This window comes from Antechinus flavipes, chromosome 2 (genome assembly GCF_016432865.1).
Source record: "Antechinus flavipes isolate AdamAnt ecotype Samford, QLD, Australia chromosome 2, AdamAnt_v2, whole genome shotgun sequence".
In the NCBI taxonomy this organism is placed as follows: Eukaryota; Metazoa; Chordata; class Mammalia; order Dasyuromorphia; family Dasyuridae; genus Antechinus; species Antechinus flavipes.
The window spans coordinates 422,909,600-423,053,778 of NC_067399.1; the positions used below are offsets into that span (position 1 = coordinate 422,909,600).

The following is a 144,179-nucleotide window of genomic DNA, read 5'->3' on the forward strand; positions in this document are numbered from 1 at the left end:
GGGGACACACCTTTTTAAAGCTCAGGAGAGATGATAGAGGTGGGGGGGGAGCAGGATCTGTATATTGAGATGCAGTGACATCTTCAAAGATGCTAACTAGACAATCTGGGAAACGTGAGATCCCAACAAGATTGTCTCAAAGGTTGGAGACAGGATGAATGTATTAATAATAGAATCCTATTTCATATCATTCTATACAAACAGAATAATCTGGGAGAACTGACCTGTTTATAATTAATAAAGGAACAGGATAGATTTATTTTAGCAATTCCTAAGAATACCCTAGTTTTGGGTTCACATCAGTGGGGACCACAAAAGGCAGAGAAAACAGTTAAAAGGTTATTGTAATAATCCAAGAGAAAGCTGATGGAAGCCTGAACTAGGATGAAACTGAGTGAATGAACAAATGTAAGAAATACTGTGGAAATGAGATCAATGGATCTTGATTGGATTTGAGTGTTCAATCCTGGGGACTAGGAAAAGGTATTAATTTCTTAATATCACATGTTTCTTATGGATGGAAGGAATACGCATTTATAAGTGCCCCCTATGTGCCAATCGCTAAGTGCTTCAAAAACATCTCATTTCATCCTCACAATAAACTATGTAATTTGTTAAAGCATAATAAAGTGAATAACCATAAATTGAAGTGTACCATAGCAGAGCTGTTAAGAAACTGTTGCTTGACCATTCTTACTATGCCCTAGTTATGCCTTATTATTATCCTTATTTTACATTTGAGGAAACTGAGGCCTCAGCAAACAGTGGTTAAGGCATTTACCTAGAATTATATATCATAATGCTAGAGAAACTGAAGCAAGATAGAGATTAGAGAGTTATAATAATTTATTTGAAAGGGAGAGATTTACTGGGACCAAATGGATCCAGGGTTTGGTCCCAGGGCTGAATGAGACTATCGTCTCCAAGAATCCAGCAAACAATGTGAGTTCTCAGTGCCACACACACACACACACACACACACACATATACATGGCTCAGCTACAGGGGTAGACTGAGGCAGGGGTGGAGTCAGAGCATAGAGAGCCTGACCGGGACTATCATCAATCCAGTTCTGACAGTGATCCGTCCAGCAGGTTACTTAAATGTGGGTCTCGAGGTGGACAATGCCTGTAAGGCTAATGACTGTAAAGGAATGGGGTTAGAAATGAGGAGGGAGACGAGTTGAGGTGGAGCAAGGTCTCTCATTTATTGAACGAAAAGGGTCTTAGTTATATATGATTTCTGGGTGGGGGTTGCAATGTAAAGAGAAGAATGTCAGACCACAGGTGTGGCTGACATCATGGGGCATACTCGTTATCTAGTTCCTGGGCGGATATGGCCAATTTCCTGGGACACACATTATCTTGTCTCAGGAATTTAGGATGTTTGTTCACAATAAGGTTTTAGCTAACCTTATCAGAGTTTACGCACAGGTAGTCACGTTCTTCTTGGCTTCTTTGTTTCCTGGGGTGCCCGTAGGCACTAAGGTATAGGAGAGTCTTTTATACATGGTTTCTAGCATGACAGGGTCAGGGGAGGCATTCTGATAAGTAGGGAAGGGCTGGAATCATGATGTCGAAGATAAAAGGTCTTTCTCTTTATCTGGATCATCATGATTAGGAGAGAGGGGTGGTTGTGCAGGATAGTCCAGAACAATTAGGAACTGAGGCAGAACAATTCAGGGAAACTGAGGAAGGACTATTTAGGGAAGCTGAGTCAGGACTATTCGGGAAACTGAGTCAGGACAACAAAAGAACTGTGGCACAACAATAGTCATATCTAAAGTGATCATTGAACTCAGATCTTCCTTATTTCAGGACCAATGCTCTGTTCATTGTGCCACCTAATGTTCTCTCATAGTAAAAGGGTAACTGGCTAGAAATTAGAAATCTTTGTAGTATACAGATTTTCATGGCTGGAGGATTTGATGTATCTATACACAAAGTCTATCTCTATCTTGACTGTGTTTTTTCCAAAATGAACCAATTAAGCAGTAAAGATCAAGTGATCTTGATGCAACTAACAAAGGGTTGGCATTTGTTTCTAATGTAGATCTTTAAGAGTTAGCAAAGCCAAATTTTGTTTACCCCTACACCCAAAGAGATATTTCATTCCAGTCAAAGCCCATTTTCTGGGCCTCCTGGTGTGACATGGTGTGATGGAAAAGAGGAAATGCAAGTGAATCAAAATAAAGCTGATAATTAAAATGAAAAGCTTTTGCAAATTGTGCCCCCTGAAGAACTTGCAGGAAGATAATGGAAGATTGTGTGTTGAGACTGGGAGTTGGGAAAGATTGTTTATTATGCTCTGGTGGCAGCCCAATATTGCCATAGCAACAAATTACTTAGCAACTCATTTGAACAGACTGATCCTCAGAAAGAGTTTACATAATAGAAAGTACTTGAGGACAACAAAGCTTTGTTGGGTTCCTCCTCACTTTATAAAATGAAGTCACTCCAATGAATTAATCTTAGTGATCCCTTTAAAAATCATCTCAACCAAGGGTTAAATGAGAGAATTTATTGAAGACTAGGAATAATTAGGTAGGGTGGAGTGATAAAAAACGAGAGGTCAAACCACCTCTGGTGTTGTTGATACTTTTAAAGGGAGGGATTGAAATCTTATGTTCTCTTTGATTGAATTTACTAATTAACTTATATTTAGCTACAAAAGATTTCAGAGAAGCCCAGAAGACCAGGACAGATATAGAAGGAAGGAGAGGACTGGAAATATACAAGGGAAAAGAATTCTGGAGATAGGAAGTCACCAGTTAGAAAACTGAAGTGCGAATAAGCTGACTGGAGTGGAAGGTTTGTATAAGAAATAGATAATGGGAGATCATAGGATTATGATTTTAAAACTAGAAGGAACCCCCTCATTTTACAGACCTAGAGAGATTAAATGTCCTGCCTGATTACTAAGTGTCAGATTCAAGATTTTGATGGCAGTCAGTTTCTAGAGGAAATACAGCAGTAATCCTGAGGTTCCTAGATCTTAGGAGTGCCATTGTTCTAAGAATTTGCTTGTCAATCATTCTAAAGTCTCCTGGTTTTAGGAATACTGTAGTATAGTCCTAGAAACTTTGCTGACTTCCAGATAACAATTTGTTGGGCAGTGACAACAGGGTTTCTGAGACAAATGGTGAGGTACATACCAGACCTCCTCAGTTCTACCTCTAGGCCATAAAATTAGCATATCAGTGACACTAAAAACCAGATCTCTCTGTCTTTTTCCTATAAAGTTGTCTTCTTGCTCCTGGTTCTTTGCTAAATCTTTTTTAGAATTCAGCCCTCTTCCATTGGCATTACAATTACAATAAGCTTTGCCCCTTGACTTGGAGATGGGTTCAAGTCTGTAAATTCTTTTGAAATATCTCACCACACTGGTCTGTGACCGTGTAAGGCTGAAGAAACTGAAGCAAAATAGAGATTAGAGAGTTTTTAATATTTTATTTGAGAGGGAGAGATTGTGCTGGGGGCATGTTGCCCCCAGAACTGATATCTCAAAACATCCAGCAGCCAATGTGAATTCTCAAAGCATCCAGCCGTCCATGTGAGTTCTCAATTTCATATATATAGCTCTAAGTTCCAATAGACAAAGGTAGGAGGGTGAAATCCAAACTCTGGTGAGGGGGGAATCTCCAGGCAGAGATCATCAATCCGGTTCTGACAAGTTGGGGGGTAGGACCATAAATTCTTTTTTTTAATAGCTTTTTATTGACAAAACATGTCACAAGTAATTTTTCAACATTGACCCTTGCAAAAACTTCTGTTCCAACTTTTCCCCTCCTTCCCTTCACTCCCTCCTCTAGATGACAGATAGTCCCATACATGTTAAATATGTTAAAATATATGTTAAATACAATATGAAAGAAGGTAAAAATAACCTAAGAAAAACAAAAACGCAAGAAAACAATAATAGAAAGACTATGTTGTGGTCCATACTCCTTTCCCAGTGTTCTTTTCCTGGGTGTAGCTGGTTCTGTTCATTACTGATCATTTGGAACTGATTTGGATCCTCTCATTGTTGAAGATAGCCACGTCCATCTGAATTGATATTCATATAGTATTGTTGTTGAAGTGTATAATGCTATCTTTGTTCTGCTCATTTCACTTAGCATTAGTTCATGTAAGTGTCTCCAAGCCTCTCTATATTCATCTTGTGGGTCATTTCTTACAGAACAATACTATTCTATAACATTCATATATCACAATTTATTCAGCCATTCTCCAATTGATGGGCATCCATTCAATTTCCAGTTTCTAGCCACCATGAAAAGGGATGCCACAAACATTTTTGCACATGCAGGTCCCTTTTCCTTCTTTAATATCTCTTTGGGATATAAGCCCAGTTGTAACACTTCTGGATCAAAGGGTATGCACAGTTTGATAGTTTTTGAGTATAGTTTCAGATTGCTCTCCAGAATGGTTGGATCCATTCACAACTCCACCAACAATGCATCAGTGTCCCCATTTTCCCACATCCCCTCCAACATCCATCATTATCTTTTCCTGTCATCTTAGCCAATCTGACAGGTGTGTAGTGGTATCTCAGAGTTGTCTTAATTTGTGTTTCTCTGATCAATAGTGATTTGGAACACCTTTTCATATGAGTAGAAATAGTTTCAACTTCATTATCTGAAAATTGTTCATACCCTTTGACCATTTGTCAATTGGAGAATGACTTGATTTCTTATAAATTAGAGTCAATTCTCTATATATTTTGGAAATGAAGTCTTTATCAGAACCTTTAACTGTAAAAATGTTTCCTCAGTTTATTGCTTCCCTTCTAATCTTGTTTGCGTTAGTTTTGTTTGTACAAAAGCCTTTTAACTTGATATGATCAATATTTTCTATTTTATGGTCAATAATGATCTTTTATTCTTCTTTGGTCACAAATTCCTTCCTCCTCTACAGGTCTGAGAGGTAAACTATCCTATGTTCTTCTAATTTATTTATAATCTCATTCTTTATGCCTAGATCATAAACCCATTTTGATCTTATCTTGGTGTATGGTGTTAAGTGTGTGTCAATGCCTAATTTCTAGTTTCCAATTTTCCAATTCAAATAATTAATTCTTATCCCAAAAGTTGGGGTCTTTGGGTTTGTCAAACATTAGATTGCTGTAGTTATTGACTATTTTGTCCTGTGAGCCTAACCTATTCCATTGTTCAACTAGTCTATTTCTTAGCCAATATCAAATGGTTTTGGTGACTGCTGCTTTATAATATAGTTTTAGGTCAGGTATGGCTAGGTCACCTTCATTTGATTTTTTTTTCATTAGTTCCCTTGAAATTATTGACCTTTTGTTCTTCCAGATGAATTTTGTTGTTATTTTTTCTAGGTCATTAAAATTGTTTCTTGGGAGTCTGATTAGCATAGTACTAAATAAATAATTTAGTTTAGGTAATATTGTCATCTTTATTGTATTCATTTGACCTATCCAAGAGTACTTAAAATTTTTCCAATTGTTTTGATATGACTTTATTTGTGTGTAAAGTATTTTGTAGTTTTGCTTATATAGTTCCTGACTTTTCCTTGGCAGATAGATTCCCAAATATTTTCTACTATCAACAATTATTTTAAATGAAATTTCTCTTTGTATCTCTTGCTGTTGGATTTTGTTAGTGATATATAAAAATGCTGATGATTTATGTGGATTTATTTTGAATCCACAACTTTGCTAAAATTGTGGATTATTTCTAATAGTTCTCTAAGTGTACCATCCTATCATCTCCATAGACTGATAGTTTGATTTCCTCATTACCTACTCTAATTCTTTTCATTTCTTTTTCATCTCTTCTTGCTGAAGCTAGCATTTCTAATACAATATTGAATAGTAGTGGTGATAGTGGACAACCTTGTTTCACTCCTGATTTTATTGGGAATGGTTCCAGTTTAGCACCATTACATATGATGCTTACTGATGGTTTTAAATAGATGATACTGACTATTTTAAGGAAAATTTATTCCATTTATTCCTATACTCTCTAGTGTTTTTAAGAGGAATGGGTGTTGGATTTTATCAAATGCTTTTTCTGCATCTATTGAGATGATCATATGGTTTTTGTTAATTTGGTTATTGATATAGCCAATTATGCTAATAGTTTCCCTAATATTGAACCAGCTCCACATTCCTGGTATAAATCCTACTTGTTCATGGTGTATTATCCTGGGGGTAATTTTCTGTAATCTTTTTGCTAATATTTTATTTCATATTTTTGCATCAATGTTCATTAGGGAGATTGGTCTATAATTTTATTTTTCTATTTTTCTTCTACTTAGTTTAGTTATCAGTACCATGTCTGTGTCATAAAGAAATTTGATAGGATTCCTTCAATCCCTAGTTTTTCAAATAGTTTATATAACATTGGAGTTAATTGTTCTTTAAATGTTTGGTGGAATTCACATGTAAATCAATCTGGTCCTGGTGATTTTTTTTTAGGGAATTAATTAATATCTTGTTCTATTTCTTTTTCTAAAATGGGACTCTTTAACCAATTTACTTCTTCCTCTGTTAATCTGGGCAACCTGCATTTTTGAAGGTATTCATCCATTTCATTTAAGTTATCAAATTTATTGCCATAAAGTTGGGCAAAGTAACTCTTAATTATTGCTCTAATTTCCTCTTCATTAGTGGAACGTTCTCCCTTTTCATTTTTAAGACTAATATTTTGATTTTCCTCTTTCCTTTTTCTAATCAAATTTACCAAGGGTTTATCTATTTTGTTGGTTTTTTCATAGAATCAACTCTTAGTTTTATTTATTAATTGAATAGTTTTTTTTTTTACTTTCAATTTTATTAATCTCCTTTTATTTTCAGAATTTCAAGTTTAGTGTTTGATTAGGGGTTTTTAATTTGCTCTTTTTCTAGCTTTTTTAGTTGCAAGCCTAATTCATTAATTTTTTCTTTCTCTATTTTATACAAGTAGACCTCTAGATATATAAAATTTCCCCTAATTACCACTTTGGCTGCATCCCACACATTTTGGTATGTCTCATTATTGTCATTCTTTTGGGTGAAATTATTATTTGTGTCTATAATTTGCTGTTTCACCTGTTCGTTCTTTAGGATGAGATTATTCAGTTTCCAATTAGTTTTGGTCTATTTTCCCCTGATTTTTATTGAATGTAATTGTTATTGCATTGTGATCAAAAAAGGAGGCATTTATTATTTCTGCCTTTCTGTATTTGAATTTGAGGTCTTTATGTCCTAATATATGGTCAATTTTTGTATAGGTTCCATGCACTGGTGAGAAGAAGTATACTCCTTTCTTCTCTATTCAGTTTTTTCCAAAGATCTATCATGCCTAACTTTTCTAGTGTTCTATTTACCTCTTTAATTTTCTTACTTATTTTGTGGTTTGATTTATCTTGTTCTAAGAGTGCAAGGTTGAGATCTCCCACTATTATAGTTTTGCTGTCTATTTCTTTTTGCAGCTCTCTTAACTTCTTCTTTAGGAATTTAGATGCTATACCACTTGATGTATATATATTTAGTATTGATATTGCTTCATTATCTATGCTACCCTCTAGCAAAATATAGTTTCCTTCCTTATCTCTTTTAATTAGATCAAATTTTGCTTTTTCTCTATTTGAGATCAGGATGGCTACCCCTGCTTTTTTTTACTTCACCTGAAGTAGATATGCTCCAGCCTTTTACCTTTACTCTGTATGTATTGCCCTGCTTCCAGTGTGTTTCCTATAAACAACAAAATTTAGCATCCTGGCTTTTGATCAAGTCTGCTATCTGCCTCCAGTTTATGGGGGAGTTTACCTTATTCACATTTCTGGTTAAAACTACTAATTCTGTATTTTCTGCCATCTTATTATCACCAGATTATGATTTTCTCTTTCCTTCTCCCTTACCCCCCTCCCCAGTATTAAACTTATGAGCACCACTTGCCTCACGCAGTCCCCCTTCTTTAGAATCCCTCCCTCCCCTTAGAGCCCCTGCTCTTTTCTTAAACTTTTCCCTTACTATTTCTGTATTCCTTTCTGTGAAGTTCTTGTTTTTCTTTAAAATAATATAATGGTTCTTCTCTCTGGGAGAAAGCAGATTTCTTGGGGAGGTTTTCTAGAGGTAGTCTTAGTATCAGTTAAGAGTAATAATCACCCAAAATGCAGCCAGCTGGTAAAAATTCACATCTTTTATTGTCTCCAATATAGCCCAGTTAGCTTAGAGGCCTATTTCTCTGCTTGGTTCCAAGAGCTCTTGCAGCTTTTTCCTTTGCTTCTGCCTCTGCTTTCTTCAGCCTCCAGAGCCAGCACCAAGTTGAATCTGTCTTGCCTCTGAGAGAGGGCTTCTGGCTCTCACTCTCCCAGAGGGCTCCTCTCCAACTCCAGTCAATGTTCCAAAGTAAAACTCCTCACTCAGAGAGGGCTTCTGGCTGAATTCACTTGATGTTCCCCTCTCAATCTAAATTCAGCTCCACTCCCCGTGTAATTCAGCTGAATTCTCTTCGAGAGCCTCTGTCTGTTTCTTATATATGAGAGAGAGGAATTGTGGGATATGAGAGAGAGGGATTATGGGTTTCTCTCATCGTGCTCTCTGGCCCTAAGAGCTTCAAGGGAGGTGTGAATTCACAAACTTACACAGTTAACTTTGTGAATCTCCCATACTTGTGAATTCCAATGAGCAAAAATGTAAACACAAGCATTGTATCAATTACATTGAGTTAACACTAGGATTCCAATACCTTCTATTTAGCCTACTCCTTCCCTTTTCACTTTTCCCCTCCCACTTTTCAATGAGGCGGGAGAAGTTTCTCTGTAAACCAAATATGTGTAATATTTTCTCTTTGAGCTAATTCTAATGAGAGTAATCACACTATGTTCACCCCCCTCCCTTCTTTCCCTCAGATATAATAGGTTTCCTTTGTCTCTTTGTAAGATATAGTACCTCCACTTTTCTCTTTTTCTGACACAATTTTCTTTCCACCTCTAGATCCTTTTTTACATTATAATAGCAAAAGCAAATGATACATGTATTCTTTAAGTATATCCATAACAGAAAGTTAGTTCTCAAGACTTTTTTTTTTTTTAACCTTTTTATGCTTCTCTTGAGTGCTGTATTTGGAGCTCAAACTTTTTGTTTAGCTCTGGTTTTTTCATCAGAAATAAATGGAATTCACCTATTTCATTGAATGTCCATCTTCTTCCTTGGAAGAAAATGCTCATTTTGGCTTGGTAAGTTATTCTTGGCTGCATACCAAGTTCCTTTGCCTTTTGGAATATCAGATTCCAGGCCCTTTGATCCTTTAATGGAGATGCTGCTACAATCTGAGTGATCCTTATTGTAGCTCCTCGGTATTTGAATTGTTTTTTTCTGGCTGCTGGTAGTATTTTTTCCTTGGTTTGATACTTCTGTAATTTAGTCCCAATATTTCTTGGAGTTTTAATTTTGGGATCTCTTTCAGTAGGTTGATGAATTCTTTCAATATCTATTTTACCTTCTGATTCTATAACATCTGGGCAGTTCTCTTTGATGATTTCCTGAAAAGATAGTGTCTAGGCTTTTTTTTCATCATGATTTTCAAGGAGTCCAATAATCCTTAGATTATCTGTCCTAAATCTATTTTCCAGGTCTATTGTTTTTCCAAGTAGATATTTAACTTTTTTTTCCTATTTTTTCATTGTTTTGATTTTGCTTGACTGATTCTTGGTGTCTTCTCAAGTCATTCATTTACATTTGTTCAATTCTGATTTGTAATGAATTATTTTCTTCATTTACTTTTTTATTCCTTTTTGTAATTATTCAATTGAGTTTTTAAATGAGTTGTTTTATTCTATGGATTTTTTTTCATTTTGCCAATTTTATTTTTAAGGAGTCATTTTCTTTTTCCAATTCACAAATTCTGTTTTTCTGGGAGTTGTTTTTTTTTTTTCTTCATTCTATCTTTTAATGAGTTATATGCTTTATCCTGACCTTCTTGCAAAGCTTTCCTTTCCTTTCCCCATTTTTCTTCTAGCTCTCTTTCAAGATACTTTTGAATTTCTTCCATGAGAGCCTTATGTGGTGGGGACTAGCTCATATCCACCTTTGGATCTAGAGACAAACTGTTTTTAGTCTTCTGAATGTTTGAAATATGCTCTCTTTCAGTATAGACGCTATCTATAGTTAGAGCCTACTTTGCCTTTTTATTCATATAAAAACAAACAAATAAAAAACATTGTGGTCTGCTTATGGGGTAGTGAGGTATTTCCAAGCTGCCTCTACAGACAACAGGAAGTAGCAGTGAAGCAGCAGTGGGACAGCAGTGGCTGTGCTGGGATTAGTGGCTGTGCTTGGATCATGCTGAGTCTCTCTGGTTGCTTGGTGGGTGTAGCCACATCCCAAGAGACTCTAGCATTTTGGGGTTATAACCTTTATGCCCTGTGTTTATAGCTTCTCTGCTGATCTAATGGCTTGCTGCCAGTGCAGAGTAGCCAACACTGCGGTAGAATTCTCCCCGAAGATTTTCCACCAGCAGACACTACACCTGCCCGCCTCTGGTCTGCTGAGTGTGAGCTGTTTTCCATGCTCTCACTTCTGCCTGCCTGAACCTGTACCTGGCCTAGCCCCATTCTGTCCCTGTATGGGAGCAAAATCAGATCTTTCCTGGCGAATTTTGAGATTATCTTCTGTTGGTAATGTGTTGTACTCCCAATATTCATAAGTTCTGACAGTCAAGATTCAGAGGCTGAGTTTTGTAAAATAGTTTGAGGGTAGAGGAGAGCCGTTTGTCCGTTCTGCCATCTTGGCTCCATCCTTGGACCATAAATTCTTGATAACTTAGAAGAAGTTAGGAACCAGGAAGTCTGAACTCCCCCTTATCTTGATTTAACACATTTATAATTTATAACCTTAGTGTAACCAGCCCTAAGTTATATCAGTCCTAAAGATCAGGAAGGGGTGGAAACTGCAACCAGAGGGATTGAGGCAGAACAATTTGAGGAACTGAGGCAGAACAATTCAGGGAAACTGAGGCAGAACAGTTCTGGGAAACTGAGACAGGACAATTAGGGAAACTGAGGCAGGACAACAAAAAGGAACTGTGGCACAACCCCAATATTTTGGGTCTCCTCTTGAACCTCAATAATTTGGACCCACATCCTTCGATTTCAAGAGCTGCTGATCTTTCTACAGTACCAACCTACCTCTAATTAGTCAGGAAAGATAACTGAGGGCCAGATAATGATGAAGGAATATTCTGAAATGATGAAGCAATATCTGGAATCACAGGTAGAAATATGTGCCCTAATTATGGGAGAAGAATAAGTTCTGTAGAGATCCCACCCACAAATCCCCAGACAGTTATCACTGAAAAAAAGGCTGTTAGGTTATCCAGGGGAAGTCCAAATGGCAATTAAATCCCCTGAATGGTCCCTTTCCATTTTCTGTTTGATTCAATTACAGGGCCTCTCATTTAGCTTGGGGGAGAACTGGCTGGAGATGTGCATGTCTCCGTAGTGCCAAAGGATATTAGGCAATAAGAAATATTCTTCTACCCACTTTGTTTTCATTCCCATTGCTGCTGACTAGAATGCTAATGAGCAGATGAGAAAAATGATTCAGTGCCTTTAAAGCACAGACATGTCATCTGGACTGAGATGTCAGATCCCTAAGTGCTGCCTGAAAGTGAAAGCTTTAATTGTGAAAAATTTATAAGGCCCAAAGTGCTCACTGCCTCATCAATCTATGAGCTCCAGGTGAAGAGGCACCGGATTTATTTATGGTCATTTACATTCTCCCCAGCAAGCACAGCTGCTACCCTCCTCCAAAGGCCAGTGCTGGGTTGGAGGTAGAGCTCTCCAGCTAGATACTCTTAAAGGTGAGCAGAGAGTGATTAGGATGGGGATATCAGGGCTTTTCCCCTGAAGATCAAAAAGTTAAAGCCTATCAGATTTATAAGGTAATAGCAATAACTTTCAGCAGCTTAGAAATAATAGAATTTAACACTTAATTAGCAAAATAGGATAGAGATAATACTAAATGATTGTTATCATTGCTATAAGGAACTCTTAGATGACGAAACCTTCTTTAACAAAGGAGATAGGTAACTTCTTTGAAATTTGTTATCTTAGATTGCTGCTGGGGGCCCTAAGGGGATAAGTGACTGATCTAGGATAACATAGCCAGTAATCATCAGAAGTAGGACTTGAATCCAAGTCTTACGGACCCCTATCTGTTATTTTATGTGCCCTGTCTCTAGCAAGAATAAATAAAATAAGAAGCTACCAAATAGTGGAATAGGTTTATTCCTTCTCTGCTCCTTGAACCCCTCCTTGAACCAATTTTTCATCAGAGTCTCCCCAGAAGTGCCTTGTATTGGTTTCTCAGGGTCTCTTCTTTACTAGCTAGTGTTTTATCATTGGGATAGCTGGGTGACTCAGTGGATAGAACTCTAAGCCTAGAGTCAGGAAATCTCATCTTCTTTATTTCAAATCCTGCATTAGACACTGTGTAAACCTGAGCAAGTCACTTAACCCTATTCATTTCTGTTTCTTCCTCTGTAAAAATAAACTAGAGAAGGAAATCGACACCATTCCAGTATCTCTGCCAAGAAAATCCCAAATGGAATCATAAGGAGTGGGATTCAACTGAACAATAATAAATCTATAATTCTTCTCAGCTGAGGGCATGTTTTATTCTTCTTGTCCTGAACAGTTTGTGGTATTTGCCCTAGTTGCAAAAATTCCTAGTGACTGGCTCTACTTAAAGGTGTGCTTCTGTCAGAAGGGGCAGCTCGTGAAACTATATATGACATTGATTCTTTCTACTTCCTCTATGCAGTCTGTCATTAGCTGTCTCCAGAAACTCTGCCTCTAGTGTTAGGAAATTAGTCTACTCAATTGCAGTCCTGATCTTGAGACTGAGTTATACTGACTGGGGAATGAGTGCAAATACAACCAGCCTATTATATATATATCAAGCTTCAAACTATTCCTTCTGGCTAGCTACCTTAACTATTTGCTTTTAGCCTTGATAACCACATATATGCCTTTCACCACTTTTTACCACTTGCTCTGGGTAGAACAATCAAATAAATTATATTATTGGTTTGGGGCTGGGCAAATCAGTTGACTGCCCTGTGGATTAATTTACCATACCTGTGACCCTGCAAATCAAAATTCCCTTCACTGTCTGTCATTCTCCTATATGTATTATTTCCTCCTATATGACTATAAGGTCCTTCATGTCAAAGATTATTTCAGTTTTGTATTTGTATTCCTAAGATTAGCACAGTATCTGATGTATACTAAGTACTTAAGTGATTTTTCATTCATTCATTCCTATGAAATATTCATTTGTTCATTCATTTTAAAATCAGAATGTGTTTTATGATTCTACTAAGTTGAGCCTCTTCTCTGAATCATCACATCCTTGACATTAAAGTATTTTTCTTTAGGACTTAAATGGTTTTGGTTATTAAGATTGATGCTTAACAATTAAAATGTATTTATGATCTGTGTATTTTGGAAGGGGATGGGGTATTAAAAAAAGTATATGAGACAGTGCGATCTATTTGGAAAGAACATTAGAATTAATATGGAATTAACTTTTTCCCAATAAGGGAAATGAATAGAGGTCCAATCTTAGGATCAAGAAGATCTGATTTCAAATCCTGCATCTTACATATACTAGCCCTGGAAAAGTCAATAAAACACATGCTCTAAGCAACTCTTAAAGATTATAAATTATATACAAGATATTGATATACATCACTGGAGGGTGTGAGACCAGGGGGGATAAAATGTCAGATCTAAAGCAAAATAAACAATCAATGAAAATATTACTTATTCATGTTGGCACAAAAAAAAATTTGAAATGGATACTATAGAAATAGTCATTATTCTTTATTCCATCCATTTGCATCAAATAATCATTTTCTTTTGATAGAGAATCTCAGGATAGGTTTCAGTTTTCTAAGTTTTTAGTTTTCTACTGAAACTACAGATTTCAGTTTTACTAAGAGATTAAAAGATCCTCTGGAGTGATTGGCCAAACCTCTTCTAGTAGAGTGAACTATGAATTTCAAAGAGAAAGATCTGGTTCTCTTAGCTTAATTGCATATGGCAGATAAAGTGGGGGTGGGCAACAGGGAAAATGGAAATGACAATTTTTTAAGGGAAAATTTATATAATTTGGGATATATAATTATTATATATATATATTATATAAATATATAATTATTTCTACATAAATCATGAAGCTCCTCTACTTTGGCATTATTTTGTATTCTTCCAACTGTATTTTCCTCATTCCTCTATACAGCTCCATGAGAATAGGGATGAAATCATATCCAAGCATTATCTGCTCAAGTCCTGAGACCAATGATCTGTATATAGGCACTTAATAAATGTTTATCAAATTCAATTGAATATTAGAATGGGCAAAAGCATGGGAACAGGAAAGCCCCAGCTTTGTCTGGCTTGAGTATAGGGAACATAAACATTTTTATGAGTCTCAAGGCTTTTGAGGCATTTAGGATTGTTTAGGCCTTAAAAAAAATAATGCTTTGAAAATGTTTTCAAAGCCGTAAATTAGCCAGGAAATGATTCAGATTTATTAATTCCACAACTGCTTCATGAGTATGCCTGGAGGCCTGGAACTAGATTCATGATATAAATCACAAATAGTAATAAAATGCAAACTCTCTGTGGGTTGTTGCCTTTGGGGACATCTGTCTCTCTGTCAGGGATACCTAAACCATGAAGGCCCTCTTGTCTGGATCAATGATGTCACTCTAATGGATCAGCCAAACAGTTTCCCTTAAGGCCAGCCCCTGCAGGAATAATATAAACAATATCCTGGCCTTAGCCACCTCTGGTCACTCAAAGAATTTAACAATTTTATTTTTTCACTCTTGGGAGGTAACCTAGTACTTTCTATACTTTCCTTTCTTGAGTATCAGGGAGTCTAATAGCTTCCATGAATCCTTCTCCTCCCTTCCTTCCCTCTTCCCCCTACTCATCTCCCCCCCCCCATACACACACACACACACACACACACACACACACACACACACACAGTTTTTCCAAGACAAGAGAAATATTAGAACTGTTCTAATTAATTTCAATTGATGGATAAATGAAATCATAAAAAACAAATTCTGCCCTCAGCAGCATCCTTCACTTAGCTTCTTATTCTATGAGAGACACTGATAAGCATGGTGGAGGGGAGGGAGAACACACTATAAGTTTTTTGAGATATCAAGACTGAATATATGCAAGGCCTAGGGGAATGGAAAGAAAATAAAACAGTTGAAAGACAAGAGGCAGCAATGGAATCCCAGCTCAGTCACTAACTAGCAGCATGACTATAGATATTCTACTTCTTTCTGGGACTTTCATCACAAAATGAAAGGGTAGGATTAGATCACAGTATTTTCTTTCACAGAATCTTTTATTGAAACTTTTAGTTTATTATACCACAACCATTTTCAGATAAACCTCACTCATAATACATGTCTTTGTCACAAAGAAGAACAGTTGAACAAATCTGACCTTTGAAACTACCTAGTCTGATATACCAATATAACTATATGTATGTGACTTGTTGTTAACATTTTCAGTCGGTTTTCAGTCATATCTGACTCTCTGATCCCTTTTTGGGGCTTTCTTGGCGAGGATATTGGAGTAGTCTGTCATTTCAGCTCATTTTACAGATGAGAAAACTGAAGCAAATAGGATTAAATGACCTGCTCAGAATCACCCATCTAGTGTCTGAGACCAGATTTAAACTCCCAAAGATAAGTCTTACTGACTTTAGGCCTGGCAGTCCATCCACTGAGCCACCTAGTTGCTATACACATGTAATTTATATGTATATATATATAGAAATATAGATATGTATTTCTCTATAAATCTATATATGCATATTTCTACATACTGACACATATAAATATATACATATACATATCTGTATATTAGGTATATGTATATCTATCTGTACTTTGTATGTGTATATATTTTTAGCTATATAACAGACATGTATGAATGCACATAGCTATATCTATATATCACACTTAGCTCTTCACCTTTTTACCAAGAACAATGTGTTTCATTTTTTGTCTCTTAGACCAAAGTTAGTCTTTGCAATCGATCTGAATTCAGTTATAGAACATAGAATTTAGAGCTGAAAATAGTCTAACCCTCACTTTAACAGATGAAGATATCAAGCAGGCAAAGATGGGACAAAATTATCCCTGTGTGTAGGTGACATGACGTATAATTAGAAAACCTCAGAGAATCAGAAGGAAATTAATTTAGATGAGTAGCTTCAATAAAATACACAATAAAGTACACACTCTAGAAACTGAAAACTGGTATATGGCACATGAATATTATGGAATATTATTGTTCTGTAAGAAATGACCAGCAGGATGATTTCAGAGATTCCTGAAAAGATATATATGAACTGATGCTGAGTGAAATGAGCAGAACCAGGAAATCATTATACATGGCAACAAGACTATAGATGATCAATTCTGACAGACATGGCTCTCTTCAACAATGAGATGATTCAAACCAATTCCAATTGTTCAGTGAAGAAGAGAACCATCTACACCTGTGGGAACTGAGTATGGACCACAACATAGCATTTTCACTCTGTTGATGTTTGCTTACATTTTGTTTTTCTTCTCAGGTTTTTTTTTTCTTTCTAGTTCCAATTTTTCTTGTGCAGCAAGATAACTGTATAAATATGCATACATATATTGGATTTAACACATATTTTAACATATTGAACATGTATTAGACTACCTGCCATCTAGGGGAGGGGTTGGGAGAAGGAGAGAAAAATTTGGAACAGAAAGTTTTGCAAGTGTCAGTGTTGAAAAATTACCTATGCATATATTTTGTAAATAAAAAGCTTTAATAGAAAAAAAAGAATCACCACCACTTATAAAGAATTAAGATAATAAATAAGTAAATGAACTAAGATAAATTCCATTCAGAATAATTACAAAATGCAACAACTAGAAAACACTTTTTGCACAAATAAAAGAAAATACAACCAAATCAAGTTAATTGCTCATGGGTGGGTATGCTAATATAAATTAAATGACAATACTTCCTAAATTAATTCATATATAAGTGCTATATCAATCAAATATCATAGGGGATACTTATGGAACTAGATAAAACCATAAAAAAAATCAGTCAACAAGCATTTACTAGGTATTAATTATGTGCTAAGTATTGTGCTAAGCATGGGCTTAGAAAGAAAGTTTAAAAAAAAACACTTTTGTTTTTACAGAACTTCTAGTCTGATGGGAGAGACAACATGCAAACAGATTTGAGAAGAAGATAAAGGAATGGCATTAACCTTAAAGAAAGGCTTCTTACAGAGGGTGGGATTTTATCTGCAACCTAAAAGAAACGAGAAAAGCCAGACATTTGAGATGAAGAAGAAGAAGAATACTGAAAACAAAGGCAAAAGATGATAGTGTCTTGGAAGGAGGTCAATTTAACTGGGTCATAGGGAATAGAAGTGTGAAAGAAAGTAAGATACAAGAAGACTGGAAAGGTAGAAAGGGGCCAGGTTAGAAGGGGTTTTAGAATCCTTACAGAGAGTTTTGTTTTTGAGCCAAGAAGTCATAGGGAATTACTGGAGTATATCAAGTGGGGGAAGGGTGGACAAAATGACTCAGTTAGACTTCTTTTGGAAGATTAATTTAACAGCTGACTGAAGGACAGCCTAGAAAGGGAAGAAATATGATGTAGGAAGATCAACCAGAAAACTATTATAAATGAATTCATTAACAACTTACTATGTGCCAGGCCCTGTGCTAAATGTTGGGGTTACAAATATATGTAAAAAAGAAAATAGTTTCTGCCCTTAAGGAGCTTATATTCAAATGTAGGAAGAAGACCATACATAAAAAGGAGCTGATAGGACAGGGGAGGAGGGATACATAATACATGATGGCAAAGTCTGAGGTGCCAGAAGCCACAGCCAGGAAGAGAATGAAACATGGCCATACTGGAATTTTCCCTGATGGAGAATTTAGAAGGAATTTACCAATAGAAGAAGGGGTTCACATGGTAGAGGGATATTCCAAGGTAACACAGTTCTAAATCTAGAAGGAAGTTTCAAGGTGAGAAGCACAGGGTAGTAGTAATGTCACAGGAGAGAAGAAGACATATACAAGAGATTTTAGGAAAGGTGAATCAGAACTTGGCAGCTGATTGGGTATGGAGGGTGAGAGAAAGTGAAATTCTAGGTGACTGGGAGGATAGTAGTATCTATCCTAGAAGGAAGTTAGGAACAGGGGAGAATTTAGGGGAAAGACAACAAACTCTGCTTTAGCCTTGTTGTGTTTAAGATATTGACAGGACATTCAGTTCACTATGTCTAATAAGTAATTGGAGATGTGAGCCTGGAATGCAGTAGGGAGGTTAAGGCTAGCTAGATTAAGTAGATCTGAGAATACTTGCATAGAAATCCATGGGAATCCATGGGAATAGATGAGATCATCAAAAGAAACAGTCTGAAGGAGAAGGCAGCCCAGGATAAAGCCCTGAGGCATATTCTGAATTGAGAGGGATAACCTGGATAGAAGTACATGAGAAAAAATGGGGGAAGTACAAATCAAGTGACATTACCAGAGCTAAAAAAAAAAAAAAAAAAAAAAAAAAATCCCCTTATCCAAATGCTATGGTATTAGCTGAAAACAAGCAAAAGAACAAAGGAAATGGTTGCCTAAGCTAGTTTGTAGAAAAAGTAATATGTGAACTTAGAGTCCTTTGACTTTGAAGGCAACACCATGATGTTTAAGGCAGTGGAGTGTCATGGGAAGAATGCCAGAACTGGATTCAGATTTTGGCTCTGCTGTTTATTGCCTGAATGTTCCTAGGCAACTCATGTAATCTCTATGGAGCTAAATTTTTTTATCTGTAACTTGAGACTGGGTACATTGCTTTGAACAACTTTTTTTAGTTTTAAATTTGTGAATAATCACTAAATTCTGTAATTTTAGAAAAAAGAAATTATCAGAGGTAACTATGTTTCTCTTGGACATACCCAGGAGTCTTAAGCTATGTAAATATCTGCCCAACTCCACCTTACCAAATCCCTTATAAATCTGTCATTTCACAGAGTAATCTGAATTCCCCTCAAAATGAGCAATCTCTAATTTAGATTCACCAACTAGTTCTGGTCAGCAGAGGTCCCCACAGGAGCAGATATTAGCAGCCAGGTCAGTTTCTTCAGGGCTGCTAAGCAGGCTAGAGTTCCTGATGACCCTTCCAAGTTCCCATCTCTTGGATTGGGCAAAAACTGGGTTGAGGTAGAAAAATGGTATAAGTCCACAGGATCCCAATTGCATCATGCTACAAAAGATATTATAGGGATGTTATTGGCAGGAATGTAAGGTTTCATGAACCCAGCTAGGAAATCATAAACTCCATCCTAGCAAGTGTCCAAAACAGATCCCTTTAGAGGCAGCTAGGTGACTCAGCGAATAGGAATATTCTTAGGCTAGAGATTGCCCTGCTAGATGGGGAAGTCAAGCTTGCTCTATGTGATGACATATTTATAAGGAAATTGGGGAAATGAGGTAAATCCTTATAGTGCTTCAGACCACATGTCTATGTACAAGAGGGACATAACTAACTCCAGAAAACTTCTTCTAAAAAATCTCTCTCTTTCCCTCTTCCTTACTCCCTCTCTCTCCCTCTCCTCCCTCTCCATTTCCTTCTTTCCCTCTCCTCCTTCTTCCTCACTTTCTCTTTCTCTCCCTCCATCTCTCCTTTTTTCTCCCTCCCCTTTTCTCCCCCTCTCCTTCACTCCCTTCCTCCCTCCCCCCTTTCTCCCCACAGTACAGTAACAGACCTGGAGTTAGGAAAACAGGAGTTCAAATCCAGACTCAGACACTTTAATACCTGTGTGATTCTTTTTATCCCAGTTTCCTCATCTGTAAAACTGGAGAAGGAAATGCAAACCAATTTCAGTATCTTTGCCAAGAAAATCCCAAATGAAATCACAAAGGGTCAGACATGACTGAAGAACATCTATCTAACAGTAAAATGAGAATAAGAAAATAGTAATACCTATCTCCCATGAAGATGAAATGAAATAAATACAAAGTGCTTTGTAATCTTAGAGCTTTGTAGGAATGCTAGCTATTATTATTATTATTATTACTGTTATAGATGATTTGAACATAAATATTTCTCAGACTTGCCAAGTTCAGTTTCATGCTTAAGAATTTGTAATCAAGAGCACACATGCTGTTAGGTGGGATCAGTACATGGCTGTTCAGGGAAATCTGCCTTCTTCTGGGGCCACTTTTCTCTTGCCAGTCAGTAGTTTTATTTCCATTTTAATTTTCAGAGAGTCGGCCTCCCAGGAACAGCTCTTGCTTGGAATCTGCGACTCTGTTGTGTGTTTATGCACTAAGCTTGCATGTAATTGACAAATTTAAATTCTGGTCATATTTCATTTATTACACCAACTCGGGGAAAAATCCTGGGCGAAAACCTAATTACAGCGAAAGTGCCATGAGGTAATTGCTGTGAAGGAACTCCTCCAGCAGCCAGGCTGCATATTTCATCCACCCATAAGATGATTATGCTGACAAGGTTTTGAAAAATAATAAAATCTGTTTAATAAAAAAGAAACAAAATACCAGCATTTTCACACACAAAGTATTAAAACATCCTTCATTTTGGACAGATTCTAAGTCATTTGATTTTTATTCAAATAATGATCCATGGCCAAGATAGTTATTTTATTGAGAACCAAAATATCGTTATCCTTCATACAGATGGCACTCTGAAGGTCTCTGCTCCTATTTAGACTAGCAATGTATCTGCTCCTCATCAGTCCACTACATCTTTAGTCTGTGTTCCACAAAAAACAAACAAACAAACAAAACAAAAAAAGATTCAACCTGAAAAGTAGTATTGAAAATGAGGAGAGAGATATTTTCTTGATTGGCTGAAGCTTTTATGCATTCTCCAGGCAGAGAAAACAAGGATTTAAAAGAAATGCCTATATAATTTCTAGGATAAGAACTTCTTTTTAAAATATACCTCAACAATTATAACAAATCTCATATATTCATGCATGAATTCATCTATCCATCATCCACTTATTCACTAGATAAATAATTATTATGTGAGCACTATATGCAGAGCAAGGTCAAAGCTGTGGATGATACAAAGTTGAATAACTGCATTTTGGGTATTATGGAACCTAGAGTATAACTCCCTTGTGTTGCTCTACATTTTTAGGGGCTTTTATTTTTGTCTTACATCATCTCAACCCAAATTAGCCATTGTAGAAAATTTTCTTTCTCTGGGTCTCAGACATTAGCCTTATATATGGACACAAATTTGATTATGGAAAAATGGACTTGGAGGTTGGAAGTCTGAGTTCTAATCCTGGCCCTATTACTAATCAGTTTTGTAGCCTGTAGTGACTCCTTTATTCTCTTAGCACAACATACTATTATGTAAAATAGAAGGTCTGAACTAGATGATCTTTGTGATTCTGGCCTGCTCTCTGAAAAACTGATTTTATGAAACACAGGTGAACTATAGTCATAATTTTAAAACCTGCAATTAACACACAAATGTATAAACACACAAATGTATGTATGTATATATGTCTTTCTCCATATACATGGAGGGGAGAAAGGGAAGAAAGGGGGTGAGAGGGAGAGAGGAGATAGAGAGAGAGAAGGAGACACAGAGACAGAGAGAGACAGAAAGAGAAACAAACAGAAAGACATGTGTAAGGAAGTATTCATCTTTATGAGTTCAAAAGCAACCTCAGACATTTTGATGCTGGACAGATCACTTAATCCAGTTTATCTCAGTTTCTTGTCTGTAAAATGAGGCTGGAGAAGAAAATGGAAAACCATTTGAGTATGTTTGCCAAAGAAATCTCAAATGGGAGTCACCAAGAGGTGGACATGATTGAAAAACATCTGAGAAGTAGCAACAAAAATGTACATGTATATATTTGTATAGACAAAAAACAAACCAAGGGAAATGTAGAATATATAGGTATCTTAGTATTACATATATATTCTATTTTTATTTCCCTTGGTTGGATAGATACATACCTATATATGCAACAAAAAACAGAAGCCAACAAAAACATTTAAATATGAAAAATTGACACATATTTTGATTTCCATTTGGACATGTGGATATCAGATTGGAACAACAGTCTAATCTGTTCCTGATTTTAGCCTTATATATGGACACAAATTTGATTATGGAAAAATGGACTTGGAGGTTGGAAGTCTGAGTTCTAATCCTGGCCCTATTACTAATCAGTTTTGTAGCCTGTAGTGACTCCTTTATTCTCTTAGCACAATATACTATTATGTAAAATAGAAGGTCTGAACTAGATGATCTTTGTGATTCTGGCCTTGATTGTCAGTGTGCCAGGGAAAGGATTCCGAATCAAATCACTTTCCCAGCTAATTAGGTGAAATATTTTTGTTAAATAATTCAAGCATCTTTATACAAGATCTATGAACTCTTTAAAAATGTTTTTTTTGATACTTTTGTTATTTTATAATTGTAATTGCTATACTTTGTCATTATATGCTTTTATGTAATTAAAAGTATTAGTCTAAGAAGGGGACCATAGACTTTGTTACAGGGATCCCTAACACAGAAAAGAATAAGAGGCCCTGATGTAGACAATACCTATTCTTAGCTCTGGCTTTAGAACTCCAAATAATTTTCAGTTCAGCTGTGGATGAAGAGTTTGTAGATTCTAGAAAAGTCAGTATTAACAACTACTCAGCTAAGAGATGTTTAGAATTTAAAAAGGAAGAAGGAAAGAATATTAATTAATGAACAGGAGTCAACTATATTCAAATAACAGTAAAAATCAGGAAGCCTATGAAATAGAATAAGAACAAGACTAAAAGATACATTGTAATAGCACTGAGGTCTATTCATGCTCTCTAAATTAACATTTTCTTTGGGAAAATTAGCTATGCTTTCCAAAATGTAGTTATTTTTGTTTCATTTAATAAATTGTCAGTGTGGGAGGAGTGTAATATCAACTTAAAATTCAGTCTTTTAATGACAAAGGAAAATATATTGTGGTTTTAAAGGGCAAATGATAGAATTAGGAGCATATTTTATTTTGAGACAGAGAGAAAGAAATTCTGATTGGTGAACTGATGGTTATAAAAACAGCATTATGAGGTATAAATCTTCCTGAGGAAGGAAGATATGTTCCAAAGAGAAAATCACTGCGAGTGATCAGGAAACAAAGGTTACAATGACTCTCAGAAAATATTAACCTGCTCCAATCGCTGAATTCTCTATCAGCCCTAGCTGCAACTTCACTTACTTTTTTAATTACAGGGAGGAGGGAGGGGGAAAAAAAGACATCACTGTTTTGTCTAAGGACATTGGATTACTTATAACTGATTGTTTTAATTTGAATGTCTAGATTTAGAAGTTGGGTTGGATGGAACTGTCCAGGTACTGAATGTGAATGCATCAGGTACTGCTCTATTTTAGATGAGATGGGTTTGTTAGCATCAACTGTTTTCGAACTACAGAAAACATTTCACAATGTATCTGCTGGGACTAGGGGTGAGGAGAAGGGATAGAACAACGGTTTTTCTGCCTAGGAGCCATAAAACTTCAGCTAAAAATGATCAGTATAATCTTTCACCAATCATTTCTTTTACAATTTCAAGAAATATTTTTCCTGAAGAAACAGTCAACTGTTTTAACATAGTATTAATAACTCAAAGAAGAAAATCAAGTAAGGATTACAATTTAATTGTAAGAGGAGTTTTTCTTCTATCTGGAACTGGAATGATTTTTGATGATTATGCTGGCATCTTTATTTATCTGATCAGAATGAAGATATTGACCAGAAACATGGATCTCTATTCTTCTAACAGCAGATCTATGGCATGTGAAGTCACACAGGTAATGAAAAAAATATATGCTTATGTTGTTATGTCCCACATTGTTAAATATGATAAAAAGTCTTCCAATTATTCACTTCTTTGCAAGAGATTTTCAAAAGTGAAGTTTATGTTCAGTCAGGAAACAAGTCTGTCTCTGAGGCTTCCAAAAGTCTGCACTTTTAATTGGTAATGAGTAGACAGATGATGTAAATGAGAGCTCTGGGAGTTAGTAAGAGAAAAAGAAGCATTTACCCCAATTTGTTTTCCTGGAAATGAATATTTCATGTCAAGAATGTGTAATAAAAACAACAAAGGCACTACCATTCTGTGCCATAAATGGTTTAATTATCTTGTTGCTTCACAACAGATTTGCCCTTTATGAGAGAGTTTACCAGCTTTTTAATCCTTCTTATTTGATTAACATTAGAATCAATGCTTACAACCTGTGTGGATGTCAATATCATATTATATTTGCAAACATAAAGGAAGATTTTTTTTTTAGAACTCCATGTTAAAGATACATCTTAAAGACATCAGATTATCTTTTTACACTCTTTTCTTAAAGGAAAAAAATTGTTTATAGGATTTCAAGCTGATGGGGCATTAGAGACCATCTAATATAACCCCTTCATTCTGTACAAGGAGAAAGTGAGGATCAGGAAAGTTAATGGTATATTGGAGGGATCACTGAACTTATAGAGTTGAGGAAAACCTTACCCAAAGTCTATGAATTCTTTAAGCAATGATATTGAAATAGTTATCAAAAAATGTATTTTAAAGAGTTCATAATCTTCAGAAAGATAGTTGTTTGAACTAAATCTGACATATACTAACTGTGTAATTCTGGGCAAGTGTCCTAATTATCTGAGCCTGGTTTTCCAGCTATAAAGTAGTAATAATTTACCTACTTTCCAGGGTTGTTGTAAGTACTTTATAAATCTAAAGTGCTATGGAAATGTAACTAATAAAAATAATAGCAGATAAAGGATTTGAATCTTGGTTCTTCAATAACAGCTATTCACATGTTTTTAGCAAAAAAAAGAAAGATTCTGTCTAATAAGATCTAAATGTATATAATTCTTTAAGGTTTGCAAACTATTATATATGTAGGTAATACACAGATATACACTCACATACCTATGTATAAAGTCTGGCTTAAAATATGTGCAAATTTTTGATAATAAATGTAAGATAGAAAAGACATAATGCATGTTTATATAATGATCATGACTCTGCTTCTATCAAAAATCATCTGACTAAACTTTTAAACAAAAATCATGTGAAAAGAGACCATATTTCCATCATCTTTTATCCTCCATAGCTCATACTATATAGTTTCAAGTACATCATAAGTACTCAATAAATATCTGCTGATTGATGGAACGGCCATTGGGTATTTGGAAAGTTGATCAGCAAAGTATAAAATCCTTCAGACCTCATTCAGAAAAATTGTAGCCAGAGAAGTTTGGGAGTGAATCTTAGCTATTATTTACTACCTTCAGTGATCTGGAGAAAATTACTTACCGACTCTTGGTCTCATATGTAAAATTAGAGACTGAACTAAATGATAGCTACATTTTCTATTAGTTCTAAATACTATGATTCCTTCATAGTATGATAGTGGAATTAGACAGTGAAATAGTGGAAAGAACATTGGTCTGGGGTGTCAGAAGCCCCAGATTTAAGTTCCAGTTCTACTAAATCCACTGGTTTACTTCAAGTCATATCAGAACCACCATAATGGCACAATGAAGAGAGCATTGCAATGGGAGTAAAGAAGACAAGAAACAAGATTCTAGAAAATCTTTTTCAGCTATGAAGTTCTCAGATTCTATATTCTGTACAAATTCAATTATCATACAATATCAAAGCTGGAAAACATCTTTGAAACCATCCTGAAACCATTATTTTTCGAAAAAAAAAGATCGAGACCCAAATGACCTAAGATGTCTTTATCAATAGCAAAACACAGAAACTATTTTAAATTTAAGACCTGCAATAGTATCCTTCTCTTTCTACCTAAACTGTTAGCCAACACTTAGCTGATATTTGATGTTCTCATCATGGAAGTAGAAAAGCAAAAGAAGGAGAGGGACAGTCCCAGTCCTGTAAACCTTATGTATTAATTGGTGAAATAAGGGATGCATGTATGACAAATACTGTTGTGTGTATAGATACATATAATAAACATACATATATGCATGTGTATACACATATATGTAGGCATTCCTATATATATATATATAATATGTAATATATATTATATATATATATTTAGTACACGTACATATACATACACATTTATATATGTACAATATACACGTATATATACTTAAACATAGAACGTGTGTCTAGACACACACATGAATATAATTTGATCACCACAACAAATCTATGAAGAAGCTGTTACTCTCAGCCTCGTTTTGTAAATAAGGATATTGAATTACAGAGAGGTTAAGTGCAGGAAAGCGGCACAACGGAGGAAGCGCCAAGTCGGGAGTAAAGACCAACTGACTTCAAATCCAGCTTCAGAAACTGTGGTCCTGGGCAGTTCTAACCCTGCTCGCTTCCGTTTCCTCATCTGAAAATAATCTGGAGAAGGAAATGGCAAACCATCCCAGTATCTTTGCCTAGACAACTCCCAAAAGGGTCACGAGAAGTCGGACATAGCAGGAAAAGGACTAACCAGTAAGTAGCCTTGCCGAGGGTCACAGAGCCCCTCCGAGGCAGAAATCTAACTCAAGTCCCTCCCCTTTGGCCACTGCACTATCTTTAAGAGTTCTCTCGGGGTGAAAGGACCGAATCTTGCGGGCCTTTTTCATAGCATTTTTTCATGAGCACGGAGGTCGAAGTTGCTCCGTCCTTTTGACGCCTCACTGCACTCCTGTCCCTGGTCTAAAGGTAGACAGAAATTTATCGAAAGGGACCAAGAAATAGGTTAACTCTCGCTCTTGCCTGTCACACTAAAAGTCGCCTCGAAAAAGATTGGCGTGGGCTGGACTACAAGTTCCATAATGCATCAGGAGAGAGAGTGACCAATCAGAAATCCGCAGGCTGCCCTAGATCCCGACATGCTCTGGGCAAGTCTGTTCAGAATTTTCCTCAGCGTGGGGCGGGCTGCTAGTGATTTCTAACCCTGTTCCCTGAGGGGCTGAGTTGGGGTCTGGTGAGTCGTGGGAGGACGCACAGTTCACTCTGGGATCCGGAATACTTCTTTAGGGTTCAGATTGTGTGGAGGCACGAAGAAAGCATGATACCCACATTTCCTTTTCCTGGTGTCATCCTTTAAAGCTAATAGTTTCTACATGTAAAGGCCTGGGAGGCCTGACTGGAGTCCCGCTCTCTTCCTTCAGGCTCGCCTTCTTTCTCGCCCTTAATGGCGGAAGTGGGGATGAAGGGCGCGGTGAAATCCTTCCCCCGCCCACCCACCAGCTTCCGTGTACCCCATAGCTCTAAGATTTAGAAAACCTTTTTCCATGGTGAGGAAGGTAGGGTGAATTAATTATACCCATTTTGTAAGATTGAGTGTCGAGGCTCCAAACAGCTGAAGTTCCTTGGCCACAGCCTAATTGTTAATAAATGCCGGAACTAGTACTTAAATGGCAGGTCGTCTGGTTCCTGGGTTTTTGTTGTTTTGTCTGTTTTCTACGTCCTGACCTAGCATGGGGATAAACAATTCGGTTACTTTTATAGCCTTAATTCCCTTGGGCTCCCGGGAAAGAATGTTTCCGAGTTAACATTTGAGCTAAATGACAGCAAGACTGGGCAGTTTGTTGTTGTCCACGAAGATTCCCAAATCTAACAATTAATTAGGACGAGCTAATAAGAACCTTCTAGTATAGAACTGTCTCAAAATAAATACAGGCTTTTTTTTTTTTTTTTTTTTTTTTTTTTTTTTTTTTTTTTTTTTTTTTTTTTTTTAAGGTGCGGAGGGCTGACACTCTGGGAAGGAGAGAATGAATTGTCCAGAATCAAAAATAGGATTATCCCTCAAACTAGGATTAATTTGGATCCTGACTGAATTCTAATTTAATATGCTTTCCGACTTTATATTCTCTATCCTTCCATAGACTTCAATACAACTCGAATGTGCAAACTTCATTCATTGCTTTCTGTAATACCAACCTTAGAGAGTTTTGAAAGTATTTCTTCAATTGCCAGGTGCCGCATAAATGTAATCTATTACTGTTGATCAGATTCTACTGACTGTATTGAGATATAGGTAGAGAGACTGTTCTTTTGTGGCCTCACCCAGTATCAAAACATGAGATCCCTGTGAGTTTACATTTTGATCTCACCATCCTCTTTTGTTCATCAATTCCTGCAAGCCCTTTGAATAAAGAAATCTGAAGCAGGAGAGGAATAAACCTATAATGGACTCCAAAATAATTTTTCCCTTTCTAGCCCATTAGCTCTTCTTGGGACCCTTTTCTTATGTGTTCTTAAAATTAGATGATAAGATGGAGAGTAGCCAAAAATTTAGTAGATTTGACTAATATTCTAATTAATTGTAATGTTGAGCAAGACATTTAATTGTTCTTTGCCTCAGTCTCTTCATCCGAAATAAAGGAAATTATATAACAACACTTTTTACAATGCTTTTCTCAGAGCAAATTTATGAATCGGTAGTGCAAATAATATTTGCATTTATTCCTATTTTAAAGATAACCAAAGAGATTGAATTCAGGTTGAATTCCGACTCAGATCATCTTAAAATCTATAACTCTTTCTACTATCTCATCTTGTCTCAAAGATAGAAGAGTTGGGAGTTAAATATTCTCTAAACACCCCTTCTAGTGCTTTCATCTTATGAGTATCTAAATCATCTTCTGATCTAACATTCAAATGGAAGTCCTCTGGCAGCATTTAAGGATTCATGAGTGTGAATACTTTAAACAAAAATTAAGGCTGCAAGAAAAACCCAACAGCTCATTTCTTTTACAAATATTTTTTGATTTGAAAAAATGTGTATTTTAAATAATGGTTTATAAACCTTCAGGCTCGATACATTTGACCCAGTCAGAAGAAAAAAATATCAATTTTTGAACTAAAGTTCAGTTTGTTTTCACCATTATAAATAGTGGTCTGGGGCAATGAGTCTAAATTACATGTCTTTTGCTTCTACTAGAATATATTCTCCTGAAGGGAAGATACAACCATATTCTGCACTTTAAAAAATTTATTCCACATAGCTAGGGATAGTGTTTGTGTGTAGAGGCATTTTTTTGAATGCATGTCAAATTAACTATATTTGACATAAATGAAATTTTTATCTTGCTGCATTTTTCTTGTCGTTGGAACATATATAATTTATAACACTAAAATGGAAAATCCTAAATTAACCATATAATTGAGCTATTACATGAAAAACTTTTTTCATGCTACTCAGAATACTTGTGCCATTCAACAATAATAGGTGATAGTTTATATTAACATTGGATGATTATATTGTATCTAAAATCTATTATTTAAAATTTTTATGTCATTGTTTCTATTGTAATGGCCCCATCTTGTGGCGATAGTAAGACTTCAGTTTTTATTAAAAGTATCACCATTCTCTCAGGTACCCCTGCTAGAAAACTAGCTATCTTTAACTGTTTTCCTCATTCCCATTGTCTAATTGCTTGTTAAATCTTGTTGCTTTACCTCCATAATATTTTATTCCTATTCTCTCCTCTTACTGCTACCACCCTAGCTGAAACCACTATTTCCTTTTATATATATATAAAATATATATATATAAAAGGAAATAGTGGTTTATATATATATATATATACATATATATACACATATATATACACATATATATATATACATATATATACACAGAGCTATCTATACACACACACACACACACACACACACACACACACATATGTCAAACCATTTCAGTGTCCTGAGCTTGGCATTTTAAAGCTATTTCCAATCTGATTCCCACTTAGTTTCCTGACCTTATTCACAGGTTATTTGCTGTTCTTTGATTTCATCTTGCCCTCTTCCATGCCTTTACACAAGCCTGGAATATTCTCAGGGATGTGCTGAAATCTCTTCTAATGTGGGAGAGATGTTAAATTTTCTTTGTGAGTATTTGTATTTCAGAAATCAACAGTTACTACAAAGTGACTTGATTTATTATTCTATTGATTTCTAGATTGTGTTAATAATGCAGATTTATCTTAAAAGTGTATGCATACTTTCCCCTCGACACTGTGGTCATTAAGCATTTATTAGTACATCTCTGAATATACTCCTTCAGCATCTCTGACAGTTGAAATATAACATTTCTTTTATGGCTCAACTCAGAAATCACTCTTCTAGTAACCCTCCCATATCCTTTCAGATGAACGTGATTTTTTTCTTTCTCAAATTTTCTTATAGAACATTGCCAGAATTTTTCATTTTCCCTTAGTATTTCTACCTTGTGGTGTACTTTTTTGTGCATTTCTCTTACTAGTATAAGATTGTAAGCTCTTAGAAACCAAGGAATCATAACTTTTTTCATCTTGGCATTCCTTAATATATTGCAGAGAGTTGTGTACACAGTAAATGCTTAATAAATGTTTGTTGAATTGAATAACCTGTTTGAACATATTTTCATTTGGAAAAATAATATACAAGATATTATAACCTCATAAGGATATTACTCATATAACCTCAAAAGGATATTACTTCAATTCCTCCTTAGATTTCAAAGAAAAGAACTAAAAGATACAGTTTGGAATTTAAAAATTAAATATTATTGGTACTTTTTAAAAAACATTTTCATTTTTGAATATATCACTTTTTCATTCTCCAACTTTAGATATCTCTTATACAGTATTGAGTTTCATTTTTATTATTCTTTCCATTTACATTGCTGTTATATATTTTATGTTTACTCCCCTTTGAATCAGTTCACAAATCTTCCCAGTTTTGCCTGAATTCTTCATCTTTATCTTTTCTTATAATGTACTATTCTATTATGCACATATAAACAGTAATATACACATACATAGACATACAGATGTATATTCTGAAATTCCTTTGCCAATTCCTCAATTAATGAGCATTTGTTTTAAAATTACATAGTTTTAAAATACTGCAAAGGAACATTTTTGAAAATAATTTGCAATATTTCTATTTTGTCAATTTTTATTTTTGTTTTTTAGTCAAATGTTTCAGAATAATATTGCTGACCAGCAGTTCGACCTGAAAGTTCTAATTAAAAATATAGAAAAAATATTTTTGGATCTAAAGAAGATGAATGGTAAGTATGGAATTCCTAGAAATTAAATTGCTTACATATTGTTGTTTTAAAAGAAGAGAATAATCTGTCTGTGTGTGTCTCTACTCTGCTTAATTAACTTATTCCCCTTTCCTACAATTGACTACTGAGTTTCTTCTGTGACTAAAACAGTGGCACAATGAAATTGTACTAAATTAATCATCTAATCATTGCATTTTATAGGTAAGAGAAAACTAAAATACTATCTGATATTTGACTGGGAGTCAGAAGGCTTAGGTAATAATAATGGATCTATTGCCAAGCTTGTGACCATGGTTAAATCACTTGACTATTTTGAACTTTTAACTTCCTCATATGAAGAGACCAAATACTAAGATCCTTTTCATTTCTAATATTGCATTATTCTCTTTTATTAGTTATGTGTTTTTCATCTGACCTAATAGAGCTATTTATGTAAAATTTTAGATCAGTTTTTACACTCACCAAGTTAATTAAATAATCAAAAAATACTTGCAATAAAATACCTTTTTTTGATAATTCTCATCATTACCTCACCCTATTTTTTTTTTTCTAAATTCAGATTCATATTAACCTGTTCTCCTTAATACAATTTCCCAACCAAAGATTAAAATAGGAGAGGGTGGACATAGAGCCAGCCAGAACATCTGGAAGAACAACAACACAATAACATTTGATCTGCAGTAGAATAAAGACTTAACCTTGCTACAATAGTCCTATTCTGGCATTGAAGTTCCTGAAGGCAAGAACTAGCCAATAGATCCAGGAATTCATGTAGGAGGGGAGAACTTGTACCTAAGATAAAGTCTTAATATAGAAAATAAAACTAAAAAAGAAAACTGATAAAATTATGAAATGATATGGATTAAGAAAATCCCAAGATAAAAACTCTGAAGAAAACAATTCTGCCATAATTGCAAGTAGAATCTCAGAACAAAGAATAGATTGGCTATAAACACTCCTAGAATATACAGAAACAAAAATTGAAACACAAAATAAAGAATTGAATTAGAGCATTTAGAAAGATAAAAATAGCTTAGAACAGAAAATGGAAAACCTTACCAAAGAAGTGGACACAAATGGAGCAAAGAACTTAGTCTCCATAATATGATAAGAAATATCTGGACAAAGTAAAAAGAAAAAAAAGTTAGAAGAACAAATGAAGTATCTGCTAACAAAAAATTACATATATATATATATATATGTGTGTGTGTGTGTATGTACACATACATGTGTGTGTGTGTGTGTGTGTGTATGTATGCATGTATGTATTTTGCTGAGGCAATTGGGATTAAGTGACTTGCCCAGGGTCACACAGCTAGAAAGTGTTAAGTGTCTGAGGCCAGATTTGAACTCAGATCTTCCTGACTTCAGGGCTGGTGCTCTATCCACTGCACCAATTACCTGGCCCCCTTAGACACTATATTTTTAAAAACCTTAAAAGAAAACTGCTCAAAACTTTAAGAACTAGGTGGCAAAATAAAATAGAACAAATTCACAGCTCACCTCCAGACAGAAACCTGAAGTTAAGTATACCCAGAAATGTCATAGCCAATATTCAGAGCTTCCTGATCAAAGAAAAATTACTTCAAGTAACCAGAAAAAGAGGGGTAAAATACCAGAATATCACAGTTAGGATCACACAAGATCATGCAAACATTATGTTCTGCTCTCCTTCTTTCTTCTTATTTTTATCGTTTTATTTTTCCCCAGTTACATGTAAATACAATTTTAAACATTCATTTTTAAAACTTTGAGCTCCAGATTCTCTCCCTTTCCACCCTTCTTTTTTAGAAGTCAAGCATTTTGATATAAGTTATATATTTATAGTCATTCAAAACATTTTCAAAGTAGTCATGTGAAAGAAAACAGACCAAAAGAAAAAGAAAGAAAAAATTTTAAAAAGTATACTTTAAACTGTATTTGGACACCATCAATTCTTTCTCTGAGGATGGAAGGCATTTTTCATCATTAAGTCTTTCACAGCTGATCATCTTACAATACTGCTGTTACTTTGTAAACAGCAACAGCTCATGAAATTCAGGTTTTTCTAAGAGCGTTCTGCTCATTATTTCTTACAGCACAATAATATTCCTTCATAATCACATTCCACAATTTGTTCAGCCATCCCCCAATATATAGGCATCTCCTCAATTTCCAGTTCTTTGCTATAAAATTTTTTGTGGTATATAAGTATTTTTCCTTTTTTGCTTTTATTTCTTTTGGGATACAGACATAGAACTGGTATTGCTAGGTCAAAGGATATGTATGATTTTATAGCCCTTTGGGCTAGTTCCAAATTGCTCTACAGAATGGTTGAATCAGTTCACAGCTCTACCAACAATGTATTAACATATCATTTTCCCCACATCTCCTCCAACATTTTTCCTTTTCTATTCTATTAGCCAATCTAATAGGTATAGAATTGTTTTAATTTGCATTTCTCCAATCAGTAGTGTTAGAGCATTTTTTTTCACATGGCTATAAATAGCTTTGATTACTTCATCTGAAAACTGTTCATATCTTTTGATCATTTATCAATTGGAGAATGGCTTTTATTTTTATAAATTTAACTCAGTTCTCTAGATGTTTGAGAAATAAATCCTTTATCAGAAAATCTTATTTCACTTTTTTTCACAATTACTGTTGCTAACTATATTTCCCTCCTGTTTATTCTATTCTTTTTACCCTGTCTTTCCTCAAGTATTTTGTTTCTGACCATCACCTCCCTCAATCTGCCTTTCATTCCATCATTCCCCTGCTTTTTATTATCTATCTCCCCTCCTGATTTTCCTGTAGGGTAAAATAGATTTCTATATCTAATTGAATGTGTACTTTTTTAATGCCATGAAACTGTGAGGAGAATTTGTCCTCAGCCAAATTCTGATGAGAGGAAGGTTTACTTACTCCTTTACCCCTCCTCCCTTCTCCACTGTAAAAGTTTTTTTCTTACCTCTTTTATCTGAGATAATTTATGCCATTTTATCTCTCCCTTTTCCTTTCTCCTAGTGCATTACTCTTTCATTCTTTAATTTTATTTTTTGGATATCTTCCTTTCACATTCAACTCATACCTGTGCCCTTTGTCTGTATATAGTCCTTCTAATTGCCTTAATAATAAGAATGTTCTTATGACTTAACAAGTGTCATTTTTCTCATATAGGAACATCAACAGTTTAACTTTTGTTAACAACTTTATATCTTCCCTTTCCTCTTTACCTTTTTATGCTTCTATTGAATATTGTCTTTGAAAGTCAGATTTTCTATTCAGCTCTGGTCTTTTTATCAGTTATGCTTAAAAGTCCCTTAATTGTTTATCTATTTCCCCCCTGAAGTATTATTTATACTCAGTTTTGCTAGCTAGTTGAATCTTGATTGTCATTCTAGCTCCGTTGCCTTTTGGAATATCATATCCCAAACACTTTAACGTAGAAAGGTGCTAAATCTTGTGTTATCTTCTCTGGCTCAATGATACTTGAATTGTTTCTCTCCGGCTGCTTGAAATATTTTCTCCTTTATCAGTGAGCTCTAAAATTTGGCTATAACATTCCTGGGAGCTTGGGATCTTTTTCAGGGGGTGATTAGTAGATTCTTTCAATTTCTATTTTATCCTCATTCTAGAATATCAGGGAAGTTTTCCTTAATAATTTCTTGAAAGATGATTTCTAAGTTGTTTTTTTTTTTGATCACAGTTTTCAAGTAGTCAAAAAAAAAATTGCATCCTATACCTATTTTCAGTCATTTTTTCCAGTGAGATATTTTACATTGTCTTCATTCTTTTGGTTTTGTTTTATTGTTTCTTGATTTCTCAAAAAATCATTTAACTTCCATTTGCTCAGTTCTAATTATTAAAGAGTTATTTTCTTCAATGAGCATTTGTACCTCCTTTTCCATTTGGCCAATTTTCCTTTTCAAAAAAATTTTTTTCAGTTAATTTTTGTGCCTCTTTTCTCATTTGGTCAATTCTGCTTTTTAAGGCATTCTCTTCATTGGCTTTTTGTACTTCCTTTACCATTTGGCATAGTCTTGTGTGGAACAGTATCATTCATAAAAACAATTAGAGACTCTCAAAGTAAGAAAAAATAAAAAGGAATTTATTAAGATCTCATGAGAAAGGGAATCTGACAAAAGGTTTGTCAGCAAAAGGATTGCAAAGCATAACTTTAAAACACAAGATTAAATACCCTGAATACAGAAGCTCTCCCCCCCCACCAGCGTTTTCTCTCATTGGGGGAGTCCAGGGTTACATTCTAATCACAGAAATTTAACCCAGAAACAAAAGGACACACATCAGTAATGATAAACTCTTAATTTAAATTTCCCTAGAGAACTGATATACAAACAGATATAATTTAAGGCCATCATCACCTTTAAAAAAGTACTTAAATGCTAATTAAGAGGTGATAGGAAATAGAAGGGGACAACACCTGCAACTTTTTAGCTATAGCTCTGTTTGTTATTATAAAGTCTCAAGTCACAATTAAAGTATAGTTTAAGACTGTATTCCCATGAGAGTGTCTTCACTCCATTAATTCCAAGTCCTGTTTTCTTCAGGATGTGTGTGTATTGGGGGGGTGGGGGATGCCTTTAGCAAGCTGTTGACTATTTTTTTATTATTTTTTTGCATCACTTTCATTTCTCTTCCCATTTTTTCTCTAGTTCTCTTACTTGATTTTCAAAATCCCTTTTGAGCTCTTCTATGGCCTGAGGAACAAAGCGTATTTTCCTGGGAGGCTTAGATGTAGGAGCTTTAACTTTATTATCTTCTGAGTTTGTGATCTTCCTTGTCAGCATAGTAGCTTTCTGTAGTCAGATTTTTTTTCTTTTGTTTGCCCGTTTTTCCAGAGTGTTTCTTAACTTTTAACTCTGTTAAAGTAGAACTCTGAATTGAATGGAGTGAGCTGTCCCAAGCTACAGATGGTTTGTGCGGCTATTTTTAGAGATACTTCTAGGGACCTATAAGCTTTCAGTTCTTCCAAGATGATATGATCTAAGGAGAGGTATGAGGAGGCTACATCAATGTAGTCCCAGCCCTAGAAAATTAGTAGCAGGCCTTGGGAGCCACTAAAATAGAAGCAGAAGTAGTAGCACTTGCTTCCAGAGTTCTCAGCTTCCAGGTATTAAGAGGGTTGAACAGCTGGTGAGATGGAGATTATAGGGATCTCTTTGCTAGCACTGAGACAGAACTCTGTTGCTTTGCCCATTCTTCATTGGGGTCACAGTTCTGGGTAGCAGTTCTGGGGTGAGGAGGAGGACTAATAAACCACAGCTTGTGTGCACAGTAGAGCAGGGACAAACCCTCCTTACAGTTCTAAGACATAAAAAAAAGTGCTTGTGGTCACTCACAGACCAGAGAACATGTCAGAAGAGTAGTAAACATCTCTCCTTAGATCATACTACCGTGGAAGAGCTGAAAACTTCCAGGTGTTCCATTCTCACTCTGGTGAAGTGGACTTCTCCTGCCTACATTCTAAGTTTTCTTGGTCTGGAAAATTGTTTCACTCCCATCTTTTTGTGGGTTTAGCTACTCTAGAACTTAGTGTTATTTAAAGGTGAGAGAGCTCAGCTAAGTGCCTGCCTTCACGCCTCCATCTTGGCTTTGCCTCTGCAGCCATTGCTTCTACTTATTTATTTATTTGGTTTTTGCTGAGGCAATTGGGGTTAAGTGACTTGTCCAGGGTCACAGCTAGGAAATGTTAAATGTCTGACATCATATTTGAACATAGGTACTTCTGACTTCTGGGCTGGTGCTCTATCCACTGTGTCACATAGCTACCCCAAGCCATTACTTTTAAGGAATGAAAAACTTGGAATCCAATATACCAAAAAGGCAAAGAAAAAGATGTATGCTTAAGAATAACACATCCTGCAAAATTCAGTATAATCATACAGAGCAAAAAGTAGATTTTTAATAGAGGGATTTCAGCCATACTTATTGAAAAAAAAAAAAAAAACAGCTAGATAGAATCTTTGAAACACAAACATACCAAACAAGAAAAACCCAGAAAGTTACCCCATAATTATGGTGTGTCAAAAAGAATATACAAACAGGGAGGAGAGGGTAAATGGAACAGCCTCTATTCTAAGTAGATTAAAGATAAAGGAAAAGGATATAGAAGAGAATATTTATAGCAATCTTTTAAAACATAGAACTGGAAATAAAATAGATATCTAACAACTGAACAATGGCTGAGTGAACTATAGTATATATAATGGAATTTTATTTTGCTTTAAGAAATTGTAAATATGATGGAATCAGAAAAAACATTGACTCATTTAAATAGATTCAGAGCTAAATAAGTAAGAGATCAACAAAGGATAAATTTCACAAGATAACAGCAATAATATGAAGAAATAACATTTTGAAAAGCTTTTGGACTTGATCAGAGTCCAAAATAGTGAAGAATAATGACTTCAAAAGACTGAGAATGAAATTTGCTTCCTCAAAGTAGCCCAAGTTTTAAGATTACTTTTATTGCACTATGGTATAGTTATAATTTGTTATAATGGAAAGTTTCTACATAAGTTAATAGGGTAGCTGTAATGGGTTAGTGGGTAGGTGATAGATATGCAAATCAAACAGTGCAAAGAAGAAAAAAATGCAAAAGGGGGACACAGTAGTACTTAAGTGATTTGTTAAATTTAGAATATATACATATGTGACTAGGTGTGGATGTGCATAAGTCTGTGTATAATATAAAATATATGTATGTTCATGTGTATTATATATATTGAACAAACTACCTAACATGTTTACTTTTTTAGACAAGTTTTTCCCCTTATATCAAAATGTTTGTATTTGTTGATCATTATTTAAAGTAAAAGTTATTTAAGAATTAAAAAATGTATACTTAAATAATGGCAATATGGTTGATAATCTTTTTTTTTTTTCCTATACAGAGCTCACCAAATTACTTCTGTGTGATCTTATTTTGAATTTTAGTCATCCTATGGAGACAGAAGATTTAGTAAAAGTAGAAGAAAACAACATTATTTCTGAAGAGTTTAAAATATCAGATCATTTAGAATTAGTTCCTTCTTTGAATGATGATATCTAACATACTGAAAGGCAAGAATTTTCCATTTGTTTGCAAATTGTTAAATTATATGTATAAATCTAATAATTGAGGATTAAAACTTTTATTAAATGTTTACTTATTTGGAAAATAATTTTTTATTCCTTTTAAATAACTGGGTAAATGAATGTCATTAAATTGTCCATGGGACAAAAAAACTTAACGCTTTATCCTAGGGGTAACTTTAATCTAATCTGAAGTAGAAAGGATTATTAATGATGGACTTATTACATTTACTATTTTTCACATATGGCAGTGAGGTAGAAATTTTTTGTTACATTTGTCCCCAAATTCACCTTGCCAACATTGTCCCACTCAATTAATTCAGTCCATGTTGTATTGGAAGTTAGAAAATATTGATTCTAATACTGTTTCTGCCATGTACCATTTCTGTGGCATTTGCCAAGTCATTTCACCTTTCTAGGGCCTCACTTTTCTCATCTGTAAAATAAGAGGACTGGTTAGGTGATCTCCAGTGTTCCTTTCAGCTCTATACTTATGAACTTCTTTTGGTATCATCATAGATGTTAGTAATTAAGTACAACAAAAGAACTTATAAGTAAAATCAGCTCACATTTAAGCCCTCATACAGCCAGAAGTTCACTGACACTGAACAACTGTTGAAAGTTCTGTAGCCTTTCTACACAATAAAAGCCCTCTGAAAGTCTCTTGTGTGTTGATCTACATTTTGAGAAACTGATGTAACAATATGAGTTTTCTTAAACCACACCATCTTTGCTGTGATGAACTCAATATTATTGTATATCCATCAATATATTACATATCCATTACTGTACATGCATATTATTTAGAAAAAATGTTAAAGAATTGCTTTAATTCTTAGGAAATTGAGATTTTTTTTTTGCCAAAAAGCCAAAGAAAAATTGCTCAGATTTAGAATCTGAGTTTTATGTTGGAAAAAACCTTGGTAACTTTGTTGTCCATAATCTTCATTTTACAGTAAAGAAACAAGACAAGATTCTTTCAATGAAGTCTTTATCCAAACAAGAGTCATTATAGTATTCACCAATTCACTCATATAATCAGTTGTTATTAAGCTACTATTATATACAAGATACTGTGCTATATACTGGGAATTTTGTTGTTGTTGTGGAGTTATTTTTAGTCATATCCAATTCTTCATGATCCCATTTGGAGTTTTCTTGGCAAAGATATTAAAATGATCTTCTGTTTTCTTCTCCAGCTCATTTTTCAAATGATGAAACTGAGGAAAACAGGTTAAATGACTTGCTCAGTGTCACAGTAGGTACTAAGTGTCTAGAACCAGACTTGAATTCACGAAGATTAGTCTCTCTGATTCCATGCTCAGTACTTTAGCCATTGTACCACCTAACTGCCCCACATATTGGGGAAACAAAGACAAAAAATAATTTGATGGTATCTTTTCTTTGATTTTTAAAAAAATTCATGTAGTATTGAAATTAACTTTTTTTTTAATGTTTGATAGAATTCACTTATAAATCTGTCTGATGCTAATTTGTTTTCTTTTTTCTCTTTGGAAGTTCATTTATGACTCATTCAATTTCTTTTTTCTAAAATAAGATTACTTATGCATCCTATGTCCTGTTTTATTAATCTGAGCGATTTATATTTTTAGAAATATTTATCCATTTCATTTAGATTGTCAATTTTCTTGTCAAATGGTTAGGCAAAATAACTCTTAACAATTACTTTTATTTTTTCTTCATTGGTTAGGAATTTACCTTTTTTATTTTAATTTTTTTATTATTAAAGTTTTTTATTTTCAAAGCATATGCATGGATAATTTTTCAACATTGATCCTTTCATAGCCTTGTGTTCCAAAATTTCCCCTTCTTCTCCCCACTCTCTCCCCTAGATGGCAAGTAATCCAATATATGTTATACATAGTAAAATATATATTAAATCCAACATATGTAAATATATTTGTACTGTTATCTTGATGCACAAGAAAGATCAGATCAAAAAAGAAAGAAAATGAATAAGAAAACAAAATGCAAATGAACAACAACAAAAAGAGGGAGAATGTTGTGTTATGATCCACGCTCCATTTTCACAATCCTCTCTCTGGGTGAAGATGGCTCTCTTGATCATGAGATCATTGAAAATGGCCTCAACCATCTCATTGTTGGAAAGAATTATGTCCATGAGAATTGATCATTGTATAATATTGTTGTTGCTGTGTACAATGATCTCTTGGTTCTGCTCATTTCATTTAGCATCAGTTCATATAAGTCTCTTTTAGGCCTCTCTAAAATCATCCTGCTGATCATTTCTTATAGAACATAATATTCTATAACATTCATATGCCATAACTTATTCAACCATTCTCCAACTGAGCATCCACTCAGTTTCCAGTTTCTTGCTACTACAAAAAGGGCTGCCACAAACATTTTTGCACATATGTGTCCCTTCCCCTCCTTTAAGATCTCTTTGGGATATAAACTGCTGGATCAAAGGGTGTGCACAGTTTGATAATTTTTTGAGCATAATTCCAAATTGCTCTCCAGAATGGTTGGATCCATTCACAGTTCCACCACGAATGTATTAGTGTCCCAGTTTTCCCACATCCCCTCCAACATTTGTCATTATCTTTTCCTGCCATTTTAGCCAATCTGAGAGGTATGTAGAGGTATCTCAGAGTTGTCTTAATTTTCATTCCTCTGATCAATAGTGATGTACAGCATCTTTTCATATGATTCGAAGTGGTTTTAATTTCTTCATCTTAAAATTGTTCATATCCTTTGACCATTTATGAATTGGAAAGTGGCTTGAATTCTTATAAATTTGAGTCAATTCCCTATATATTTTAGAAATGAGGCCTTTATTAGAACTCTTAAATGTAAAAATGTTTTCACAATTTTTTGCTTCCCTTCTAATCTTGTCTGCATCAGTTTTCTGTGTGTGGTGTGTGTGTGTGTGTGTGTGTGTGTGTGTGCGTGCATGTGTGTGTACAAAAACTTTTTAATTTAATATAATCAAAATCATCTATTTGGTGTTCAGTTATGACTTCCAGTTGTTCTGTGATCACAAATTCCTTCCTTCTCCACAGATCTGAGAGGTAAACTATCCTATGTTCTTCTAATTTGCTTATAATATCACTCTTTATGTCTAAATCATGAACCTATTTCAACCTTATCTTAAAATATGGTGTTAGATGTAGATCAGTGCCTAGTTTCTGCCATACTAGTTACCCATTTTTCCAGCAGTTTTTGTCAAATAGTGAGTTCTTATCTCAAAAGCTGAGGTCTTTAGGTTTGTCAAACACTAGATTGCTATAGTTATTGACTATTTTGTCCTGTGAATCTGACTAACCCATTCCACTGATAAACTTATCTATTTCTTAGCCAGTACCAAATGGTTGTGATGACTAGTGCTTTATAATACAGTTTTACATCTGGCACATCTAGGTCACCCTCAATGAATTTTTTTTCCCATTAATTCTTTTGAAATTCTTGATCTTTTGTTCTTCCATATGAACATTAGTATTATTTTTTTCTAGCTCTATAAAATAAGTTCTTGAGAGTTTGATTGGTATGACACTAAATAAGTAGATTAATTTTAGTATTGACATTATTATATTCACTTAGCCTACCCGTGTGCATTTTATATTTTTCCAACTTATTAAATCTGACTTTATTTGTGTGGAAAGTGTTTTGTAGTTCTGTTCAAGAACAAAAAGTTCCTGACTTTCCCTTGACAGATTCCTAAATATTTTATACTATTTACAGTTATTTTGAATGGAATTTATCTTTGTATCACTGGCTGCTGGACTTCGTTGGTAATATATAAAAATGCTGATGATTTATGGGAATTTATTTTATATGCTGCAACTTTGCTAAAGTTGTGAATTGTTTCTAGTAGTATTTTTGTTGATTCTCTAGAGTTCTCTAAGAATACCATTATATCATTCTCAAAGAGTGATAATTTGGTTTCCTGATCACCTACTCTTAATTCCTTTAATCTCTTTTCTTCTCATAGTCAATGCTAACATTTCTAATGCAATATTGAATAGTAATGGTGATAGTGGGTAGCCTTGTTTCCTTTTTCACTTTTATACTGGTAATTTTATATTCCTCTTTCTTATTCAAATTAGCTAATGGCCTATTTTATAATCTTTTTTTTTTTAAGAAGACTCAATTTCTACTTTTACCAATTTATTTCTTAAACTTTTTATTCATCTCTGCTTTGATTTATGGGATTTCTATTTTTGTTGGGGTTTTCTGCTATTTTGCTGGTGTTTTAGGTTTTTTCATTGTTTCTCTAATTTATTGATTTATTCATTCTCTCTTTTATTGATTAAAAAGTTTAGAGATATAAAATTTCCCTTAATTATTGCTTACATTGGTTTCCCACAAATTTTGGTATTTTATCTTATTGTTGTCATTGTTTTTAATTAATTGATTACTTGTTTCTACAGTTTGTTCTTTGATCCAACCCTTCTTCAGAATTAAGTTATTGAGTTTCCAACTAATTTTTAACCTTTGCTCCATGACCTTTTATTAAATGTACTTTTTATTGTATTACACTTAATAAAAGATACATTTATTATTTCTCCTTTGAGGTTTTATGATGTAACTCATGGTTAATTTTTTCTAAAGTTTTTATTATAGCTTTTTATTTATAAAACAGATGCATGGGTAACTTTTCAACATTGACCCTTGCAAAACCTTCTGTTCCAAATTTTCCCCTTCTTCCCCCCCACTGCCTTCCCTAGATGGCAAATAGTCCAATACATGTTCAATATGTTAAAATATATGTTAATTCCAATATATGTACACATGTTTATACAGTTATCTTGCTGAACAAGAAAAATCAGATCTAGGAAGAAAGAAAAAAACCTAAGAAAAACAAAAATGCAAGCAAACAATAATAGAAAGATTGAAAATGCTATGTTATGGTTCACACTCATGTCCCATAGTCCTCTCTCTGGGTGTAGGTGACTGTCTTCATTACTGAACAATTGGAACTGGTTTGAATTATCTCATTTTGAAGACAGCCACGTCCATCAGAATTGATCATTGTATAATCTTGTTATTGCCATGTATAATAATCTCTAGTTCTGTTCATTTCACTTAGCATCGATTCATGTAAGGCTCTCCAGGCCACTCTGAAATCATCCTGTTGATCATTTCTTACAGAGTAATAATATTCTATAATATTTATATACCATAATTTATTCAGCCATTCTCCAATTGATGGACATCCATTCAGTTTCCAATTTCTAGCCTCTACAAAAAAGATTGTCATCGTCAATTTTTTTGTGAAAGTGTAATACATAGATAAGAAATAGATATATGTCTTTGTTTTCCTATTTAATATTCTACAAAGTCTTATCATATCTAATTTTTATAAAAATTCTATTCTTGAATTTTGTTTTCTTTTGTTTTGGTTTGGATTTATCTGTGTCTAAGGGGGGCAAATCTATTTCTTTCTATAGTTCATTTACCTTTTCCTTTAAAAAAATTAGATATCTATTCATTTCCTGAATGTTTTATACTAATATTGATTTGTTTATAGTATCTTTTAGCAAAATATAGTTTCCTTATTGACCTCTTTTAATAAATACTATTTTTGTTCTTAATTTAATGATGATTGCTACCCCTGCCTTTTCCCCTTTTAGCTGAAGCCTAATAAATTTTGCTCTAACTCCTTATTTTAATTTTATGTTTATCTTTTTGTTTCAAGTGTTTCATATAAACAAACATGTCTTTCAGTCTTGATTTCTAATTCAGTTTATCATCCTCTTCCATAAGGGGGAGTTCATTCCATTCATACTCATATTTTTGATTGCTAATTGTATATTTTCTTATCATCCTATTCTCTTATACTTCTCATTATCCTTTTATTTTTCCTTCCTTTAAGAGGTTGTTTTGCTTCTAACTAATCCCTCTCAATCTATTCTCCTTCATATACTTTCCCTGCTTTTTCTTAATTTCTGTCCCTTCTGTTTTCCTATTGGGTGAAATATGTTGCTGTATCCAACTGTATATATGTATATGTATTCTTCATACCTTTTGCTATTTCAGACCAAAGTGAAAATCAAGTATTGCTAGCTCCTCTCCTCTCTCTCCTCTTCTTTATATAAAATTTCTACTTGCTTACTCCATTTATGTAAGATAAATCTCCCATTCCTCTTTTTTCCCATCTTTAGATGTATTGTTCTTCTCCATTATTTCCATTTTCTTTTTAAGATAAGCAGAACATAAGAGAATAACTCCAGTTGCTCTATTAAATTAATTCTTTCTATAAACCAAAATGGATAGCTAGGTGGCACAGTGAATAGAGCATTGGCCTTGAAATCAGGGTGCTCATGAGTTCAAATTTGGTTTCAGACATTTACTGCTGGGTGACCCTGAATAAGTTTTAACCCTATAAAATGAGCCAGAGAAGGAAACGGCAAACCATCTAATATCTTTGCCAAGAAATTCCCAAATGAGATAACAAGAAATCAGGCATGACTGAAACAACTCAATGGGAACAATAGTCCATGATGTCAATGGAGTTCTAAGGGGCTACAAATGTGCCATCTTCCATAATACGAATATAAATATTTTAACTTTGTTTAGTCCCTTATGATTGTATGGTCATTTTACATTTTTATTTTTCTCTTGACTCCTGCATGTGTATGTTACTTAGCTCTAGTCTTTTTATCAGGAGTGATTCTACATTTTAAAGTTCTGTTTTCTCCTTGTAAGATTATATTCAATTTTGCTACTTTGCTAAGTTATTCTTGATTAAAATCCTTGATTTTTTTTTTATCTTCTGGAATACTACATTTTAGTCTTTCTGCTCCTTTATAGTGGTAACTACTAAATCCTGACTATATCTCTTTGGTAGTTAAATTCTTTATTTCTGACTGCTTGCAGTATTTTTTATTTGACCTAGAAGCTCTGAATGTTGATTACAATGGTTCTGAGTGTTTTCATTTGAGGTTTCTTTCAAGAGGTAACTGGTGGATCCTTCCAGTGTCTACTTTGTTTTTTTTTTTGCCTTTTTTTTTTTTTTTTTTTTTTTGCATGAAATGCTCTCCATGTTTTTGGTCAGACCTTGGTCAAGCCTTGTCTACAGACTCTGTCATTCTCCCTGGGTTGTTGTGGGATAGAAAAAAATTCTTAAAATATGGTGTGATACCATTTTAACTTGAGTAATTGAATGGAGAGTTCATAAAATTTCAAAATATTGATCAATTCTGAAAAATACTGAAGATACTTTACATCTGGCAGTATCAAATATTCCACAAAGATTTTATTCTTTATGTAAAAATAAACAAACATATATTTCATTAATATGCAAATTTGTTTTTGTTTTTAATAAGTGGTAAAAATCATATATATAGCAAAGAATTGTTTTAAAATGTCCTTATAATTTCTTATTAATAAATGTTTGGTTTGTATTGCTGTTTTGTATACGCCTATACTTGGGTTTGTGTAAAAAAATTTTTAGTGAAAAGGAGTCACAAGAGGAAAAAAATTGATTGTTATTTTTTCTTGGATTTCCTGTTTAAAATTCAGTCTGGTACATTTTCTACATCTTTGTGAAAGGAGTTTGGTGGAGAGCTAGTCTGTATGTCTTCCTGTTAGAGTTTTTGTCCAAGATAGACTTTCCGCAGAAGATAATATATGAGCTGAGATTTTAACAATGCTAGGGATTCTGAGATGAAGATGATCTGAGAGCGCACATGTGGCATGGAGATGGGAGATGAAATGTTGTATATTACAGCATGTGCAAGATACCTGGAAAGGTAAGCTAAATCCAGTTTAGAAAAGGATTTAAAAGCCAAATCACAATTTATATTTTATCCTAAAGACAGGACAGAGTTATTAGACTTCTTAAACAAGGTAGTAAATTATTAAATTTGTACTTTATATTTATCATTTTGTGAACTCTATGGAGAATGGATTAGAGAAGTAAAGAGGTTGAGGTTGGTAACCAATTATGCTATTGTAATTATCTAGGCAAGAGGTAATGAATACTTGAAGTAGAGCAGTGGCTACATAAGTGAAGAGAAGGTGACAGAAATAAGATATCTTATGCAGACTTTGTAAGACTTTAGAATTGATTATATATGAAGATTAAGTGAGAGGAAGAAATTAAAGATGACTTAATTTTCAAAATCAGGTTCCTAGATGTATGTGCTGCCCTCAAATGAAATATGAAAGTTAGGAAGAAAAAAGGATTTGGGAGTGGGAAAGACAATAAAGAATTTTATTTTGGTATATTGAGTTTGATATATAGTCAATCTTCAACTTTGTTCCTAGAAAATGATGCAAAAGTAAAAAAAAAAAAAGAATGTTGATACATTGAGCCTATGGAAAATAAGAAGTTAGGTTTGTGAAACCACCAAAAACTGTAATCTTTTGCTATACATTTCTGTATACGATTCTTTTTTTTTTTTTTTTTTTTGGTAAGGCTATCAGGGTCAAGTGACTTGGCAAGGGTGACATAACTAGTAAGTGTCAAAGTGTCTGGGGCTGAATTTTTTTTCTTTTTTTAATTTTAGTAGCTTTTTATTTACAAGTTATATGCATGGGTAATTTTACAGAATTGACAATTGCCAAACCTTTTGTTCCAATTTTCCCCTCCTTCCCCCTACCCCCTCCCCTAGATGGTAGGATGACCAATACATGTCAAATATGTTAAAGTAGAAATTAAATACAAAATAAGTATACATCTCCAAACTGTTATTTTGCTGTACAAAAAGAATCGGACTCTGAAATATTGTAGAATTAGCCTGTGAAGGAAATTAAAAATGCAGGAGGGTAAAAATATAGGGATTGGGAATTCAATGTAATGGTTCTTAGTCATCTCCCAGAGTTTTTTCCGCTGGGTGTAGCTGGTTCAGTTCATTACTGCTCCATTGGAACTGATTTGGTTCATCTCATTGGTGAAGACGGCCAGGTCCATCAGAATTGATCATCATATAGTATCGTTGTTGAATTATATAATGTTCTCCTGGTCCTGCTCATTTCACTCACCATCAGTTCATTAAGTCTTTCCAGGCCTTTCTGAAATCATCCTGCTGGTCATTTTTTACTGAACAATAATATTCCATAATATTAATATACCACAATTTATTCAGCCATTCTCCAATTGATGGGCATCCACTCAGTTTCCAGTTTCTGGCCACTACAAAGAGGGCTGTGAGAGTGAATTTGAACTCAGTTTCTCCTGACTTCAGGGCTTTCCACTGTGCCACCTAGCACTTTTTTTTAAAACAATTCTTTATAACAAAGCATTAGTTCTGGTAATATGTACTTTTCCTAACATGGTAATCAGAAAATAGCCAATGTGATGCAGGGAGGAAGAGTGGCAATGCTATACTAGACTGGGAGGGGCAGAGGTTATTTCGTTCACCTTTGGGATTGAAACGTTCCCCATGAAAAGCAGATGCCTAGGATGAATATGTGACTTAATCAGACTTGGGAATTCTTGCAAGAAGTGACTCAGTGTGTTTGTTGCTGTACTGCTTCGCTTTTCCAGGTCCACAGGCCAAAACACTTGGGAGCCTAGTGGGACAGGCTGGTGGGGGAGGTGAAATGAATGTTGGGAAGCCTACAAGAGTGGGGTGGTGACTGCCATCTCATTTACCCACCAACTTAGCTGCTTTTCCTTTTTTTTTTTTAGCTCCTTTATCTTAAATACTTTAGGAATTTCTGGAACAGATTGATAAGCACTTTTATAAATACTTTCCTCTTTTTTGCTGACATAAACCCATGCCCATTTTTTTTTTTTTTGCTACTGTGCATAGCTAATAATGTAGGCAAGGTTACCATCAAGACAAGTGAAGATGAAGTTACTATTATTATCATGTGAATTCTTGAAATAACAAAAGTTAAATACCTAAATATTGAGGATTATCTGAGGCTGGTTATGACATGTATCCAGTAGGCAATTGTTAGTATGAGAGTAGAGATCAGGAGAAAAAAAGATATTTAGAGCTGGTAATTATCTGCATAGATAGAGGTTATAGTCGAACCTATGGGACAAAACATTGTGATATAATAGAATGATCATAATTGAAACTTTACCAGATTGGGATTCAAGGACCTTCCAGAGTTTGCTCCATGATGATTCTGGAAAACTTCAAAAATACAAAGTTACCTCTGTTCCATGATAAGGAAATAGACTAGTACTTTATTTGCTGAAAGTACAATTTATCTTTAACTTAGTGAATAGATTTTTGTGGCTATGCACTGAAGATTGGTTGTAATAATAATTGTACTTTGGGATTATCTTTTAATAAATACCCTTCCACACACTTTAATGACATTTTTTAGTACAACACTTTGATAGATCATGAATCCATGGATTCATGGAAACAATCCATCTATATCTACTCATCTTATTTGTCTCCTTTCTGTGTGCCATGAAAGCTCTGTGAGAGATCCAGATCTGCTAAAGGGTTGTTAATCTTTGTTATATCTTGGATCTTGTCTGGCAGTCTGGTCAAGTCTAGACTCCTCAGACTAATATTTTTAAATGTATTAAAATAAAATACATATGATTACCAAGGAAATAAATTATATTGAAATACACATCAAAATATATTAAAATATTACTTTTTAAGTTCACAGACCCCCCCAACTTAGAACTACTGCCTTGAATTTTTGTGCGTTTTGTGAATATCAATAGGACAAGTAGACAATCGTTTACTCTTGACATGACTCATCTATCACTTGCTTTTTTACTTATATGTCTATTTATATGTCTGATGATATGATATCTTTTATATCATTAATCCCACATATTCTTTCATATCATCATGTAGCCTAATCATACTTATTATGTACCTAATTTTGGTGACCTGCAACTTTAATTTTTTGAAAACTTGGTTATTCTCTGGTTTTTAGCCATAAACCATCACTGGAAGAATATTGATGTAAAAGAAATTTTTAAAAGAGATGCTGTTTTGTTTTAGGGGGAAAATTTGACATTATTAAAAGCACTTTGAAACTTCCCAAATGCAATTTAGTCCAATATCCTCTTCCTATTCAATTTTGGTCCCGGTTCATTGTATATCTTCAAAGTCTAAGACATATATATGTATATATACACACACAGAGATATACACACATATACATGTGTGAATGCACTGATGGAACAGTCTAAATAGTAGTCTTCATTACCTTAGTATAAACAGAATAAACTGTTAAGATGGTCATATAATTTAGAAGGATCTATGATATGGCAGGACTTGAAAAAACTAACATATGTAATCTTACTCTCTCTAGGTAATCCACCTTGAAGCTTTACTGTACTCTAAACATTGGTTAGCATGTTTGCAAGTTTTGTGCCTTGTTTGATTTGAAAAATTCTTATCATCAAGTAAATTTTCTCTTTTCTTCAAATTATATTGCATGCTTTTACTATATTCATGGGAGAAACCTTGTTGGAAAAAAGCCTTTAAGATTTTGATTTTCTTTATCAAATCAAATTCATTTTTTAATTAGTTTAAAAAACTGGAATTTTGGATTCACTGTACTTTTCAGTCAATTGTGTAAAGGGGTTGTATGTTTAAGAATATTGTTTGTGAAAATCTGCATATTTTCTTCTCACATCTTCATTGAAAATCCCTTTATGTTTATATGTATTTATATGTATGTGTGTATATATGTTATATATACATATAAATGTATATACACATATGAGCACATATATGTGTCTCTTTGTGTGTTTCTCAAAAAGAATTTTTAGAAATGAGAGAGTAAGTCATTTTTGATTTAACATCATAGTACAGTGGTTATAAAGCTGATTGATCCATGACAGAGCACTTAACTCTGCACCTCCACAACTATAACTTAAAGAGCAGTCGCCCATCAGTACTGGCAGAGGGAATTTGTACATAATGAATTTTTATCAATAAAAATACAGGTCTGGGGGAAAGATAATGCTACTAATGTAAGCAAGCTAAATTTCTGGAAGAAAGATGATGTATTACAGTTGGGAGGATGTTTTTAGAAAAATTTCTAAAATGCTCCAAAAGCTTCATAACAAAGTATAGGCATATGGGGTGTTATTGCTGCTTTTTAAAATAAGCATTTTCATTGAATCCTTTATGGCTTTTATACAATGAAATAATAGACTAAACTTCATACCAATCATAGTGGAAACATAGATCATGGAACAATTATCAAAATATAAGTATGTTTTTAAAGGTTCAACTTCCATAATTATATTTCTTTTTCTTTATATAATATTTCACATTATGATTGGCTAGGGATATCCTCTTCTCCCCCACTCCAGTGGAGGCTAGTTCCTTTCCTAAAGGCAAAGGAAGTTCTCCCAAGATCTGATTGGCCTAAGTTGAGTCTCAAGCCACCTGGTTGTAGTTGTGGCTTCCTCTTGACCTCAGGTCAGACATAAAAAGGTTGCAATACTACCTGAGTCACATACATCTTGTCGAGCTTACTCCTATTTCCATATTGAAGAGAAAGGACCAGATCTATCTGAGGGAGTGCTATATCCTTTATGGTTATCCTTATCTGAGGGAGTGCTATATCCTTTATGGTTATCCTTATGATTCTATGGCTTTCAATTCCTTTCATTAATTGTTGATTGACCTACAAGTGTCTCATTTTCTTCAAGCCTAAACCCCCAAAGGACTAATCTGAGTTAGGCTTAGCCTATTATTTAGACTTTCAGTGTGGAAAAACTCTTGTTTGATGAGACCAGACATCACAATGGAAAGGAATCCCTGATTTCCCATGAAGTATTAATTGTAAAAATGACTTACCTTAGAATTCTGTTCACCCATTATTAATTAGATAAAGCAAAATATGGTCAATAATTTTAGAATTTTTTCATTGGACCTTTAATCTTGAAATTTTCCTTAAAATCAAGAAAATAGGATTATGGACTAATCAATAAATGTTATACATATAAATTAAAAGAACAAATTCAGTTCAAACACAGAGTGGAGGGAAGATACCTTTTTATCTTTTAACAACAACAACAAATCATCTAGGCTTTCAAACTTTTGAAATTACAACTTTTAAATATTAATGACTGCACAAGTTTTATTTATAACAGAAGTCAATTTGTGACATATAAACTTCTGAGGTCTCATAGGAATTAAGTGTTTATTTTTGCTAGACATATGTAAAATACACATTAAGGAGGTGCTCAAAAATACCTACATAATCTGTATAAATTGAATCATTAGGGTTCACTTGAATTGTGAACATTATCAGTTGTGCAGTTTTACAAACATTGAAGAATAATAAATAATTAGAGATTCCATCCTTAAAAAAGCATATTTGAATGAAAAGTATTTAAATGAAATAAAACAAAGTTTTTCTCCTTAGTTTGAGATCTCTGTTCATAGTCTTATTGGTAGTAGATCATCTTCTGGTGCTGACAGATGAGGAAGAGACTGATAATTACTCGATAGTTTCCTAAGGATATCCTGCAGCATATATTAACATGCACTGGTTTCTGGAATCTCGGTTTTTTCCATCAATAAGCAAAAGTGGCATTTTCCTGAAGTAGTCAATAATGTCTGGAACTGATAAAAAATCCTGAGGGTTTAAAAAAAAGGGAAACATGTTCAGGATTGGAATTAATAGTATGAATTGAGGTAAAAAACTGGTTAGGGCTTAGTAATTAAGTTCAATAATATGGAACTTAGCACATCTGTGATAGTTTTCTGCTTAGTGTTAAACTCTTAGCAGAGCATCTTGAATAATATTATTTTCCCATAAATCTCAAACAACAAATGACTCATGATATACAAAAAAGAAATTACTTTCTAACACTGTCTAAATTGTTAGTTTCCTTAAATCTTGTGGCCATTGTTCCTTGTAATAAAGCTATTTATTATTTTTCCCTCAATAATAGTATTGTTTTATGTAAGAGTAGATTGACTAGCTATTAGGAAACCAGGTTGCTGAGCTTATTGACTATTACCTGGACATATACCCTTAAACAAATTATTTAGATTCCATCTTAGTTTTCTATTCTTAGACTGAGGATAGTAACAGTTGTCTTGTTACTACCTCAATGAATACAAAATTAGGTGAGATTATATATGCCAAAGAGCTTTGAAACATATAATACTTCATAAATAGTATAAGGTTTCAACATGTAAAAAGGACTGCTTGCCATCTGGGGGAGGGGGTGGAGGGAGGGAGGGAAAAAATCGGAACAGAAGTGAATGCAAGGGATAATGCTGTAAAAAATTACCCTGGCATGAGTTCTATCAATAAAAAGTTATTTAAAAAAAAAATAATAAAATAAATAAATAAATTGCTTAGCACAGTAAAAAAAAATAGTATAAGGTTACTATTATTATAATCAGTTTAATTTATAGTGCTAAGAATAATCTTTTTTTTTTTTAATTTCTCTCATGTAGGACTGGGCCTAACTTAAATAGCTTCAAAAACTTGAATTTATATAGTACTTTGTTTTTAAAAAAGCATTTTCACAATCTATTTTCACAATGTATTCTTTCATTTGATCAATCCAACAATGCCATGTTAAAGATATAAAAGTGTTGTTTCCATTTTCCAGCTAACAAAATTGAAGGGTAGAAGTGTGAGTGACATGATCAATCTCACAGGGCTATTAAAAAGATATAGCAGGACTTGTCTCTTTGCTTTCTGATTTATGTCTCTTTATTCCCATTATGCATCATTTTGAAAAAAAAAAACATTTGGTTTATATACACACTTATATACACATTTGACTTTTTTTTTTTTTTTTTTTTTTTTGCTGAGGCAAGTGGGGTTAAGTGACTTCCTCAGGGCCACACAGCTAGGACATATTAAGTGTCCGAGGTCAGATTTGAACTCAGGCCCTCCTGACTTTAGGGCTGGTGCTCTATCCACTCATCATCTACCTGCTACATTGACCAATTTTGTAGGGCAAATTAATCATATTATTGGCATTCTATTTTACATTTCAAAAATATTCAGTGTTCTCAACTTTTGGAATAGATTGTCATGTCTGGCGTGAGGATGGAAAGAACTATTAGTTATGTACTTTCAATGCCGGATAAGTCCAATATCTACAAATCTGTCCATCAGTTTTTTTCTCTTAATTGCTGTAGAATCAGATAATTCTAGCTTAACTCAATCAATTGGTTCAGAAGAGAATAAGGAAGAACTGAGTTCAAATCCTGCCTCGGACTTCTACTATGTCTATTACATTGGATAAATCATCTAGCTTCAATGTTCTCATGAATGAAATAAGGTTTGATATCTGTGACTTTTAACATTCCTTCTAGCTCCAATTCAATGGTCCTCTGATAAGTCACAAGCCAGGAGCCAGGATACTTTGCCCAGAGGGAAGAATAGGAAAAACCAGTTTAACAATCTTAAGATAGGCAAACCTCAAAGTGTTGGAAAAATAAACATTTTCTTAACTACCTAATCAGCAATTCTGTCATAATATTCACATGCCCTTTTAATTCTTCCACCAAAGTCTTTTAATGTGGCTTTGGTTTTTTATTAGTTTTTGTTTTTTAGGAATGTCTAAAATTCTAGAAATTTGCAGTGGCATAACTATTGATTACACAAATTGGTTTAAAAAACAACAACAAAGAATATTTGTGTTTAGTAACCCAATGCTTGGCATATATAGTAAGCACTTAATAAATTCTCTATTTAATATTTACCTCACAGAATGACTTTCACAGAATGTATTAAATATTTTGCATTTCGTGATTGGATATCTATTTAATTTTTCCAGAAAGTTAGTCTGAAAAGAAGTCTCAGAAGTCATTTTTTTCAAATGTTCATTACCTCTTTCCCTGGACGCCCAGTTCCCAATAAGTAAACTTGACTTTCTTCATTGTAACTAATTTGAATGTTATACACTTTATTTTTGTACAACACCATGAGTACATATGGTTTGGTAATTGTTTTCTTAGAGCTGTCTCTCACCAGGAAAGTGCCATCCTAAAAGAAATATCAAAAGAAATTTTCATCATAAAATGCTGAATAAAGAATAGGTGTCAGCAATGGGCAAACATCTAGGATTTAATAGAAGCTGTCAATAGAGAATTCACAAGGGAAATTCAGATTCGAATCGTAGGTAGAATCTCTATATTTTATGAATTGGGTTCATTTACTTAGTGAAAAATATATAGAAAATATATGGTGCAAACAATTGCAGAGGGAACCACAAAACTAGCTCCTTTTAACAACTGTTCACCAACAAGGGCTCACCTTTAAAAAGATTAAAGTAAAGATTTTAATGGGGACTAGTGGATAGAGAGCCAAGAGGGAGCAGAAAACTTACTGATTTCAACAACTAGAAATCATTTGATCTGAACCAGGCATTTTTGTGGCATATTTGACTTTGTGTAAGTTTTGGCAGGTGAAAATCTGCATCTATACCTCAGTAGGACTTAAAGAGAAATGGCATCTCATAAGGACTCAGTTTAGTTGCTTTGAGTTAGTATGAAGAAAGAATCTGGCCTTTTTATCAGGAAGATTCAAGAACCATTTCCTTCCTTCTGCAATCTCTTAAGAGAGCTTACTACTTAATAGTTAATCAATTGAAAAATGACACTGTATATTCATCAGTGTCAAAAATTTGAGTAAGTTCAGGGATATGTTCAGCAATTTTTTTCAATTATTCCATAAGTGAAATGAGAGTGATTTTTGTGTGTGTGTGTGAAAAGCAGATCTGTAATAAATGTCATACTTGAGAAAGGAATGGATAGATGTTGGATTAGTCTATTAGTCTACATCTATATGATCCCAGTTAATAGTAAATATAATCAATCAGGTCATTAAATGAAAAAAACGAAAAAACTACTCAAGCTAGTATTTTTGACAGAATTGACTTGGGAGTATCAGGTAAACACAGGTTAGAATTATATTTAATTTCCTATTTGTATATGCTTTTTCCAATAATATCATTGCTAAAGATATGTTTATCCTCCCTCTCCCAACCCCATCCCCAGTAAATGTTTGCATTGTACCTTGTTTATTTTCCTAAGAGCAGCTTCTGCTTCTGTTCGAGTAACGTAGGAAACATACCATTCATTATTCAATGAGTTCTGAAGATTTTAAAAGAAAAATTTGCAGCTGAATAAACTGTGCTAATATTGTTAATATAAGCAGAGTGAAAAATTATGTGTTTTTTAAATGGAACTTGGTTTCACACAGCTTTACATATATATATGTGAATCATTAAAAATAATTCCCTATAAATTGAAGAGTTTTGTTTACAGGAATTATTTATTTTTAGAAACATAGGGTAAAACACTATCCTTGGGACTGAAAGAATACTAAGATACATACATACACATGTATATCATATCCAAGGAAATTTTACTCTTTTAGCGAAATTTAGTTTAAAAAATCATGACACTAAGTTTATCAGAAGATCAAGAATTTGACTAAATTCAACAAAGTGCATTTTATCTGTATTAACTTTCACCATGGCTATCATGACAAATATAGATATGAAGATGGCATTCATATTATAAAGAACTTATTTTTTATCGTTGTTGAGTCATGTTCAGTCATGTTCTACTCTTGTGATCCCTTTTGGGGTTTTCTTTGAAAAGATGAGGGAACTGGCAAATAGGATTAAGTGACTTGTCTAGGACCACACAGCAAATGAGTGTCTAAAGTCATAATAGAACTCAGATCATCCTTGACTCCAGGTCCAGCGCTCTATCTAGTACATCACATAGCTGCCCAATATGAACTTAGAGGATCTTATTATAAGCAAATATACAGAAAAGAAGAGGATCTTATTATAGACAAATATGCAATTATGTATATACAAATGTGCTGGCAAAGAAGATGATGAAAGTTCAAATCTGGCCTTAAGACACTTACTGCTTCCTGACTGTGTGACTCTGGGAGTCACTTAACCCCAATTGCCTCAGCAAAATAAATAAATAAATAAATAAGGATTCTGTCCAATACTATGAACCTTAAAGTGTATGGAAATTGGGAATTGATTTTCTTTGGGAGTCGGTGTCCCCAAAATTTGGATGAAACTCAAAAGAGTTGATAGAGAAAAATTCATTTTTCTCCTGTATCTGGAGTCTCTTATTTGTTTTCATATTGTTTTTAAAATTCACACAGAAAGTAATTTCGAGACTAGAGAACAGTGGTATCACATTCATATACAAACTTTTTGAAGGACTACTAAATTGTATATAATAAGGATCCTTATGGATGCATATGAAATTAGAAGGCTATGTATCATAAGGATCCTTATCTATTATAAAATATTATCTATATTTTATTGCATTTTTACTCATTTTGCTAAATATCACCCATTTTGCTCTGGTTCTGAGGACATTTGAAAATATTACAATAGTGTTTGACACATCTGTTGTAGACAAATGAAATGCATTCAAACTGAAATTTATTCAAAAATAGTAAAGTAGTTTATGGTGAATCACTTTCTACCAAGAATGAGTTGAGGATCATTGTACCTACCTCATCATCCCCAAGAAATGGTGCTTGTTGCCTGTTTGGAATTGGCAAGGGTCTACTCTCAGCTGGGCTTCTAGATGGTGGTCTATTGATAGCACCTTTAAAATTATAGATTAAAACTTATCAAGATAGTCCTCTTACTGTAACATTTTTTAATACTTCTGTTAAATCATATTTTGTTTTTCTCAAATATCATTTTTGTTATTTTGATGGATATTCCAGGAGTCAGTGATAAAAATACTTTCTACAATTTAGAAACCATATTATCTGCTCAGATGACATAGTACAATTCTGTTTACCACAGAATAAGTAAAATGTAATCTATAATGATCTCCTAGATATGACTTAAACCTATTAATAATACAAGCAATTTATCATTTGATCACATGCAAATGAAAATTACACTGAATTACTGAAGGGAACTAGTATATTGTATAGTATGTGATAGATTTTTAAATGTTTCAGTAATAGTATATAGTAATAATGCCCATTAAGTTATTTTTCATCATTTTATCTAAATAAAAATTGTTAGCCAAAGCAACATAGAATTATCTTTGACAATATATTACAAAGTCATTTGTTTTTATTCTCTACAGCAAGGCTGTTATCTCCTTCTAGATAGAACATTGCATCTAAAGTCAGGAAGACCTGGATTCAAATTCTGCCTCACTTAGTTAGCTTTGTGACCTTAGATAAGTCACTAAATTTCTGAATAACACTGGCAGCTATCTTTCAGGCTTGTTGAGGGGATGAGATAATATTTGTAAAGCACTGTACAAACTTCGAAGTGCTATATAAATGCTAATCATCATCATCATCAACATTGTCACTGTTGTTATTATCATTATAGAATGAATCTATAATGACTCGAAACTTTGACAACAGGACCAAAATAATAACATTTGTCCTCTTTTACAAGGTTGTTGTGCAAATCAAATGAGATGATACTGGGTATTTAAAAAATCCTAATACTATTTTAAATTTCAATAACTTAAAATGACACTGACAAAATATTTTGTATTTAGGAAATCCTTTATAAATTGCAAAGTGCCATAAAAGCATAAAACTTAGTTTTAAACTTTCCTGAATGTTATTTTTTTTTAAAATTCTGATCCTAACAAACATTAAGTAAAGTGAGCTGGTTTATATACACCATATAACAGGAAACAATTGTACGTGAAAGAGCATATATAGATATATAGCATCTTCCATCAAGTCATGAGTCTATTATTTCAGTTCATTTTTCTCTTTTAAGAATATAATAAATTCAACATATTACTTTCAAAGTTGTCCTGCTCATGAGTGACTTCTACTGTCCTTCCTTCTGGCCTGTTCTTTCCTGTGATTTCAAAAACTCTTTTCTTTCCTCCTTTCCTTTGCTTCCTCATTGTTATTCTCCTTCTCCTCCTCCTTCTTCTGCTTCTCCTCCTTGTTTTTCTCCTACTTCTTTTTCTGCTTCTCCTTCTTCTCTTTCTCTTCCTTCTCTTTCTCCTTCTCCTCCTCCTTCCCCTTCCTTTCCCTATTAATTTTTTCCTTATCCAGTATACCAGGCAATGCTTTCTCATCCATATTCTCAGTACTTAACACTATGCTTTGCACATAGTAGGTGCTTGATCAATGCTGTTTTATTCATTTATGAAGCAGGAGGAAATTTAGAACCAGTGTCCAAGCACAGAGATATTTGTGAGAATTGCCTGTATGGAATGGGAAAGCCCAATCCAATACTGATATTAGTTTCTTCTTAATGTGGAATAATGGGAGAGGATAATAATATGGATTACCTGAATGTGGCAAATAGATTTCAGAGAAACTTCATTTTGTTCAGAGACACATTCATCTAAATCCTATTCATCATTAAAGAGGCTTAAGTACTATATTCACACAATTTTACAATTGTACAGAATTTTAGAGATCATCTATTCTATTATACTCTCTCATTTTACAGTAGCCAAAACTGGAGCATAGAGACATTAAGTTTTTTGACCAGAATCACGCAGATAGTAAGTAACAAGAGTTCATTCTAGAACCCAGATCTTCTCATATTAACCCTAGATCTCTTCATTTTTTTTTTCCAAATGCTGGAATACAGCTGGTACCACACATAGTCATGCAGAAAACAATGAATGAGAGTAAGGTCTGATGCTATATCTTGTTTTTATGGAATGCATTATTGTCTCATATCGTTTTCAGCTTATTTCACATACATAACTATTTACTCTCAACTAAACCATAATAATTCAATTTATAAAATATGTATTTAAAATATGTACAACTTGTAAAATGTAATTATGACAAAAATAACTCATATTTACAGGGCATTTTCTTCATTATCTTCTGACATAATGTATATATTATTCTCATTTTGGAGATGGCAAAATAGGTTCAGGTTAAATGACTTGCCCAAAGTCATACAACTAATAACTGTGAGAGCCTAAATAAGAAACCAGCTCTCCTGAATGCTATTGAATTCAATTCTTTCCACAACAGCATTCTGACTTTCAAATAATTGTGCACATAACTGTGAGATAGATTAAAGTGCTATATAACAGGTGCAAATAGAGGTTCTATTATATGTCTAGAACTGTGCTAGATCTTGAGAGACTATAAGTGAAAAAGAAACACTTGCTCCCCCAACAAAAGTGAATTAAGTTTTTACTCTTTCCCATGCCAACCCACCTACCAACCTGTGATTTCATCAATATAGACAGTTCTTGGTTTTGAAATTCCCTTCAGAATGAAGGTCAATGATTCCTCAAATTTTTAGTTTCAGATCTACCTTAGGCACTAAAAATCTAGTGATTTGCCCAGGATCATACCACCAATTTATTATGTCAGAGGCAGGAGCTCAGTCCAGGTCATCCTGATTCCAAGGCCCATCCTTTATCCATTATACTATATTGGCTTAGATTATTGCATATCTCGTATCAAATTATTTATTCCATGTATATAATAGATATATAGCACTATATGTGCTATTACATCACTTTATATTCTCTCATATCATTTTTTTTAAATTTTGGGCAGGAGTAGTCAGATCTTTTTTAAAAAGACTATAACAAAATGCCTACTGGTCAGATATTTGGAGCTAAAAATTCATCAAACCTAAATATCTGTGAGTTCATGGATATTTAAATCCCCTACCTGCTTTTAATATAATGTTACTACAGCCTGCCAGAGAGCCTTTTCTTTAAGTTATTATAAAAAGAATTGGTCTTCCTTCTCAGCAAGTTTGCAAAATTATACTATAGTTAAAAAAAAAAAAGTCTGCTCTAAGCCCAGAAGTATGCTAGGTGTGGTAGCAATTATAAAGGAAGTCTAAACCACATACATACCTTTTGACAAGTATGGTGGCAGGGATGTACTTGTTGGAAAAGTACTGTGGAGACAGAATTAGAGATAAATAAAATAATGGGTGGGATTTTCAGGGTGGAGGGAAAGGAAATACAATGAAAATTCTTCTTACTTCTGCTTATCCCCAAATCCCAGGAAAGATAGTAAAGGGATGAAGATCACTTGAAATGCTTATTCCAAGATAGACCATTCCAGAGTCTTATAAAGACTATAATAAAAGCCTGACAAACTAATTACTGGATATAATCAGTTGACTGCTACTGGCATTCTGTGATTTTTTTTTCCTTCTTATTTTAGTAACTAGAAAAGTACTATTGCTATTCTGACCCTTGATCTGTTTTAACCATGATAAATTGGGCAGCAACCATTCCTGTCACATCTAGGATGTTTATTGATTATTTCCTTTATTTCCTTTTTAAAATGTAAGAGATCTCTTACCTCCTAGACTCACTCTCTCTCTCTCTCTCTCTCTCTCTCTCTCTCTCTCTCTCTCTCTCTCTCTCTCTCTCTCTGTGTGTGTGTGTGTATGAAGTTTTCAAATGATGCTAAAATGTTTACCTCTTTTTTCCCTCCTCCAAATTTCTTCCTTTCTTTTCTAAGTGTTGATTCTATTGTTAGGACAATGACAAAAGCCATATGCATTGCCAAGTTGGGAAGCAGAAAGAATAACACCAAGATGGGCTTGCATTGTGATCAAGAGAGGGCTTCACTGATCCCAAATATGGCCTGTTTTCCCCCACTAGTCCATTTGATCCAATCTCTTGGCATGGGAAATTGTGCCCTACCATGCTCTGGAATGGTAACCGACACTACATTAGCTCAAAACCAACAAATAGGCAATGATAGAAACGAACCTCGCTGTGATTTGTCCAGGCATACTGTTAGATCCTGTTTGGGGAAGTTTGGATGGTGGCTTAATAGATCTTGAAGGGAAAGTATTGGAAGAGAAAGAGGGGATAACTGGATGGGGGAGTGGCCTCTGGGGTACTGTGGTGAAAAGAAAAGAACAATTAAGAGAACCATGAATAAATGTGTTTACTCATTAAAACTTCTATTAAAAGGCTATAACAAACCAGATTGATATAGAGAGTGATAATAATGAGAATAATAATTGCTTCTAATTAGATGATAGTTCTGAAGATACAACCCATCCTCCAAAAAACATTTTGGCTAGTTCTTCTTGGAATGCCTACATGACATAACTATAAAGGTAAAAATTTATATGAAGTTAATTTTAAGTTCTTTTGGCATGTTTTATATCATATGATATGTTTCTCCTTTGACTCTCTTATTGTTCAGTCATTTCGATCCTTTATGACTCTTTGTAACTTCATTTGGGGTTTTCTTGTCAAGAGATAGTGGAGTGTTTTGCCATTTCCTCCTCTAGCTCATTTTACAAATGAGGAAACTGAGGCTAACAGGTTTAAATGACTTGTCCAGGGTCACATGGCTAGTAAATATCTGAGGCCAGCTTTAAACTCAGGTTTTACTAGTTCCAGGACTGTTGCTCTATCCACATCTAGCTGCTCCCTTGATTCATTATGTTGGTTAAAAAAAAAAAAAAAAAAAAAAAACATCTCTTTTTAGAAATAATTGATTTTTCAAAAAATTTTCACACTTCTTCACTGATTCTCTCTTGATTCTTTCCATGTATGTTAAATAGGATAAATGTAGACATTTGGGATTGTTCTGTTCTTAGCCACTTACTAGCATATTTGTTTTAAAATTGCATTGCAAAATTCAGAAATTTGGCAATATTAAGCATAAACTCAATATTTTTTCTTGGTAACCTAATAAAGAGAGATGGTGTGATATAATAAATAGTGAGTAAATCAGACAGGCCCAGATTCACACATACTAGCTATGTAACCATGGATAAATCACTTAATTTCTGCATCTTAGACATTTCTCTGTGACTTCTAGGAATTTTTCTGATGAAGTCTGTATTGGCATAGAGAATTTCCATACATACTGATGAAATTATAATCTACTTCTCTACTTAAAAAATTAGCAATAAAAAATTATTTTGTCTGACTTCATTATGTATTCATACATCTATTTAACAAAATATGGCTAGCATCAGACCTCTCCTTTGCCTTATAAGATATTTTCATTTGAAAGACCATTTGGAAAGATAAAAAGAATAATTTAAGTAGGGTTTTCTTTACATACCATCATCTTCTTCCTGGAGTGGGCAAGAAAAAGAATAGTGTTATTCTTTCAGTGGTATAAAGTTCAAAGTTCAAGGCATTGCTATCTTTATAATATACTATGAGGATCAACCAGAATTTTTTTTAAACAGTATCACATTAAATGTATTACTAAGAAGAGTAAGATTTTCTATAAAGCTTTAAAATATAAGATCAGTCAGTATCTTTATCTTTATGTACTCATTCTTTTTTCTCTAGGCTCCACTCCTGATTCCCTATACTTCTTTCTTTAATAACAGCCAGCAATCGCACCACACTATAGTACTTACTATGTGTAAGGCATTATGTTCAATACTTTACAAATATTATCTTATTTGATTCTCACAATAACCCTGGGCGATAAGAGCTAGAATGATCTTCATTTTACAGTTGAGACAACTGAGGAAAACAGATTAAGTGACTTACTTGCCTAGGATCCTACTAAGTGAATATTTAAGGCTGAATTTAAATCCAAGTTTTTCCTGATTCCAGACCTTATGTTCTATCTGCTGTGCCACCTAGATGCCTATTACTATCAATTACTATGATAGCAATGATTATTAATAGTCATTATTCTTTTTATGTAGAAAGCTTTTAATAAATAATTAATATTGTTATTATTAGATAGAAAGCTGGGCCTGAAGTCAGGAAGAACCTGAGTTCAAATCCAATCTCAGTTACTACACCTCAGTTACTACCAATATGACACTGGACAAGGCACTTAAATTCCTTAAATTTGCCTCTGTTACCTCAATGATAATATGGGGACCATTATAGCAACCACCTCCCAGGGTTATTGTAAAGATCAAATAAAATATTGGTACAGTGCCTGACTTAGTAAATGATTATTTCTTTCCTTCCTTGCTATATTTTTAATTGAGTAAAGAGAAAAATTTAACTTGAGAAAAAGTAGAGTCCAGAAAATAGACAGTAAGTAAAGAAAGACTAGGATGAAAGTAGTCTTTGTTTACCCTAGCCACACTACATGACAAATAGCACTGGATGGTTATGTTGATGTTCTTTTTAATATTATATTGATTTTTAAAAGCAATACTTTATGTATTGTGAATCATCTTGTTTTCTTGCTTCATGTAAATAAGGACTAATTTGAACCAGCCAAAAAAGCATTTTATGTAGTCCTGTACTATACTGAGCATTTAAGAAAAGAACTGTCCCAAACATTATCAGTGAGCCCACCATGAAAAGGATGAAGGAAATAAGCATTAAGCACCTACCTACTATTGTACTGAGGCAGCTAGATAGTACAGTGGATAGACTGCAGGATCTAGAGTCAAGAAGATTTATCTTCTTGGGTTCAAATGTGACCTCAGATATTTAGTAACTATATCACCCTAGGGCAGACTACTTAACTTTTTGCTTCAGTTCCTCATCTCAAAAATGAGGTGGAGGAAACGGCCAACCTCATCTGTATCTTTGCCAAGAAAACCCCAAATGAGATCACAAAAAATTTTATACAAGTGAAAAAAGACTCAACAGCTACTATGTGCTGTGCTAAGTGCTTTACAAATATTATCTTATTTGATCCTCAAAAAAACCTTGGGAAGTAAGTGCTATTATAATTCCCATTTTATTATTTAGAAAGGTCAGGAAGGTTAGGTTAAAGCAGAGTCATATGGCTAGTAAGGATCAGACCAGATTTGAACGAAGGTTTACCTGACTTAGATCCTGCTTAGATTCAGGTACAACCTAGTTACAACCTAGTACAACCTAGATCAAGTGTCGTGCTCAGGATGTGGCATTTGAACAATTGTAGACTAATAGTATCACTTTGCCTATGATAGGGCTACCTAAAACATAATCTTCCTTTAATCATACTACCACTTCATTTAAGAATAAATTTTGACTTCATATTTTTCTACCTTGATTTATATTCAGCATCTACTCTTATCTTATAAAGATTTGTTTTTATCTCCTACAACCACTGCTCCTACCTCCCTTAGCTTGCTGCAATTGTTTTAAATGTTCTCCAAATATACCATATTCATTTCTCTTTTTGATCATGTTGTCCTTTCAGCCTGTTTTTAACTCCTCAGTTTATCTAAATCCTTTAAATCCTTCAAGACTACTGCCAAAGCCATAACTTAGTTGGAAAGAATGGCACTTTGTTTCAAAGTATCAAAATTTAACATATCCTAAGACATACTTTTGTCCCCTCAACCTTTCAGTCTTTAGCAACAAAGAGTGCTTTCATTCCTCCAGGCAACTATACTTCTCCCTTTCTTCCCATCCACCTCAGATTCAAAAGTGCCTAATTATAGCTCTGCCCATAACCTGTGTAAGGTTTTTATGATCTCTAAAATCCTTTTCTAGCTTTAACATACCATGACTCCAATTCAATAGCAGCTAAAGATAAGTTTGGCTGATTAAACAGCTTTATTTTATTTTATTTTTTTATTATTCCTATTGGTAGCTGAAAGCTACTGTTCAAGTACATATTGATCTTTAGCTCCCAAAATATATATATATATATATATATATATATCACAACTCAAAACTTAAATTAAATCTGGTGATGTTCCTTAATTGTCTTAAGTACGTCAGTCTTGTCTCATCTGCTACTTGACTGTTTTGTAGTTGTTAAAACTACAGTTTTGTGATCACAGTTGGCATTTTCTTGGCAGAGATACTGCAGGAATTTGCCATTTCTTCCTCTGGCTAAATTTACAGATGAGGAACTGAAGCAATCAAATTAAATAACTTGTCCAAGGTCACACAGCTAGTAAATATCTGAGGCCACATTTAAACTCAGGAAATTGAGTCTTATTCCAGGCTTGCCACTCTATCCTCTGTGCTGTCACCTAGCTACCTACTTCATATTAGAAATACTGACTTAATACTCCATAGATGACCGTTTCTCATTAACCAGGATAAAACATAGCTTTGAGACATAAGAGGCATTAAATAAAACTTGATTGATTGATTAATTTAATTAATGATTCGCTGGGTGACCTGGGTAAATCCTGAATATTTGGTATTTTAGGGGTCAGGATGGTATAACAAAGACCTTAAAATTTGGGCATGTGGCCTAGAGTCATAGTGATTCTTCCAACCTGCTTGTAAGAGATTGTTCTTATGTATTTATTGCCATCATCCTTATAGCCCAGTAATTTGTGGTAGATTTTAATGTGTATCATATTTGACAACAAGACATTTTGTACTTACATCACCTCTTCTGTCTGCTTCCCATCCATGTCTGAAAATGAATTAGGGAACAATAAAAAGAATTAGTTTCTTTCCCCTGTGGAAATAGTTGGGATTTGAATGATCAAGTTTCCATTTTTGCATATTTAAGTTTAAATCACCAAGAATCTAGCACATTTAAATTAGTTAAAATGTGAAACAAAACCACTGGGAGAGTATGCAGGGAGCTTGTATATAAAGAGATTTGCAGCATTTAATTTCTATGTCAACATTATGGGTAATAAGAAGAGAATCTTTAGAACTTCCAATGGAAATAATAGTCAAAAAGCTGCTTGTTCAGCAAATCGTAATTTTAATTGCTCTTGAAATAGGATCATGTCATATTGGAGCTAAAAATGCACTTTAGGGATCATCTAAACTCAACCACCTTATTTTACAGAGAAGAAAATTGAGATAAAGAGACATCAAATGAATTGTCCATTGTCATATATACATTTAAGTAGTAGAGCAGAAGCTGGAACCCAGGTGATCTGACTTCAGGGCCAGGACATTCAAGTTATAAAAAAAAGATGTAACAAAACAATTGGAAAGTTTTAAAAATAAATATCCTGCTTTTTGACTACGTTGTTAAGTCCCAGATCATGTTCCCTTACATTGTAAAGAAAAAAAGTTATTAGAAATATTCTGGGAAAAATGTCACTATTGGTAATGACATCTGCAAAAAACACAGTAATTCTTATTATATTAACTATTTCCCTGCAAAGGTAAGATTAACCTATAAGGCTAGTCTTTACAAAGACTATTTAGCTGTCAGGCATTTCTTTTCACCTTTCTAAAGTCTTATTTTCATTTCATCTATGCTAAGTTACTTTACATCTGAGTTTAAGAGTTTCAGTCTTCAACTGGCTTCCATTATATTTCTTTTCATGTCATTGGTTATATGTTAGACATGTCTTTAAAAATTACCTTCAGTTATTTGACTCTCATGCATTATTTGAGAGGTAAACTTACTTTGGTACAGTTGGCTTTACATTTCTCTCAGGTCTTTCTCCAGGTGGCAAAGGAGGTTTTTGTATTTTATGTAAGCGATCGCTAACAGGCCTGTAGTATTTAGAGACCAAATGTATAAAGAAAGTCAAGTTAAAGAAAGTCAAATTGAAGAAAATTAACAAATAGCATTCTGTAGGATAAAGTTCTACAAAATGTTCCATTTTAATCTGCCATGTATTCCCTTCTCCTTACCTCAATGCAGGAGCTAAAGGCTATAAAATACAATGAAAGATATATCAGAATCTTTGGTATGTTCCACTGGATGACTATGTATTATGCTGTTTTAAAGTAAGGCATGTCTTACCTTGTCAGGAAAAACTGGTTTTTTGCCTGCAAATTACAAATGAACATTTTTTTAAATGGATTGAATTTAATTCATAATTCTCCTAATTTGAGACCTAGAAACAGTTTGATGCGTAATCAAGCATTTGCAGTTGTGAAGGTTTCAAGTATGGAAGCCGTTTTCTTCAAATTAAGACTATCAGAACAAGTAAGCAAGGTCCTTCATGCCCACATCATCCAACCTCTTTATTGAATATAAGAAAAAAATGAAGTTTATAGAAGTAAGAACTGATTTGCCCAAGATCACATATAGTTTCGTATGACTGCATAGAAGGTTGAAGTTTCTGTAGTACTGAACCATCCATAAATAGAACAAACTTTTCTTCCTTCCTTCCTTCTTTCCTTCCTTCCTCCCTCCTCTCCATCTCTCTCTCTTGTTTCCTCTCTCTCTCTCTCTCTCTCTCTCTCTCTCTCTCTCTCTCTCTCTCTCTCTCTGATGTTAGAATAAATGACCTTTAAGGGCCTTCTCAACTCCATATCTGGGACTAGCCTTTCTTTTTTCTTTTTTGTGTCCATCTCTTCTTCAACAAATCCATTACATCTCCAGTTATGAACACTCAGCTCAGTAAAAATGCTTTAGCAGCAGTATCTTCAATATTCATAGGGTCAGAAGGATATTTTCACATAAAAATAGACTTCCAAAATTTTCTAGTTCCTCCCTTAAAACAGGGAATAAAAAAGGTTTTCTTGTTGGAAATGAGAGCAAGAGAATTTAACTTAATGTGCTCAAAATGTAAAAGTAGAAATTAAATAACTTTTATCAGTCCCAACCCTCCCCCCCTTCCCAAACAAACAAAAACTCTAGCAATTTTAATCTTTAAAATGTAAAAACTACTATTCTTCCTTTTTTTCCTCTGACCTCTTTCTTTCCCTTTGGCTCCTCATATCCCACTAAAGAAATCAGATTCAGACAATTCATTTGGTCTTTTCTTCCCAAATTCTAGCAAAGAGGAAGGTTTCATTTATGCTGCTATATAGACAACAATGTTGATTTTCTCAATTAATAGAACAATCTTAGAATATCAGAGATGGAAGGACCATTAGTGATAATCTAGGGTAAACTTTTCAACCTTTTGTAATCTCAAAAGGAAACTGAAGCCTAGATTGAGTGATGTAGTAGCTGTAGGCCCAGGCCTATATAAATCATAAATTACCAAATGAGGATTCAGGGCTAGGTCCTCTGAATCTTGGTCTAATGCTCTTTTACACTGTATCATGAGGCAAGAGCAGCTTTTTCACTAAATTTCACTAAATTAATCAATAGGATTTTTAATATGACTTTTTTCTTCTTAGTTTCCTTGAGCATACCTTATTTTTGAACCCCTTGCATATGTCAAATTTGTTTTCTTTTGGAACAGGAAATTACTTCTCTATTACCTGTAGGTGCTTTAGATGAATATGAAATTATAAGAAAAATGGTTGGGACTAGCATATGAAAAACCATTCAGTGAAATTTCTTTGGCATTTTGGTATTTTGTTTGAAGCCTTCAGCAGCCTTTTTCTGGTGTAATAGAGTCCCAAGGTTTCAGAGCCCTGCAAATGGGCCTTTCAGACCTCAAGGTGTTAAGACATATGCCTAGTTTCATTTTCATAACTTGATTTGTCTTCTTGTTCTGTGATTCTCTTTTCTTTCCATAAAATCTGTTTTTTAATTTAATTTGTTCTTACTGAGGACACCATACCAAGAATAACAAGAAGTAAACAACAATAACAAAAATCCCACATTCCTATACCCTGATGTTTAAATAAGTTCACAGGTCACACAGGTAGGAAGTATTCAATATCTGAGGTCAGATTTAAACTTCCTGACTTCAGGGCTGGTGCTCTATCCACTGTGTCACCTAGCTGCCCCATATTTAAATAAGTTTAAATAAAAAGTTGGCTGATTTGCCCACATTTTCTGGACAGCAGCTAATTTTCTAAGATGTTACATTTTGAAGATGATATTTGCATGCAGAACAATACTTTAGAAAAATTATGCATGAAGCAATGTGAAGAATAGATTAAAGGTAAAAAAGGAAGCTGAGAGATGGGGGAGGCGGGGAATAGTTCAGGCAAGAAATGATGAAAAACCAGACTAGATGAAAACCTTCACTAGGGTGAAGGGTACATGAATAGTGAAGAGGAAAAGATAGTTTCAAAATATATTGTGGAGATAGAATAGACAATATTTTGCAAATGGTTAGCTATAAGGTTAGGGCAACTAGGTGGTACAGTAAATAGAGCTCTGGGCTTGGAGTCAGGAAGACTCATCTTCTTTAGTTCAAATCCAGCCTCAGACACTTACTAGCTGTATGACCCTGGGCAAGTTATTTAACCCAGTTTGCCTTGATTTTCTTCATCTGTACAAATGAACTGGAGAAGGAAATGACAAAGTACTTCAGGATCTTTTCCAAAAAAACTCCAAATGGGGTCACAAAAAAGTCAAAATTGAAATGACTCAAAAATAATAACAAAAAATTTGGATGATTGAAAGAATGATGGTGCCATAAGCAGGGAGAAAAAAAAATTAGGTAGCGAGAAAGGTCTTGGGACTTAATAAGGTGAAGAATTCAATTTTGGACAAATTGAGTTTGAAGGACCAGTGAGCCATCTAGCAGTGGATGTACTGCTTCTAAAAGTGTATTAGTCACAGGGAGGAGGGAACAAAAACTATTCTTTGCAAGCATATTAAGATCAAGGAGGGATTTTTCTCCCATTAGGAGACATCTAAACATTTTTGCAAGTTTTGAAAAAAAGAACAAACATAGGGGAATACTGAAGAGGCAAGAGAAGCAATGATAGATGAAGCAGTGTTAGAGGAGATAAATGGGAAAACCAAGAGCACAGATGGAAGAATTAGCTTAAGCCCTGCGGAAATCTTCTTGCTTTAGGACTGTAGAAAATGTGAAGGGTAATGAAACCTAAATTTAGAGGAGTGGAGAAGGCTCAGTAAGATTTTGTCAAACAGTAGGCGAGGCAATCTGTAAACCATAGGACTGGGAGTGAAAGTAGAGTTGGGGGCTTGAGAGAAGAGGTTACAGTTGATCCATCCTTGTCAGGGGCAAGGATTGAATTATTCCATGATACACCTGAGAGGGACTTTAAGTTCCTTTCGTTAAAGAATTTTTCAGTCCAATATTTCCATTTGCCTGCCATATAGCTCTACCTTCATGGGCTTCAGGTTCCTCAAATTCAGTATGCCTAAAAACAAATACATCATCTCAAAACCTTCTTCACCCCATCCAGATATCTATTTCTATAGATGATGTCACCCTTTCCCCTAGTAATTTAGGATCCAGTAAGTTGACATTTCCTATTGATTCTACTTCTGTCTCTCATATCCAACTACAATCATCATTGTTTATTTGAATCTGGATGGGGAGAATTGTATCAACTGGCAGAATAGAGAGAGGCTTCCTGTAAGAAACAACACATGAGCTGAGTTTTGAAGGGACACAGAGTTTTTATAAGGGAAATCTGTAGAGGTAATTCATTCTAGACATGGGATACAAGGTTATGCAAAGTCAGGAAGAAGGAAATGAAGTGTTCTGAGTAACAGTAAGTGGGTTTGATGGATTGTGATATAGAGTAAGTGAAGGAGAATAATGTTGTATGTCTGGAAAGGCAGACTGTGCCAATTTATGAAGGACTTTAGAAGTCAAACAGAAGTTTGTATTTTATTCTATGAGCAAGAGGGAGTTACTAGAGTTTCTTAAGTAGGGAAAGATTTGGTCAAAGAAGTGATTTAAGAACATCAGTTTGACAAGCTGAATGATGACTAGATCAGAGAACAAAATAGAAAGTCCTTAGGTCAGGAAGATGAATTAGGAGGCTATTGTAAAGGTCCAAGTAAGAGGCAATGATGATCTGATCTGGGGTGATGGTCATATTACTGAAGAGCAGAGAACAGATTTCAAATATATTACTGTAAGGGATGGCTAGCTAGTACAGTGGATAGGATTCTGGGCCTGGAGACAGGAAAACTTATCTTCCTGATTTCAAATCTGACCCCAGCTATTTACTAGCTTTGTGATTCTTTACAAGTTAGTTAACCTGTATGCCTCAGTTTTCTTATCTATAAACTGAGCTGGAGAAGGAAATGACAAGCCAGTTCAGTATTGTTGCCAAGAAAACCCTAAATGTAGGTACAAAAAATCAACAATATTGAAAATGACTGAACAACAATAGCATATTACTGTAACAGTTAAATAGTTTTTTTTCTTTAACTTTTATTTATTCCCTTTCCAAGCCAAACATTACAGAAAATTTTTAGTAATCTTCTAATAAACAGCTCTGATCATGTCATGCCTTTGTTTAGAAGCTTTGAATTGTTCTCCATCACTTAATACATAAAGCATAAACTAGTCCTGATCCTCCTGACTCTCACATTCTAGATTTTCTACAATGTAGTTCCAATGTATCTTTTCCACCTGGTTTTTTACTACTCTCAGATGAATACTACATATTCAAATCAGATAGAATTGCTCTATAAGCCCATTGTTACCCTTCTCTTTTCTGAATAAAGATTATACCTTTATTCACATGGCTAAATATAGATATTCCTTTCTACTTCTGTCAAAGTCCTCTCCCTTCTTCAAGATTCCATTAAGATTTTCCTTCCAATGTCCTGAGTGATTCACTTATTCTCCAGGTAAAAGCACTATGAACCTACCCATATTACTCACAGCACTGTGACTAGAACATCCCTTACATGTATCCTCCTCTTCCTAGGATAATAGATATTTGAGTTACTGACAACAAATTTTTGTATTCTCTAGCACATGAAAAGAGCTAGCACTTATACAGAACTTTAAGGTTTGTAAATATGGGGTATTAAGCTTTACTACTTTAGAACCCCACTAAGACTTTTGTAATAACTTATAAATAATTATCATCATTTTAATAGCTAACATTTATTAAGCCCTATTATGTGCCAGAAATTGTGCTAAGCACTTTACAATTATTCATTTCATTTGATCCTCATAGAACCCCTAAAATATAGGTACTATTATTGTCCCCATTTTACACATACAGAACCTGAGGCTGAGAGAGATTTAGTGATCTGGCTAGGATCACACAGCTAGTAACAATCTGAGGCCAGATTCAAATCTGGATCTTCCTGAGTCAAAGGTCAATACTTTATCCACTGTATCATCTGGCTGCCTATAAGCACTTAGTGTTTGTTAAATAAAATGGAATCTGATCCAATTAAGTTTTACAGCTGAAGAAACTAAGTTCTTGAAAGACCACTCACTCAGTGGCAGATAGAACAAAGAAGCCCAGATTTTCTGACTTCCTGTTCAAGTCTGTTTCTACCCTTGAAAATCATTTTTTGGCAACATATATCACTGTTTAGAAATATAGAGCAGTTCAGTATCAGTATAATATGTGATGTAAACTACTCACCTATTCCCAAAGAATCTCTTTCAAATTGAGGTAATGTACGATCCAATGGTGGCTTTTTACTTCTGTCTATGGATGGTGCAGGGACTGAAAGCAAATCACAGTTACATAAATTTGAAGATCCAGTCATTGGAAGAAAAAAATAATGGTCTGTAGAGAGATAGAGATTTGTACTTACGGTTGGGTGTCCGGTTGTTTCTGCCTCTAATAGAGTCTTCAGGATTGCATGATATAAGATGAGGAGGCTGTTCAGAAGAGATGCCCTCATTGTAAGGCAATATTTTAGGGGTGAGGAAGAGGGAGGGGGGATTCATATTTATGTTTAGGTCAAGGCTAAGCAAATCTATGGACACTGGGCTTGTCTTCAGCTTTCCTAATATCTCCTTTCCTAACAATCTCCAGTCTATTGTATCCCTCAGTAAGAATTTCAGTATGAATGACCTAGAGTCACAAGACAGCTTGCAATAAAGGCACTAAAAGTTAACCAATCTAAGTTTTCCTTTTTGCAGAAGAGAAAAATAAGACTCAGAAAGAGAAAGTGATTCCCACCCCCATCCTCCTAATGCATATATACATTTCAAGCCTTATTTAGTTGAAGAGTGAAAGATTTTTATCTCCAGATAAAAGGGAATTTCAGGCATCAGCCAGTAAGGGAGGGAACTGTTTGAAGGATGTAGGGATTTTCCCAGTGCTCTTGAAAGTAGGTCATATTGGCAGGTCCACATATCATTACTATGTTAAGCTGATCCTGCTTATATTTGTTTTAAAGAAAATTTTCTCACTTTTTTCAGTATTGGGAAAATATTATCTCATTCAGAATGAAGCCAGTTAAAATAAATGAAGATGAAGTCAGTTAAAAGCAGAAGAAACCTACCGTGTTGTTTCGGCCACCAATGGCTGGTAAAGGTCTTTGAGGGGGAACTGGAGGTTGTTGAGGGTTTTTCCCAATTGGGGGCCTGTCTAACAACAACAATGACAAAAAAAGTCTTAGAGGAACCACAATAAAGGAAAAGAAGCAGAAGATAACAATAAGTTCTTAAAATGAAATAGAGTTACTCTAAAAGCACAGTTGGGCTCATTGTCTTCAATATGCAACTTCTGTACTTATATATGAACATTTGGAAGAAACTTTAGGGGCCTTAGGCCTTTGGGAGTCTAGCAAAGAGTGGGAAGTAGAGCTATGAGCTCATTGTTGTAGTGAATTCCTTGTAAGTTTCTCTAGTGATGCAGGTTGACAACTTTGCTATCTGTAGTCAGAGAATTGTGTTGGGGCACTGAGAGACTAAGAAATTAGCCTAGGGTTGCAAACCAGAATATGTAAGAGGCAGGGTTGGAATTCAATCTTCCTCACTTTAGGACCACTATACATTATGTCCACTACTACACTGACTCTTACAAAGCTGTGGAGCTGTGAAATAATGGAAAGAGAAGGAGCTAGAAAAGGAAAGAAAAATGAAAGACCTGTATGAGCCACAAAGTGGATTAATGGCAAAGCTGCCAGATTTACTTTTTTTTGGAGGAGATGGAGTTTATGATCCAGTTATAGGGAACTCTTGGTGTGGAAACTCTCTCCTCCATTGCAGACTGGCAATCAATCTGGGATTTATCATTTTAGAGAGTTGCCTGAAGTACTGAAAAAATAAGTAATCCCCCCCCAACATATGAAATCCCAGAAATGAAATCAAATCTTTGACTAACTATCCACAACCCTAAATTACTTTTTCATGGTATCTCTTCTAAAATAATTAAGAGGCTTAATTGAAACATTTTTATTCTACCTATCAGAGTTGAGAAAAAGAAATCTAGGTCCTTTACCTATGTACATGGAACCAGTAGGAAGCTTGGCAGGAAGGATTGTATTCTGTATGGTATCCTCATCGTTAGAAGGAGGGGGCTCATATTCATCATCTTCTGGGTCAGGTTCCATCTCTTCACTGGGGGACTCATAATCTCCATCTGGATCTTCATTTGGGCTTTCATAATCATCTTCCTGCAAACATATTATAATGATGGTAATGACTATTTACATTTGTGTATTAAGAACCAACCTATGTGCCTACCATCTTATTCTTATAAAATCTTTATGAAAGAAATCTATGCATAATACCATGGCTTCTTTGATAGAAGTATTAAGCAGGACCAGATAGTTTTTCAAAGACAATCTTGGATGGCTGACCACATTTTCATCCTCTCATAAATGATCAAGTGATAGAGAGAATACAATACTTAGTAATAAAAAAAAAAAACCCTAACAAATTCAATTTTAAGAAGTTGTTTACATGGGGCTGAAATCTACTTTCAGTGCATTTCCCAACAATGATTCCTAGTATATACCTTCTGGAATCAAGTGGAATAAGTACTACTCTCAGTTGCACATGATAATCCTTAAAATGCTTGAAGACAGTTTAGTATATTCCCTATAACTCTTGATTTTCTCTATTAATCAACAAGCATTTATTAAGTGTCTACTATGTATCAGGGATTAATTTATTGCTGGGAATTAGACAAAAAATGCCAATCTTTGTTTCAAAGAACTTACTTACTTCCCCTTTATTTCTCCATCTAACTTCTGACTTTACTTCAATGAAGCTGCTTTCTCTGGGGTAACCATTAACTAATAGCTTTTTGACTCATTCCACAACCTTCTTGGCCTTATATAGTGTTCATTATTCTCCCCTCTCTTGAATCCCAGGACCTTGTTTTCTCTTGGTTTTTCTTCAGTTTCTCAGGGTCTTTAGAGGTTTGATTCATTATCATTGATTGGCAATGGAGTAAAAATAGATGTCCTCCATATTCTCTTTCTCTCTCTCTCTCTCATGCATGCGCATGCACATAGTAGAAGTCATCTAGACTTTCATCTGGATTATCACAATAATCTCCTAATTGGTCTTCCTGTTTCAAACATCTGCCTTCTTAAATCCATCCTTCATAAAGCTGTGAAATTATTCCTGAAACACATGCTAGAAAAGTCACTCCTCTCCTCATGCTCAAAAATCTTTAGTGGTTCCCTATTATTTTTATGATAAAGAATAACAACCCAAAGTAAGCACTTAAAGTCTCCTACAACCTTACTCCCACCTACATTTTCCAGACATATTTCATATTACTCTTCTCATGGTCTATTTCCTGACGAAATGATCTACCACCTACTGTCCAAAATTGATATTTTCCTATCTGCCTGCCTTTGGTCACACAGTCTTCAAAACACACTCTCTTTATATCTGCCTCTTAAAATCTCTATCATGTCTACATTTACAATAGTTTTCTCTGAAATTATAATGGCCTATACCTAAAAAAATCACATTATCTCTTTGTGTTTATGACTTCTCTTTTTTTTACCATCTCTTTAAAAATGTTTAAATACTTCAAGGATTTCTAACAATGTGGACTATTCTCCCTACCAACACAGACTGCGACCTTTCTGTATCTTAATAGGTGGTCTTTGATATTTATGTGGATGGAATTCTATCACCTTGTGGCCAGACTGGTTATGAATCTCTCTGACTTAGCTAGTCTGATCCTCAAACAGCAGACAATAGGCCATCATTTGGCTCCTACTTGAATTTTCAAGTTTAGTAGTATCTGACAGATCATTTTGCTTGCTGGAATTGACTAGAGAATCCAAGGTCAACTGCATGCCAAGATAAGACATCAGAAGATAGATTGGAGTTTTTGTCTAACTCACATGCTTACAATTTGAAGACTGCAATTACAGATAAAGAAATACATATCTGAATGATAGGGGAAAGACCCACAGATAAGGAAACTGAGGTCCAGAAGCATGAAATCACTTTGCTAAGATGTATCAGAGGACCCTGACTGACTTTCTGATTCCAAGTCCAGTACTCTTTCCACTACAACCTATTACTCCAAGAAGGTGAAGTATTTTGTTTTCATTGTGTTCATTTCTGTTAGACTACAGGCCTCTAATACTGACACCTAGGAATGTATCTTTACAGAAAGAACTAATAAAGCCATACTTTCTGAAGCAATACAAGTAGTAGAGTTATGAATGTAGTTTAAAAAATATGTATATATCTTAGCCATTCTGCATATGTGCTTTTCACTTAGCCACAGAACATCTCCATTAAATGAAATAATAATGTTTATCCAATGATTTGAAATGTTTGTTGTGTATTATGTTAAAGGAGATAATGTATGTGACTGGGATTTGGACAGTAATAAATCCATATAAATGTATGTATCATAAGTAGAAAAGATATTACTTCTACCTATTTGAATACCACATCCTTATTCAAAGAGCTCAAAGTCAAGAAAATTTTATTTTATTTAAATAGAGGAGTAATTCATTTATAAATGGCTACCACTGAACAGAAGACATCATTGATTATCTATTCCAGTTGCAACTAACAAAAAATCTGCCTAGAGTAACTAGGAATACTAATTCTTTAATGAAATAGTCCTGTTATGATACCTGGCTATTACTAGTAGTTATTGTAGTAGTAATGATGATGATAACATGATGATCTCTTTAACTCAGTTCTACCTTTATTTGTGATTAATATACTGCAATTGTATAAAATATATGAAATTAAATATATTAACAGTGAGAACAATAGAATATTTGATATTCACTTAGAAAACTATTCTCTATTTAAAATGTCAAAAATAATATAAATACTAATTTATATAAAATATAGCACTTTTTAGGTAAATAAGCCAGTTATGGTTCTGCTTAGGTTTAAATCCATTATCATTTATTAAATGGACTTAAGTATGACTTTCAAATGAAAGAAAGTAGTAAACTAAAGCAGCATATTAATCATTTGATGTTCATGAATGACATTAAGCTTTATGGTTCCACTGGAAAACACATTAAATCTTAATATCTTTAAGAGCTATAAATAAAGGTAAGAAATTACAGAAGGCCTGTGCGTAGTTGTGTTCTTTTTTGATTATTTAAGAAGAAAACAGAAATAAGGACAGGTAACTATATTGTCAAAGAAAAGAAGAGGAAGGAGAGAGAGAAGAATTTAGGAAAGATGCATAAAATGAAGATTATGCAATCGTGGAGTAAATGGAGTAGATCTTAAAGAAAAACTAAAGAAATCACTCACTCACAGATACATATGCAGACATTTTGGCACAAAAATACATTTAGAAAAATCAATAAGAAGAGATAGGACAAGAGACAGGGAGAAAGGACAGGACAATATATGTAAGTGAGTAATTATAAGAAAAAAAACTTTAATTCTAGAAAGAGAAATTTGAACAAATAAGGGGGATTAAAAGAAAAGAAGAATAAAAGCCTGGGAACAGGGGGCAGGGCAAAGGAAAAGAAAAGCCATAATAGAGGAAAATAAGCTATTTTGTTTGTGGATCATTAAGTATTAAATAAACTCCTTTTCCTTTACCATCTTCTTATTAGTAAAGAGGAGATTGGGAACAAAGATAAGAAAGAAGAGAGAGAAGAACATGTTAATAATAGTGAACGAGACAATCAACCAACTCAATCATAAAACAGAAGGGGATGGCAACAGGAACAAAATTGATCAATATGGTCTTTATAAGATGAACTTTTGAAACATAAATATTCACACAAGGTTGAAATAAGCAGCTTGAGCAAAAATTATTATGCTTCTGCTGAACTAAAAAAACACACACCAGCATTAGTCATTATGATGTTAGATAAAACTACTGTAAAAATAGACATGATTAAAAAAGAGACATAATCAGGGAAATTATTTTTATTTAGCCATATCCAACTTTTCATGACTCTGTGGTCCATATTGTCCATGGAGTTTGGCAAAGATAATAGAGTGTTCCTTCTCCAATGAACTAAGGCAAAAAAAAAAAAAAAATGACAGCCAGAGTCACATAGCTAGTAAGTATTTGAGACTAAATTTGAACTCATATTTTCCTGACTCTAGGCCCCGCTAAGCTAATTAGCTGCCTTCAGCTGGGGAATTATATTAAGTTTACTGCCACCATAGATAATCAATATTAATCTTTATATGCTGTCCCTAATAACATGTAATCTAAAAAGGAAAGGAAAAGCTAGTAAGATTGGAGGGAGAAATTGAATTTTAAATTATAATACTAAAAAAATGTACCTCTTTCAGATCTAGACAAATCTAACCAAAAGATATATAATAAAGAAGTTATGGCCCAAATAGAAAATTTAGAAAAGTTAGATATGATAGATTTCTATATGATTAATGAATAAGAATTAAAAAATGCACATTTCTTAGTTGTATGTGATACATTTACAAAAACTGATCATGTATTGAAATAGAAACCCTTGCAAAAGTCAGATTAGGAAATCACATCATTCAGTGGTGATGATGCAATATGAATTATATTCAATAAAAGGTCCATAAAGAAAGAATTGAAGACTAATGTCATTTCAAAGAACTGGTGAATAAAAGAACAAATTATAGAGATAAGGAAATTTTTATCGAAGAAAATTACAACAATGAAACAAGACAACATAATGAACTGTATGTAATATAGCTAAAGTAATTTTTAGTAAAAAGTATACATCCCTAAGTATTTTGATTTAATTAAAAAAGAAAATCAATCAAAAAAAGGTCATGTAACTAAAAGAAATTGAGCAACAAATCAAAAATCCTCAACTAAACAGCAAATTAAAAAGCTTAAGAATTTTAAAAAAAGATTAATGAAATTCAGAATGAAAGGACAATTGAATTTACAAAAGTAGGAATCATATTTTAGTATTAATGAAACAAATGCCCAACCTTATTTTTAAAGAGAGAGGAAAACCAAATTATTCATATCAAAAATACAAAAAACATAATTCACAACAGTTAAAGAAAAAAGCAAATTGTCAGCAGTGATTTTACTCAGTTACATACTAACAAAATTGAGAACTTGGAAGAAATGGGTAAATCCTTATAAAAGTACAAAACATCCATATTAAAGAAGAAAGGGTCTCTTTAAATTACCCAATTAATTTTAATCATAGCTTTTTATTTTCAAAACATATGCAAAGATAGTTTTCAACATTCACCCTTGTAAAACTTTGTGTTCCAAATTTTTTCTCCCTCCCCCCAAACCCCTTGCTGAGACAGCAAATAATTCATTATATATTAAACATGTGCAATTTTTCTACACATATTTCCACAATTATGCACAAGAAAAATAAGTTCCAAAAGGAAAAAAAAAATATGAGAAAGAAAACAAAAAAAAACAAGCAAAGAACAACAGAAAAGGTGAAAATACTATGTAGGGATACACATTTAGTCCCCACAGTCATCTTATTGGTTGCAGATGGCTTTCTCCATCACAAGTGGATTGGAATTGGCCTGAATCACTTCATTGTTGAAAAGATCCACTAAATAAGCTATTTTTAAAAGAAGAAATCTAAACTATCAATGATCCTATTGGAAAATATTCTAAATCACTAATAAGTAGAGAAATATACATTAAAGCAACTCAGTTTTTCTCCTCAAACCATTCAGACTGGCAAATATTACAAAAGAGGAAAATAATAAATGTTGTGGGGTTGTGGAAAAATAAGCACACTGTTGTATTGTTGATGAAGCTGTGAAACTGATGTAGTTGTTCTTGAAAGCAATTGGGAAATATGCCCCAAAGGTTATTAAACTGTATTCTATACCTTTTAATTCAACTATAACATTATGGGGCAATACATCCCCCCAAAAAAATCAAAGAGGAAAAGAAGAGTTTAAAAATTCATTATAGAAAAATAATTGAAAGATTTTATAATTCAGGTCAGTGAAATAGCAAAACATGAATACAAAGAATTGAAGTGGAAAGTTCTCACTGATCTGCCAAAGAAGTGATGAATTAATAAAACAAAACGAATAAACAAATGAAAACACTGGGCTACACAATTTTTTTTTTGCAAGACTACACTTGCTTATATCGAAATTTTTGTTTTTATTTTTGTTTTTTCTTTAATTTTGTTTGGTTCACTAAAGTAGATGGTGGCAAGGATAGATTATAAATGCATTAAAATAAATGTTTCTTTAATTATTTAATGAGCTAATGATTTAAAAAAAAACATCAAATAGTTCTTTCATCTTATAGATATTGGAGATATCAAAATGGCTTTAGGGCTTGACAAATATAAAAGTCCTCATTCAAAACTAGTAAATAATAATTGTTGACTGAGACTGAAAGCATCAAGTTGAAATTTGGAGGTCATATTGAACTAACAAATGAAGACAATATCTACAGATACTTTGGTATTCTCAAATCAAGATATATAAGCATATATATCAAAAGAAGGCAATAACATTTTCTGGCATTCTGAAATCATGATTGAAATAAAAGAATGCATTTAAAACAATACCTACACAAAACCAGAATTAATGCATGGTTCCAAAATTTAAAAATGCATCAAAACAGATTTGGAAAATAATTGAACAAAAATTCTTCATTTAAAAAACTGGATTAATCACATTAAATGAAAGATTGATACTTCCTCACCAAGAAGGATAAAGAAATTTAATAGACACTTTAAAGCACTTGATAAATAGGCAAAATAAACAAACAAAAAAGGCTTATTAGAAACACCTTTGAAATGAGCATATATTAACAGTGGATAATAGCAAAGACTGATAACAAGCATACATCATTGAATTTATCATATATAAGTGGAAGTAATTTATCTCCACATAGAGCCTTTAGAATAACTAAAATCCAAAAGTAGAATCAAAATACCCTTCAAGGTTAACATCCATATAAATTCAACCAAAAACCACATCAAGAAATAATGAATTATTAGGTCATACATATTTGCTTGTCCAATGAATGTATTTATGATGGGTGTTCAGAATTAGATTATAGCTATTAGCAATTGTAGAAGCTTTCTCCTAAAGGATACTTGATAGTGATCAGTGTGGGTTAGGCAACAAAGTATTTCCCAATTCTGCTGAAGAATTTATTTAGTAAAAAAGAAACTGATTAAAAGGTCTCTTTGTTTCATAGAAGCAGAGAGACCTCTGCCTAAATCCAGGAACCAGAATCCCCTTATTTATCTTTATATATGTTTTATATACCCAAGTTTTTAAACATTTTTTGTTATTTAGTTGCCTTTCAATCATGTCTTATTCTTTTTTATTCTATTTGAGGTTTTCTTGGCAAAAATACTGGCCTGGTTTGCCATTTCTCTGTCCAGCTCATTTTACAGATGACAAAACTGAGGCAAACAAAGGTTAAGTCATTCTGTCAGCCTCATACAGCTACTACATGTCTGAGACCAAGTTTGACCTCAGAAAGATGAGTTTTCCTGACTCTAGGAACAGTACTCCATGCAATGTGCTATTTAACTGCCTTTCCTAAATATCGGGTTTACAGTTTCTATATAAATCTCAGATGTTAAATTGACTTCTAAAGAACTCAGTTTTATATCAAAAGTATCATTTTGACCTGAGTAGAGGCTTCTACCCAGGAGTGTGCTAGAGGCAGCTGGAATTAGCCTCTAAGCACCAATTTAAAAATTGGTTGAATTTTTTATATCTCAGAAATGGGCAAATGCTACAAATCAGGATTTGATTTATTATTTTGGTGATTTTCTAGATTTAGAATATTGATAGAAAAATATTTATGATAAAGATTAAACTTAAAAATATGGTGAACATATAAATTTTTTCCTTAATCAGAGAGCTGATTGTTAAAAATTTACTAGAACATCACTGCATATATATATATATATATATAATCGATGATGTTGGAAGCACCTCATTTAGCAGACTTGTTCCACAATAATGTTTGTAAGGCCTCTCCCTGTTGAAGAAGAAATAAGGTTCCCCTAATTTATTTTTTCTTTTGCTTTAATAAAATACTTATTGCTACATTGTGACTTGTTGCCATTGTGTTCCCATGATCCCCAATTTAGACATGTCAAGGATTTACCAAGGAAACTGTAGAAACAACGCACCATATCATTGCAGGCTTTACACATTTAGCACTTACATACATTTAGCAAGACATGACTTGTCTTTGAATTAGACCACTACCAAAGACAAAAATGTGGCTCCAAATTAGCCAGATATCACAATGATCCATTAAAATTTAAGAACATTTTAATAATTGTTCTCATATTAAATGTTCATATTCTCCAAACAACATGGAATAAAAAGTTTTCAAAATATAAAGACCTAGCAGAGGAGATCAAAGTCATGTAGCAAAAGAATTAAATGCATGTTATCTTTTTTTATCCTGTCTTCTAAAGAAGCAAAACCTAGGAGGTTTTCAGTGAATGTACATTTTGTACACACACACACACACACACACACAGCCATACCTAAACCCAACTATAAATACACATTAGTATAGAGAACTAACTATACCAATGAAATCTCAAGTGTAGTTAAAAAAAAAAAGATAAACAAAATCTTTCCTTCCTCATTCTCATTTTTCCTATGTATCTAATCAGTTGCCAAAGCTTATCATTTCTATCTTTACAACACCTCTTCACATATATCCTATCCTTTTCACTCATACGTCATCACCCTATTTCAGGTTTTAATCAGATCTTATCTGGATTATCACAATGGCTTCCTATTTGCATTTTGTCACAAATCTCGCCTCACTTGAGTACATCCTTTACAAGACTTACAAAGTAATTTTCCTAAAATGTACGTCTAACCCTGTCAGCCCCTCTACTCAATAAATTCTGAAGACTCCCTATTATCAATGAAGTCAATTATAAAATATGCTCATCTGACATATAAAACTCTTGATTTTTTGTCCTGTTCCTATGTCTAGTCTTCTTACAAAGTCTGTAAGAAGTGTGGAGATTGCTCCAGTCCACACTCATTACATTTAAGGCATATTAGGCTACTTGCTGTTTTACATATGTCACTCCATCTCCTTTCTCTAACCTTTTGTATTGTCTGTCCCATTTTAGGAATGTCCTCCTTCCTCATCTTTATTTCTTGGCTTGCCTCAAGATTAAATTTAAGCAGTATCTCTTATAGGAATTCTTTCCCATCCAAGGAAATCTTGTTTTTGATTTATACATGTTTTATATAGATCTAAATATATACATGGTTTCCCATATTAAATTTAAGCTCCTTGAACTGATCAATACAAAAAGCATTTTTTAAAAATTAAGGCTACTTTATGTATCAGCTACAGGCATTTTTTAAAAATTATAATTTTTTCTGGGCAGCTATGTGGCAGAGTAGATAGAGTTTCAGATCTGGAGTCAGACTCATTTTCTCAAGTTCTAATTTGGCTTTGAACCCCTTACTAGTTGTGTGATCCTGGACAAGTTATTTAAACCTGTTTGTCTTAGTTTCCTTGTCAGGGTGAAGAAGGAAATGTCAAACTATTTCACTATCTCTGCCAAAAAAAACCCAAAGGGAGTCAGGAAGAGTCAGACATGACTAAACAGCATTTTCCTTTTTTATGTTCATGTTGGCAATTGGGAAGTGGTGCTGAAACATGGCTTTATTTGAGTTAATGTTCTTGCCACTTTTTGGAGTTCTTCTTCTCCCAACAAGAAAGCATGTTACTTGAATAATTTCTACAGAGTAAAGATAACTGATATAAAGCAAGCAAAAAAGCAATATTCCAAGAGCTTATTTCATGCAAGGTACTGGACCTGGAATACTCACAAAGGATGACCAACCACCATCATCTTCTTGGCAATCTGGAGAAACAATGAATATAAATCATTGGCATCAATGAAAGGAACGCCATTCTTCCAATCCTATCCTCACCCCATTCCCATCTCTTTCAATTCTGTCCCTTTCTTCCTAATTACACTTGGAAATTGTTCATAGGTATCTCTAGATTATTTCATTGGGTTATTCAGGGCATATCCTTACTTCAAGACAATACAAGAGGAACTGAAATTTATTAAAGAGAAGAAATTTCTGGAAATTTGGAATTCCTAAGGCTTTGGGGATAGAAGGGTGATAAGGACTTTTGTGGTTTTGTGGAAAGAATACTGGATTTGGAACCAAAGAATCAAAGGTATGAATCCTAATTCTGGAATCTTATATTAGAACCTTGGGCAAATCAACTGAGCTTCAGTTTTCTTTATTATCAAATGAGAGGGTTGGGCTAGATGACTGTTGAGGTCCTTTCTAATGTAGTTCTAAGAATTAGGAGGAAATTGAAATAGATACTCCATTGGTTATCTCCAATTTATCTTGTTTAGGTCTTATTGGTAATAAAATTCTTGTTTTCTCTACCATTACACTGTGAGTTTCTTGAGAGGAAGGACTCTATCTTTTAATTCTTTGAATGCTTAGTGCTTATCACTAACTAGCACATAGTAGGTATTTAACAAATACTTGGTGACTTATTGACTAGATATAATTATTTTAGGGATTGTTTTCAAAAAGTAAAAGTCACTTTTTTAAGGTTTTAAACCTAAAATACATTGTATGTAACTTGATTTGCTCATAAAACTATCATTTTCAGTATATGTAAAAATGTGAAGGAACTGAAGAAAAGAATGCAAAAATATTTTAGGAAATTGCTTTCTACCTATTTATCTACTATTTGTGAAAAAAATGGAAATCTCTGAAACTAATATTTTTCTCAAAATATTTTCTTTGTACTATGCCTAAAAGGCTATAAAATTATGTATACTAGTGGATCTAACAATACCACTACTAAGCATGTATTCCAAAAGAGATTTTTTAAAAAGGAAAAGCACCTATATGTATGAAATTTTTGTAGTAGTTCTTTTCTCAGGCAAAGATTTGGAAATTGAGGGAATAACCATCAATTGGGGAATGGCTGAATAAATTGTGATATGTGTGAATCACATGGAATACTATTGTTCTGTAAGATATGATGAGCAGGATGCTCTCAGAAAAACCTGAAAAGTTCTCCATAAGCTTATGCAAAATGACATGTACTGTGTACGAAGTAATGGCAGTATTGTAAGATGATTACCTGTGAATAAATTCACTATTTTCAGCAATGCAATGATCCAATACTACTCTGAAAGACTTATGAAAACTGTTATGCATACCCAGAGAAAAAACTGATTATGTCTGAATACAGATTGAAGCATACTTTCAAAAATTTTATTTTCTTAAGAGATTTTCTTTGGGGGGAAAGAGTGGAGAACTTTGTTTTCTTTCACAACATAACTTTTGTGGAAATGTTTTGCATAACTGAACATATGCCTTTTCCATGGGGGAAAAGGGAGAGAGGAAGTGAGAGAATCTGGAACTTGAAGTTTTAAAAAAAATTTTAAAAACAAATGCAAAATATTTTCCTGTGCCTTCAGATCCTTAGTATTGTGATATTTAAAAAGTCTGGGACACAGAGTTTATGTATAATTGATCATTTTATTAATAATGGTAGTGTTTTATTAATAAAAAGGTGAGTGACATTCTCAAATGCCAAAGACCAATCATAGCACTGGGTTCACATTTATATCCCTTTAGAAGAGAGAGTATTGCAGAGGATAGCCATCACATCTAATTGGTTAATAATTAATTAGAAAAATTATTATTATAATGAAAAGTAAGCTCATTTTAATGAAGTATTTAACTTGAATCACCCAAGTTTTGGTCAAAGAGACTTATCAGCATACATATCAAAGAGAGAATCTACTTCTACCTAAGACCTGTCTGACCAAATACAATAAATAGGAATTCACCAATTCGAGAGGCTGAGAAGCTTGGTTGGTTACATTTTCCCCAAAATTTCCTGAAATGGTTGATGCTGGATAAAGAAGTGTCTTGTATATTCATATGAGAGTAGATTGCTTTTGCGCATGGACCACATGTTTTTCTTCTCTATATTTCCAACCCATGCTTACTCAGATTATTACTGAACCTCTTGTTGATGGAAAATAATTAAATAGAGCTGGTAAAAGAGATCACTAGAGGTAAAAGAGAAGGCCAGAAGTATAGTGGAGACTAGTTAAACCTAGAAGTGTGTAGTCAAGGACTGATTGTCAAACACAAGCAGCTATTGCTAAAGATGAGGGAGGAAGTAGGAAACAGGCTGTTAGAAAGAATTCATATTAGGAAACTTCACTTAGAGATAGTAGGATGATTTTGTTTTACTCCAAATAAGGAAACAGTACACAGAAATTTACCCAAGGTCACACAGCTATGTTTATAGAGTAGCAAGTAAAATCTAGAATTCCTAACTTGTCAATGTTCTTTCCATTAAGTTCAAAGGGTAGCAGGAGTTATTTGAGTGCTGAAACTAGATAGAACAAAGGCCTAATTCAGCATTTTTCAGGAGTACTTCAAAATTTTTCTTCCTGAAATTCTGGATACTGCTTCTTAAGATTTTTGTTTCTTCTTCATCATCATCATTTTAGAACTAAAAGGAATCTCATCAATTTTAGGATGTGGAAATTAAATCCTAGAAAATTAAGTAATTTTCCTGATTCCCTTAGTGAATAGGGAGAGTAGTATCCCAACCTGACACAAACCACTCCTAATTTCTAGTGGGGTAAGGGAAGGCCACTTGGAAGGTAAATTAAAATTTCACTCTGACTCCTCATAGCTCATGCTATGTCCAAGATAAATTCAGAAAAATCATCTGAGAATATGGAATAAAAGAAAGATGACACTGGATTCTGGTTTTTCAGTTACTATGTAATTTATTGCTTTGTCTCTTGTGGGGAATTATAACTTCAGAAAAGAAAACATGGGAGCAGGAATTCAAAAGGATTTTTTCACCAAATTCTGCACAAATTCTTACTTAGGAAAGCAATTAGATAATTAAACCACTAAGGCTATTTATGTGATGCCCATATAAACAACTTGAAACCATAATAATTCAAATATTAATTGCCAGTTAAATCAAATCATTACCCAAATTATAAGATATTACCTTCAGGAAATATTTGTGGATGGGTCCTGAAATGACAAATGACATGGACATTAACATTCCTAAATTTATGAAAAGAAAAATCACTGTCAAATCCAATTAAGCAGGAATTAAGAGTCTCCTGAAAGTTTAGGATCTATCTTATGGCCAACACATTCAAAAATGCCAGTCTCGTGGTAAAGTAAGCCACAGATTGAGGTAATCATAGAAATCCCATAAATAACAAGGTAAGAAAGGCAGTTCTTTCTCAATTTAAATTATTTGGATCTCTAAATTGTTAAACTGAAAACATTACTACTAAAAATATTTTACATAATATGGTTACCTCAAACAAAGAAAGGATTATTAGTGAGAAAAAGATACATAAACCAAAATCACTAATCAAATTAATGCAAAAATATTTTTAAAATATTATAAAAAAATGATAAAAAAAGGTTACAGAAGCCTATCAAAAATGTTCATTAACAAGTTATAGTTAGATGATAAATGCAAGCAAAAATGTTATTTTTCTCATCATGATAATAAAGGGTCTATCTAAAGCCAAGAGTTAGTATTTATTACAGAGAAATACAAGAAATTTTCCTGTAAAGATAAAGCATATAGCAAAATGTCAATTAACTAATTATTATTTTATACACTATCAAAAATACTATCAATATGAATAAATGAAAAATTAAAAGAATCATCATTGACAAAGAACAGCATGTATTTGCATTAGAAAATCCAGGAGACTCAATCAACTACAGCAACAACCACAAAACAAATTAACAAATATCTTATAGTAGTAATATGTTAACTAAATCCTTGAAAATATTTAGTATATAATATTAGTATTTTTGCCAGAAAAATCCCCAAAGAGTTGGACAGGACTGAAACAACTGAACAACAGCAACAACATGGCTATATGTACAATCAATTACTATTGCTCTTTTATGTTGTCTTGCTTGTCTGTTTTGGAGGGTGTTTCTGATTCATATGTGTATGTATACATTTGCTTCGTTAGTTATCAATTTAAGAAATGAAAAAAATTATTGTTCTATAACTCACTTTCTTGCAAATAAACTTCTTCTTTCTTCATTCTTGTTGATTTCTTGACTTAACTTGCTTAAAATTCTGTGAAAAAAAAGATAAACACATCAAGACTACAAATTCAAGGTTTATAAGACATCCCATTAGTCAGTCTCTGTTAGTAGCTTCAGGATAGTCTATACAGTATAAAGTAAATATTGTCAAGTAGATTGAGTTCAGTCATTATCTGACATTTAAAACACTCATAATTTAATCCTATTTCATGTATCCAGACATAGAGAATAAGAGCACTAAAAAGAACACTTAAAAGGTCATCAACTCCAGCCCACTTATTCTGTAAAAACTGAGGTTCAAGAAAATAAAATGATTTTCTCCAGAATATGTGACATAATAGCAACAAAGCCAAGATAGAATTCCAGCCATATGACTGCTAGGTGAGTGCTTTCTCTACTATCTTATAAGTTTCCTGTTCTCTACCAGGAACAATCTATTCTTATCAAGCTTATTTCTTACTTTTGCTCCCCAAAATGCCATATTAATTCCTACCATAATAGGAGTCTTGTACCTCTAATGGCATCTTCCCATCTGGAGATGCAAGGGAGCCAAATTTCTGTTTCTTGGAGAATCATAATGTTGTGCCTTAGAGCCTTTATAGACATTTTATAATTGGTTCTAAACAACTACCAGCATGGTGAAAAAGTGGCTTTCTTTGGCTGCAGAGGCATTGAAAAATGATTATCAACTTCAACCACTTCCTTTTAACCTCAGTGCTCTTAATGACTACTTAACTTTACCACCATGAATAGTGAAGGGTGAGAAAGTAAACCCTGGTGAAGGGAGTCCTTTTACCATGTAAGTTTGAAAGGTCCAGAGGGCACTTCATCAAACTGTTTTCCAGAGTTTGAATTAATGGCAAGCAAAGCATTAATGGCCTCAGGTATTTAGGGGTGGAATGCTGTTCTTCAGTCTCTTGGCATTGCAACCAATGAGGATCAAGAAGTAACCTTTAGGACTCCATCTCAGAGGTAGATGGGACAAGATCTCATTCAGCATCAAAATGCTGATCACTCAGCATCAAAGTCACTTTTGTTATGAATTAGTTAGGACCTATGCTATCCAGGAACTGAACTATATGGAGCCTACTCTTTCTAGATACCAAGGTACTATAGAAGAGAGTATACTCACATAGCTTTTGCGGATAATATTTACTTTTTTTTATTTTTTTGTTATATTTTTTCAGTAAATGTTCCTTTGCAAAACCTAATTGATTTTAAGTGGTTAAATGTAAATGAGTGTATCAGTCATTAGTCCCTAATATTGGGAGAATATTGCTGATTGGGACGCTAGTCAATAACAGTACAGTAACTCAACCACTCCTGACCACAGTAACAGCAAGATTATGTGGTGATCAACTATGATAGATTTAGCTCTTCTCACCAAAGTGATGATCCAAGAAAATACCAATAGATTTGGAATGGAATGTCATCTGCATCCAGAGAGAGAACTATGGAGACTGAATGAGAATTGAAACATAGTAATTTTTTTTGTTTATTTTTCTGTTTACTTTTTCTTTCACATGTCTTTTGACCTTTTTGTATGATTTTTTTTTTGCACAACATGACAAATATGGAAATACGTGCCTTTTTATTTAAAGAAATCTAGTAAAGCAAAACAAAAAAGATTTTTGAGCTCCAGTTTTCCCCTCTCCCTTCCATCCTTCCTCCCCAAGGCAGCAAGCAACATGTTATACATTATATATGTAGAATAGTATTAAACATATTTCCGTATTAGTCATGTTGTAAAAGAAGACTGAAGCCAAAAGGGAAACATTACGAGAAAGAAAGAAATAAAAAACAACAAAAAAGTGAAAAGAATGTTTCAATTTGCATTCATATTCCATAGTCCTTTTTCTAGATATAGTCACATTTTCTTTAACCAATCCTTTGGAATATTTCATTGCTGAAAAGAACTAAGTCTATCACAATTGATCATTGTTACTGTCCTGTCCTGATTCTACTCATTTCACTTTGCATAAGTCCATGTAAGTCTTTTCAGGTTTTTCTGAAATAAGCCTGCTAATAAATTTTTTATAGCAAATAGTATTCCAATTATTCATATACCATGGTTTAACCATTCCTCAATTGATGGACATCCCTTCAATTTCCAATTCTTTGCCACCACAAAAAAAAAGAGCTGCTATAAATATTTTTGTACATGTGGATCCTTTTCTCTTTTTTATGATCTCTTTGGAATACAAACCAAGTACTATGCATATCAAAAAACATGTAAAATTTTATAGCTATTTAGCAAAATTCCAAATCGCTCTTCAGAATAGTTAAATCAGTTCACAACTCCACTAACAAGGAATTAGTGTTTCAATTTTCCCACATCTCCAAATCTCCAATATTTATCATTTTCCTTTCCTGTCATATTAGCTAATCTGATAGATATGATAGATACCACATAAATATGGTATGTTGGGGTTGCTTTAATTTGCATTTCTCTAATTAATAATGATTTAGAATATTTTTCATATGACTACAATTTCTTTTTTATTTTAATCTCTTCATCTGAAAATTGTTGATATCCTCTGACCATTTGAAAATTAGGCAATGTCTTCTATTCTTATAAATTTAAATCATTTTCCTATATATTCCCTATATATTTTAGAAATGAGGCCTTCATCAGAAACATTGGCTTAAAATTGTTTCCCAGATTTCTGCTTTCCTTCTGATCTTGATTGCATTGGCTTTGTCTGTGTGAATTCTTTTTAATTTAGTGTAATTAATTTGCATTTCATTATAATCTCTATCTTTTGTTCGGTCTTCCTTTCTTCATAGATGTGACAAATTCTTCCTTGCTCTCCTAATTTGCTTATAATATTACTCTTTATGTTTAAATCATTTACCCATTTTGTCCTTCTCTTGGTATAGGGTGAGAGATGTTGGTCTATGCCTACTTTCTGCCCTACTATTTTTCAATTTTCCTAGCAGTTTTTGTCAAATAGTTCTTATCCTAGAAGTGGGCATCATTGTTTCACCCTTGATCTTACTAGGAATGCTTCTAGCTTGCATATAATTGCATATAATGCTTGCTGATGATTTTACATAGATATTTTTCTCATTTTAAGAAAAACTCCATTTATTCCTATGCCCTCTAGTATTTTTAAAAGGAATGGATGCTGTATTTGGTGAAATACTTTTTCTGCATCTATTGAGATAATCACATAATTTCTGTTAGTTTTGTTTTTGATAGTCAATTATGCTGATAGTTTTTCTAATAGTGAACTAACCCTGCATTTCTTGTATAGTTCTCATTTATATATTTCTTTATTTGAAGAGCGAGTTTGGCTACTCACTTTATTTGAAGTGAGTTCTCCAGTTCTACAGACCTGCTGGTGGGGAAGAGCTCTCAAGAAACATAGGCTAAAAAATGCTCCCATATAAGGCAGCTCCTACATTTAAGGAGCTTATATTCTAATAAAGGAAGACAGTATTTAAAAAGCAGTTAGATGTGTGTGTGTGTATGTGTGTGTGTGTGTGTGTGTGTGTGTGTTGAATAGAAGGGATGCTTATTCATGTATCAGCATGATTCAGATTTAGCTGCAAAACAGTGCAATAATCTGAGGAAGTTAAAGTAAAATCTCATTGTCAGAGCCCTGAGTCCCAGGAACATTATCCAAGTTCTTTTACTAGAGCTCTCTCTGTGCCAAAAGCAAAATAGTTAATGTATTTTTGTTTTGCCTCAATGACAATGTAATACTTAAAAAAAAAAATAAAGGAAGTCATAAGGGGAACTGTTATTCTGACCTGTTTCTGATCAACAAGAGGGAACTAGTCAACAATATTTTTTAAATGATAGAAAAAAGGGTTTGGAGGAAGATTCTATCTTAATTATTTCTATTGTGATTAATAATGCAAAAGGGAAGGTAATATCAGGGATTCCTTTTGTTTGGGGAGAGAAGATTTCACAGAGAAAGACTAAATAAGGCTTTAGGCTCTTAATCTAAAATCCCATAGACAACACGGATACAAGAAACATGGAGAACCACTCAAAAACTGAATTTGGAAAATTCTTTTTAAAAATCTCAATAAAGAAGGAAATAGGTTGTTATTGAAAGGGACCAAAGTGGCTGTAACAGGAGTTCATTCTCATATTTTGATTTTTAAAAGTACACATAGAAAGGATGGAAACAAGGATAGATAACAGAGGATGGATACAAAAACTTTTTTATGATCTTGTAAGAATAGTGTCAGGAATACTAATGCTCATAGTAAGCTGCACTGGAAGTGTTAGGAACAAAAACCATTTCGTTTTGCTTTTTCAGTTAGATTGTAGAAAAGAAGAGGATCAAAAGAGGAATATCTCTCCAAGAAGATAAGACCATGATAATGGATAGCAGAAAGAAGAGAGAATTAATTTTTATTTTCTATGCTAAATTAATTCATGGAAATTTCAATGAGTCTTGGACTAGAAAGGATAAAAGAAAATGATAGAACAAAAATTATTAATAGACAACTGAGAAGATAGCATAAAAGCATTTAGCAATAAACAAATTAAATTTTAAGATATTTAGCAAACTTACAGATTTGATTATGAAATTGCTATCAGTAATCTTTGAAAGAAATGAGAGGAGGCACTGGGAAATTGGAGAAAAGCAAATGTCTTAGTTTTCAATAAAGGGAGCAGACCAACCTTCCAATTGTAGGCCTTGGAGTCCTCATAAAATTCCAAAATGTATTACTAAATAGTTGATGGACTCTTAGTAATGGAAGCAATAATCATTCAGGACCGGGATATTTTCAGTAAGAACAGACCATGACAGATTAATCTTTTTTTTTTATGATGTTACTAGATTGGTAAAATATTTCTCAGTCCAGTTTTCAACATTCTTAATATGTGCTGGGACACTTCAGCAAAGCATTTCACAAATTCTTTGAAGCTATCCTTGTCAATAAGATTGAGATATATGGGCTAGGTAATAATAGAGTTAGATATATTTGCAACTACTTAAGAGAATGGAAGCTCAAAGTAGTTCTCAATTGTTCAGTCAACTTGGAGGGTGATATCTGGTAATTTGACCTGGCTGCATCTTGACTGTTTAATGTTTTAATTAATGACAGGTGAATTTATAGATGCCATTTTAGTCAAATTTGTAGCTTATATAAAGTTAAGATGTCTAACATAGCTGTCTATGTCTATGAAACATAGAACCAGGATCCAAAAAAGATATCAACAAGAACAAAAAAATGGTGTGAACTTTATAATGGAAATACATATAAAGTTTTACTTAAGTTAAAAAAAACTTCATAAATACAATATGGGGGTAGCTAGGTGGCACAGTAACTGGTATACTGACCTCAGAGTGAGGAAGATGTGAATTCAAATCCAAGCTCAGACACTTGACACTTACTAACTGTGTGACCCTAGGTAGATAAGTTAGCCCTGATTGACTCATCAAAAATATGATAAAGTTAAAATTACAGGATAAGTTGGTATTAATTTTCAGATGAAGAAATTAAAACTATTTCTAGTCACGTGAAAAGGTACTACAAATCACTGTTGATCAGAGAAACGCAAATTAAGACAACACTGAGATACCACTACACACCTCTTAAATTGGTTAAGATGCCAGGAAAAGATAATGTGGAGGGGATGCGGGAAAACTGGGACACTGATGCATTGTTAGTGGAACTGTGAATGGATCCAACCATTCTGGAGAGCAATTTGGAACTATGGTCAAAAAGTAATCAAACTGTGCATACCCTTTGACCCAGCAGTGTTTCTACTGGGCTTATATCCCAAAGAGATCTTAAAGGAGGGAAAGGGACCCATTTGTACAAAAATGTTTGTGGCAGCCTTTTTGTAGTGGCAAGAAACTGGAAACTGAGTGGATGCCCACTCTTAATCTAAAATCCCATAGACAACATGGATACAAGAAACGGCTGAATAAGTTATGCTATATGAATATTATGAAATATTATTGTTCTGTAAGAAATGACCAGAAGGATGATTTCAAAGAGGCCTGGAGAGACTTACATGAACTGATACTGAGTGAAATGAGCAGAACCAGGAGATCATTGTATATGGCAACAACAAGATTATATGATGATCAATTCTGATGGATGTGGCTCTCTTCAACAATGAGATGATTCAAAGCAGTTCCAATTCTTCAGTGATGAAGAGAGCCATCTACACCCAGAGAGAGGACCATAGGAATTGAGTGTGGATTATAACATGGCATTTTCACACTTTCTGTTGATGTTTACTTGCACTTTATTTTCCTTCTCAGGTTTTTTTTTTCTCTAGATCGATTTTTCTTGTGCAGCAAGATAACTGTATAAATATGTATACATATATTGGATTTAACATATATTTTAACATATTTAACATGTATTGGACTACCTGACAATTAGGGGATGGGGTTGAGGGAAGGAGGGGAAAATTTGGAACACAAGGTTTTGCAAAGGTCAATGCTGAAAAATTACCCATGCATATGTTTTTTTTTCATGTCTTTATCACTTTATTGATTCAACTTATTTTTTTTTATTTTAATATCTTTGTATTGATAGGACGCATGCCAGGGTAATTTTTTACAGCATTATCCCTTGCATTCATTTCTGTTCTGATTTTTTCCCCTCCCTCCCTCCACCCCTTCCCCCAGACGGCAAGCAGTCTTTTACATGTTGAATAGGTTACAGTATATCCTGGATACAATATATGTGTGCAGAACTGAACAGTTTTCTTGTTGCACAGGGAGAATTGAATTCAGAAGGTATAAATAACCCGGGAAGAAAAAGAAAAATGCAAGCAGTTTATATTCATTTCCCAGTGTTCTTTCTCTGGGTGTAGCTGCTTCTGTCCATCTTTGATCAATTAAGGCTCTCTTTATCGAAGAGATCCACTTCCATCAGAATACATCCTCAAACAGTATCATTGTTGAGGTATATAATGATCTCCTGGTCCTGATGCATATGTTTTGTAAAAAAAAAAAATAAGGTGGTATTCCCAATAGCAATTTGTCTGAAAGAAAGATCTATGGATTTTAGCAGACTGTAAGCTTAACATGAGTCAGCAAACAATAAGCTGGATAGTCAAAAAAAAAAAAAAGAGGAAACTGTGGTTTTAGGCTATGTACAATATCCAATAATATTAATACAGAGTCTTCAATGATAAGACTATGCGTGACCTAATGCATTCAGTTCTGAGAGCCCCATTTTAAGAAGTACATTGGCAATCTGCAGAGCTTATAGAAGAGGGAGGCCAGAAAAAGATCTATAAATTCTGATATAAGGCAATCTGTTGAAAGATCGTGTAGAAGGGGAAAATTGGGGGAAGGGATGACTGGGGAAAGAGAAAGTTTGATAGCTACTTGTCTTTAAGTATTTTAATGGCTGTGTATATAAAAGAAATTGGTAACCTCCTACTTGCCTCCAGAGGGCAAAGATAGGAGAAATGAGTCAGGATTGACATGAAGCATATTTCAGTTCCACTAAAGTAAAAATTCTTAAAAACAAGATTGTTCCCATGTGAAATAGCCTCTATCGGTAGACAGTGGTTTCCCCATCCACTGAAATTCTTCATCAGGAGGTTGGATGACTATCAGGAATCTGATATTGTCCATCCCTATTTAAGTAAATGTTGGACTAAATGATCCTTTCTCTTCCTGTTAGATCCCTTCCAATGAGGAATCATTATTATAACAATTCATTCATAGAGTATCCTGTTAGGTGGTGCAAGAATGTTCTTTTTTTTTGTTTGTTTATTGATTTATTCATTCATTCCTTGATTTATTTACCCATTTATTTCATGTCAGGAAACTGAAGATCAGGGAGGTGACTAGCCCAGAGTCACAAAATTAATAAATGTGGAAGCTGAGTTAACTTAGGTCTTCTTACCTCAAGCTCAATGATTTGTTTACTATACCTTCTTCTCTCTCTAGAGAACTCTGGATTCCTACTGGGTCTAAAGTCCAGAGGGGAATCCCTAACTAATCCTTTCATAGAGAGAGGAGAGGGGGTAGTAGAGCTAGAATTCCTGGCAACCTCTGACATGTAAGTGAACCCCAGATTTATCTTTATCAAGCCAACTTGTATTTATGATTGGTATATTCAGAATTTTCAGGTACCTGCTCAATATCAATTAGTGCATTTATAAAGTGCTCCAGCCTTTCTTTGGCTATCATAGCATAAAAGCTTTACAAAGCCACAAATCTTTCCCCTTTCTAATGCAATTTATATACAACTAACTTTTCATGCACTCTAAGATCTAAGTAGTTAGGCAGCTAAGATGGTACAGTGGATAGAGCATTGGGCTTGGAATCAAGAAGAGTCATCTTTCAAGAGTTCAAAACTAGCCTCAAACACTAGTTGCATGATCCTGGGCAAGTCATTTAGCCCTTGCTAGTCTCAGTTCCTTATCTGTAAAATGAGCTGAAGAAGAAAATGGCAACTCACTCCAGTATCTTTATCTTTGCTAAACAACAGCAACCAAAAAAATGGGGTCACCAAGAGTCAGACATGACTAAACAAAAGTGACAAAGTTTAACCTGACAGATCCTCTTTTTTATATATTTTTTTTATTTTTAAGTTTAAACATAAAGAAAAATTTCATATACAAATAAAAACATTCCCCCCATAGGACTCCAAAGGAAACTTTAAATTTTTGTATTACTTGTTTTAAACATATAATTATACTTTTATTTTAAAGCCATTCAGCTTGTCATATTATTAGCTAAATAGTTGAACTTTCCTTATATAAATTTAAAATATTAAAATAGTTTTTTAAACATCATCACCATCATTATAATATATTTTAAATTAACTCTACCTTCCATTTACTTACCTTTCTTCTTCCCAATTAAAAACACAAAAGGGCGGGGTAAGGGAGTTTAACACAATCAAAATTAATCCCCACAGTAGCCATATCTAAAAATGTATGTTCCCTTTTCCTCTTCTTGCTGTTTCTCAAGCATAGCAATCTTTCCTATCTCTGGCCCATGCACTGGCTATTCCTCATTCTCTCCTCATGCCCACCTCTTAGAATCCTTTTATTTGTTGTTGTTGTGGTAGCCTATTTTAAAAATCTTGTTTAGTTCAACTAAAAATATTAAGAAATAAATATTTCTCTAGCCTAAAGCTTATATCAGACCTCTCTTCTCTGTTAGACCTCATTAACCCCCTTCTCTCTTATAGAAAATAGAAAATATATTAAAGATGGTAACAAAACTTAGAATACCTCTTCTGTTGTTAAGATCATCAATTTCCCAAATCCTTGAAGGGAGTAATATTGTCTTGGTAAATGTTTAACAACTGACTTCCCAGTAAGAAGGGGAAAAAAGTAACATTATTATTTTTTTTTTACCATTTTCTCCATCATTTTTTTAGACTAGACAATCTTGTCTCAACCAGATGCTTTATATGTAGACAATTAACAAAACAATAAATCCAACCCTGATTTGTAGTTTGTTAATTACTAAAAAAATTAATAATCAGCTCTGTAAAGAATCAGCTCCAACTCAACCCTTGAAGAGACACCTAAACTTTCAGCTGACTTTATTTATTCGGAAGGGATAGAGGTATTAGGGAGAGATCAAAGATTCCTTTGCTCTTTCTAGATTTCTTCCTACAGCTCCTGAGGGGAATGGTCAAAGAGGGTTTCCTGGAGAATTTAAGAGATTATTGTTGTATTAGATGGAGGGTTTTTTTTTTAAATCATATTGTGACATTTTCTTTGTTTGAGATTTCCATAAGTGTTACTCTAAATTTATGTTATAATGATGTATAATTTCATGAGGAGATTCTGACAATTTGGACTTTTTTTTCAAAGAAGAACAAAGCCTGGATTCAGAATAATGTTGAGTTAATAAAAATTATTTCTGGCTGCCTTTTGTTTGACACTATTAATGTTTTTCTTTAATAACTTTAAAGCTCAGTTTAGGCATGGAACATTTTTTGATCTTCCTCAGGACTAGTAACTTCTTCCTCTACAAAATTAACTTTATATATTATAATGTATAATAAATATATTATTTATATATGCTCATATATGTATGTGTTATCTCCCTTGATGGGCCAGCTAAGTGATGAAGTAGATAGAGCCCTGGGCCTAGAATCAGGAAGAAGTGAGTTCAAATACTTACTAATTGTGTGACCCTGGCTGACTCACTTAACCCTTTTTACTTCAGTTTTCTGGTCTATAAAATGATCTGGAAAAGGAAATGGCAAATCACTCGAGTATCTTTGCCAGGAAAAATAGCTAATGGGATCACAAAGAGTTAGACACGACTGCAAAGCAATGAAATTTTTTTTTAAAAATGTCCCTTGTTGGAATGAAAACCCTTAGAGGGCAGGCAAAATAATTTATTAAGTACTTATGAAGTGCTATATAATGCCCTGAGCTGAAAATGTCCTTGTCTTCATGGAGTTTACCTTCAAATGGCAGAACTGTTTCATTTTTCTTTCTCTCTTTTTTTTTGGATCCCCCAAACCTAGCACATTATATGATGTCATTATTTAATCATGTTCAGCTCCAATATGGTCCGTGGGTTTTTCTTGGCAAAGATAGTGAAGTAGTATGCTATTTCTTTCTCCAATAGATTAAGGCAAACACATTAAGTGACTTGCCCAGGGTCACACAGCTAGTAAATACCTGAGACTTGATTTAAACTCAGGTCTTCCTGAGTTCAGCCTAGAGCTCTAGTCATTGAGCCACATAGCTGCCTCCACCACAATGTGTAGTAAGTGGTTAATAAATACTTGAAAAATGATTCTGATATACCTTGAATATATGGGTTACTTAAAGCTCTATGAGGATGATGATACACTGTTAGGTACAAATGTGGAGGACTGTTTGCTATTGTCAGAACTACTCAAAAAAAATGTTACTAGATCATCACTGAAAGCCAGTCCTCCCATGGTTTCAGTCTCAAAGAAATAAGAAGAGGGACAAGTAAGCTTTTTGTCATTTTGTGAGAGCTTATGGACTTTCTCACCATATTCCTCAGGTTCTTCAATATTCATTTTGACAAATTCTCACATAACCTTACCACAGGACTCTACAACCAACAAATATTTTCTCCATTCCACTTTAGTCTTACACCCAACGTGGTTATCAGCTTGGACTTCCTAATTTAACACCAATACAGATCAAAATGCTTTTTCTTGGCAAAATTTCATGTTCTTGCATTAAAAATCTTGTTTTATATCCATGTATGCATATTTAGAACATATGTGTACATATTTGTAGTCATATGTATGCATGTCTATTTATATATACATATCTATATGGTGCCTGTATATGTGTATGTATGTGTGTGTGTGTGTATCACATCATGAAGCTGCCAGGGCTCATGTACTGAAGGAAGGAAGTACCAAACCACACAGCCACACTGGTGTTGCAACCAGGGGCTGACAAAAGAATTAGAATTAGGCCAGACAAATGCATTTGCACAAAGCCATGCCTGCCTAAAGTCTCCATCCATTCAAGAATACCCAAGGCATTTGGGAAAATGCCTGCCAAGCTGAGGTAGGGTCAGGAGACTTTTCCTTCCAGTCCTTTCTGAGGCTGGCTAGATAAATCTTTTTCCCTAAGAACTAGCAACAGCCTGTCTGATGTCCTCTTCCCTTGCCTTCAAGGGCAGTAAACAGCTGGAGGTGACTCATTTTCCATCCTCCCACACACACTCGAGACCCCAGAGGTTGAGACAGAGGAGAGGAGACAGATGAGTGATTGCAAGGCAAAAGCTCCCTTTCTCCTGAGTAAAAGAGATGGAGTGAGTAGGTTTATTTATTCATATGAAGCAGCTGAGGAGGATGAGAAAAAAAAAAACTCAGAACAAGGTCTATCTAGAGCTTTCCTAATTTCCTGGAAGACCAAGTAGGTCACTTGAATAAAAAGATCAGATGATTCTCATCCTAATCCCATTTAAAAAAAAAAAAAAAAAAAAAAAAAAACTAACACAAGGAACCTTAAACAAATCAGTGGGTTTCTTTTGTATTGTTTCCTCATCTTTAAAATGGAGATCACATTCTGAATCATCCTGCTCTTCAGTAAATTAGCTGTGTGACCTTGGGCAAGTCACTTAACCCTCTGAGCTTCACTCTCCCTATCTGTAAAATGGGAGCAATATCTACCCTTATTTACCTACCTCACAGGGTTGTTGTGGGGATCAGTTCAATATAATGGCTGTAAAACATTTTAGCTCCTTAGGGAACAGCTCAACATAAATACAAAATAATCTTTTAAAGTTGGTTTATTTGTATGGATTTCACAAAACCTACCCATATAGGCTATCATTAAGGTTCAAGTAACATAATATGCATGAAACTACTTTTTAAAAAGCCAATGGAGATGCCAAACCCATGAAAGATATTATAGTCATTGAAATCATGACTCCCCCCAAACAGTAATCAGTATCCCTTTTATTAGGTTTCTGTGTAGGAGTGAAGAAAAAGATGTTGGTGAGATTTTTTCCCTTATATTTTCTTGCAAAACAGTTTGATTTTGCCTATGTAAGATCAGGAATTGTGTTCCTCAGGATGATTTTAATAATAATTATTGTATGACTCAAACTTACTTAACACTTAAAGGTTTGTAAGTGTTTTACATATTACTTCATTTGATCTTCACAACATCCTGTGAAGTAGGTGTTGTTATTTCCATTTTGCAGATCAGGAAACTGAGGGTGAGAAAGCTTAGATGACTTCCTCAATCAGACAGCTAGTAAATGTCTGATGGCGGGCAAGTCCAGCATTATCCACTGAACCACCTTCATTCATCTATAAATGAGCACAAATGACAATTTTCCTGTGTGCCTTATGTCTTTGTGAATAGAGTACACTATCACAAAAGTCTGATAACCTCATTTAGCCTTAGGTTTCTCATTTGTAAAATGGCCATAAGGATAATATTAACTATGGAACTTAATTCATAGGATAGTCATTTGGTTCAAATGAGATAATCTAATAGAAAAAGCAAGCCTGGGCACCTAGGAGATTCTGGTGGATAGAGGACTAGGTCGGAAGTCAGGAAGACTCAACTTCCTAAGTTCAAATTCAATCTTAGACACTAGTTATATGATCCTGGACAAGTTACTTAATCCAGTTCACCTCAGTTTCCTTATCTGTTAAAGTGAACTGGAGAAGAAAATGACAAACCACTCCCTTATCTTTGCCAAAAAAATTCAAATGGAGTCATGAAGTCAAACGTTAAACATCTGAACAATAACAGTAAACACAAAGAGAAAATTTAGCCCAGGTCTTGTCTTGTGCTGAGAGCTATGGAAGATACAATTCAATAGAAGTATAACACACTTTTCACCTGGCCTCAAGGAGCCTACTCAGAGAGAAAAGACTTAAAAATTAGGAATTTAATGGAAAACAAGGCAGAACACCAGATCAAGCTTCATAGACATTACTGGCTTTCTAGGAGAAGCAGAACTTGAGAAGGTCTTGAAGGAGGGTAAAATAGTGAAAAAATTTTCTAAATTCTGAAACTGGCACAAGGCAAAATGATGCAGAATATAAGTGAGTGTGAGAGAAGTGGAAAGATCTGACGGCTCTCCTGGACAAGAGATGTTAGGGGACTGTCTCAGGTACAGGCCTAGACTTCGAATAGTTTTTCTGATATTTGTGCTTTGAAACTGAATTATTATAGCCTGAAGAATAAATAATAAAGCAGAGTACTGCAGAGGAACGTTTTTAGACTTATATAAGCATGAGGACCTACAGAGACTACTGTGCCATACAGGGGTTCTGTAAACACTTTCACTATTTTAAAATCAAATCTAAAATAGGGCATGGACTAAGTCAGCTCACACTGACTGGCTGTTGTCAGCTGTTTATTAAATGACCAGCATTCATCTGGAAAATACAAAGGGTGCTTTCAAAATAGCTGAGCTAATTTCCTCATCTGCATGGAGGAGCAATCAAAGATGGGAATTTTTCTAAATGAGCCATGAAAAAGGGATGAGAGAGTTGGAGGAGCTGTGAGCAAAATGGATTAGAAGGAGCAAGTCAAGAGTGAAAGCATAAGAACAAAGAATTTAGAGCTAGAGGACCTAGGCTAAGATGTTGATTCTCCATGTGGCCGGGCAAGTTATATCATGGGTAGGGACACCCTGCTGAGAGGAAATGTCTCTGAGAATAATGATAACTGACATTTACAACTTTAAGATTTGCAAAGTTTTTGCTATTCTCAGCAATACAGTGATCACAAATACTCTGAAGGATTTATGATGAAAAATCTTATCCATACTTGGAGAAAGAACTGATCGTATCTGAGCAAGGAAACTCTCAGAAACCAAGGTGCCAGGACAAGAGCCCAGAAGATTGTTGGGTGTACAATTTGGTGATTCCAGTTCTGTACGTAATCTCCAATCCTTCCCAAGAGACTAAGAAGGGTGAAGGATAGATTATGTTTCTCTGGATAATTATATTTGTTTGTGCTATACATTAGAACAAATATTTCTTTTTGAAAGCTAATTTGACTGTTAAGTGGTTAAATGGAACTGGGTGTTTTTATTGTTGTTCAGTAGTTTTTCAATCCTATCCAATTTGTGACCTCATTTGGTGTTTTTTTTAAGCAAAAATGCTAATGAATTTCTTTCTCCAGTTCATTTTATATATGCGGAAACTGAGGAAAACAGTGTTTTAAGTGATTTGCCCGGAGTATCTGAAGCCAGATTTGAACTTGGGAAGATGACTCTAGGTTCAGTATACTATCTGCTGCTCCACCAAGCTGGGTACTTGAACCCTAAAATGAGGGAACAAAATTGTTGAGAGTCGGAGCCAATTTCAGAGAAATAGCCATCTCTGATTCCCTTTAAGGGTTCTGGAAGGTGAGGAGTGAAAAGTACTATCCCTGACCTTCAGATAGAAGAGACCAGTAAAATTTCTGTTATAATGGGGTCATAAATCAAGATGAGGAGTGGATATTAGAGAACATCTAGTCCAAGTCTTTTATTGTACCTAATATGGAAACTGAGGTCCAGGCAAGTGAAGTGACTTGCCTCAATTCCCAAGAATCATAATTATCAAAGGCAGAATTTGGATTCAAGTCTTCTGATTCCAGGGCCAATAGTATACAACATTGCCAGGTATATCATCATGATTCTATCCCTCATACTAACTGAGAAACAGTCATACTAGATAGACAGTGTCCTGGATACAATGAAAGATACAAAAGAGCTATAAAGTTCTGAAACTCCTTTCATGGAATTTCAAATGTATACATACATTAAGACACACTCAGAAAACCCAGTCAACTTTGATTCCTCCCTACCACATTTATCCAACCAGTATCAAACCCTGTAATTTCTTTCTCAGCACCACCCTAGTATTTGTCCCCTCCTCTGAATTTCTTCAGGATGAAATCTTTCATTTCATACCTCATCTTACCATATTGGGATTATTCAAATGTGCATATGTTTCTCTAACTTTGAATTGACCCTGGTTTGGTCATACTAATCAAGAAGTTCTCACAGTACAAGGCTATCAAGCCATTTCTCTGCTCAAAAGCCTGCTATAATTCCTCATCATTTACTGAATGCATAGAAACTCCTGACTCTAGAATTCATCTTCATCAATCTGGAATCCTCTGAGTTTTTTGGTTTTTTTTTTTTTCTGGTTCTAAATCTATGTTTTAGGGTGTTGCTGTTGTTGTTTTAGATCTATGAATCCAACCTGCTCACTTTTATCTCATACTGTTTCCTTTTATGCATTCTATCTTCTGGTCAAACTCTTATTTGGAGAACTCTTGTTTCTCTGTCCTCATCCTCTTCCATCCTTTTCCCAAATCTAGGTTTTTTCACTGATTATTCTCCATGCTGAAAGGTTCTTGCTCTCTTTTCAACTCCACCTCTTGGCTTTTCTGGTTTCCTTCTAATTAAGTAATTTATTCCCTCCTCTGTTAATTTAAGCAATCTATATTTTTGTAAGTATTCATCCATTTTCCTTAGATTATCTTATTTATTGGCATACAGTTGGGCAAAATGGCTCATAATTATCACTCTAATTTCCTATTCATTGGTAGAAAGTTCACCCTTTTCATTTTTTGATACTAACAATTTGATTTTCTTCCTCCTTTTTTCTAATCAAATTAGCTAAAGGTCTTTTTTTTATAAAACTAACTTTTAGTTCTGTTTATTAGTTCAATAGTTTCCTTAATTTCAATTTTATTAATCTCCCCTTTTATTCTCAGAATTTCAAATTTGGTATTTAATTAGGAGTTCTGGTTTCCTTCAAGTTATAACTTAAATATCTTGTTCTACAGGAAGCCTTTCCAAATTACTCTTCATTATAGTGCCTTCCCTGTTGCTTTTCTCCAATTTTCCCCTTTTACAGTTTATTAGCACATAATAATTTGCAATAATAGGGAAAGTCTTCCCTATTAGACTCAGAGATCTCTGAAGGCAGGAACTGTTTTTTGTCTTTGTTTTTATCTGTAGTGCAGTGCGAGGCACACAGCAAGTCCTTAATAAATACATGTTGACAAACTGACTAACTTTGTTCAAACCAATCTCCATTCTTGGAGAGATTTTCCCTATCCTGATTCCTGAAAAACCTTTCAGGTGCCACTCCACATTCAAATAAGAGTCATCTCTAACTCCTCAAATTCCTTATAACACTTTGCCTGTACCTTTACTTCATATATTTAAATCAATCTAATCAATCAATCTAATTTAACTTTATTAATACTATTTCTAGTTTAATTTTTTAAATTTAAAAGAATTTATTTTCTCATCCATGCCAAATCTTTTTCACCAAAAAGGAAAGAAAAAAGTCCATTGTAATAAAATAAAACAAATTCCTCCACTATCTTCATAAATATATGTCTTTTTCTATATTTTGTATTCACCACTTTTCTGTCAGGAAGTCAACCCTTTCATTTCAGAGATGAGAAAATTGAAACCCAGAGCAGTTGAATGATTTGCCCACAGTTATAGTAATTAACACAACTTATTACCTTTGTGACTCTGGGCAAGTTACTTAAGACTGTTTGTCTCAGTTTCCTCACCACTAAAAGATCTGGAGAAGGAAATGACAAACTGCTCCAGTATCTTTGCCAAGAAAGTTCCAAATAGGGTCATGAAGAGTTGAACATGCCTGAAAAATGGCTAAACAATAAGCTCAAAAAAATCCTTTCATCAATATACAGAACAAGAAATCTCCTTCCATCACTTTATAGACTCTGCTCCCCAATCTCATCACCTAGAGTTTCAAGAAAGGACTTGAGTAGTCATCTAATGCACCATTCTCCCCATTTGACATTCAAAAATGGAGACCCAGAGAGATGAACTGAGTTGCCAGTCATAACAAGAGATGATACATGACCCAGTTCTTCTAGAAAGAAAGAAGAAAAGCAAGAGTTTTGAGATCAAAGGATGGCCACAATATTCCATACTACAATCCAGACCCTAGCTTCCTTCCAATAGCCACAACATATGCTGCATTCTCCTTTATGAATTATAAGCTATCATTTCTTACTGAGGGAACAGCTCCATTTCCTTCCTTTTTAAGCACTCTGTGGTCTGTGCTTTTCTTAGTATCTCTTTCTATCATTAACCATCTTGCTCTAACCATCTCCTTTCTCATCTCTCCTCCCCACTCAACTGGTGATATATGTTCCAGGACCCTCAGAGGCGGAAGTGATTTCAGAGATCATTGAGTCAGGCTCCCTCATTTCACAGGCAAGGATGCTGACTTCTTTTTCATTAAAACAAGAACACAAAACATTGCAAATTTTAAAATCAGCTGCCTGGCCTAGAGATCCAAACCCTTCCATCCTTCTTGCTTGTTATGAAGAAGACAAAGTCAGGTTAAAAAACAAGGGATATGAGACATTGACCAAGCTCTTTAGAAGTCAGCTGGGAGGACCAACTCTGCTCAGCAGAGTCCTTCAATGGAGTTTGTTTCTCCCCATTTAGGGCTGTGTCTGTGGCACATTCAGGACTCACTTACATGTGATTAAGGGGTATAGGATGAGCCTTTCCCACTACCTCCAGACCCAACTCCTCCTCTAATAAGTCTGATATCATAGAATTAGAAATTCATTCCTTTGACCAACTCGAGAATATGGATTCAAATCTACTCTTGTGCTCTTAAGCAGATTATTTGATCTAAAACAGGAGGGGAAGGAATAAATGGGAAAGAGTCCACAGAAGGGGGGATTATAAGAGAAGCAGGAAGAAAGAAAAGATAATTATCACTGTCTATACAACTCGGGGTATAGCCAGAAGAACTATGGATGGCTGTAGGGAGCCTTTCAGTCCCCACCTCCTCAGGCTCATGACACTTCTGTACCAATGAGCTGAAACACCAACATGGGTCTGAGAGGGGGGAGGGAAGGGAGAATATCTCTCATGACATCCCTTTTCTGCTCTTGGTAGGCTTCCTTCTCTGCACTAAGGGGTACAGCCTTGAAGTCTCCTTCAGGGCTGAAGCTTTGAGTGTGGTGTGACTCATACTACCTTATTTTTTCATCTTTTAAAAATAAATGTAGAAGTGTTATCTTCCTGCTTCAGGCTTGACTCTCTTTCCGCTTAACTGGGGAACAATGTTTCTATCTCCCTCATCAGCAGATATACTCAGAGAGTATCTGGGAGAGGAGACAGGGTACTTAGTGACAAAGAGTCTTAGAAGAACCCTCAGATTTAGTAACAGTTGTCACCAGTCGTTTTCCTCTTCTGGTTGACAGCTTCATAATATAAGTCCTAAAATATGGTACCCAAAATGAGACACAGTGTTCTAGGTATGGCTTAATCAAGTTCTAGAATTTCCCTCAAGCTCTTCTTCCTCACCTACTCATAGAGTTATAGACCCTGTGCTAGAGATGTGGGTACTTTATTTGAAATGAGGATTTAATATACAAGAGATATAGATACTGTGCTAAAAATATCGGTGCCAGTGTTAGAAATGCTGTAGATCCCATACTAGAGCTATGAATTTAATGTTGCCTAATAGATTGTAAGCTCCTTGAGGTTAAGGACAGTTCAGCACTTAGCTCTGTGACTGGCACATAGTAAGTAGATAATATTTGTTAAATGAATGAATAAGTGAATCAATGGATTTCTCTCATCCCTTTTAGGCACTGACATGATTCCACTGACATGAATAAAATGGTAAATAAGAATTTGGGAACTGGATTCTTGATAATTTTTTTAGCTTGGACCCCATATCTTTGTTTTTCTTTCCTTTCCTTTCTTACTAACCCTATCTCTGAAGCCATGAAAGTAATAACAGGTGCCTCCAAGGACTCAACTTGCCAATTTGAGCAGAAATTGGGGAATATGTCTACTCCTCCCCTTTCTCTTTCTTTTCTTTCTCTTTCTCCTTCTTCTTATCCTTCTTTTTCTTATTCTTATTATTCTTCTTCTTGTTGTTCTTCACATTTGTATTCTTCTAAGCTGGGGCAATTTACTTTTTGTTCTGTGCAGTTTTAATTTTTGATTTCTTAAAATACAGCTCTGAAAAAAACATGCCTTAAAATTCCATTGAGTTTTTAAATGGAACTATTTGGTTACTCTTTTAAACCCATATCACTCTGGCTTTCATTGAATACACAATGATAACTCTAACTCAAACATCTTTGGCTCATTGCTTAGGTTTTGATGGCTTAGAATGAGGATAAATAATAATAATTTTCTATTCTGATCAGAAAGTCTGAGGTCTTCTTCTCTCAAATTGATATCTTTTTGATGATAAATTGGGCCATATCTTGTCTCAGTTTATACCTAGCCCTTAGTCACTGAATGGATGTTATTCAGACAAACTAAAATTTGAAAAATACCTTAATTTAGAAAAGCTAAGATCACCCACTGTATTCTGGGCCATCATGTCCTCTTCCTTCCTTCCTTTTTTTCTACCACTAGATTTCAATGACTCTGGAGGAGTGAGGTGATGACTTTGTGCAGTTCTGAGTCACTTCAGTCCAATTCATAAGCAAGTGAAGACATCAAGCCATGATGTCACTGATCTTCTTCAAGACAATAAACAATACATTTCCAAATTTACTTCCCTTCCCTCTCCAGTTTCCTGGAACTCACCATCTTCTTGGGCAAACTAAGTGGCTCAATGGATTGAATTCCTAGCCTGGTGTCAGAAAGATCTTCCTGAGTTCAAATGCTACTTTAGATGCTTACAGTTGTGTGACCTTGGACAAGTCACTTAACCCCTTTTACCTCGGGTTCCTCATCTGTAAAATGAGCTGGAGAAGGAAATGGCAAACTATTCCAGAATCTTTGCCAAGAAAACCCCAAAAGGGTTGACATAACTGAAAATGACTAAACAACAACAAAATCTTCTTTGCTACTATCCACAACTTATCACCAAGCATTGCTCTGTAACCTGCATACTAAGGAATCCTTAACTTTGCCATATCACATGTAACTAAAATGTTGGGATTATAGGATCCTTCAATTTGCCCTGTAGGTGAATCTTTCTTTATATGTTGTCTCCTCCAATTAGAACATGAATTTGTTAATATTGAGATTGTCTTTGCTTTTCTATTTGTTTCCCCAATATTTAGTCTAGTGCTTTGCACATAGTAAGAGCCTAAGAAATGTGTTTTCATTCATTTATGCATTATGTAGTCCTGGTAAAACTAGTCTTGTGGTTCCTCCTGTTGCTATATCTTTGCATCTGATCTGATCCTCTTCATCTCTGCCTTTTAGAATTAGACTCAATTCAAGTGCCAACTTTGGCATGAAACCTTGCTTGAATCCCAGGGTCATTAGTGAGTTCTCCTCTAAAATTACCTTGAATTTATTGTGAGAGTTAAATATAGACTTATATATGCCTATGGTGCTTTCCCCAGCTTCTTGTGGATATGGATTCTCTCACTTTTTTTGTATTCTCAGTCCCCCGCTCAAAGAATGAATATAATAAATGTTTTTTGATTGATTCCTAATTTACTTATTGTTTACTAAAGCTTTGATGTTAAGTCATTTTTCAGTTATGCTTGACTTTCTATGATCCATTTGGGGGTTTCCTGGCAAAGATACTAGAATGGTTTTATATTTCCTTCTCCCGCTCATTATAAAATGTCACAATTATAAAATAATAAAGCTGAGGCAAATAGGGTTAAGTAAATTGCTCAAGGTCACAGAGCTGGCAAGTATCTGAGGTCAGATTTGAACTCAGTAATATGTCTTCCTGACTCTAAGCCTAACACTCTATCCACTGTGCCACCTTCCCCCAACTAAAACTGAGGGTTATTGATAATAAAGTTAGAAAATCTGAAGAAAATGAAAGGTTCTAAATTCTAGTCTTGACCCTTTTCCCCTTTGCTTCTCCATATGCTCCTGAAAATATTTCTTAAATTTCATAATTTCTCCTTATAGAAAATGGAAATATCTTTTCTGTTCAGGGTAATGTTTGATAAGACTCTTAATACTGTTTCTAAAATTCTTTTATGAAGACACAGGGCAAGAAATTTACGACAATTAGTATTCTTAAGTTTGTCCTTCATCATGTGTTTCACTTCTCTTGCATATCTCTCTTTTTAATAAATATTGTCACATGGAATATTATTGTGATATATGAAATTATGATCAGGATGCTCTCAGAAAAATCAGAAAAATAGACCTATATATGCTTATATATGCCTATGTTGCTTTCCCTAGCTTCTTGTGGATAAGGATTCTCTCACTTTTTTTGTATTATCAGTCCCCCACTCAGTTCCCAACTCAAAAGAATGAATATAATAAATGTTTTTTGAGCTGATGCAAAATGAAATGCACTATATACAAAGTAACAGCAATATTGAAAGTTGTGCAAAGTAACAGCAATATTGAAAGATGATCAGCTGTGAATAACATCATAATTCTCAGCAATACAATGATCCAAGACATCTATGAAGGACTTATGATGAAAATGCTATACATATCCAGAGAAAGAACTGATGATGTCTGAATGCAGACTTTTTTTTTTACTTTATTTTTCTTGAAGGTTTTGTTTTTTTTTTTTTTTGGTTTATATTCCCCCCCACTCACATTATGACTATTATGGGAATGTTTTGTATAACTACACATGTATAATCTACATTGTTTTGCTTACATTCTCAGTGGAGGGGGTAGAGTAAGGGGGAGGGAAAGACTCTGGAATTCAAAATTTTAGAAATAAATGTTAAAAAGTCTTTTACATGTAACTGGGGGAAAAACAAAATACTAAATAATTTCTTTTAAAAAGAAAGTAAATAGATGAATAGTGATCAAACAAATAAGCAAATACATCTTGTCATAAAAACCTCACAGTTATGGACTGAAATCCACAGGTTTTGTTTTTGTTTCAGCTTGGATTTGACTTTACATTTTAGGACTTTTCTTCCCTCCTGACTAGAACTTCTCTCTCAGCGTTGGCTGACTTGTTCATTCTCCTTCAAGCCCTATCACATCCATACCAGGATTCCAATGTGTACTTGCTTATCCTCAGAAAAAACAATTATCTAATCTATGGCTTCTTAAATTTTTTCTACTCATAACCTCTTTTCATCTCCCCTCCCCCTAAATTTTTTTTTACACAATCCCAGGTTGTACAGATATACAAATCAAATATTTATTCATAATCAGTTGGTTGTATGGTACAATTTTAAGAGGCTTTTAAGTCTATCTCAATTTACTCAAGAAAAAACAAGCATACATATCTTAATCTCCTGTTTCTCAGATCATTGTCATTCAATATGAACTATAAATTGAAAAAAAGAACAGGATTCCATTTTAAGTTCATCCTTATGGATAATAGCTAAACTGTGAGTATTTTTCAAGTAAACCTTTGTCCAAACCTTTCTTTGAACTCTTATTTTAAAAAGAGATACAGTAAAAAGAGTGAGGGGTTCGAACTAAAATTAAAATTTTTGCTGTAATATTTGAGTAAGTCATTTAACTTTAATTTCCTAAACTGTAAAATGAATGGGTGGTACTAGATGGTTTCTTAAGTTGATTCCAATTTCTAAATTATTCTTGCTTACTCAACACAATGTCTCATTTCTAGTTACTGACCTTATTCCTAAACTTTCTGTTATTTTTGCATTCTAAAAGAATGACTCAGGGAACTAGGTAGCATCCCCTCAGGCTACCTTAATTTTGACTGTTCCTAAAACAAACCAAGCTTTAATAGATCATAAATCCAACCATCATCAACCAAATGGACTGAAAGAAGATGTTCTATCTTTAATAAGTTGATTACATGAGATCATAGAGATCTGGACACCAGCCATTCCTTCCATTCCAATACTCTAGTTATTCCCCTCATTTTAGAAACAATGTATAAGCATTATGGTCATTAATGGTTTAAAATGGCTTTCTCCCATTTTATTCCAAACTGGATCACTAGATAAGAGATATTTCATAAGAGATGAGAATACTTACGGTACCCGGAGCTTGGGAAATTTCTGAATATCATTTTCAGACAGGGTCTGAAAAAAAATACATATAGCATATTATCATTTCAGAACAGAGACATTCTGGGAATTTACCTTATCACCAGAACTGGCAGAATAGGTTGCAGTGGAATCACTCCTGAGAAGGAATTAGAATCTGTCTGTCATTGCCTCTTCTTCCTTCTCATCAAGGAAATCTCCAATATCATATTTATTTAAGTATTTTTCAAGTTTAAATAGTATTCCCTTTATAGTTGTTTTTGGAGGAAACTGAAGACTCTTTATCATTCATATAATTTTTCATCTATCAGACCAATGGCAGCAAAGCTAAATCTTTGAAGACTAGGTAAAGCACTGAAGAGGACACAGGATGGTAGATTGAGTAGAAATGATCTCAGAGGCATTTAGTCCAACTTTCTCTTTTGCCATTGAGAAAACAGAGGCCTAAAGAAGGCAAATAAGGTGACACATATACAAAGTGGCATAACAGGGCTTTTATCCAGTTCCTCTGACTTCTTTTTCCTGTCTTGTTTTCCTGCCTCTGCCATCATTGTTTAGTTCAATCCTTTTTATAGAGAATAAACAGAACATTTAAGTAGCAACAATTAGTTCTTAATAAGTATGATTTCTCATATGACCCTCAAAACAAATTTGTAAGTCGTAACTATAGCTATGGTAAAGTAGTACCCATTTTAAAGATGTGGCTACTAAGTCTCTGAAAATTTAAGTGACAGATAAACATGAAAGAGAAACCATAAAGAATGCAATTAAATTAAATTATTTACATTCCTATATAGGAAGATTATACATATAACTCTAATGTCAATTATCATTAACAGGGTAGTTAGAAGAAATCCAAGAGGAGGACATAGAGGAGGGCATGAGTATGAATCTATTATGTTGGCATGATCCCCGTCCCAAAAAGAGAAGAAATAAGAAAGAAAGATGCATAGGTGGGTGAAGGGAGGTAGCATGGAAGGGAGAGATAGAATATCAAACATTTTCTCACATTAAAAAAAGTATGCAAGGAAGAGATTTTGTAGAGGAGGGGGAAGGGGGAATGAGCAATGCTTGAAGATCTTTCTCATTGGAATTGGATCAAAGAGGGAAAAATGCACACACATACACACACACACACACACACACACACACTCAGGTATAGAAATTTATCTTACACAATAGAGGTATGAAGATAAGGGGAAATGATATTGGGAGAGGGGCAATGTGTGATTAAAAAAAAAGGGTAGATTAAGAGAGGCAGTGTTTGAAAAGAAAACAAACTTTTGAAGACAATTGTTATAAAATTAGAGAGAGAAAGATAAAGCAAAGAAAATAGTATAGAGGAAAATACACAGGAATCATACCTATAAATGTAAGTGGGAAGAACTCACCCACAAAATAGAAATATACATATAGAGTTAATATAAAAGGCTAGAGCAGAATGTATTATACTTCAGCTGAAGTAAAAAAAGGCAGGGATAGCACTCATGATCTCAGACAAAATAAAAGCAAAAATAGATGTAATTAAAAGAGATAATCAGGGAAACTACATTTTTTCAAAGCCACTGTATACAATGAAATAATATCAATAAAATTTAAAACATTTCTTTGATAAAGCCCTCATCTTTCAAATTATATATATGATATATATGTAAATACACATATATGTATATAAATATACATAAACATATATGCATATATATAGAACTGAGTCAAATTTATAAAAATAAGAGCCACTTCTTAATTGATAAATGGTCAAAGGATACAATTTTCAGAAGAAATCAAAGCTATCTGTAGTCATATGAAAAAATATTCTAAATTGCTATTGGTTAAAGAAATGCAAATCAAAACAACTGTGGTACCACCCCACACCTCTCAGAAATAACATGCTAGAAAGGATGAAGAAAAATTCATACATTAATAGACTGTTAAAGTTATGAAGTGTTCCAACTATTCTGGAGAACAACTTGAAACTATGCCCACTGGGTTTTTATAAAACATCACATATTCTTTGACCCTGTAATACCACTATGAGGTCTATATCTCAAAGAAATCAGAGAAAAAGGAAAAGGACATATATGTACAAAAATATTTATAACAGTTCATTTTGTGGTGGTAAATCCCAGCCAACAGGCACTGGAATGCCAGTATATTGTATGAGATATAAGTGCCAGCTATTGTTATTATTATTATTATTTACAAAGTAACTTTCTTTTTTAATGACTATAATGATTGTATTTTTAATGACTATTAATTGCAGAAGATGTGGATAATCTGTTCAAGACAATAATCCAATACCTATGATGAAAAAATGCTATCTCCAAAGAGAGAATAGATGAATTCTAAATGCATAGAGAAGCATACTTTTCTCACTTTATTCTGCTCTGCTGGGAGTGGTATTTGAGGGAATGGTCATCAGTTGAGGCAAGGCTGAACAATGTATGGCTATGGAATACTAATGTGTTATAAGAAATTATGAGATGGTGGTTTTAAAAAAAAACAACCATGGCAAGATGTATGAACTGTATAATTGACATCATTTTGCTTGCCTTCTCAGCAAATGGAGGAAGTGTAGAAGGAAGAGAGAGAATTTGGAACTAATTTCAAAATAAAAGAATGTTAAAAATAATAAATCATTTTGGGGGAGGGGGAGAAAGTTTTCAGAAAAACCTTGGAAAACATATGAATTGATGCAAAGTGAAGTGAGCAGAACCAGGAGAACATCATATGCAGTGATAGCAATATTGTAACAATTATTAATTGTAAAAGATTTAGATAATTTGATCAAGACAATGATTCAAGTCAAGTCCAAAAGACCTATGGTGAAAAAAAAAATGTTCTCCTCCAGAGAGCATACTGATGAATTCTGAATAGAGATTAAAACATGTGTGCTTATTTCTGAAGTGAGGATGGTGGATAAATAGTGTATATTTGGAGGGATTGAAGATATAACTTTAGTGGCTAGCATTATAGCTGCTATTTCCTTGTTTAGCCAGATTGCTTAGGGAATAGAAAAACATCATCACCTCAGTTGATTGGTTACCTGTTCATGGGTGTCTTGTTTTTCTAAGAAGGGATAGACTAGTTTTCTATTAGAGAACTCTCATCATGATGGTGGAAGAAGGACAAGAGGTCAGTCTTCCTCAAACAGTCTTAGACAAACTTGTATGGAGAACTACAAAGATTTTCCAAAAACTGGTGAAAGTCATATTTTGGTGTGTCTGAGAATGTTGCCTAGCTAGTAACTCTTCATCAGTGAACAACAAGATGCCCTCACAGAACACCTGCATAAACCCAAGTTTGGAGTATATTCCACAACAAAAACATTTTGACCATTAGCCCTTTCTCCCATTCCATTTTTCAATTTCTCCTCATCCTTTATTTCCATATCCTTTTATTTCTGCCAAGCAGAAAAATTCTCTAAGGAGTCCAGAGCCAGAAGGAGATCAAGTAACAGTTTGTAGTCATTTTAGAACAGAAACGGCAGCCCTGATATTATCAGAGAAGCAGAGGAAACCATGTCTTCATAGACAAGTCTGAATAAATCTGAGACCCAGAGAGGGGCTTGTGAAATCCTGGAATCATATAATCTCAGAATCATAGACTTAAAGATCACCCTGCATTTCAAAGAGGAGGGAATTGGGGCTTAGAAGGAGTAAATATCCAGGGATTGCACAGATAGTGGTTGAGATAAGTGTAGGTCAAGTTTCCAGAGTCTAGTTATCTCTTTCCATAAATCTGTGCAACATCAGCATAAACCACATAATTCATGTGAGAGGTTAAAGACTGAGAGATGGTGAATGAGGCTCAGAATGGGGGATGTATGAAAGCTTTTCATTTTGGGGAAAAGTCCGGGGATTTTAGCTGATGACGCACTTAGTATGAATCAGTTATGATAGAGTTGCTGAAGCAACCAACACAGAGTAAGTTTGCTTTGATACTACTGTGACTTAATCATAGGAAGCTACAATCTCACTTGAATTTTGGTAACAGCACCCTAGAGGACCGGGTTCAATCCTGGTGTCACATTTAAGAAATATGGTAAAAGATGGTCAAGATGATAAAATGATATTATAGGGAAGGCTTAAGTTTTAGTTTAGTAGGGGGAAAACAAGAAGAAAGGATAAAGGGGGGATATGATAACTATTTCTTTTATAGCACTATCATATGGAAGAAAGAAAGTTGTTCTACTTTGCTATAGTAGATTAGAGTACTGGACATAGAGTTGATAAGATCTGAAATCAAATCTTGCCTTATACTTACTAGTTAAATGCTCTCTGGCTCAGTTTCTTCATGTATACAGAACCTATCTCAGAGAGTTATCATGAGGATCAATTTCATCATATATGTAAAGTACAAAGTGGATGTTAAATATTGACTATTAATACTCCAATACTCCAGTGGAACTTTGATGTCTCCAGAAGGAAATTTCCTTCAGTTTTGTAGAATTCAACCCATCCATGCTAGCTTAATTCTCACTTATGTCTCTTCCCATAATTTCAACACTAAAAATACATTTATTCTTCTGGAAGGCTTCCTTGAGTTATTTAGACATTGCAAAGTGTACCAGTGGAGTATGTGGGCTGCCCATTCTTGTTCTCTTGCTACATGACCTTTTTTCATCATATATTTTATTTCTTTGGTAGTCTCCTATACATTGCTTCTGATATATAATTCCTTATGTGTGATATATTTTAATCTGCTTATATCCCTATGTATCATGGATTAGGGATCAATAAAAGAAAATTATGAATAAGTAGAGCTATTGGGAAATAAAAAAGGGTTGTTTCTATTTAAAAAAAAAAGGAGAAATATTCAAGTAGAAGGAGTATACAGGAAATAGGAAGACTATCTTTCTAACTGCCAAAAGTCTTTCTGATGCTGATTCCTTGACTAAGTTGCTTATCCAAATATTATCCTTTTATGGAAGCATAACCTGATCCTTCTAGCGCTTTCCCTCTGTTAATTATCTTTATATATTTGTTTGTATGTTGTCTCACCATTAGACTGTAAGTTCCATGAAATAAGAGGTTTTTTTTTTCCTTTTTTGTATTCCCAGAGCTTCACATCATGCCTGGCACATAGTAAAAAATTAATAAATGTTTATTGATTAATTGACTGATTAATTGACAAAAGTGACTTCCCTATGCCAAATCCTAAGAAGCACACTTGCTCCAGAGGCAGCTTCAGAAAGGTTTCCTATTTGGCTGAAAAAAGCCAATTCATCCTTAGTTGTGTAACTGTCAAGGGAAAATAAAGAGCTTGGAAAGAGGGTTTAGTACAATCACAGTGATAATTGGTTATTATCATGAGTTTAATAGTAATTACTACAAACTTATGTTCTCAGTTGTGGGGACTGTATCATTCTAACTTTACCATTTCCTGAAAGCATTGAAAGAATATATCAGTTCCCTTTGCCCAGAGTGGGGAAAGAATGTCCACATAGTGATTAATAACTATCCACAAGTTTATGCCTTGACTTCAAATAAAAGTCTACGAGCCTCTGAATTTAAATTTATCATGACCAGAATGTTCAATGACACCTGCAAGTGATTCACTGTAGATTAAAGCATCTAGCTCTCTTTGCTTGAACTAAAACAAAATCTCATATGCTCGTAACATCCATAGACCTTCTAGAACTAGTCAATGGACCAAATGGTATTCAGTTAGGTGTAAATGCTATTTTGCTTGTCCTGGATATGACAGTGAAGTGAAGAATGAATTTTCATTGTATCTTAATACCTATTGGTCCCCTCCTCCTTTGTTTTTCATTTGTTTTCATATATTTATATAATGTATATATTGTCTCCCTTAATAAAATAAAAGTTTCTTTAGGGGCAAAGAATATTACATTTTTGTCTTTGTGTACTCAGTTCATACAGTTATTGGCACAAAATAGGCACACAATGAATCAATCCTTTTTGAATGAATAAATGTTTCACTAGTGATTTGTATGTCTTTGTCCATGATGATCTTATTGTGGATTACAGCTTAGTGTGAGAATATCTACAACCCAATTCTTTCATTTTCTAGAGCCTGTCTAGTTGAGCTATTATCAATTAGTTTTACCTTAATGTGAATGAAAGTTTTGAAAGTAGAATTTTATAGTGGAAAACAGAATGGAAGACAGACAGACCAATCAACATGGACAGAGACAGAGACAAAGACAAAGAGACTTAGAGAGAGAGAGAGAGAGAGAGAGAGAGAGAGAGAGAGAGAGAGAGAGAGAGAGAGAGACAGACAGACAGGAAGAGGGAGAGGGAGGGAGGGAAAAAGAGAGACAGGCAGGTAGAGACAAAGAGAAAGAGACAGAGAGTCAGAAACACATAGAGACAGAGAGAACACACTGGGTATGGAGCCAGTGATGCTAAGAATTAAAGTAGAAATAAATGAGGACACTGAAAATAAAATTTTCCTACTTCTCCATTTTGCCTCAGCCTGGTCCAGGATCACTGTAGTGCAAAACCAGTGGGGTGGAGCAGTAGGGAGAGGAGCATTCAAATATTCTAATTCCAAAAAGAAATTTGACCAACTAAATGGCCTCACTTACCAGAAATCTTGAACCATTTATGTGGTGCTTCTTCACTACCTTCTCACAATCTTTGTAGTTAAGCTGCCATCAGAAAGGGAAAAAACATTGTTATCAGAAGGCAAGAGATGTCCTTTACTCCTCTTCTTTCATCTTGAGATTGCCCCTAGGAACCTAACAATGAAGGAAGCAGCCACAAGACCAGCCCTTATTCTCTTCCCCAAATGTTGGGGACTTGATTCGACCCAGATTGCTGTCTTTCACTAGCTTTCAAACTACTGTAATGGATAGTTTTCCATTGCAGGGAGTTGGAGAGTCAGCCCATGAAGGAAAGAATTAATACTGGACTTTCTAGCTGAGTTTTCATGTCCCCAAAGTCTTTATAGGTTGTTTCTCTGCATCCTGGGGAATTCTTCTAACATCATCATCAAAGGGTCTTAACATAGTGCTAGTTTAGTCACTGAATTCTAGATATGTAAATTAAGAGCACTACCAACTGGATTCCAGAAAACAAAAATCTCTTCGAGTTCCCTTCAAGAAAAAAAAAATGCATAAAAGTAATTTTGATAATTTAAACTAATCATTCCTCCCATTTTACTCATTGGGAAAATAAGTCCCGGAAAATGAAAGTTGTCCAAATGTCACAGCAAGATGCAAGTAGAGTTGAAGGTCACATCTCCTACTTTCTTATCTAGTGCTTCTGGACCACTTTAGCCTTAGAGGTCATTTTGCTTTCACTTTCTCCAGTGAAAGTTAATTAAAAAAAAATATAGAGCTCATGCCTCACAGGCTTTTTGAGATAGAATAAATAAGGAAGAGAGTTATCAAGAAATGTAAAACATAGTCCCAACTTTCAAGTTTATCATTCAGTTGGTGAAGCAAGACTAAGTCAACAAAACAATTGAATAGAAACATGAAAGTTCCTCCATTCTCCTGTCCCTTTCAGGCCCTCCTATTTAGGGAATTAAGGGAGATGAACAATAATAGCTAATATTTATAGAAAGCTTTGATATTTGCAAAATCCTCTACATATATTATTTCATCTTATGATTAACAAATTTCTCTTTTGAAGGTGAGATCTTTAAGAATATTTTTACTGGCTGCTTCATTAAGAAATGTTGCTTCCCCTCTTCTTTCTTCTTCTCTCCTCCAAAATTAAAACAATCCAGATTTTACCATCTCATGCTAATAACTCTGCGACTTCAAGATCATAAAGAATGGTTTGAAAATTTCATTGTCACTTGACTGATCTTTGGACATGAAAGGTTGTCATAATTTGGAAGACTAAAGTCATCAGTAGATATCGACACTACCTTTCCTGATCCCTAGAGTTAGACTTCCCTTACCCAAAATATGCACTTTTCCATCTTTATCTGCCCCCATCAATCTTTAATATCCTCAGGGAAAACTAAGATTCTAGATTTCTTATTACAAATCTATATTAGGAGATATGGGTCCCAGAATATATTTTGCTACTAGTTAACTTTGTGGCTTTAGAGAAATCTTTTGCTCTCTTTTTTGGGTTTCAGGATCTTCATCTGTCAAATGAGAATATTGAACAGGATTATCTCTTTGGAGTGTGACATATTAGGATTCCATCTTTCGTTGTCATAATTTGTAAAGTCTTTAATTCAGAATAGAATTAAAGTACTTCCAAGAGTATTTCCTTTCATTGACATTCATATGATGTCAAATCAAACAGAAAAAGATAGGGAAAAAATGACTGGCCAGGGATTTCTCAGAAATCATATCCAGTCCAAGTTCAAAATCCAAGGAGAGAAGGACCTGTGAATTGGTGATAGATTAATTTAAAAGCCCAATCATGGTCATCTGAGAGACCCTTCATTTCTTTCCCTAGGAAACAGTTCTCAGTGTGCTGCATTCCACGGGAAAGACACTTCCATGAAAAAGAATAACAAAACAAAACACTCACCTTCTTGAAGTATTCTGCCAGTTCATCAGGAGTCCAGACCAGGACCTCTGACCGGTAAGGTACATTACTCAAAGCCATTTCTATCTAACTCTTTGGAGGATCCTCACACTCATGCCATGAGTGGGATGCCCATTGATTAATACAGCTAGTAGTTTAAGTCAGTAATCCTTAGTTTCTAGCCAATACCCAGATCACCTTCATAAGACAAGAAAACTTGGTGTCTGTATTATAAGGCAGTTGTAGCCCAGACTCCAACGGCTTCCTCTACGAACAAATATGGTCTCTTCTCAGAAAACCAGTTAGCTCGTTTCCTTTACCACTTCCTTTGCTAGGTTCTAAATAAGTAAACAAGGAAGTATAGCTTGGGGGTGGGGTGGGGAGAAGGGGTATTGAAATTTGGAAAACATATTCATCTTCTGGCCTGGTGATTTCCCAAGGAACTAGAAAGTCCCAACTATAGTTCTTGTTTCCCCAGCCTGGATGGGGAGGGACAACTAAAGGACTTAAACCTCTAAATGTGTTTCTAAATGCCAACTTGATTGAGTCTTTTTCAAATAAAACTAAGGCATTTGTATGTTCACATGAACAGAAGGCAGTAAGTCAATAATCATCTATTAAAAGTTCACTCTGCCAAGCACCATGTCAAATTCTGAGAATAAAAAGAAAGTCAAAAAACATATACAGACTTATTAATACATGCTTATGGACATTTACACTCATGTGACCCTATTAGACAATGACTTAATAATAATCTGTTCTGATAATTTGTCTAAAATAGTGACAGAATCAATAAATCTGTAGAGAAATTTGATTTTTTAAACAATTTCTGTTTCTCCTCAAAGATTTATCAAAGGAACATGTCACCCACAATAACTTTTGATTCCTTTGATTCCTGAGAGTTGATAATCAATCAATCAATCAATAATTATTAATTACTTAGTATGTGCCAGGCACTGCACTAAGAGCTTATAAGAGATATCTTTTCAAGGAAATTTTGGAAAGATTGTAGAATAAGGCAAGAAACTATCTGGTTCTCCCAAATTCCTCCACAAATAACCTAAAACAATGCCTCAAAGTAAATTTTAGAGCAGCAGAAATAATTAAAAGGATAAAGCAGTCATTCAGCCTAAGACAATTCAGAAAGACTTTAGAAAAAAAAAATCTGACCAACGTGGTAGTCCAGCCTAATTGAAGTACAGATACCCACAGGACAAATACTGCTGGGCAATAAACAGCAAATCCTGGGAATAATGATAATCATAACAGCCTTAGATTCAGGAATTTTAACCCCACAAAGAGGATTGCACAGCTGATCAGAAAACCTTTTCTGGCTCTGGCCCCTGCATGCTGATGATGCAGTTCCAGGCCATGACTGTTGGCTAGGAACTAGAACACACTGCTATATGTGGTCACTTGAAGGAGAGAAGAAGAGAATTGGTTTCAGTTCCAGATAGAGAAGTGGACTAAGGCTTACAGCTGCCTAAAGGACTTCAGGGACTTGAAAGTGTGAGCTAGGGCAGGAGTGACAACATCTGACCTTGTATTATATAGGACATTGGAAGAATTAAGAGGTGAAAGGCCCCCAGATAAAGCTCAGAAAACAACAGCACAAAATATGTGAAGACTAAAACAATATCTCCCACACCCCAGGATTAGAGCCTGACTCAAGCATATATATGGTGGAGAAAAAGATAAAACTAGAAATTACAACTTTGGTTGTGAATGGGATGAATTCATCCAAAAAATGAAATTGAACAGTGGAATGGATCAAAACCAGAACTCAACAGTGTGTTGTTTACAGGAAACACATTTAAATAGGAAAGACACATATTGAATGAAAATAAAGTACTGGAGTAGAATTTTTTTTAATGCTTTGGCAAATGCAAAAGAAATCAGTGGTAACAAACAAAAATAGGCTGTTAAAAAAAACACAGAGAAAGAATCACTCTATAGATTGTTACTATGATGAGAGAGAAGATTGGGGCTCAAATTTAGAAGACAAAACAATTTCTTTTTTTTTTAAATAGCTGTTTATTTACAAGTTATATGTATGGGTAATTTTACAGCATTGACAATTGCCAAACCTTTTGTTCCAATTTTTCCCTCCTTTTCCCTACACCCTCCCCTAGAAGGCAGGTTGACCAGTTGATGTTAAATACATTAAAGTATAAATCAGATACATAATAAGTATATATGACCAAACTGTTATTTTGCTGTACAAAAAGAATCGGACTCTGAAATATTGTACAATTAGCCTGTGAAGGAAATTAGCCTGTGAAGGAAATCAAAAATGCAGACAAGAAAAAATATAGGGACTGGGAATTCAAAGTAATGGTTCTTAGTCATCTCCCAGAGTTCTTTCGCTGGGTGTAGCTGGTTCAGTTCGTTACTGCTCCATTGGAACTGATTTGGTTCATCTCATTGCTGAAGATGGCCAGGTCCATCAGAATTCATCATCATATAGTATTGTTGTTGAATCTCCTGGCCCTGCTCGTTTCACTCAGCATCAGTTCATGTAAGTCTCTCCAGACCTTTCTGAAATCATCCTATTGGTCATTTCTTACTGAACAATAATATTCCATAATATTCATATACCACAATTTATTCAGCCATTCTCCAATTGATGGGCATCTACTCAGTTTGCAGTTTCTGACCACTACAAAGAGGGCTGCCACAAACATTCGTGCACATACAGATCCCTTTCCCTTCTTTATGATCTCTTTAGGGTATAAGCCCAGTATAACACTGCTGGATCAAAGGGTATGCATAGTTTGATAACTTTTTGAGCATAGTTCCAAATTGCTCTCCAGAATGGTTGGATGTATTCACAATTCCACCAACAATGTATTAGTGTCCCTGTTTTCCCACATCCCCTCCAACATTCTGCATTATCTTTCCCTGTCATTCTAGCCAGTCTGACAGATGTATAGTGGAATCTCAGAGTTGTCTTAATTTGCATTTCTCTGATTAATAATAACTTGGAGCATCTTTTCATATGGCTAAAAATAGTTTCAATTTCTTTGTCTGAGAATTGTGTGTTCATATCCTTTGACCATTTATCAATTGGAGAATGGCTTGATTTCTTATAAATTGGAGTCAATTCTCTATATATTTTGGAAATGAGGCCTTTATCAGAACCTTTGACTGTAAAAAATATTTTCCCAGTTTATTGCTTCCCTTCTAATCTTGTCTGCATTAGTTTTGTTTGTATAAAAACTTTTGTTTGATATAATCAAAATTTTCTATTTTGTGATCAGTAATGATCTCTAGTTCTTCTTTGGTCATAAATTCCTTCCTCTTCCACAGATCTGAATCTGGAAACTATCCTGTGTTCCTCTGATTTATTTATAATCTCATTCTTTATGTTTAGGTCATGAACCCATTTTGACCTTATCTTGGTGTATGGTGTTAAGTGTGGGTCGATGCCTACTTTCTGCCATACTAGTTTCCAATTTTCCCAGCAATTTTTGTCAAACAGTACATTTTTATCCCAAAAGCTGGGGTCTTTGAGTTTATCAAACACTAGATTGCTATAGTTATTGACTGTTTTGTCCTTTGAACCTAATCTATTCCACTGATCAACTAATCTATTCCTTAGCCAATACCAAATGGTTTTGGTACTGCTGCTCTATAATATAATTTTAGATCTGGTACAGCTAAGCCACCTTCATTTGATTTTTTTTTTCATTAATTCCCTTTTGTTTTTCTTGACCTTTTGTTTTTCCATATGAACTTTGTTGTTGTTTTTTCTAGGTCATTAAAATAGTTTTTTGGGAGTCTGATTGGTATAGCACTAAACAAATTGATTAGTTTAGATAGTATTGTCATCTTTATTATATTTGCTCACCCTATCCAAGAGCATTTAATATTTTTTCAATTGGTTAGATCAGACTTAATTTGTGTGAAAAAGTGTTTTGTAGTTTTGCTCATAAAGTTTCTAATTTTCCCTTGGCAGATAGATTCCTAAGTATTTTATACTATCAGTAGTTACTTTAAATAGAGTTTTTCTTTGTAACTCTGACTGTTGGATTTTGTTAGTGATATATAAGAAAGCTGATGATTTATGTGGTTTATTTTGTATCCTGCAACTTTGCTAAAGTTGTGGATTATTTCTAATAACTTTTTAATAGAATCTCTGGGGTTCTCTAAGTATACCATCATATCATCAGCAAAGAGTGATAATTTGGTTTCCTCATTGCCTACTCTAATTCCTTTAATCTCTTTCTCAACTCTTATTGCCAAAGCTAGCATTTCTAATATAATATTGAATAGTAACGGTGATAGTGGACAACCTTGTTTCACTCCTGATCTTATTGGAAATGGTTGCAGTTTTTCTCCATTACATATGATGCTTACTGATGGTTTTAAATAGATACTGCTGATTATTTTAAGGAAAAGTCCATTTATTCCTATATTCTCAAGTGTTTTTAATAGGAATGGATGTTGGATCTTACCAAATGCTTTTTCTGCACCTATTGAGATGATCATATGGTTTTTGTTAACTTGGTTATTAATATGGCCAATTATACTGATAGTTTTCCTAATATTGAACCAGCCCTGCATTCCTGGTATAAATCCTACTTGATCATAGTGTATTATCATGGGATGATTTTCTGTTGTCTTTTTGCTAATATCTTATTTAAGATTTTAGCATCAATATTCATTAGGGAGATTGGTCTATAATTTTCTTTCTCTGTTTTCAACCTACCTGGTTTAGGTATCAGTACCATGTCTATGTCATAAAAGGAATTTGGTAGGACTCTTTCATTCCCTATTTTATCAAATAATTTATATAGCATTGGGGCCAATTATTCTTTAAATGTTTGGTAGAATTCACATGTAAATCCATCTAGTCTTGGGGATTTTTTCTTAGGGAGTTGATTAATAGCTTGTTCTATTTCTTTTTCTGAAATGGGACTATTCAAGCAATTTACTTCCTCCTCTGTTAATCTGGGAAGCCTATATTTTTGGAGGTAGTCATCCATTTCACTTAGGTTATTAAATTTATTGGCATAAAGTTGGGCAAAGTAACTCCTTATTATTTCTCTAATTTCCTCTTCATGGGTGGAAAATTCTCCCTTTTCATTTTTAAGACTACTAATTTTATTTTTCTCCCTCCTTTTTCTAATCAGATTTACCAAAGGCTTATCTATTTTATTGTTTTTTTATAGAACCAACTCTTAGTTTTATTTATTAGTTCAATAGTTTTTTTTTACTTTCAATATTATTAATTTCTCCTTTTAATTTAAGAATTTCAAATTTAGTATTTGATTGGTGGGTTTTAATTTGGTCTTTTTCTAGTTTTTTTAATTGCAAGCCCAATTCATTGATCTTCTCTTTCTCTATTTTATTCAAGTAAGCCTCTAAGGATATAAAGTTTCCTCTTATTACTGCTTTGGCTGCATCCCACAAATTTTGGTATGATATCTCACCGTTGTCATTATCTTGAGTGAAATTATTAATTGTGTCTATAATTTGCTGCTTCACCCAATCATTCTTTAAGATGAGATTGTTTAGTTTCCAATTACTTTTTGGTCTATTTACCCCTAACTTTTTGTTGAATGTAGTTTTTATTGCATCATGATCTGAAAAGAAAGCATTTACTGTTTCTGCCTTCTTGCATTTAATTTTGAGGTCTTTATGTCCTAATATATGGTCAATTTTTGAATAGGTCCCATGAATTGCTGAGAAGAAAGTATATCTCTTTCTGTCTCCATTCAGTTTTCTCCAAAGATCTATTATACTTAATTGTTCTAATATTATATTTACCTCTTTAATTTAATAATATGGTTTGATTTGTCTAATTCTGAGAGTGCAAGGTTGAGATCTCCCACAGTTTTGCTGTCTTTTTCTTCTTGCAACTCTCTTAACTTCTCCTTTAGGAAGTTAGATGCTATACCACTTGGTGCATATATGTTTAGTATTGATATCGCTTCGTTGTCTATGCTACCCTTTAGCAAGATATAGTTTCCTTCCTTATCTCTTTTGATTAGATCAATTTTTGCATTTGCTTGATCTGAGATAAGGATGGCTACCTCTGATTTTTTTTTACTTCAGCTGAAGCATAATAGATTCTGCTCCAGCCTTTTACCTTTACTCTGTATATATCTTCCTGTTTTCCTATAAACAACATATTGTAGGGTTCTGACTTTTGATCCAGTCTGCTATATGCCTCTGCTTTATGGGAGTGTTCATCCCATTCACATTTACAGTTAAAATGACTAATTCTATATTTCCTGCCATCTTGTTTTCCCCAGATTATGTTTTTCTTTTACTTGCCCCCCCCCTTTATGGGAGAGTTCATCCCATTCACATTTACAGTTAAAATGACTAATTCTGTATTTCCTGCCATCTTGTTTTCCCCAGATTATGTTTTTCTTTTACTTGCCCCCCCAACCCTCTTTCTTAGTTTTAAACTTATGTGCCCCACTTGTATCATGATGCTCACCCTCTTTAGGATGCCTCTCCCCCACTTTGAATCTCTTCCCCTTTCTTGTACCCTTCCCTTATTATTCTTTTTCTTTTCCCTTTTCCTCTCCCCATTTTTAATGAGGCAAGAGAGGATTTTCTGTAAAACAAGTATGTCAATTATTTTCTCTTTGAGCCAACTCTGATGAGAGTAAGATTCACACAAGTTTCCTCCCTCTCTTTGAGTTCCCTCAGATTTGATGTTTCCTTGCCTCTTCATGGGATGTAGTTTCCCTCTTTTTATCCCACCTTTCCCCCTTTTCTGACATTATCCTTTTTCCATTTCTACTTCCCTTTTTTATATCAGTAAAATCAAATTATACATGTAGTCTTTTTGTATATCCACAACAGAAATACAATTCCCAAGAGTTCTTTTTACCTTTTCTGCATCTCTTGAGTTCTATGGTTGGAGATCAATTTTTTTGTTTAGTTTTGGTTTTTTCTTTAGAAACAAATGGAATTCATTTGTTTCATTAAATGTCCATCTTCTTCCCTGGAAGAAAATGCTCAGCTTAGCTGGGTAGTTTATTCTTGGTTACATTCCAAGTTCTTTTGCCTTTCGGAATATCAGATTCCAGGCCCTTCAATCCTTTAATGTGGAGGCAGCCAGATCTAGGGTGATCCTTATTGTGGCACCTCAGTATTTAAATTGTTTTTTCTGGCTGTTTGTAAAAATTTTTCCTTAATCTGATAGTTCTGAAATTTGGCAACACTATTCCTTGGAGTTTTTATTTTAGCGTCTTTTTCAGAAGGTGTTTGATGAATTTTTTCAATGCCTATTTTACCTTCTGATTCTATTACCTCTGGACAGTTCTCTTTGATGATTTCTTGTAAAATAGTATCTAGGATCTTTTATTCATCATAATTTTCGGAAAGTCCAATAATCCTCAGATTATCCCTCCTAGATCTATTTTCCAGGCCTGTCGTTTTTCCAAGTAGAATTTCATGTTTTTTCCAGTTTATCATTTTTTTTTTTTTGGTTTGGTTTTGCTTGACTGATTCTTGCCGTCTCAATGAATCATTAGTTTCTATTTGTTCAGTTCTGATTTTTAATGAATTATTTTCTTCATTAGCTTTTTTTTTTTTTTACTTCTTTCTGTATATGTCCAATTGAGTTTTTAAATGAATTGTTTTGTTCTATGGAATTTTTTTTTCCATTTCACTAATTTTTTTTTAGTGAATTATTTTCTTTTTCCAATTCACAGATCCTACTTTCTTGCTAGTTCTTTGTCTCTTCCAATTCACAAATCTTACTTTCCAGAGATTTTTTTACTTTTTCCAATTCACAAATTTTGTTTCCCTGCACTTCCTGGGAATTTTTTACCTTTTCCAATTCATATTTCAAAGCTTCTCTTTGCTTTTCCCATTTTTCTTCTAATTCTCTTTTGAGATTTTTAATGGTCTCCAGCAAGATGAATACAGAGAGGACTGGCAAAAATTACATGAACTGATGCTAAGTGAACTGAGCAGAACCAGGAGATCATTATATACCTCAACAATGATACTGTATGAGGATGTATTCTGATGGAAGTAGACTTCCTTGACAAAGAGATCTAACTCAGTTTCAATTGATCAAGGATGGACCAAAGCAGCTACACTCAAAGAAAGGACACTGGGAAATGAAAATACACTGCTTGTAGTTTTGTTTTTCTTCCTGGGTTATTTATACCTTCTGAATCCAATTCTCCCTGTGCAATAAGAAAACTATTCAGTTCTGCACACATATATTGTACCTAGGATATACTGTAACCTATTTAACATGTATAGGACTGCTTGCCATCTGGGGGAGGGGGTGGAGGGAGGGTGGGGAAAAATCAGAACAGAAGAGAGTGCAAGGGATAGTGTTGTAAAAAAATTACCCTGGCATGGGTTCTAACAATAAAAAGTTATTTAAAAAAAAGATTTTTAATGATCTCTTCTATGAAAGCGTTATGTAAAAGGAGACAGGTAACATTCCTCTTTGGGGTATTGTCTGGTGACTGTTTTCTATTAGTCTCCTCGGGATTGCAGACCTGCTCTTTTTCTGTATAGAAGCTATCGATCATCCTTTTAATTTTTTTACTCATTTTTTAAAGCCTTTAGGGTATGCCTTCAGGACAAGGGGGTTACCAGCTTTGTCTGTAGAGCAGGGAGAGATGTAACCTGCTCCAAGATGTGGGAGTGCTCTGAGTGAAAGTTTCCCCTTCCCCCAACTGGAGGTGATTTAGCATGGCTGAGCTAAGGAAGTGCCCAGTGGAGCTGTGTGGTTTAGCAAATGCTCTACCGTTAGAAACTAAGCAGAGAAAGTGTCACTACCCCAGGCCAGAGCCCCTTATGGGGCTATGGGTATTAGCAGCTGACCAGCAAATAGCTAATAGCCTGGCTGGACCCGAAGTCTCTCCCAAAACAAATCGCCCTGCAAAAGTTCTATTGCCCCAAACAGAGCCCCCCACTGTGCAGATTAGAGGCTGACCTGGGCTGTGCCCCACTGCCATGCAGGTTCGCAAGTGCCCCAAGGAAAAGCCCTGTACTGAGGGTTGGGACTGTGAGCTTGTGCTGTGATCTGTGCTCTCACTTCCAGTTTGGGGCTCCACTCGGTCTGCCTCTGGTTCTCTCCCTGCCTGTACTGATCTTCTCCCCGGCCTGAAAACAAACCTTTTCTGGCAAGATTCCAGTTTATCTTTGGCTGGTGGATTGTTGTAGCAGTCAAGTGCTATTTTTGAGGCTGAATATAATATTGATGGTGAGGGTAAGAAAGGAGCTTAGAAAGTCCCATGTGCCTTCTCTGCAATCTTGGCTCCGCCCTCCAACAAAACAATTTCTTATAAAGCATCAAAGAAAAATATAAAATGGTTACAAGCCCCAAAAGCAGTCTTTGAAGATCTTAGAAGGAAACTTTAAAAATTAAATATAAGAGGTTGAGGGAAAATGTAGAAAAAATAAGAGTAATAAAAGAACATCAAGAAAATTGTGAAAAAGCCAAATGAAAAAAAGATATCCAAATACTAAATAACTCCTTAAAACTTAGAATTTGGCAAGAGGTAGTTAATACCTTCATAAATTATTAAGAAATAATGAAATAAAGTGAAAAAATGAAAAAAAGGAGAGAAATGTAAAATATCTCATTAAAAAAGTGACCTGGAAAACAAATTAAGGACAGATAAAATAAGAAATTTTAGACTATCTAAAACAATTTTTAAACAGAGTCTAGACTGTACACTTTAAGAAATTATTAGAGAAAATTGTCCTGAAGTTCTAGAATTAAAAGGTAAAATAGAAATTGGAAAAATCCACTAGTCGCTATCTAAAAAAAGTCCCAAAATGAAAACTCACAGGAACATTATAGACAAGTTTCAAAGCTCCCAGGTCAAGAAGAAAATATTACAAACAACTAGAAAAAACAATTTAAATATTATGGAGCTAGAGTCAGGCTAACACAAGATATAGTGAATTTTACATTTAAAAACTGAAAAGTATGGGATATAATGTTTTGACGAGCAAAGGAGTAGGTTTGCAACCAAGAAAAACCTACTCAATAAAATTGAATGTAGACCTGTAAGAGAAAAATAGATATTTGATGAACAAAAGTACTTTCTGGTATTCTTGAGGAAAAAAAAACAAAAACTGAACAGATAATTTGATTACAAAAATCAGGAAGCACATGCAAAGGTAAACATGAAAGACTAATTATAAGAGATATAATAAGGTAAACTGTTTACTTCTTAGATGAGGAAATGATAGATTGAGGACTTAGGGTTCAGTTATTATTATTATTATTATTATGGGATGATTCTAATAAATAAAATTTATTTTTTTAAAGGAGAAGTAAAATGTATCAAATTATCCCATACAAAAGAGGTGTGAATTTAAGATTTATTATAGTGGAGAGGAGAGTAGTATGGAGGGCATGTAAAATGGGAACCTTATTTTTATTATAACTGAATTATAAAGAAGGTATGATGTACATTTAATAGGGTATCAAAGTTTTCTTTTCATATTTTACAGATAAATAGGAAGCAAAGTGATTAGACATGGAAGGGACTCTTAGAAGGATATGTATGTTAAGAAATATGAAGAAAAGGAGATAGGATAAGAGACAAACATTTAGAAGGGTATATGCATTAGTCCAAAAGAGAGAGAGAAAGAAAAAGATAGTGAGGAAAAAATATGATGGAGAAAAATATAAAACTAGAAATTATAACTTTCATTATGAATAGGATGAATTCATCCATAAAATGGAAATGAACAATGGAATTGATCAAAAACTTGAACTCAACAATGTATTGTTTACAGGAAACACATTTAAAAATGAAAGACACACATTGAATGAAAATAAAATACTGGAGTAGAATTTTTTTAATGCTTCAGCTAATGCAAAAAAAAAAAAAAGCAGGGGTAATAAACATAATTTCAGTCCAAGTTAAAGCTGATATAGAGTTAAGTAAAAGAGACAACTGTGGAAACTTACATCATGCAAAAAAGTACTATAAATAATGAAGTAATAGCAATATAAAACACGTATGCACCAAATTCTATAGCATTCACATTTTTAAAGGAAAAGTTAAATCAAAAGTTGTAAATAAATAGAAAATTATAATAGTGAGTAATTTCAATCTTGTCAGCTCAGGACTAAATAAATTTAACTAAAAAATAAATCAGGAAGAAGTCAAGGAAATAAAAAGTACAGGTATAATAGGCATCTAAAAATAATTGCATGGAAATAATACATGTTAATTTTATAAAAGTTGACCAGATATTATGGTATAAAAACTTTATAGTTCAATGCAGATAAGTAGAAATATTAAATATATAATTCTCAGATCATAATGCAATAAAACTGTTTTTAATGAAAGACCATGGAAACTAGATTAAAAATTAATTGAAAACTAAGTAAACTAATATGGATTAATGAACAACCAACAAAAAATTTTATTAAAGAGAATAATAATGAAACAATATTTAAAAGCTTAAGGTATGCTTCAAAAATAGTAATCAGAGGAAAATTTATATCAATAAAATAAAGAAAGTAGATTCATAAATTGGTATACAATTAAAAAAAAACTTTTAAAAGAACAAAATTTAAAATAGCTAATTAAAAGTGCTAAAATTAAAAGTGAAATTAATAAAGTTGAATTTGAAATATTAAATTGATACATAAAGCTAGGATTTGGATTTATGAAAAATAATAAAATAGATAAACCTTTGATTAATATGATTTTTAAAAAGAGAAAAGAAAGCAAAATCATTAGTATTAAAAATTAAAAGGGTGAATACATCATTAACAAAGATGAAATCAAAGCAATTAGTAAAAGTTAGTTTGACCAATTATATGTTTACAAATTTAACAATTTAAGTGACCTGAAAAGATACTTTAAAAAATACAAACTTACAACACTAACAGAAAAGGAAATAGAATAAATAAACCTATTTTAGGAAAAGAAATTGAACAAGTCATAAATGATACTCCAAAATATATATATATATATCAGGACCAGATGGATTTACAAGTAAATTCTACAAACACTTAAAGATCAATTAATTCCTATGTTAAATAAATTATTTGGAATGATAGACAAATAAGAAGTCCTACCAAATTACTTTTATGAAACAAATATGGTACTGATATCTAAAATAAGAAAGACAAAAGCAGAAAAAAAGAAAATTATAGATCATTTTCACTTATCTATATGGATATAGATATACAAAATAAAGTACTAGCTAGGAGATTACAGCAATATATCCCAAGGATTATCTGTTATGATCAAGTGGATTTTATATAAGACTATTTTATATAGTGCTAGTTCAATATAAGGAAAATCATTAATATAATCAATTATATCAATAAAAATAATGAAATCCATATGATTAATGTCTATAGATACAGAAAAACCTTTTGATAAAATACAACTCATTCCTATTTAAAAAGACTTGAAATCATAAGTATATGGATTTTTCCTTAAAATGATAAGAAGCATTTACCTAAACCTATCAGCAATCATTATCTATAATAGGAATAAGCTCTCAATAATATCAGGAATGAATCAAGGATGCCTTTTATCACAGTATTATTCAATATTGTACTAGAAATGCTAGCAATATAAGAGAAGAAAAAGAAGAAGAACTCAGGATGGACAATGAGGTAATAAAACCATCTCCATTTGAAAATGAGATTCAACTAAAAATTCATTGAAGCAATTAATAATTTTAACAAAATAGTAGTATATAAAAGAAACTCAAATAAATCATCAGTATTTCTACATATATTACAAGCAAAATCATGCAAAGAGATAATAAGAGATAATTTATTTTAAATAAATTTAGATAACATAAAATACCTTGGAATATGCCAATATAAAACTAGAAACTGTATGTACATGATTATTTTTTAAATTTATATAAAGTCAGACAAATAATTGGAGAGATATTAATTGTTCATGGATAGGTTGGTCCAATTTAATAAAGATGACAATTCTGCCTAAATTGTTTTATTAATTCAGTGTCATCCTAATTTGATCACAAAAATTATTTTGTAGAGCTAGGAAAAAATTTTAAAAATCATTTGAAAGAACAAATGGTCAATATATCAAAGAATTATTGGGGAAAAAAAGTAAAGGTAGGAGGTCTAGCAGTGCCAGATCTTATACTGTATAAATCAATAATTAGCAAGACTATCTGATATTGGCTAAGAAATTGTGGATCAGTAAAATAGTAAAACATACAAAGCAGAGCAGTAAATGTTTACAGTAACCTTTGATAAATGCAAAGATTTAGACTTTTGGGATAAGAATTCTCGGTTTGGTAAAAAAAAAAATTGTGTGGGAGGACTGGAAAGCAGTCTGGCAGATATTAGGTATAGACCAATAAAGCCACTCTGTGGTGAAACTGAGGGGATACCCAATTGGTGAATGGCAAAATATATGATTGTGATAGAATACTACTATGTTGTAAGAAATGATGGGCAAGTTGATATTAGGGAAAAAAAAAAAAACATGGGATGGCTTTCATGAAATAATGAAGAGTGAAATTAGTAAAACTCAGAAGAGAATACTATACACAGAAACAGCAATATTGTTTGAAGAATATCTATGACTGACAAAGTTATTCTGAAGAATTGATACATAATACATATATTGTATTTAACTTATATTTTAACATATTTTACATGTATTGGTCAACCTGCCATCTGGGGGAGAGGGTGGAGAGAATGAGGGGAAAAATTGAAACAAAAAGTTTTGCAGTTATCAATGCTGAAAAATTACCCATGCATATATCTTGTAAATGAAAGGCTATAATAATAATAGTGGTTATTTTAAAAAAGAATTGATACATAAAACTAGATATAGTATAGTTTCAATTGTGGGGGGGGGCATGCATGCGCAGGAGCATCTGTGTCAAATGTTGGTCCCCCTGCCTAGAATGTATTTCTTCTTTACCTGGAAGAATTTCTAGTTTCCTGAATAAAATTCCTGAACGAGTCTTGAAAAATTCAATTCAAGCACCATCTTCTGCAAGAAGTATAATTTCTTGGTTTTGCTTTATTGTATCTTGATTTCTCATAAAGTCATTAGCTTCCATTTACTCAATTCTATTTTTTAAGAAAATATTTCCCTCAATGAGCTTTTGTTTTTCCTTTCCCAATTGACCAATTTTGCTTTTTAAAGCATTCTTCTCCTCATTAGCTTTTTGTCTTTCCTTTTGCATTTCCCTCAATTATTTCCTTATTTTTTCCCTCTTTCTTACTTGATTTTTCAAAGTCCCTTTTGAGTTCTTCCATGGCCCAAGCCCAATTTTTATTTTTCTTGGAGGGTTTGGATGTAGAAGTTTTGACTTTGTTATCATCTTCTGAGTATGTGTTTTGTTCTTCCGTATCACAATAATATTTTTTAAGGGCCTGATACTTTTTTTGTTATCTGCTCATTTTCCTAGCTTATTATTCTCCTTTTCACTCTTTGTGAAAGTAGGGCTCTGTTTCTAGGGTGAAGAATGCACTGCCTCAAGCTTCAAGGGTTTTGCGCAGCTGTTTTCAAAGATCTTTCTAGGAATCTGACTACAAGTACTCTTTTCTGCCCTGGAGCTGTTAGGAGTGTCCCAGCCGTGGGGCTGTAAGATCTAATATTCTGGCTAATGTGACAGGGCTGCACTGGGACTACATGCCACACTCCCATCTCATATCCACAAATCCTCTCCACTGACTTCTGAGGACTCCCTGTGTCCCCAAGACTGAAAGGTTCAGGAGCCCCAGCACTACTGCTGATTTTGCCCTCCTCACTGATGCTGGGTTGTCTGGGGCCATGACTAGACCAGGCTGCACTGAGATTATACATAGGCCTCCCACTCTAGTTCCATAGACCATTTTTGCTGACCTTCCAGGTTCTTTTTGGTATCTCTTGACTGAGAAGTTCTGGAAGTTGTCAAAATTCTGATTCAGAGGTGGGCCAGGTGGGCACTGGGGCTGAGTCCAGAACTATTTTGTTCAGGACTGTATGCTGGGCTACCACACTGTCATCACAGACCTTTACTGCTGTGCTTCTAAATGTCTTTGGCTGGAAAATGTTCTACTCTGTCTTTCTGGGTGTTCTTATGCTCCAAATTTTTTTTTAAATCATTACTTAAAAGAAGTTGAAGAAGTTTGGGGGAGAGCTTGGACAAGTTCCTGCCTTTACTCCACCATCTTGGCTCCATCAGGAAATTTAATTTCTACAGCTATATCTCCCCTTTCCAAATTACCTTTTATTTATTGTGTATGTATTTTAAATATATCCATATATGTACAGGTTGTTTCCTTCAACAGACTATAAGGTCATTGAGGTCAGGGAGTATTTCTCTTTCATATTTCTATTCCCAGCATGTAATATAGTGTCTGATATATAGTAGCCATCTAATAAATGTTTATTGAGGTCTTAATTGATTGATAAAGGATATATAATTATCCCTGATATATAAAGGGTATGTGGGTAAAGAATGTGCAATTCCCATGATCTGGAAAGTCCACATAAAATTTTTTGGCCCTCTATATTAGAGAAGACATCTGAACTATGGTATTAAAAATAAAGTTATGTTCATATTATATAATATTATATACATATTTCAGTATTTCTGAGTTCTAAGCCTCTGTGTCATCTGCTGGCCTTCACAAAACTTCTCCAAAATTCCCATGCTGACCTACAATATATCAAAACCACAGTGAGGAAAATCATGATTTGGAAGGTATAACAAAAAGATATACAGTGATTAAGATTTAATTAGTCTAAATGTGTCCCATCTTCAATGTTATATTTGTGGTATTTTTCAACAAGTCTGCTATTCTTGGTGGTTATGATGTTGATCATAATTTTTGAAAAATTACTGTTTGAATGATGTTTACCACATTTAGAAGGTGAAACGTAGGCTTGGCTTCCATGTCTAGCAGAATGCATGAGACTTACATTTTAACAGATTTAAATGTGTGTAAAGAACAGCATTTAGTGGGACCATCTGACAGTAATCACCTAGTAAATATGATCATTTTAGATATCTCATTGAGTTCATTTAGGAGGCAGTATAAAGCAAAGGAATTAGATAAGAATTAAAGGTCAAATACCCTGCATCTACTATTAAGAAATCATGGGGCCTAAGGCCAGTTCCTTAATTTTGGGGATTCTGGTCCTTTATCTCTGAAATGGGATAATAAAGTCTAGTTATTATTCTGCTGAATATGCAGATTAAATGATAAAAATAGATCATTCACTCAACATTCATTAAGAACTTGTTCAATCATTCAGTCATGCCCAGTTTTTCATGATTCCGCTGTCCATGGTATATTCTTAGCAAAGATACTGGAGTGATTTACCATTTCTTTCTCCAGTGGATTTTTCCAGGGTCACACAGTTAATGGCTGTTTTAGGTCACATTTGAACTCCGATCTTTTTGACTCCAGGTCCATAGAATTACCTGTCTCCTATTATGTGCTTACTGTATGCTAAAGGTCATTATTGTTTTCTTCCTTGTATATACATACATACATACATATATATATATATATATATATATATATATATATGTACTCCATGCATGTGTATTTGTTTTATATATATATGTACTTGTATATCAGATAGATATATTTATATATACTATATGATACACACATATATGTACAATGAACATGTGACTATATTATGTATGTTTGAATGTAATGTATTATAACATAACATAATATATTTAATATAATATAACAAATACATCTTATTTAGAGAGTATGGCTCAGGCAGCGAAAGCTTCCTTCTGGGGAAGAAATCAGAAAATTCTCTGTAGACTGTCTTTTCAGCTGAAAGAGGAAGGAAACCAGGGATTCTAAGAATTGGGATTAAGACGAAAGACTATTTCAGGCATGAGAGACAAGACGTTAAAAAAAAAAAAAGGCTCAGAGATACAATATCAGATGTGAGGAACAATATAGAGAGTGACAAAATGTCAGAGTGTGAAGTGATGTGAAAGACTGGCAAGATAAGAAAGGACTAGATTGTGAAGAGAATTAAATGCTAAAGACAACATGTATATTTGATTATAGAGGTAATAGGAAGCCAGTGCAATTTATTGAACCAGAGGAAGGAACTTAAGGGAGTGACACTCCCATCATTCCCTATGTTATTCCCCTTCCTTCTTTAACAAGTTTGGTACATAGCTCACAACTTTTCTTTTCTACCCAATTCCTATTCTCATACTAAGAGACTTCAGTATACACACTGACTCTCCTTCGAACACCCTACTATTCAGTTTCTCAATATACTCACTCTGATGATCTATTCCTCTTCTCTATTTAGACCACACACAAAGATATTGATGTCCTTGATTTTGCCATCACCCCAAAATGTACCCCCTCTATATTCAAAAATTCTGAAATCATTTTATCTGACCATAATTTATTGATGACTTCTCATCTCTCCCTCTCTTTTCTTTTACAAAGCCCTACTCTTTATTCATACTGTGAGCACCAAACTCTTGACCCCTCAACTCTCTCCCAAGGCAGCTACTTTGTACTAGCTACTCTCCCTTTCCCTCATCTTGATCCTTTGGTGAACCTGAAAAAATCTACACTACCTTCTTCTCTTGAGTTCCCAGCCCCCTTTTCCTATCACTTTATTATGCCCAGTCTCAGCTTTGGATGATTCTCATTTTCTGCTGTTTTCACTTATACCCATAGGCTGCTGATCTATTGTAGTAGAGAAAAATCATTAAATTATTCCAAGTAGGTCTACCACAAATTTATGTTTCACAACATCAACTGAGTCCTAACTGCTGTTAGTTAATCCTTCTATACCACCTTTATGAATGTATTATCTCACTTTCCACAGGGCTCTTAAATACATTTTCATCCCATCTCAAAACTTCCATTCGTTACTCCTCTCCCTTTAACTCCTTTGAGAATCTTGCTTCATATTTTATAGAAAAAGAATGAGGTCATTCATCACAAGCTCCCTCTTCCTCTTCTCATATCACTCACATGCTTTCTGCTACTATTTCCTTCACCCCTGGCTCACATAATGAGATGGCCTTACTCCTCACTTAAAATAATTTCTTCTCCAGCTCAAGTAATCCCATTTCATCATATCTCTTATGCTGAATTGCCCCCTCTGATATTCTTACTCTATCAACTATTTTTAATTTAGTCTAATAACCCATTCTCTAAAGCCTATAAACATGCTCATTCTCCCCTTTTCTCAAAACCAAAACCAAAACCAAAACAAAACAAAACAAAACAAACAAACAAACAAAAAAACATGCTTCACAGTTTTCTCCCCTTTAACTCTTCTGTCCTTTGTGGCCAAATTCCTTGAAAAATCTATCTACAATGAATGCCTATAGTTTCTTTTCTCTCTCTCTCTCTTCTTAGCTTCTTACAATTCTTTCTATTAAAACTGGTTTCCGCAAAGTTACTAATGATCCCTTAATTGTCAAAACTGATAGCCTTTACTCAATCCTCAGTCTTCTCAACTTCTCTGCAGCTATTGACACTATTCAATAACTTCTTCTTGTTGATAACTTCTTTTCTCAATTTTTGAAATATCACTGTCTCCTGATTCTCTTCCTATCTATTGCATTGACTTCATAGCTTCCTTTGGTAGATTCTCATCTAGAGCATAGTCACATCTAGAGTTCTATCCTGGGTCTTCTTTTCTCTCTCTCTGACTACTTCACTTCCTGATCTTCTTTCTTCTAACCCAGACTTTCTGCTAATTTCCAATTTCACATCTCCAGTTACCTTCCAGACATCTCAAAGTCAGATGTCCAGTAGAGGTTTAAAACTCAACATATACAAGACTTTCCTCCTAAACTTTCCCCCTTTTAAACTTCCCTAATACTGAAAAGGGTCACATTCTGCTCAGTCCCTCAGATTTACAATCTTGGACTCATCCTTGCTTCTTCACTATCTCTCACAGCCCTCCTCCACTCCATATCCAATCTGTTGCCATGGCCTGTAAATTTCACCACATCTCTCAGATATGCCTCCTTTTTTCTTCTGACATTCACCACTTTACATAGACCCTTATGACATCATATGTGGGCTACTGCAATAATCTGATGGTCTCTCTGCTATCTCAAGCCTCTCCCCCACTCTAATTCATCCTTCAGTCACCCATTAAAATGATTTTTCTAAATAAAATACAAGTGCAATCATGTTACTTCCTCAATAAACTCCAGTGGCTTTCTTTATTATTATATCTTAAATCTCTGACACATGCTCTTTGATCCAATGATATTGGCCCCCTTTCTGTTCCTCAAATGAGACACTCTACTTCCTAGTTCTAAGCATTTTTTCTAGCTTTCTCCTGATCTTAAAATGTTCTCCTTCCTTCTCTGTGATTGACTTCCCTGGATTCCTTCAAGTACCAGCTAAAACTCATCTTCTAAAGGAAGCCTTTCCCAACCCCTCTGAATTCTATTGCCTATCTGGTTATAAACACTTCACTTGAGAACTGTTTATTCATATGCTTTGACCATTTATCTCCTGGGGAATGGCTATCTGATAGGTTTTTTTAATGGCTAGTTGGTATAAATAACTGAATTACTCTCTCTTCTATTCCATTCTTGAGAAAATAGTCTTGACAATGATAATGCTTATTATCATGTGAGTTTATGTAAAAATTAACTACAGAAGAGTTCTCACCAACACATTATCCATCCCTTCCAGCTTCATGCCATTCATAAATTTGATAAGCATGTCATCTATGTCTCCCACTAAGTCACTGTAGTTATTGAACAGAATAGGAACAAATTCAGAGCCCTGTGTTTATCTACTAGGAATCTTTCTGTTGGCTTAGTTCAAAGGCCCCCTGAAGCTATTCCTAATCTTCTCAGGTGTTACTGTCCTCCTACCCCATTATCTTGAGCTTATTTTGTAAATATTTTCTTTATTTTTATATATGAATATAGTAACATAAAATATAAATAGAGGGATTGTTTTTTGCCTCTTTTTGTACTCCTAGAGTACACACAAAAGATACTTTATAGTTTATTAACTGAAAGACTTATTGACATGGTCAGATTTGTGTCTTAGGAAAATCATTAATTTAGAAGATGAATTGGAGTAAAAAGATAATTAAAGCAGTGAGACCAATTAAGTAACTATAACTCTTTGACTCACCCTTAATCAGTTTACATCCATTTTATAGTCTTTATCATGATACTTTTATTTTTTAGGTATTGATTTTTTCTTTGTGAAGTAACTTCAGTTATATAATTTAGATCATTTCAAAATTTGTAAATTTGAAATAAATATATAATTTGATCTTATTGGGAATTATAGAAAAAGGCAGGAAGTGATAAGAGATTGAATCAGAGTCATAATTGTGTGACAAAAGAAAGGAATATGTACAAGAGAAGTTGTGGACATAGAAACTATAAGATTTGGCAACTGATTTTATCTGTGTTGTAAGTGAAAGCAAATAGTCATGGATGACACTGAGATTGTGCAACTGGGTGAGTAGAAGGATGGCAAAATCCTTTTCAGTAATAGAGAAGTTTGGAAAGCAGTAAGTTTTGGGGGAAGGATGAGTTTTGAATCATGTTGAGTTTGAGATGCTTATGGGATATCCAGTTCAATTAATAACAATTGAGTAAAATAAGGAACTGTAGGATAGAATGGGAAGTTAGGGCTTTTGGGAGAACACCAATATGAATGCTGCTGCTATCTTCTATCTGCAGTCACTTTGATCTTTTTTTGACACTGGACTCAGATGGCTCTGGAAGGGGAAAGTGAGGCAGAGTTTGCCTGCCCTGGCATTACTTCCCTAATGTCAAGGTCCTCTTTGAGAATGAAGGACCAACAACAAAATGCAAGGTGAGATGTGCTGAGTGCAAGATAATTGAAGTCAAATTGCTATGAGAATTCAAAGTGAGGACTAAGAAGTTTTTTTTTTTTTTTCTTGAGGGGCAGTCACATAGATTTTATTGTTACCTACCTGGTAGACTTTGAGAAACTTCCACCAACTTCCTTGAAATCCATAATACTAGAGTCCCCCTAGGTTTTATCTCCAGAAAGCACTTTTAAAAATCCAAATAAATATTAGTACCAATTATCACCTTAGGTTGAATTTAAATCTAGATACTTTGTCAACGTGTCTAGAAAAATCAAATTGGCTAACCAGGGGAATCCAGGAAGGTAAATTTAGTTGAAATGAAAAACTAAAGTGTGAGCTATTACAACCGAGACTTTTGGCCACTAATCAGAATTTTAATTAGAAAACATGGCACCCACGAGAAGGTCATTGTTAGAGAAGCATTGACATAGAAAGGTTTAGGAATGATAGCATGCCAGTCATACCAGGAGAGGAAGCAATCTTTCCCTTCCTTCTCCTCCTCCATGCTTCCAAGGAGGATCTTTCAATAGAGAACTTAAAATTGTGTTGTTGGTACCCCATATCAAATTGTGAACATTTCCAAAAAGGACCTTGACATCAAGAGCTGAGAGATAGTGTTTTGTTTGATGAAAAGCCAGGAGGCACTAGATTGGGATCATAGATTTAGAGCTAAAAGATACCTGGGAGGTTATTCAGTCCAATCCCATTTTAGAGATGAGAAAAGTAAGGTCTAGAGTAGTTAAATGATTATACATGGGGTCACACAGCTAATAAATGTCTGAGGCATAATTTAAACTTAGATCTTCCTCACACCATGTTTATCACTACTCATTATCTAGCTAGATTGCTTTTTAAAGACTTAGGAATGCTTATGGATCAAATTCTATTTGCTTGTTGCAAGCAGGAAGTTGCAAATTTCTTCTTTATCAAGGTAGCTAACTGGTGCTGGTACTCACACATACACTTGTTAGACAATTGTCTTCAACCTGAGATTAGACATTAACAAGAAAAACATAAGCTAGCACTGTGCAAGGCAACAAGGAGCAATATTTTCCATTTGCTCATAGTTCCAGATACATTCACTCACTCATTCATTTTTTTCTTTAACAGTCTAAGTGAGGTGACTCAATAAGTGAATAGTGGGTGGCAGGAAGTACTTTTTTTGTTCTTCCATACAGAAGTCTTATCTGGGGTATTATAAACTGAGTTGGCCCTCCTTATAACTTTACCATCCAGGGACCTTCCTAGATGACTACTGAAAGATAGAGGGCACTAGTACTAGAGTGTCTAATTTAGAATTGAACAGAAACAATAATGTATGTATATTGAGAGAGGATCTTTCTCTTATGGACAAATACTGGAAAATAAATAAATCAATAAACACATATTAAGTACTTACTAGGGGCCAGGCACTGTGCTAAACACTAGGTTACAAAAAGATATAAAAGATAATCTCTGACTATGGCTTTAAGGAAGTAAAATACAGATGTGTAATCGATACAATAGATGGACTTGTTCCCATAGACTTCATCTTGTTTTATGAGTAGGCAGCTAGCTTTGTGGTATAATTTTTGGAGCAAGAGAAAAACTATACCTACTACTTTCTAATTAGTATATATTTTATTTTATTTCCATAAACAAGGATTTATTTTTCTCTTCCTCACACTTCCCCCATGCACTCTAAACTAGGGCAGGAAAGACAAATAAAACCTCTGTAACATAAATGTATATGATCATTGATTAATTAATATTTATTAAGAATCTGCTATATACCAGGCACTGTGCTGAGCTCTGGGGATACAAAAAGAAGCAAAAAACCAATCCCTTTCCCTTCAAGTAGCTCATAGTTTAATTAAAAAAAAGACAATTAGCAAACAAATATGAACAAATAAGCCATACATTAGAGAAGGGGGGAGTGATTAGCAGGAGGAAGATACTGGAATTGAAAGGGTTTGGGAAAGGTTTCATAAATGGACTTTTAGATAGACCTTGAAGGAAGCCAGAGGAGTTTGGGTGTGGAGATGTGGTAAGGGAGAATCACAGGTAAAGGAAACAGAAAGACCTAGAGCTGAGAAACAGTGTTTTGTTTGAGGAAAAGCCAAATGGCATTGGATCAAAGTATATGTATCAGGAAAAGGTTGTAAGAAGAACAAAAAAGGTTTGGAGAAGGCTAGATTATGAAAGTTTTCTCATACCAAGTAAGGAGTTTGTTGTTGATCCTGGAACCAATAGGGAGCCATTGAGGAGAAGAGTGACATGATTGCATATATATATATATATATATATATGTATGTATGTATTTATGTATGTATTTAGGAAAGAGATTTTACTAAGTGAATGGGGGATAGATTAGGATGGGGAGAAACTTGAGGCAATAGACCCACCATCCAGGATATTGCAAGAGTCCAGACAGGAGATGATGGGGCCATATAGGAGAGTGGCGGCAGTGTCATGGAGAAGGAGGCATATTTGAGACATGTGGCAAAGGTGAAATTGACAAATCTTGGAAACCCTTTGGATATGGGGGGGATAGTGAGGAGTCAAGGCTGAAGTAAGGGTTGTGAGTTGGAGGGACTAAGAGGATGATATTGCTCTCTTCAGTACTAATGGAGCTGAAAGAGGGGGATTTCACTTTTGTCTGTGTTGAGTATAAGATGTTTACTAGATTCTTTTTGATAGTCTCAAAGGAAGCTAGAGATGTGAGATAGGAATCAGCAGAAAGGCTAAGATAGGAGGCAAAAATGAAAAAATCATTATCATACAGATGATAATTATACCCATGGGAGCTAATGAGATCAGGAAATGAAGTAGTATAGAAGAGAACCCAGGATAGAACCCTGACATGGGGATAGATTTAGAGGACATGATCTAGATGTGAACCCAGCAAAGAAAACTGAGAAGGATTGGTCTGATTAGTAGGGGAAGAATTATGACATTCCAAAAATCTAGAGAAAAGAGTGTCAAAAAGGAGAGAGTGATCAATAATATCAATATCTCCAGAGAAATCAAGGAGAATGAGGACTGAGAAGGTCATTGAATTTATCACTTCAGAGATCATTGATAACTTTGGAGAGAGCAGTTTGAATGATAAGGACAGAAGCTAGATAGTAAGGGGTTGAGAAGAGAGAAGATGTAAAGTGAAGCACCTGTAGATGGATTTTTTAAAAAGGAATTTGACCATAAAAGGTAGAAGAGATGTAGAATGGTGGTTAATGGGAAAGGAAGGTTTTTGGTTTTGTTTTTGTCTGTTCGTTTAAATGATGAGGGAGATATGAGCAAATTTTTTAGGCAAATGAACAATTAGATATGGATTAGGAATCATACAGGAGGCAATCTTTTGAAGGAAACAGAAATGAATTGAATTACTTAAATACAAGAGGTTTGTTGTTGTTGTTTTTGATTGCAAATTAACTTTTATTATTATGAGCCTGTTTTCTTTCTTTTAATTTATCTCTCATTCCCACCCCCTATCATTGCCTTCCTTTGTCCATTTTATTCATTATTTTTCTTAAATTGTTAATATTTTCATTAAAGTTTATTTTCAAAATACATAAAGAATTTTTCAACACTGACCTTTATAAAACCTTGTGTTCCAAATTTACCTCACCTTTGCCCTATCTCCTTCCCTAGAAGACAAGTAATCCAATATATGCTAAACATGTGTAATTC

The 144,179-nt window shown here is 34.1% G+C and overlaps 2 protein-coding genes across 3 annotated transcripts; one reads left to right on the forward strand and one right to left on the reverse strand.

Moving 5' to 3' along the window:
• The first annotated feature begins 26,348 nt into the window (after window positions 1-26,348).
• On the forward strand, window positions 26,349-38,869 carry C2H5orf58 (chromosome 2 C5orf58 homolog). 2 transcript variants are annotated; one of them, XM_051978886.1, is made up of 3 exons: window positions 26,349-26,572; window positions 31,033-31,130; window positions 38,027-38,869. In XM_051978886.1, exons 2-3 carry the CDS (start codon window positions 31,037-31,039, stop codon window positions 38,182-38,184), a joined length of 252 nt encoding a protein of 83 aa, XP_051834846.1. In that variant the 5' UTR covers window positions 26,349-26,572; window positions 31,033-31,036; the 3' UTR covers window positions 38,185-38,869. The 2 variants fall into 2 exon arrangements, with proteins under 2 accessions (XP_051834846.1, XP_051834847.1); XM_051978887.1 differs by lacking the exon at window positions 26,349-26,572 and adding an exon at window positions 26,962-27,050.
• A 12,250-nt stretch (window positions 38,870-51,119) lies between these two features.
• Window positions 51,120-119,979, reverse strand: LCP2 (lymphocyte cytosolic protein 2). Its single transcript, XM_051978888.1, has 21 exons — window positions 119,728-119,979; window positions 117,816-117,878; window positions 111,255-111,301; window positions 87,908-87,973; window positions 86,864-86,889; window positions 83,662-83,696; window positions 73,904-74,078; window positions 72,963-73,048; window positions 72,267-72,333; window positions 72,092-72,175; window positions 66,666-66,691; window positions 66,554-66,573; window positions 66,323-66,412; window positions 65,333-65,363; window positions 62,133-62,145; window positions 60,815-60,947; window positions 59,942-59,985; window positions 56,613-56,707; window positions 55,133-55,210; window positions 53,946-54,101; window positions 51,120-51,722 (listed from the first exon to the last, which is right to left on the reverse strand). Exons 1-21 carry the CDS (start codon window positions 119,803-119,805, stop codon window positions 51,600-51,602), a joined length of 1,536 nt encoding a protein of 511 aa, XP_051834848.1. The 5' UTR covers window positions 119,806-119,979; the 3' UTR covers window positions 51,120-51,599.
• Window positions 119,980-144,179: the final 24,200 nt, after the last annotated feature.

What these genes read in the sequence shown, in the direction of transcription:
- LCP2 (XM_051978888.1), bottom strand. Translation starts at nt 119,805, where the DNA reads ATGGCTTTGAGTAATGTACCTTACCGGTCAGAGGTCCTGGTCTGGACT. An exon ending in TGGCAGAATACTTCAAGAAG is followed by an intron (nt 117,879 to 119,727) that starts GTGAGTGTTTTG and finishes TTCTGATGGCAG; the next exon opens with CTTAACTACAAAGATTGTGA. An exon ending in CCTTTAGCTCCTGCATTGAG is followed by an intron (nt 66,413 to 66,553) that starts GTAAGGAGAAGG and finishes TAAATACTACAG; the next exon opens with GCCTGTTAGCGATCGCTTAC.
- C2H5orf58 (XM_051978886.1), top strand. Translation starts at nt 31,037, where the DNA reads ATGTTTCAGAATAATATTGCTGACCAGCAGTTCGACCTGAAAGTTCTA. An exon ending in GGATCTAAAGAAGATGAATG is followed by an intron (nt 31,131 to 38,026) that starts GTAAGTATGGAA and finishes TTTCCTATACAG; the next exon opens with AGCTCACCAAATTACTTCTG.